Here is a 129,590-nt window from a genome sequence, read left to right on the forward strand (position 1 = left end):
TAGTTTTTTATTTGTAATACATTTGCAAAAATGTGTAAATACCAGTTTTCGCTTTGTCATTATGGGTTATTGTGTGTAGATTGATGAGGGTGAAAAAACCAACTTAGTCAATTTTAGAATAAAGCTGTAACGTAACAAAATGTGTAAAAAAGTCAAGGGGTCTGAATACTTTCCAAATGCACTGGGGTAAGGTGGCATCAGGATATATATGATAAACATATTCAAATTAGTGTATATGATGATTGTATGCGAGTGTGTGTGCCTGTGTGTAGAGTCAGTATAAATGTGTGTGTGCATGTTATCTGTGTGTGAGCAAATTAAGTGAGTGTGTGTGTGAGTGTGTGTGTGTGTCTGTGTGTTGAAGTGTCAGTGTGCGTGAGTGTGTGTGTGTAAAGTCCTGTGAGTGTGCATAGAAACAGTGTATTTCAGGAAGTCCCAGTGATGTACTGGACTGTAGCACCATGCAATCAAAGGCAATGCTGTTGCCATACCAAGCCTTTATGCAGACAGTCAAGATGCTCTCAATGGTGCAGCTGTAGAACTTTTTGAGGATTTGAAGGCCCATGACAGATCTTTTTTAATATAACCGTGTGTTAGTGTGAGTTTTCAGTGAATTTATCACAACGCTCATCTGCATTTATAAATAAATACCAAACTTGTTTTTGCATGGATTCCACAACGAGGTTTGCTTTTAACAGCTAGGACCGCTATTTCTTGTCCTGGAATCCCGCTTAACTTAACTCGTAGTCTTGTTTGACAGATCCGCTAACCTAGCTAAGCTGCTAGCCATCAAGCTAAAGAAGATAGACCAAGACTAGTTTTCCAATTAATCCCTCTTTGTCTGGAGAAGTCAATGAACGGCTCCAGCGCTGTAGGAGCTGTGTATACTACGCTTTGTTTCGGGACAAACTGGATCACTCAGAGGTCCAATGCGACAATTATTTGCTTGCAGAGGATTATAGGCTTGAGGTGGCTTCCTAGATCACGCAGGTCACCAGCCTACGTAAGAAACTGGGAAAAACACAGAGTGGAATGCTTACCTTTTCTACGCCGGTGGCTGGACTGCATTTGCGCTTGTTGGATGCATCTCCGCCTTGTCGTCATCCGACTGGCCGGAGTTGGTTCGCCAGGGGAGCCATCTCCTGCCTCTCCTCCCACATCTGATAGCTGAGTCGAAGGATCACAGCAAGAGGAGTATGGCAATCAACGATGGTCTCATGTCTCGAGCCGTGGTAGCCAAAGACAGCAGCCTACTGCAAAGCAGTCCACGTTCCCATCGAGAGGCACGGAGCGGATACAAACAAGGAATAGTTTTGCCGCCCTGGAGCCTGATCTTCTTGAACCTTGGTTGCTGGGGCCACCTGTGTCTGCGGCCGCTGTGCCTACTCCTATTTCTTCCCCTACGATGTCGAAGTCGACGTCACCAACCTTCATCCCCTGCTTTGGATCGAGTGGGGCTTCTCCATCTGTCGGAGGCCATCCTCCATCTGTCGGAGGCCTGCATCGGGTGCCAGGAGCTACGGGCTCAAGTTATCCTGCCTCTCACCTGTCCTTAAAGGGTTCTCAGAATCCTGTGAAGTGTGGGAGTGGGCGGAGTTCCTAGTCCTTTCTCACCAGCTGTGATTTTGGGCAGCTCCATGGTCAGTAATGTGACTATTCCTGGTGCAAAAACAATGTCCTATCCCGGAGCTCGAATAAATTACATTACTAAGCTGCTCCTGAATGTACTACTTCAGGACATGGAAATCGATTCTATCGCAGTCCATGTGGGTTTTAATGTCATCACGAAGGGGAGCTCTGAACAGTTGAAACTGGATTTCAAAGAGCCGATTGGCTCTCTGCTAGACACTAATAAAAGACCCATCATATCTGGCCCTGTGCCCTCTCTGAATCGTAGCATTGAACACTTTAGCAGGATTATTTCTCTTCACAACATGGCTATGCGCTTATTAAAGCTCAATGGGTGTAACTTTTGTTGACAATTTCAAACCCTTTTGGAAACAAAACACGTTTTATAAGGAGGATGGGATCCACCCAAATTCATCTGGGTTTCCTGGATCCTTTCACAGCATAATAAGGCTGCATTGAGACAATGACTTAACAATGACCCAAATCAAGCTAATTGAATCCCTACCATTGTGTCGCTGAGTCGTCGTAATGCTTTAGCAAATGTACATTATCCCAGGGGCGTTGTAAGACACAATGTAAGTAACCTAATTTATGTCCTCTAACTGCCCTGAATGCCTGACCCTACAGTTATTGTATGCACCTATCATGTGCCTATGAACCAGATTTATGCTGTTAGTACCGAGGTTGTATGCCCCTGCATTAACATAAATAACATGAGAATATCTACTTCCGCTAAGATTCCCAGTAAAGCAATGAAAACAAGCAAGCATCCGAGAAAAGGGCTAAAAATAGCCCACATTAACGCATGCAGCTTATTAAGAAACAAGGTTCATGAAATTAACAACTTCCTACTAACAGATGACATTCGTATTCCGACTATCTCTGAAACTCACTTGGATAATACAAGGTTAGAACATCTACAGAAAAGACAGAAATGCCAACGAGGGAGGTGTTGCTGTTTATATTCAGAACAACATTCCTGTAAAGATTAGAGAGGATCGCATGTTAAATACTTTTGAAGTAATGTTGGCTACAGGTTCATCTGCCTCTCCTAAAGCCCATTTTTGTGGGAAGCTGCTATAGACCACCAAGTGCTAACAGCCAATATCTGGATACCATGTGTGAAATGCTTGATAATCTATGTGATATCATATCAACCTTGTCTGGGTTTAAATATTTAAATATTGACTGACTTTCATCAAGCTGCCCACTCAAGAAAAATATTTGAACTTTAACTGGTGCCCTGCAATCTGGTTCAGGTTGTCAGTCAACCTACCAGGGTAGTTACAAACAGCACAGGAATGAAATCAACAGGTATTGATCACATCTTTACTAATGCATCAGAAATGTGCTTGAATGAAGTATCCAGATCCATCGGATGTAGTGATCACAATATAGTATCCATATCTAGGAAAACCAAAGCTCCAAAGGCTGGGCCTAATATAGTGTAAAATATGTCATACAATAATTTTTGTAGTGATTCCTATGTTGTTGATGTAAATAATATTTTTTTGTGTGTTGAATGTGTGTAGTGAGGAGCAAACAGAATCTACACTTGACACATTTCTGAAATTGCCTATCCAAGTTACTCATAAGCATGCACCCATTAAATCCGAGTTACTCATAAGCATGCACCCATTAAATCCGAGTTACTCATAAGCATGCACCCATTAAATCTGAGTTACTCATAAGCATGCACCCATTAAATCTGAGTTACTCATAAGCATGCACCCATTAAATCCGAGTTACTCATAAGCATGCACCCATTAAATCCTAGTTACTCATAAGCATGCACCCATTAAATCTGAGTTACTAATAAGCATGCACCCATTCAATCCGAGTTACTCATAAGCATGCACCCATTAAATCTGAGTTACTAATAAGCATGCACCCATTAAATCTGAGTTACTAATAAGCATGCACCCATTAAATCCGAGTTACTCATAAGCATGCACCCATTAAATCCGAGTTACTCATAAGCATGCACCCATTAAATCTGAGTTACTAATAAGCATGCACCCATTAAATCCGAGTTACTCATAAGCATGCACCCATTAAATCTGAGTTACTCATAAGCATGCACCCATTAAATCTGAGTTACTAATAAGCATGCACCCATTAAATCCGAGTTACTCATAAGCATGCACCCATTAAGAAAATGACTGTAAAAACTGTGAAATAAATTGGATCGATGAGGAATTTAACATTTGTTTGGTTGAGATGGACGAGGGCAAGAGCAATGGCAAATAAGTGGCTGCACAACCGATTGGCAAACATATTGCAAATTGAGAAATCATGTGACTAAACTGAATAAAAAGAAACGACACAAAGATAAATGACAAAGAATGATAGTAAAGAGTTTTGGAGCACCTTCAATGAAATTTTTTGGGAAAAAAGGCAAACTCAGCTCCATCATTCATTGAATCAGATGGCTCATTCATCACAAAACCGACTGACATTGCCAACTACTTTAATTATTTTTTCATTGGCAAGGTTAGCAAACTTAGGCATGACAGGCCAGCAACAAATGCTGACACTACACATCCAAGTATATCTGGCCAAGCATTGTCATTTTTTATTTCGTAAAGTGAGTGTGGAAGAGATGAAACAAATATTGTTGTCTATCAACAACGACAAGCCACCGGGATCTGACAACTTGGATGGAAAATGACAGAGGATAATAGCGAACGATATTGCCAATCCTATTTGCCAAATGTTCAATTTAAACCTACTAGAAAGTGTGTGTCCTCAGGCCTGGAGGGAAGAAAAAGTCATTCCATTACCTAAGAATAGTAAAGCCCTCTTTACTGGCTCAAATAAGGACCAATCAGTCTGTTACCTACTCTTAGTAAAGTTTTGGAAAAATTGTGTTTGACCAGATACAATGCTATTTTACAGTAAACAAATTGACAACATACTTTCAGCACCCATATAGGGAAGGACACTCAACAAGCACAGCACTTGCACAAAAGACTGATGATTGGCTAAGAGGAATTGATGATAAAATGATTGTGGGGGCTGTTTTGTTAGAATTCAGTGCTGCTTTTGACATTATCGATCATAGTCTGCTGCTGGAAAAACGTATGTGTTATGGCTTTATTCCCTGCTATAATGAGGATAAAGAGTAAAGCCAGTGTGTCTATGTATGTGGGTGACTCAATACTATACATGTCAGCTACTAAAGCGACTGAAATGACTGCAACACTTAAAGAGCTGCATTTAGTTTCAGAATGGTTGGCAAGGAATAAGTTAGTCCCTGTTCCCAAGAAAGCTAAGGTAACTGAGCTAAATGACTAGCGCCCCGTAGCACTCACTTCCGTCATCATGAAGTGCTTTGAGAGACTAGTCAAGGACCATATCACCTCCACCCGACCTGAATTTGCTTACCGCCCCAATAAGGCCACAGACGACGCAATCGCCATCACACTGCACACTGCCCTAACCCATCTGGACAAGAGGAATACCCATGTAAGAATGCTGTTCATCGATTACAGCTCTGCATTTAACACCATAGTACCCTCCAAACTCGTCATTAAGCTCGAGAACCTGGGTCTCGACCCCGCCCTGTGCTACTGGGTACTGGACTTCCTGAGGGGCCGCCACCAGGTGGTGAGGGTAGGCAACAACATCTCCACGCCGCTGATCCTCAACACTGGGGCCCCACAAAGGTACGCTCTCAGCCCTCTCCTGTACTCCCTGTTCACCCACGACTGCGTGGCCATGCGCGCCTCCAACTCAATCATCAAGTTTGCAGATGACACTATAGTGGTAGGCAACAACAACGAGACGGCCTACAGGGAGGAGGTGAGGGCCCTCGGAGTGTGGTGTCAGGAAAATAACCTCACACTCAATGTCAACAAAACAAAGGAGATGATCGTGGACTTCAGGAAACAGCAGAGGGAGCAGCCCCCTATCTACATTGACGGGACAGTAGTGGAGATGTCACGTTCTGACCTTAGTTCCTTTTTTATGTCTTTGTGTTAGTCTGGTCAGGGCGTGAGTTGGGGTGTGTAGTCTATGTTCTTTTTTCTATGTTGTATTTCTGTGCTTGGCCTGGTATGGTTCTCAATCAGAGGCAGCTGTTGATCGTTGTCTCTGATTGAGAATCATACTTAGGCAGCCTGTTTTCACCATTTTGGTTGTGGGTGATTGTTTTCTGTTTTGTGAGTATTCCTTACAGAACTGTTTCGTTTTCGCTCTTTATTATTTTTGTCATTTCAGTGTTTATTTTGTTTATTGAAATGAACACTTACCACGCTGCACCTTGGTCCTCTTCTCCTTCACCAGACAAAAACTGTTACAGGAGAGGGTGGAGAGTTTTAAGTTCCTCGGCGTACACATTACGGACAAACTGAAATGGTCCACCCACACAGAAAGCGTGGTGAAGAAGGCGCTGCAGCGCCTCTTCAACTACAGAAGGCTGAAGAAATTCGGCTTGTCATCAAAAACACTCAAACTTCTACAGATGCACAATCGAGAGCATCCTGTCGGGCTGTATCACTGCCTGGTATGGCAGCTGCTCCGCCCATAACCGGAAGGCTCTCCAGAGGGTAGTGAGGTCTGCAAACTACCTGCCCTCCAGGACACCTACACCACCCGGTCACAGGAAGACCATAAAGATCATCAAGGACAACAACCACCCGAGCCACTGCCTGTTCACCCCGCTATCATCCAGAAGGCGAGGTCAGTACAGGTGCATCAAAGCGGAGACCGAGAGACTGAAAAACAGCTTCTATCTCAAGGCCATCAGACTGTTAAACAGCCATCACTAACATTGAGTGGCTGCTGCCAACATACTGACTCAACTCCAGCCACTTTAATAATGGAAAAATTGATGTAATCAATTTATCACTAGCCACTTTATATAATGTTTATATACCCTGCATTACTCATCTCATATGTGTATATACTGTACTCTATACCACCTACTGCATCTTGCCTATGCCGTTCGGCCATCACTCATTTATATATTTTATGTACATATTCGTATTCATTCCTTTACACTTGTGTGTGTGTGTATAAGGTAATTGTTAGGATATATTACTTGTTAGCTATTACTGCATGGTCGGAACTAGAAGCACAAGCATTTCCCTTCACTTGCATTAACATCTGCTACCATGTGTATGTGACAAATACATTTGATTTGATTTACCAAGAGAGTTTTCATCTATATTCTTCGTAGCTGTCTATTTACCACCACAAACCAATGCTGGCACTAAGCTGTATATGGCCATAAGCAAAGAGGAAAACATTCATCCAGAGGTGGCGCCCCTAGTGGCCGGGGACGTTAATGCAGGGAAACTTAAATCAGTTCTACCTCATTTCTATCAGCATGTTATTAAATGTGCAACCAGAGGGAAAAAAACTCTAGACCACCTTTACTCCACACACAGAGATGCGTACAAAGCTCTCCCTTGCTCTCCATTTGGCAAATCTAACCATAATTCTATCCTCCTAATTCCTGTTTACAAGCAAAAACTAAAGCATCAAGCACCAGTGACTCGGACAATGAAAAAGGTGGTCAGATGAAGCAGATGCTAAACTACAGGACTGTTTTGCTAAAACAGACTGAAATAGGTTCTGGGATTCTTTCCGATGGCATTGAGGAGTAAAACCACATCAGTCACTGGCTTCATCAATAAGTGCATCGATGACGTCGTCCCCACAGTGACCGTACATACATACCCCAACCAGAAGCAATGGATATCAGGCAAAATTCATACTGAGCTAAAGGGTAGAGCTGCCGCTTTCAAGGAGCGGGACTATAAACCGGAAGCTTATAAGACATCCCGCTATGCCCTCCGACTAACTATCAAACAGGTAAAGCATCAATACAGGACTAAGATCGAATCGTACTACACCGGCTCCGACGCTCGTTGGATGTGGCAGGGCTTGCAAACTATTACAGACTACAAAGAGAAGCTCTTGAGCTGTCCAGTGACACAAGCCTACCAGATGAGCTAAATTACTTCTATGCTCGAGGCAAGCAACACTGAGGCATGCATGAGAGCATCAGCTGTTCCGGACGACTGTGTGATCATGCTCTCCATAGCCGATGTGCGTAGGACCATCAAACAGGTCAACATTCACAAGGCCGCAGGGCCATATAGATTAAAAGGATGTGTACACCGAGCATGCGCTGAGCAACTGGCAAGTGTCTTCACTGACATTTTCAACCTGTCCCTGACTGAGTCTATAATACCAACATGTTTCAAGCAGACAACCATAGTCCCTGTGCCCAAGAACACTAAGGTAACCTGCCTAAATGACTACTGACCAATAGCACTCACATCTATTGCCATGAAGTACTTTGAAACGCTGGTAATGACTCACATCAACACCATTATCCCAGAAACCCTAGACCCACTCCACTTTGCATACTGCCCCAACAGATCCACAGATGATGCAATCTCTATTGCACTCCACACTGCCCTTTCTCACCTGGACAAAGGGAACACCTATGTGAGAATGCTATTCATTGACTACAGCTCAGCATTCAACACCATAGTGCCCTCAAAGCTCATCACTAAGCTAAGGACCCTGGGACTAAACACCTCCCTCTGCAACTGGATCCTGGACTTCCTGAAGGGCCGCCCCCAGGTAGGTAACAACACATCCACCACGCTGATCCTCAACATGGGGGCCCCTCAGGGATGCGTGCTCAGTCCCCTCTTGTACTCCCTGTTCACTCATGTCTTCATGGCCAAGCACAACTCCAACACCATCATTAAATTTGCCGATGACACAACAGTGGTAGGGCAGATCACCGACAACGATGAGACAGCCTATAGGGAGGAGGTCAGAGACCTGGCCGTGTGGTGCCAGGACAACAACCTCTCCCTCAACATGATCATTACAAAGGAGATGATTGTTCACTACTGGAAAAGGAGAACCGAGCACGCCCCCGTTCTCATCGATGTGGCTGTAGTGGAGCAGTTTGAGAGCTTCAAGTTCCTTGGTGTCCACATCACCAAAAAACTATCATGGTCCAAACACACCGAGACAGTTGTGAAGAGGGCATGACAAAGCCTTTTCCCCCTCAGGAGACAGAAAAACAAGAATTATACAGCTGCACCATTGAGAGCATCCTGACGGGTTGCATAACTGCCTGGTATGGCAACTGCTCGGCCTCTGACCGCAAGACACTACAGAGGCCCTAAAAATTGTCAAAGACTCCAGCCACCCTAGTCACAGACTGTTCTCTCTGGTACCGCACGTCAAGCGGTACCGGGGCACCAAGTCTAGGCCCAAAAGGCTTCTAAACAGATTCTACCCCCAAGCCATAATAATCCTGAACATCTAATCAAATTGCTACCCAGACTATTAGCATTGCCCCCCCCCCCCCCCCCTCCCCTTGTATGCTGCTGCTACTCTGTTTGTATTCATTTTAACTCTACCTACATGCACATATTACCTTAATTACCTTGATTAACCGGCACATTGACTCTGTACCGGTACCCCCTGTATATAGCCTCCACATTGACTGTACTGGTACCCCCTGTATATAGCTTCCACATTGACTCTGTACCGTAACACCCTGTATATAGTCTCGCTATTTTTATTTTACTGCTGCTCTTTAATTATTTGTTACTTTTATTTCACATATATGGTAAAAAAAAGAATAATAATAACCAATTGCTTAATCAGTGTTAGTGTTCTGTGAGTTGGATGGACAACAGAAGGACAAGAAATTGACCTAATGTGTGAACATTGCTTATGGTGAGCTGAATGTATAAAAACTTGTTGATTCAAACTATAAATTCATGCTTGCTTTTGGAAGGCAACACTGTATATTGGTTCAGCTTTATGCCCAAATGTTTAGCAAACTCACAATCCTATTGCAGCTGGATACCTTACAATTGCAGATTGAATCAACTTTTTTAATTTAAAAAACATTTTTTTTACAGTGTACTTACGACTAAGTCTTGTGTGTCATATACCAGTACGTCACAATTCCCTGGTGATGAAACCAGTAGCACTAATCCTTTATGATAACTATGCTTCTAATATAACCACACAAACAAGCCAGCCAAACATCTAAACCAGGAAGTGATGTCATAAAGTGCTTGGTGCCAAACAAGTGACGTAATCACTGGATGAGCACTCTGATCGCTATTTGAGTAAAATTGTATTTTTCCTTTGCATAATGAATGCTGTGTCTCCCTGCCTCTTAGTAATCTCTCATTTTCCATCTTTTAATGTTTGACTGATAAAGAGAGAAATCCAAAAATAGAAGGGCAGGAGAGAGGGATGAGTGAGTCATCCAGATCAGTTGCACTGTGTGTGTGTGTCTGTGTGTCTGTGTGTCAGGGGGCAGAACACAGAGTACCCAGGCAGTTTTCCTGGCCAGTGTTCAGCTACAGGAGACTGCTTGCAGCTATGTGCCTCGGGGTCACCGACACTCACATCCTCAGTCCTCTCCCCCTTCTTCTCTCCCGCCTCCCCATCATTACCCCCTCCAACCCCCTGCTCCCCTTCTTCTCTCCCTCCTCCCCGTCATAACCCCTCCAACCCTTCCTCTCTCCCTCCTCCCCATCATTACCCCCTCCAACCCTTCCTCTCGCCCTCCTCCCCATCATTACCCCCTCCAACCCTCCCCCTTCGTCTCTCCTCTTTCATTCCATCTCTCCCGCTCTCTTTCACTCTTACTTTCCCCCCTCCTTATCTCTCCTTCGCTCCCTCCTTTATCTCTCTCCCTCCCCTCCCTCGCTCTCTTTCTCTCTACCTCTCTCTTCCCTCACTCTCTCCTGCTCCCTCCCTCTCACTCCCTCCCTATCTCAATCTTTCCTTCCTCTCCCTCTCTCTCCCCCTCTCTCTGCTGTGTCCTATAATATCTTGAGTGGTGTAGTGGGCTAGGTCATGTGAGGAGAATGTCATCTGCTGTGCCAAGCTTGCAGGCTGGCGCCGATAGCACAGAAACAATGCCCCAAACATTTCCACCAGAAAGAACACACACACACACACACACACACACACACACACACACACACACACACACACACACACACACACACACACACACACACACACACACTTCCACCAGCTACTGTTGTAGTCTAATCAGACTCTAACATAGGAGCATGAGGTGTGTTGGTGACAATCTGTGGGTCTACTGTTATGGCCTTATGATATGAAGCTAAGTGGAGATCAGTTAAATATAGAGGCCAGTTAAATATAGAGGCTAGTGAAATATAGAGGCCAGTTATATAGAGGCCAGTTAAATATAGAAGCTAGTTAAATATAGAGGCCAGTTAAATATGAAGGCCAGTTAAATATGGAGGCCAGTTAAATATGGAGGCCAGTTAAATATAGAGGCCAGTTAAATATGGAGGCCAGTTAAATATGGAGGCCAGTTAAATATGGAGGCCAGTTAAATATAGAGACAGTTAAATATGGAGGCGGGTTATATAGAGGTCAGTTAAATATGGGGCCCGGTTATATAGAGGCCAGTTAAATATGGAGGCCAGTTAAATATGGAGGCCAGTTATATAGAGGACAGCTATATGTAGACCAGTATTAACACTTAAGGCCCAATTCCATGAAAGCAGAAGGGTGGTCAATTGTTTGGATAAAGCATCATTTTATTGTACGAAATTACCTGAAAATCCCAGATTGCCCCTTTAAATGACCTGACAATCCCTAAAGTAAACTAGGTTAAATTAACTAACAATCCCTAAAGTAAACTAGGTTAAATTAACTAACAATCCCTAAAGTAAACTAGGTTAAATTAACTAACAATCCCTAAAGTAAACTTAGTTAAATTAACTAACAATCCCTAAAGTAAACTTAGTTAAATTAACTAACAATCCCTAAAGTAAACTTAGTTAAATTAACTAACAATCCCTAAAGTAAACTTAGTTAAATTAACTAACAATCCCTAAAGTAAACTAGGTTAAATTAACTAACTAATCCCTATATTCGGGGCTGTCGCTGGGCATTACGGACTTTCAGCTTCCTCCAAAGATTTTCTATTGGGTTCAGGTCTGGAGACTGGCTATATATCTATTAAATGTATTTATAATCCCAGCCCCGGCAGGAGGCCTTTTGCCTTTTGGTAGGCCGTCATTGTAAATAAGAATTTGTTCTTAACTGACTTGCCAAGTTAAATAAAAAAATATATAAATTACCTGACAATCCCCAAAGTACGCTTGGTTAAATGACCTGACAATCCCCAAAGTACGCTTGGTTAAATGACCTGACAATCCCCAAAGTACGCTTGGTTAAATGACCTGACAATCCCCAAAGTACGCTTGGTTAAATGACCTGACAATCCCCAAAGTACGCTTGGTTAAATGACCTGACAATCCCCAAAGTACGCTTGGTTAAATTACCTGACAATCCCCAAAGTACGCTTGGTTAAATGACCTGACAATCCCCAAAGTACGCTTGGTTAAATGACCTGACAATCTCCAAAGTACGCTTGGTTAAATTACCTGACAATCCCCAAAGTAAGCTTGGTTAAATTACCTGACAATCCCCAAAGTACGCTTGGTTAAATTACCTGACAATCCCCAAAGTACGCTTGGTTAAATGACCTGACAATCCCCAAAGTACGCTTGGTTAAATGACCTGACAATCCCCAAAGTACGCTTGGTTAAATTACCTGACAATCCCCAAAGTACGCTTGGTTAAATGACCTGACAATCCCCAAAGTACGCTTGGTTAAATTACCTGACAATCCCCAAAGTAAGCTTGGTTAAATGACCTGACAATGATGGAACCTCTGAGCCATCCTTCAACTTCTGACCATTTTCAGTCCAATTCCTTCAATCCCTTTCCACAGTCATGTTTTTGATTCATCTAAAGCCTCCCGCTCTCTGTTCTTCAAAGCCTGCAATACCCTCCCCGGTGTGTGTGACTGTCCTCAATATGTGTGTGTGCGCATGCTTGTGTGCATGTGTGTAGGTCCCTGCTCATTGTGATCACTCAGAAAGAAGCTGTTCAGAATTCACCTGTTCAGAATTCACCTGTTCAGAAATTGCCTGTTCAGAAATTGCCTGTTCAGAAATTGCCTGTTCAGAAATTGCCTGTTCAGAAATCGTATGTCATTCTACTTCAAAGCTTCTGATCAAACTGCTTCTCATTGATCTGAGCCCACTCCCTGGTATCTAGATGAGAGATTAACAGGGAGGAAAAAGGACAGAGATGAGAGAGAGCGAGAGGGAGGGAGAGGGTAGTTGGAGAGAGAGATGGGTAGAGAGTGAGTGATAGAGAAAGAGCGAGAGAGATAGACAGAGAGAGAGGAGGAGAGGAAGAATGATGGGATGAACATGGGAAATCAGAATTTACGAGCTTTAATAGGAGCAAATAATTAGGGAGAGAGAGAGAGTTCGCCTGCAAACAATAGAGCAGAGAGAGAGAGAGTTAGCCTACAAACAATGGACCAGAGAGAGAGAAAGTTAGCCTACAAACAATGGACCAGAGAGTGAGTTAGAGAGTGTTAGTCTGCAAACAATAAAGCAGAGAGTGTTAGCCTACAAACGATGGACCAGAGAGAGAGTTAGCCTACAAACAATGGAGCAGAGAGAGAGTTAGAGTTAGCCTGCAAACAATGGATCAGAGAGAGAGTTAGAGAGAGTTAGCCTGCAATCAATGGAGCAGAGAGAGAGTTAGCCTACAAACAATGGACCAGAGAGAGAGTTAGAGAGAGTTAGCCTACAAACAACGGAGGAGCAAGATTTAGAGTTAGCCTGCAAACAATGGAGAAGAGAGAACGAGTTAGAGAAATGTAGCCTGCAATCAATGGAGCACCAGGAGAGAGAGAGTTAGAGAGAGTTGGGAGTTAGCTGAGATGTGAGCATATAGGAATTATTAATGAAGTTCTCAGACAGACGATACACCAATAAGGGATTTACAGTCTAATCTCTACACCAGTGCTCTCCAACCCTGTTCCAGGAGAGCTACCCAACTGTTCTGTAGGTCTTAAATCCAACCCTGTTCCAGGAGAGCTACCCAACTGTTCTGTAGGTCTTATATCCAACCCTGTTCCAGGAGAGCTACCCAACTGTTCTGTAGGTCTTAAATCCAACCCTGTTCCAGGAGAGCTACCCAACTGTTCTGTAGGTCTTAAATCCAACCCTGTTCCAGGAGAGCTACCCAACTGTTCTGTAGGTCTTAAATCCAACCCTGTTCCAGGAATGCAACCAACCTGTTATTTTTAAATTCAACGCTGTTCCAGGAAAGCTACCCACCTGTAGGTTTAAAATCCACCCCTGTTCCAGGAAAGCTACCCACCTGTAGGTTTAAAATCCAACCCTGTTCCAGGAGAGCTACCCAACTGTTCTGTAGGTCTTAAATCCAACCCTGTTCCAGGAGAGCTACCCAACTGTTCTGTAGGTCTTAAATCCAACCCTGTTCCAGGAGAGCTACCCAACTGTTCGGTAGGTCTTAAATCCAACCCTGTTCCAGGAGAGCTACCCACCTGTACTGTAGGTCTTAAATCCAACCCTGTTCCAGCAGAGCTACCCACCTGTACTGTAGGTCTTAAATCCAACCCTGTTCCAGGAATGCAACCAACCTGTAGGTTTAAATTCCAACCCTGTTCCAGATAAGCTACTGTCGTGTCTTTGGCATCACTAAACTGAAGATTAATCTTTATCAAATGACTCTCTGTAATTATTATTACACGATTAAACTGATTAATCATGTAACTGTAATTAACTAGGAAGTCAGGGCACCAAGGAAAATATTCAGATTACAAAATTATAATTTCCCTAATATAACTTTTCAGATATTTTCATATCTGATCAATAGTCTTCTGATTAATAAATTCTTCTTTACCTCACGTTAGTCTCATTCCAAACATCGTAAATTGTTGGTTATCTGCACGAACCCAGTCTTCACTATGAGTCATCCATACATCAATTGTCTTAAAATCATTTATTTACTAACTAAGTAATTCACAGAAATGCATAAACAAACAGCAGATAGTTACAAGGAAATGATAACGGAGTTTCCCTAGTGGAATAAACCGGCATCGCGGCTTGGTGTACAAAAGGGAAGTGGGGGTCGACTGAGATAAGACAACACACAGTTGATAATTATAACAATTGAAATGCTAATCCATTGCAATTAATACATATATATTTACGCTCAGTGTGTCGTCGGGGTCTCTGTTGAAAAGTTTGTTTCTGTTGGAGAGTTTGTCCACTCTCTCCGTCGTGGTTAGAATGGATAGTTCAGAGTGACATTCATTCATGTTGTTATGGGTAGATGTTTCGGCGGTTGTCGGTCTTCGCGGTCAATGATATCGAATTCCTAGCTGCAGACTAGTAATTAATACCAGACTTCTGCCGGTATCGATATTCTAAGAGTTTAACCACGTGGGATGGTTAAAAGATTCAACAGTCTGGTCTCAAACCTTGGCCCTCTTGTTATCGAGGTAAGCTGGTCTGCAACCTTTGTCCTCTCGTAATTGAGAGCAACATGGTCTGTTGGTGGGGGTTTTATTCGGAATTGCAGAAAAGGGCCTGTCCCAGGATGCCCGACCATAACTGTGCTCATGGGCGGTCCTCTGATTTAGTCAAACTCCAAAGGGAATTGGAGTTTCCTTCATTAAACAGTCCAAAATCACATTACACAATTTCACAAACAGTATCATCCTCACTCATTCATCTTATACAACAATTAGATGTAAGCCTCATATCTGAGGCTATTATATAAACAGCGTTATGGTAATGTGGCCGTATTGTCTCCCATGAGTTTCACATAATTGTACCAAACGGACAAGTTCGTAGCTGGATTCTTCACCGATCTTTTATATCTTCTCCAGAACATAAATGTTGTTCGGTTCTCCAGTTCTGTGAGGTGTAAGAAATTCCTTTGTTCTCTATGAAAATGCACTCTGTCTCTATACTGTGGCCATGAGGAGATAATCTCCTCCAGGAATTTACGACCTCTCTCTGACCACAGCAGCCTGGGTGTAGGAGACAGGGAGAGGGGGATGGGGCTTGCTATAAAGAGGTCAACATCATGACACTACCCACCTTTAGGTTTAAAATCCAATCCTACAGGACGGTAGCTCTCCAGGAACAGGGCTGGAGAGCCCTGAGGGGTATCCTACGAAGCAAGCTAGATCTACTCAGGGTTTTCTAACGCTACCCAGCTTCAGTTAGCTTCATATTACAGTTCAGGCTTTATCTGTACTACAAAGGGGGATATTTCTTGTCCGCCTGCCACTAACTTTAGCAGGCTTGTAACTGTGCGTGCATGTTGCACAAGGCTAGTCGAAACGCAGACTTCGTCATTGTGCAAAATGCTGAAATATCAATCCTCGGGTGAGTCAGTACCACATTTTGATGCGTGTCAAAATCAAAATGAAAGAAAAGTTATCTTGCAGATTCAACAGGCGGTGGTGTGAAATAGTCTTTTAGAAGCATCATCTTTATTTTATTACTCATCTTTAATGCTGTCTGGGGTGTGCTTGGTGTGCTTGGTGTTCTTGGTGTGCTTGGTGTGCTTGCTGTTCTTTATCAATGCACAAGTACCACAAGTGTTACATTGTGTGAAGGTGAAATGCATTGTCATTACTAAATGTGTAATGTGATATATTTTAACACACAAAAAAAAAAGATTGACAAAATATCGAATCAGTCGTCTCCCTCAAATGAAGGGGATGATGACGCAATCTTTGCAAGAGGGAGGGAATCTGATTTCAATCGTCCTCAACTCATGGATCAGTCATTTCATTCAGGGTAAGTGGAGTTAGGTGTGAGTTAGCCCCAGAGCAGGTTCCTTCTGAAGGATTCGTTGCCATAGAAATGTACCTGGCTAAAAGGTGAGACACTTCTGCATGATCGGTTATTCAGAGTTGAACTCAAGAGATTACGAAAGTTAAGTCGATAACACCTCAAACCTGCTTCGTAGGATAGCCCTCTGCTCGTCAGTCTAAGAGCTGAGCCTGAACCCCACTTCGATAATATATAATCCAATAATTGTATTTGGATAAAAAGGTCAAATTCCTTGGCCTCAGTTATATTTTTCTATCTTAATGACTGATTAGGAATATTGATTTTCAGTTCTCCGGCTATTTGTCATGCAATTACAACTGCCCAAATTTTGCTAAAGTCTATACAAGTTTTAGTTATTTAGATAAATAGTTAATAAGACTCCATTTGTATTCATTTGCAATATAGGCAGCTTCACCATCTGGCAGTCCGACGGACGAATCTGGGTCATTGGGACACCTGCTCATTGAACATCTCATTCCATAATCATGGACAGTGATATGGAGTTGGTCCCCACTTTGCTGCTACAGAATAACAGCTTCCACTCTTCTGGGAAGGCTTTCCACTAGATGTTGGAACATTGCTGCTATAACAGCCTCCACTCTTCTGGGAAGGCTTTCCACTAGATGTTGGAACATTGTTGTGGGGACTTGCTTCCATTCAGCCACAAGAGCATTAGTGAGGTCAGGCACTGATGTTGGTTGATTAGGCCTGGTGTAGCCGGTGCTATACTGCACCGCTGTAACTCTGCGTTGTGTGTGGTTGATTGAGACTATAAACGTGGACTTTGGAGATCAGGTAGTTTTAATCAAGCAGAGCTGACTCTCTGCATCCTGCATCTGATTCCAAAAGGAAATAAAACATTTGTAGAGCACATATGTTCTGAGAATCGTCGCCTCTTTCTCTCTCAGTGCATCAAAATGATTTGAGCACGAGCACGCCGGGCAAAACGTAAGTACCCACTCCCCTTCTCCCAGGATGCAGGCATGCATAACAAATCAACACAACATATTGATATATGAACCTGGTGAAATTCACATAGTAGTTTAACAACTGTTACACTGGCTCGCAGTCGGAGTTCCAATTCATCCGAAAGGTGTTCAATGGGTTTGAGGTCAGGGCTCTGTGCAGGCCATTCAAGTTCTTCCACACCGATCTCGAGAAACCCTTTCTGTATGGACCTCGCCTTGTGCACGGGGTCACTGTCATGCTGAAACAGGAAAGGGTCTTCCCCAAACTGTTGCCACAAAGTTGGAAGCACAGGATCATTTAGAATTTTACAGAGTAACATTAAGATTTTCTTTCACTGGATCTAAGGGGCCCGAACCATGAAAAACAGCCTCAGACCATTATTCCTCCTCCACCAAACTTTACAGTTGCCACTATGCACTCGGGCAGGTAGCATTCTCCTGGCATCCTCCAAACCCAAATCTGTCCATAGGACTGACAGATGGTGAAGCGTGATTCATCACTCCAGAGAATGCGTTTCAACTGATTCAAGCCGGCTTCACCATTCTTGGGAAGCGGAATGACTATGGCTTCCCTCCAGGCCTAAGGACAAACACCTTCCAATAGACTTAGATTAAAGATGCATTGTGACAGATAGGAGTGGCCACAGTCAGCTACCATCCTCAGTAGCTTTCCATCTATGTTGTCAATGCCAGGAGGATTGTCTTTATTGATCATAGCAATTATTTTTCCACCTCTCCCACACTAACTTTACCAAATTTAAACTTGCACTGCTTTTCTTTCATTATTTTATTTTATTTTATGCATGAACATGATGGCTCACTGTTCGTTGTTGGCATTTGCTGCCTAACTTGGCCTACTTTACCAATGAAGTTGTCATTAAAATAATTTGTAACATCAAATGATTTTGCGATAAATAAGCCGTCTGATTCGATAAAAAATGTTGAATTTGTCTTTCTGCCCATACTTTCATTTAAAGTACTCCAAAGTTTTTTTTCCATCATACTTTATATCATTGATCTTGGCTTTTTGTTGGTTGAGTTTTGTCACATAGTTTCTCAATTTGCAGTAAGTCAGCCAGTCAGATGTGCAGCCAGACTTATTAGCCACTCATTTTGCCCCATCTCTTTCAACCATTTTTCAATTCCTCATCAATCCATGGAGCCTTAACAGTTCTAACAGGTGCACGTTTATCAATAATTGGAAGATGCAATTTCATAAATGCATCAAGTGCAGCATCTGGATGCTCCTCACATCAGAACAACAAATATATATTATTACTTCATCCACATAAGAGTCACAGCAAAATCAAAAAATAGTAATGTAGATTGAGTTTAGAGTTAAAACGTAGCTTTCTTACCTTAACTAACTGGCTGTCTCTAGTCAGAGTGAGCCGGGAGCAAACCAGAGCAGAGACTCGTTGCTAGGAAACTCAGACGCAGTTTGTAGTGAGCAGTCAGAGAGAGGGGAGCAGCACGAAGCAGCCAACAAAGACAGCAAAGCTAGCAACCAAAAAAAGTTTCACATCATTTCTCTCCTGTTTAACTGGTTTGTGTACAGTATCAACTTGATTTTGTTGTCCAGAAGCCAAAGTCATAACCCATCATAGGTGTTGCATATTTACGTTTTCCCTCTAAGTTTCTAATGGAGATGTTGATCTCTGTCAGTGTCACATCACACGGCTCGCATCAGGTGCGTCTTGGAACAAATTGCAATATGGCAGATGTTTGAAAAATACGTATTTCATTCTCCGCTTCATTACAGTAGTTGTTCAGTAATATGAGAGAATAGGCTTGCTATTTTTTTTTTTTGCCTTTATTTAATTAGGCAAGTCAGTTAAGAACAAATTCTTATTTTCAATGACAGCCTAGGAACGGTGCGTTAACTGCCATGTTCAGGGGGATATCAACAGATTTTTACCTTGTCAGCTCAGGGATTCGATCTTGAAACCTTTCAGTTACAAGTCCAAAGCGCTAACCACAATATGTGCCATATTTAGCTGTGAGATTGTGCAATAAAGCTACATCTTAGGTTATTTAAGATTTTTTGCTTTTCATTTCCTGCATGTGGACAGTATGTGTTACTTTATTACACAACCTCATGTTTTGACCACATCTAATTGAGTGTAATTACACAGATTAGTGATATTAGTATAAACATTTATACTAATCACAATGACACAACATCGATTGCTTAAAAACAGATCAATATCTTTGGGTTTGTCATATGCGCAAGCGGTTTTAGGACATAGAATTCTACTATAATTTTCAAGCTCAAATGGCAGGAAAAATTTGGGGCGTTCTCTGTATAAAAGTTGCTGGCCTCATAACCTAGACATGGATTTGAGAGTCAAACTATCACTCAAATAACAGCCAACCCTCGTCACTGTTGATTTAGTATGACGGATTGTGATTGGTTAACGTTGAATAACAAAGCAACTGATTTGTTCCCTTCCGCGTTTCGCCAGCCTCCCAAAACTTACAGCCGACATTCTAGAATTTTGATGATTGACTTTAGCAAATTGTCTTCTAACCAGTGATATATACATGTTATTCTTAGATGTTTTTTTTAGTAAGGTTAGTTCTAACAGGACGAGCAACCCGACTCCTCCCTCTCGTTCTATTGATTTCAACATGATATCAATATGAGTGATTAACAGAAAGTTTTGCGTTTCTCTTTCCGTTTTGGCCACCCCAAAAATCATAATGCAAGGTTTTCTTCTAATGAGTGATACAAACAATATTAAGTTTCCATGTGGTTTTTGAGTTGTGTTAGTTTCAACAGCGCATACAACCTAATTTCCCCCCTTATCAATAGGATTGATTAATTGCCAATTGGTTTTTTGGTGCATATGCAGTTTACAAGGTGCTCGTATAAAAAATACAAGTAGTATGGTTACTATTGTGGGACATGTATGTGTGGGTAGTACATGTTGATTTGAACACATCAGAATAGGGTTTTGACATTGATAAGGTATATCCTATAAGGTCCAATAGGATTGTTTTTGATTCTCAATAGGAAAAAATGTGTTCAATAGAATTCCAATAAGATTCTGATACAGGTGTCACAACATTCTATAGGATTGTGAGAATTCTATAGAATTCTATTGGAAAGATCCTATAGGATATTTTGACTAGGGATATAGCACCAAAAAGGCTTCTGCTATAGCGACAAGCCAAATGATCCTTATTTGGCTCTATATAGAACCATTTGTTTTTTAATGTGGAAGACAAAAAAATACAGCATCGTCTTTAGTTAGTCTTACGTAAGGTGTACCGGAAATTCACATTCAAAAAAGCACAAAAGCCAACAGGAACCAAGGACATACAGTTGACACCTGTGTCTCTCTGCTTTACACATATCAATGAACCTCAGGAGTTGTGTCAGAGAGTTGAGAGATGTATAACAAGCAGGACTGTTTAAACAACCTCAATTTGAAACATTCTGTCTGGTTCAGTATTCCATGGAGGTGTTACCACGAACACAGAACGTAGGTACTGAATAGAATTCGATCTAATACATACCAGAACATTGGTAGATGATTGTTGTGCTAAGCTAGCATTGTGTTCATTTTCTGTCCTCTCAAATGTTTGACTGACAGTGACCGATAAACAGCAATGTTCTTGTCTGGAGAGACAAACAACACTTGCCTGTGGAATGGAAAGTAATTCAAAGCAATAGAAGTATAAATGGAGGAAAATGTAATTATTTCTGTTGTCAACAGGTTCTGCTGGACAGAGACTGAGCAGATAGACAGGACAGATAAATGTCTCTCTCTCTCTCTCTCTCTCTCTCTCTCTCTCTCTCTCTCTCTCTCCCATCTCTCTCCCATCTCGCTCTCTCTCTCCCCCATCTCTCTCTCTCTCCCCCATGTCTCTCTCTCCCCCATCTCTCTCTCTCCCCCATCTCTCTCTCTCTCTCCCCCATTTCTCTCTCTCTCTCTCTCTCTCTCTCTCTCTCTCTCTCTCTCTCTCATCTCTCTCTCTCTCTCTCTCCCCCATCTCTCTCTCTCTCTCCCTCCCATCTCTCTCTCTCTCCCCATCTCTCTCTCTCCCATCTGTCTCTCTCTCTCCCCCATCTCTCTCTCTCTCTCTCCCTCTCTCTCCCCCATCTCTCTCTCTCTCTCCCCCCATCTCTCTCTCTCTCTCCCCATCTCTCTCTCTCTCTCCCCCATCTCTCTCTCTCTCTCTCTCTCTCTCCCCCATCTCTCTCTCTCTCTCCCTCTCCCCCATCTCTCTCTCTCCCCCATCTCTCTCTCTCTCTCTCTCTCTCTCTCTCTCTCTCTCCCCCATCTCTCTCTCTCCATCTGTGATAGAAGGATTACATAAGAGAGGAGTAGAGATGGATTCAGGTGGAGGGGAGTGGAGGGGTGTGACTGATTAGACCAGACACTCAAAATGAAAGGCTCTGGCTACAGGACAGAGGGAGAAGGGGGAGAAAGAAAGCAAGATAGAGGCGGGGTGAAATGAAGAGGGAGAGAGATAAAATGTACACACATTTTGGATATTATCCAGTGGCGATTTTAGCATGTAAATCTTGGTGGGATAAACCCCCTCCCCCCATTTAATTTTCATGCACGCCAGCAAAGCCACTACAGAACACAACAGTAGCTGTTAGGGAACATTCAGGGCCAACATAAAGCTGTCCCAACAGCAGAGTCCCAACAGCAGTCCCAACACCTTACCACTGCTACACCTGGCTACCAGTGGAGTCTTGTCTGGCAGCGAAACAGTTCATTCAGCTTCATTTACTGCCTTTAAAAAAAATATAGCTGATATGGCTGACTTTCTTAAACAAATGTGGTTGACAGTTGAGATGTACAAACTATGACAAAGGAACGACAAGCGGATAAGAGGCAATCCGTAATTTCGAATTAAGACATTAATGAGCAAGCTAGGACGAACGTAGTCAACTATTTGTTCAGCACTGAAATGTACAGCGACATAATTCAGAACATGTGCCGTTCTTATAGTATTCTCCCTGTACACCAAGTCAGAACTCTAGGATAAATAAAAGTGGCATATAAGCAGACAATGAAAGCTCTTACAATATTTAATGACATTTCTCTGAAAACAGGCTATAGGCTACATGTGCACCACCAGGTCAGAACGGTAGGCCAAATGATGAGGGGAAAAGGGACCAAATTATTAGGGTGAGACACACGGGCTACTAACAGCTTACTACATAACATACACTTAGTATTGCTTTCTTAACTACATTATACATATCTCCCTGGCATATTAAATCATTTATACAGCAGCATACAATACATTGTGGACCCACTTTGTTGTGTTGTGCTCACTTCAACAGGACGTTGGCGTGGCAGTCCTTTGTTGGCTAATTTTGTCATCAATCTGGCATTCCCTGGATTTATGGTGCTTTCAAGACAACTGGGAACTTGGAAAAAAACAAGGTTGAATAATGATGACGTCAGGCATCTTCAGTTCGTAGCTCTATAAAGAGGCCAGAGTTCCCGAATTGAATGTCTATCCTTTTAAGCTTGAAAAAGAGACCCTTAAACCCAGACTTGGACCACACACCCACTCCACTGAATAGCAGACTAGTGATTGCCAGTAGATTGTTGACTTGATTCATGACGGTGACTGCTTGTCTAGCTTGCTAGCTAAGATTTTGAAAGTATGATATACTGTAGATATAACGTGTTTTGACATAATTTTATCTGTGGCCAATGAACTCGAGCCTTCTTGAATGGGCACTTCTAATATACCTCTATGGCAGCACCCAAGTTGCTTGAATTTTTTAGCACGAGCCGTAGATTTTCCAGTGACGTACTGTACTGTAGTGTCCCCATGAGTGACAGAACACTGAGCCAATCACAGCGAAACTAGAGAACCCCCTGGCTGCCCCACCAACACAGAAAACACCGAGCTATACTGAAACACCTGCATTTAGGAGCTGCCTTACTCAAGAAAGCCATCAAAAAGTTTGTATGTGGCTTTATTAACTCAATCATTTTCATTGTTTGCAAACTGATATGTGACACGTATTAATGCCAAAATAACATGCAAGACAGGCAACAACAACAACAACAACAACAACAAAATATACAGCACCAGTCAACAGTTTTAGAACACCTACTCATTCCAGGGTTTTTCTTTATTTTTCTACATTGTAGAATAATAGTGAAGACATCAAAACTATGAAATAAAACATATGGAATCATGTAGTAACCAAAAAAATTGTAATTCTTCAAAGTAGCCAGGTGTAGGTGTACTGTAATATAAAAATAAATAATTATACTTGCCACTGAGACGCCTGTAAGTTACTGTCGAATTCCCGGCAACCTCAAGAAGTTATGTTACAACTGGTACCAGTGTTCATTTTACAATGTTTATTCTCATTAATATCATTGGTTGTTATTGCCGTTAATGCTGTTACTCATACCGTTGTTATTGCTTTATTACTAATAGTCTAGTATATTCCTGTTGGACTATCGTTGTTATGTGTTTACTTTGACAATGGAAGTGTTTACTTTCCATGTCGATATAGTTTACTGAGCTGAATGGAATCGAGCATGGCTGGTTGTACGAACGGTTCAGTCCATTACACTCCACTGGGCTGGTCTATTCTAGATCGTGTCAGATTATTCACTAAATATACACAACAACAAACAATAAGTATCGTATGAGTATTAACCGGTGAGTTCTCTACAAACCAATCTCTTTAGAAGTCTCTCTGACGAACACTAGAGGTGTGGAACCAACTGTCTCTATAGTCACACACAGTGTGTAGGGTTGCAAAGGAAGGCTATTTAACTGGCAACTTTCGAAGTTTACCGGTAAACTACCAGAATTGTGGTAACTTTCAAGGGATGTATGGAATTTTATCAGATGACATTAATGGCCTTTTTGGGTACTTCAGATAATCACAGGTGTCTAATTACCTCTGGCCCTCTGCTTGGCCTTATCACATGTAAAATACACATATTCAATTTTTTAAAAATATGATTTTAAAATAAAAAATAGACTGACAAAGCTGAAAAACATGATCCTAAATATAACCCATCGACTTAGTAAATACCATTGGTGTTTAATATGAGGGTTTCAGCATTAAATGTCCTTCATATATATTTATTTTTAACACCCCTTTTTGTTTTTTCTGTGTCAACATGTCTTTGTTGTTAATGTTTTGGAGCCAAACTGGTGGCAGCTGTGAAAAAAGACAATAGATGGAAGAGTTGCAGATTTCATTGAAAATAACGCCATTGTTAATTAGATGTTTTTTTTAATGAATGAGGCTATTTTCTCTTGAACCATATGGTCTATCCACAAGAAACTAATGGACAATATGGACACACATATGAAAACATTAATATTATATCTGAATACATTTAAAAAAAAAGTTATTCAAGTATAAATTATCCAAGTCACCATAGAGTGCAATAACGGATGTTTCATAATATGGCCATACCAGATGAGTTAACTACAGGTTATTTTCAACAGAACTTGTCAGGCCCTGAACCACCCTACCAGATCTGTTCTGCAGACACGACTGAAAACGCAGAGGGACGCAAATAGAAATATACAGGTCATTGAGGACATGGCTCTCAATTCTTAATGACAGGCAAACATGTACATTCGGTTTCATTTTTATCTCTGATGTGCCTCTTTAAAATATAATCCAATATAACTTTATTCCTCCCTTAAGGGTAATGTTCTGTTCTTTTATCCTGTTCCTACCGGCACACACAGAGTATGCAGGCTTTTGATCCAGCCCAGCACCAACAGAGCTGATGTAGCCTCCACACCTTAGCACTAGGCTGGAACAAAAGCCTACAGTGCACACCCTGTCCCTGTGCACACCCTGTCCCTGTGCACACCCTGTCCCTGTGCACACCCTGTCCCAGTCTTGGTCACCTCCCTGACCAAGGCCCTTCTCCCCCGATTGCCCAGCTGTAACAGCCACATACAGCGCATTCTGAAAAGTATTCAGACCCCTTGACCACATTTTGTTAAATTATAGCCTTATTCTATAATGGTCTCATCGCTGCAACTCCCCAACAGGCTCAGGAGAGGCAAAGGTCGAGTCATGCGTCCTCCGAAACATGACCCTGCAAGCCGCGCTTCTTAACACCCGTCCTGTTAACCCAGAACCCAGATGAGCCCATGTGTCGGAGGAAACACTGTTCAACTGATGACCGAGTTCAGCCTGCAGGCGCTAGAGGGCAATGAGCCAAGTAAAGCCACCCGCTAAACCCCCCCCCCCCCCCCCCCCCCACAGTGAGAACACGTCTAACGTAGAGTACCAAAAACATCAAGATACCAATCAGATGTAGGACAGAATACTATAAAACCTCGTAAAACACGGTTCCTCAAGTGCAAGTTCCTCGTGCCGTGGTTAAATTGGAAATAAATCGTTTTGCAGATCCAAACTATGCATTGTTGTTTTTGAAAGCGTTGTTTTAACTGACATGATTTGGAATGAGAGAAGGATAGAGAGAAGGATAGAGAGAAGGATAGAGAGAAGGATAGAGAGAAGGATAGAGAGAAGGATTGAGAGAAGGATAGAGAGAAGGATAGAGAGAAGGATAGAGAGAAGGATAGAGAGAAGGATAGAGAGAAGGACAGAGAGAAGGATAGAGAGAAGGATAGAGAGAAGGATAGAGAGAAGGATAGAGAGAAGGATAGAGAGAAGGATAGAGAGAAGGTTTGAGAGAAGGATAGAGAGAAGGATAGAGAGAAGGATAGAGAGGAGGATAGAGAGAAGGATTGAGAGAAGGATAGAGAGAAGGATAGAGAGAAGGATAGAGAGAAGGATAGAGAGAAGGATTGAGAGAAGGATAGAGAGAAGGATAGAGAGAAGGATAGAGAGAAGGATAGAGAGAAGGATTGAGAGAAGGATAGAGAGAAGGATAGAGAGAAGGATTGAGAGAAGGATAGAGAGAAGGATAGAGAGAAGGATAGAGAGAAGGATTGAGAGAAGGATAGAGAGAAGGATAGAGAGAAGGATTGAGAGAAGGATAGAGAGAAGGATAGAGAGAAGGATAGAGAGAAGGATAGAGAGAAGGATAGAGAGAAGGATTGAGAGAAGGATAGAGAGAAGGATTGAGAGAAGGATAGAGAGAAGGATTGAGAGAAGGATAGAGAGAAGGATAGAGAGAAGGATAGAGAGAAGGATAGAGAGAAGGATAGAGAGAAGGATTGAGAGAAGGATAGAGAGAAGGATAGAGAGAAGGATAGAGAGAAGGATAGAGAGAAGGATAGAGAGAAGGATAGAGAGAAGGATAGAGAGAAGGATTGAGAGAAGGATAGAGAGAAGGATTGAGAGAAGGATAGAGAGAAGGATAGAGAGAAGGATAGAGAGAAGGATAGAGAGAAGGATAGAGAGAAGGATTGAGAGAAGGATAGAGAGAAGGATTGAGAGAAGGATAGAGAGAAGGATAGAGAGAAGGATAGAGAGAAGGATAGAGAGAAGGATAGAGAGAAGGATAGTAATTGATGATGGTTTATAATTGTTCTACCTGGCTCGCTGGCTACATTGAACTAATTTACCCTTCAATAGGTTGCTGCCTACATGTTAAAATGAAAAACATAAAATTCCCATAAATGATATAGAGTTCATTAGCTGGAGACATCCATCTAAGTTTGACTTGTTAGGAGATGTGGACAAATGGTTTCTATACACTGGTATGTAACCTTAGAGAGGGTCCATATGATATACTGAGGTAAATATAAAGCGTATATATTTCAAACAGAAGCTGGCAGATCAGTAATATGTTATTATTTACAACTCGTACCTTTTATTCCATTGAGGAACATGAAATGACCTGCCAAGACATTCCTCAATGTATTGGCAATCCTTTTTGGATCTGCTGATGGAACACCTGCATTGCTTGCTGTTTGGGGTTTTAGGCTGGGTTTCTGTACAGCACTTTGAGATATCAGCTGATGTACGAAGGGCTATATAAATACATTTGATTTGATTTGATTTGCTCCAGGGGGGACGTTTACATCAAGCAAGTGGTATTTATATTGCCATCTGTAGTGTTTTCAGGGCTGGGTCGTTCCACTAAAAAAATCCCTTTTGTGTCCCGTTGATATTTTAAGTAGAAATTGTGCATCAATATTGCATTTTAAAAGCCTGTTATGTTGAATGAAGCACCCTTTAATCTTAATATAGACTACATGGAGAATTCCATAAATACGATTTTCAATAGGAATTAAGACCTGCTAAAGTGGCAAAATTCAACATTTTGACATGTCCCTCTGTGACCTCTAGGAAAAATGTGTGCCGAATTTTCATCATCATTGTAAAGCAACGTTTATTTTGTTGCTTTGACATTTCTGAAGATTATTTATTCATTTAATGTGATTCATTATACAATTGTCCCTCGATTTAAGATCAAACCTGTTAGGTGAACTGAACGCTAGTTTTAACAGGGTGAAACTATTCCACTTGAAATATGTTTTTCCAACAGAAACACGGAACAACTAATAAACACTAATGAATAAATACTAATAAACAAAGTGTAAAAGAGACGGTTCTACGCTGGTGTTTTGTGTGTAAACCATATCATGTCAACCATGTTAGATTTTTTTTTTTTCATTTTTGTGTGAAGCTTGCATTCAATTGCCCGTCCTTGTTGCACACGGCAAGCTTCCATCCCCCTTGTCACAAGGGGATTTACGACTGATTTAAGATTGCATTGTCAACCCTGTTGTGGTCAACCCTCCCAGTTAGCCCACAATGTTCTGAGAACCACATGTTCCTGAGAGCTTGGCTGAAAGCGTGGTTGTCCTATGGTTATTTTTTTTTGCATACAACCTTTCTAGCACATCATTTTTCTGATAACCATATGTTTCTTAGGTGGAAATGTCAGTACTTCAGCACAACGTCTTCTGCAGGTTTCCTCGTGGTTCTATTTAAAGTAACGTTCTCAGAACACTAAGAACTTTCCATAAAAACCACAAAGAATGTTCTAAGAATGTTACTTAAAAACATGTACATTCTGTTCTCAGCATCAACAAAACTCTCTCTATCCTCTATCTTGTTAAGTGTGTTCAGGTGTGTTGACCGCGCCCACTAATTGGCTACACCTGATCTTAATGAGTGCTTGTTTCCTTTGAAATGGGGTCTGTTTCAATAGACAAAAATTAACAGCTCTGACAGAATTAACATTCTGTCAGGTATCCCACGTAGGAGAGGTTTCTTACCTTACACACCCTCCTTTACTCCTCTGTGATTGATATAAATGAAGACACTCCTGTCATACAGGTGAGGAGGGTTGGATATTCTACCAACACACAGTTAAATAATTATTTTTAAAATCAGAAAGTCAAAGCTTGGCCTCAGTGGTGTACTGGGCCGTTTGCACTACCCTCTGCAGCACCATACGGTCAGATGCCGAGCACTTGATGGTGCAGCTGTAGAATCTTTTGAGGATCTGAGGACCCATGCCAAATCTTTTCAGTCTCCTGAGGGGGAATAGGTTTTGTTGTGCCCTCTTCATGACTGTCTTGGTGTGCTTGGATCATGTTAGTTTGTTGGTGATGTGGAATACCAAGGAACTTGAAGCTCTCAACCTGCTCCATTACAGACCCGTCGATGAGAATGGGAGCGTGCTCGGTCCTCCTTTTCCTGTAGTCCACAATCATCTAGTATTAACTCTGGGGTGTGAAGACATATGCATTGTCTTCTGGAAGTCGGCCATGATAACGGCCATCTTTAAATCAGATGACCCTGCTGACGTGAGTAACTACAGGCCTATTAGTATACTACCTGTGGTATGGAAGGTTGTTAAAGTGTGTAGCAGAGCAACTGATTGCCCACCTCAACAACAGCCCCTTCACATTACACTTCATAACAGTTTGGCTTCAGAGCGAAACACTCCACAGAAACGGCCAACTGCTTTCTTCTGGAAAATGTGAAATCCAATATGGACAAAGGGTGCGTTGTTGTTGGGCTGTATTACTAGACCTAAGGAAGGCTTTTGATACTGTTAACCATGAGATTCTCATCACAAAACCAGAGTTCAACTTTTCCCCCGATGCCTTGAGAAGGATGAAATCTTACCTTGAAGGTAGAACCCAGTGTGTCAGAGTGAGCAATGAGCTGTTGCCCACTCTCAGCTATGATGTGGGAGTGCCCCAAGGGTCAATACTGGGGCCCCTCCTGTTCAGCCTGTACATTAACGATCTGCCTTCTCTCTGTACTGGGTCTGGAGTTCAAATGTATGCAGATGATACAGTGATATATGTGCATGTAAAGAGAAAAAAAACAAGCTGCACAAGAACTCACCACTGTAATGGTCCAGGTTACAAAGTGGCTCGGTGACTCACTACTGTAATGGTCCAGGTTACAAAGTGGCTCGGTGACTCACTACTGTAATGGTCCAGGTTACAAAGTGGCTCGGTGACTCACTACTGTAATGGTCCAGGTTACAAAGTGGCTCGGTGACTCATGTCACCACCGCTAGCCATTTCACATCGGTTACACCCATAATTTCATCATTTGCATCTCAATGTGGAAAAAATATGTCTGCATGTTCTTCACAAAGAGGGCAAATTATATTATCGAGCCAGATGTCTATGTGTCAGGGGAAAAGCTCCAGCTGGTATCTGATGTTACTGAGCCAGATGTCTATGTGTCAGGGGAAAAGCTCCAGCTGGTATCTGATGTTACTGAGCCAGATGTCTATGTGTCAGGGGAGAAGCTCCTGCTGGTATCTGATGTTACTGAGACAGATGTCTATGTGTCAGGGGAGAAGCTCCAGGTGGTATCTGATGTTACTGAGCCAGATGTCTATGTGTCAGGGGAGAAGCTCCAGGTGGTATCTGATGCTACTGAGCCAGATGTCTATGTGTCAGGGGAGAAGCTCCAGGTGGTATCTGATGCTACTGAGCCAGATGTCTATGTGTCAGGGGAGAAGCTCCAGCTGGTATCTGATGCTACTGAGCCAGATGTCTATGTGTCAGGGGAGAAGCTCCAGCTGGTATCTGATGCTACTGAGCCAGATGTCTATGTGTCAGGGGAGAAGCTACAGGTGGTATCTGATGCTACTGAGCCAGATGTCTATGTGTCAGGGGAGAAGCTCCAGGTGCTATCAGATGTTACTGAGCCAGATGTCTATGTGTCAGGGGAGAAGCTGCAGCTGGTATCTGATTTGAAGTGCCTTGGCATCATACTTGATTCCAACCTCTCTTTTAAAAAGCAGGTTGAAAAGGGTAACTTAAATAACCAAATTCAATCTAGATAATTTCCGATGTATACAAATTGTTTGACTACAGAGGTAGCAAAACTGTATTTCAAATCTATGATACTCCACCCACTTAACATACTGCTTGACTAGTTGGGCCCAAGCTCGCTGTACAACATTAAAACCCATTCACTGTCTACAAACAGGCTTTCAAAGCTCTTGAAACTGCGCTTGAAACTGTCACTGTTACATCCTCAGAATGCATGAGTTTGCATGAATCCTGAGTTTGAAAATCTTGTGCAATACACAGACACATGTCTTGAATGGCCTGGCTCCCTCTCCACTCAGTACTTTTGTTAAACAGAAAACCCAAACCCATGGCAACAGATCCACAAGGTCTGCCATGAGAGGTGACTGTATAGTTCCCTTCAGGAAAAGCACCTTCAGTCAATCTGCTTTCCCTGTGAGAGCTTCCCATGTCTGGAACGCACTGCCATCAGACACACACGACTGCACCACCTATCACACCTTCACAAGAAACATGAAGACATAGCTCAAGGCCAATCAGACTTGTGCATGTAATCCCTAGCTGTGTGTTGCAGCTCTCCATGTTGTCTGTAGCTTGTCAGGTGTGGAAGCACTTTGTTGAATTTACGTATTTTATTTGTTGCTTGTTGTGCTGGTGTTCTGTCTACGTGTTGCTTGTCCTATGTTTCTCTGTCTGCATGCTACGTGTTGCTTGTTGTGATGGTGTTCTGTCTACGTGTTGCTTGTCCTATGTTTCTCTGTCTGCATGCTACGTGTTGCTTGTTGTGATGGTGTTCTGTCTACGTGTTGCTTGTCCTATGTTTCTCTGTCTGCATGCTACGTGTTGCTTGTCCTATGTTTCCTCTATCTGCATGCTACGTGTTGCTTGTTGTGATGGTGTTCTGTCTACGTGTTGCTTGTTGTGCTGGTGTTCTGTCTACGTGTTGCTTGTTGTGATGGTGTTCTGTCTACGTGTTGCTTGTTGTGATGGTGTTCTGTCTACGTGTTGCTTGTTGTGATGGTGTTCTGTCTACGTGTTGCTTGTTGTGATGGTGTTCTGTCTACGTGTTGCTTGTTGTGATGGTGTTCTGTCTATGTGTTGCTTGTTGTGATGGTGTTCTGTCTACATGTTGCTTGTTGTGATGGTGTTCTGTCTACGTGTTGCTTGTCCTATGTTTCTCTGTCTGCATGCTACGTGTTGCTTGTTCTATGTTTCCTCTATCTGCATGTTACGTGTTGCTTGTTCTGTTTCTCTGTCTGCATGCTACGTGTTGCTTGTTGTGATGGTGTTCTGTCTACGTGTTGCTTGTCCTATGTTTCTCTGTCTGCATGTTACGTGTTGCTTGTCCTATGTTTCTCTGTCTGCATGCTACATGTTGCTTGTTCTGTTTCTCTGTCTGCATGTTACGTGTTGCTTGTTCTATGTTTCTCTGTCTGCATGCTACGTGTTGCTTGTCCTATGTTTCTCTGTCTGCATGTTACGTGTTGCTTGTCCTATGTTTCCTCTGTCTGCATGCTACGTGTTGCTTGTCCTATGTTTCTCTGTCTGCATGCTACGTGTTGCTTGTCCTATGTTTCTCTGTCTGCATGCTACGTGTTGCTTGTCCTATGTTCTCTGTCTGCATGTTACGTGTTGCTTGTCCTATGTTCTCTGTCTGCATGCTATGTGTTGCTTGTCCTATGTTTCTCTGTCTACATGTTACGTGTTGCTTGTCCTATGTTTCTCTGTCTACATGTTACGTGTTGCTTGTCCTATGTTTCTCTGTCTACATGTTACGTGTTGCTTGTCCTATGTTTCTCTGTCTACATGTTACGTGTTGCTTGTCCTATGTTCTCTGTCTGCATGCTATGTGTTGCTTGTCCTATGTTTCTCTGTCTACATGTTACGTGTTGCTTGTCCTATGTTTCTCTGTCTACATGTTACGTGTTGCTTGTCCTATGTTTCTCTGTCTACATGCTAAGTGTTGCTTGTTCTATGTTTCTCTGTTTGCATGCTACATGTTGCTTGTTCTATATTTCTGTCTGCCTGCTAAGTGTTGCTTGTTCTATGTTCCTCTGTCTGCATGCTACGTGTTGCTTGTCCTATGTTCCTCTGTCTGTATGCCAAATGTTGCTTGTTCTATGTTTCTCTGTCTGTATGCCAAGTGTTGCTTGTTCTATGTTTCTCTGTCTGCATGCTACGTGTTTCTTGTTCTATGTCTGCATGCTACGTGTTTCTTGTTCTGTCTGCATGCTACGTGTTGCTTGTTATATGTTGCTCTGTCTGTATGCTACGTGTTGCTTATGAAATGTTTCTGTCTGCATGCTACATGTTGCTTGTCCTAGGTTTCTCTGTCTGCATGTTACGTGTTGCTTGTACTATGTTTCTCTGTCTGCATGCTAAGTGTTGCTTGTTCTATGTTCCTCTGTCTGCATGCTACGTGTTGCTTGTTCTATGTTTCCTCTGTCTGCATGCTACGTGTTGCTTGTTCTATTTCTCTGTCTGCATGTTACGTGTTGCTTGTACTATGTTTCTCTGTCTGCATGCTACGTGTTGCTTGTTCTATGTTTCTCTGTCTGCATGCTACATGTTGCTTGTTTTGTTTCTCTGTCTGCATGTTACGTGTTGCTTGTTCTGTTTCTCTGTCTGCATGCTACATGTTGCTTGTTCTGTTTCTCTGCCTGCATGCTACATGTTGCTTGTTCTGTTTCTCTGTCTGCATGCTACATGTTGCTTGTTATGTTTCTCTGTCTGCATGTTACATGTTGCTTGTCCTATGTTTCTCTGTCTGCATGCTATGTGTTGCTTGTCCTATGTTTCTCTGTCTGCATGTTACGCGTTGCTTGTCCTATGTTTCTCTGTCTGCATGCTACATGTTGCTTGTCCTATGTTTCTCTGTCTGCATGTTACATGTTGCTTGTTCTATGTACCTCTGTCTGCATGTTACGTGTTGCTTGTACTATGTTTCTGTCTGCATGTTACATGTTGCTTGTACTATGTTTCTCTGTCTGCATGCTATGTGTTGCTTATCCTATGTTTCTCTGTCTGCATGCTAAGTGTTGCTTGTTCTATGTTTCCTCTGTCTGCATGCTACGTGTTGCTTGTTCTGTTTCTCTGTCTGCATGCTAAGTGTTGCTTGTTCTGTTTCTCTGTCTGCATGTTACATGTTGCTTGTACTAACCTGATATTATACATCGGGTTAAGGCCGGGTAGAGCCTGTTTTTTCATAACTAGGTTACGGGTAGGGCTCAGGTATCGCTGAATTGATCATTAACATTTTGAAGCTGAGCCATTTGCTCGTGTTCTGTTGTGCAGTAAGATCAGACTAAGATCATAACAAGGTGTCAGAAGTCCTTCAACCACGTCAAATATGAAACAGTGAGATTATTTCACAGAAAATAGCTGTTCCTTGAGTTGGAGTTTACAATGACGAAAAGTAACTATACAACTAACTGCTCTCTTATGTCTTTTCACTGAGCAGAGCAGCCCAAGCGGAGCCATTGCTATGGATACTCACGAGCTGCCATGAGCAGAGTGCATGCAGAGCGATCAGCGTGCAGGAGCCAGTGACAGAGAGAGGAGCAGCTAATGGATTTACTAACGGAGGAAGTTATTTCTGATTTCAGGCAGGTCCGGCCTTTAAATTTGTCAGAAACAATTGGGCCTGAGTAGGGCCTGAATGTCACAAGCATGGGTAAGGCTCAGGCTTAAAATGTTTGCCAGTGCAGGGCTCTACTCTGAGCTCATCCATCGTCAGCTGAACCAATCACCTGTCAGCGTTTGGTGTTGGGTGGCTGAGAGGAAGGGGGTGGGGGGGTGTTCGTTAGCTTATGGCCTGACGTTAGAACAACACACAGTTAATGCAGGAAAACACTGCTGAGAAAAGCCGGCCACAAGTCGTCCCCAGAACACCACAGAGCTCTGTGGTTCTGTGGTGTGGAGCAAGAGGCATCATGCTTTGAGCAATCTGGGGATAAACTCCCCTCCCATTAGAGATCGGGGCTGTCCTACCCTTAGGCCTAAAATCTAGGATCAGTTTACTCTCCTCAAATCAATTTTTGGGGAAACATAAAACTGACCTTGGATCTGTGAGCAACTTCATCCTGAGAGACCACATCAAATCAACCATACATCACAGCAGTCAGGAGTAAGCTTCATTATAAGAGGCAAAATATCAGCGGAGCTCTCGATGTTTGTGGGACAGATTCACTATCATTGTGCGAATCGACATGATGAAATGCTTGACATTTCAAATGAATGTTTAGATTTATTGGTTTATTTTCACTGAAGGAAAGGTCCAATGTCAGTCAGTGTCAGGGTGGCTTTAGTGTGTTTACTGCATTCAGGACAGTACTGCTGCGAAGTCGTTACAAGGTAAATGTGATCCTGTGTGGATCAGTTGGTAAGCCCGTGGCGCTAGCAACACCAAGAGGGAACATAGTTAGACAACACCGGCTCCCATCTGTACTGACGCCTGAGCCTATGAGGTGCAGTCTGTGCTGCGAGGTACGACGGAGCGTGGTTAAATGGCCTCCTCTAGTGCTCGACTGCAGTAACTTCCGCATTCATGTAATTACCTCACTGGTGGTCACCAACCCTGGTTCGGGAGAGCTTCTAGGTGAGCAAGCTTGACACTTTGAAAACTAATGAATTACGACAGTCACTTTGAGTGACAACAGCTTCTTACTTTGTAACAAGGACTCCATTGTCCTAGTCAGTGAGGCATTTCATGTGTAGAAGGTTCATAGCTCAGTTATTATTTCGTATTTTATTTGGATCTCCATTAGCTGTTGCTAAAGCAGCATCACCTCTCTTCCTGGGGTCCACACAAAACATGACATAATAACAGACAAGAACATGTCAAGGAGAGAACTACATCAGTTTAAAATAGGACTAATATAACTGGAAAAATTCCTGTTCTGAAGTAGCAACTGTGAGTGACAACAGCCTCCTACTTTGCTTGTAACAAGGAGTACGTTGTCCTAGTCAGCGAGGCATTGTATCTGGTCAAACACGTTTTTTTCCCCCCAAAAAAAGTTTGCTAAGAGCTGGCAGCAAGCTGATTGGTCGGCTGTTAGAACCAGACTAACAGCCGACCAATCAGCTTCCTGACAGTTCTTAGCACACTTTTTGAAAAAAAAAGTTTACCATTCTCGGTTAGAGGAATGACTAGCTTCCTTCAGGTCTGAGGATTAATACTTTTCTCCAGGGTCAGATTAAAGATATGATAAATTCGAGTGGAGATATAGTCCACTGCCATCCTCAGTAGCTTTCCATCGAAGTTGTCAATGTCAGGAGGTTTCTTTTTACTGACCGTTTTTTCCACCACTCCCACACGGACTTTATACAATGCTAAATGACCATGCTTTTCTTCCATTATTAGGTATTATACGCACGAATATGACGGCTCACCATTTGTTGTTGGCGTTTCATGCCTGAGTTTGCCTACTTTTCTAATGAAATAGTAATTGGCAACATTAAAAAATGTTGTTGTTGAATGAGCCGTCAATGAAAGATTGAGTTGAATTAGTCGTCATGCCCATGTAACAGTTTAGCTTCCGTCCCTCTTCTCGCCCCTACCTGGGCTCGAACCAGGGACCCTCTGCACACATCGACAACAGCCACCCTCGAAGCATCGTTACCCATCGCGCCACAACCCTTGCAGAACAAGGGGAACAACTACTTCAAGGCCTCTGAGTGAGCGACGTCACCGATTGAAACGCTATTAGCGCACACCACCGCTAGCCATTTCACATCGGTTACACCCATAATTTCATTTAATGCTCCAATGCTTTTTTCCATCATACTTTATATAATTTATCTTAGTTTCATAATAGTTTCTTCTTGTCTCAATTTACAGTGAGTTTGCCAATCAGCTGTGCAGCAAGACTTACTAGTCATTCCTTTTGCTTCATCCATACAGCTTTTCAATTCCTCATCAATCCACAGAGCCTTAAGTGCGTTTCTTAATCGGAGACAGTTTCATAAATGCATCAAGTGCAGCATGTGGATGCTCCTCATTACATACAGACGACCAACACATTTTTTTACATTTTCAACATAAGAATAATTATAAAACCTCTTATACACTATTTTAAGGCCAGTTTTTGGAATCTTGTCTTTTTTTGTTGTTGATATAAACCACTAAATTGTGATCATCACATCAGATGGATGTGGATACAGCTTTAGAACAGAGTTATGCAGCTGTAGTAAACATTTAATACATGTGGATAATGTTGTTCCTGTACTATTCGTAAACACTCCGGCAGGTCGATTAATACCGTGAAACAGATTACAGATTACAGGCACTGGTTACAGTGAGCAGCTTCCTTTTGAGTGGACAGCTTGACGAAAACCAGTCAATGTTCAAGTCCTCAAGAAAGTAGACCTCTGTTTACATCACATAACCTATTAAGCATTTCACACAACCTATCTAGATACGGGATATTAACACTTGGTGGCCTTTAGCAACAACCAAAAAGAATAGGCTTAAACACTTCAACAGCATTAGATCCTCTCTAAGCATTACAGGAATACCGCTCTGAATATATACAGCAACACCTCCCCCATAGGCATTCCTGTCTCTTCTGTAGATGTTGTATCGTCAAATGAATTATCTAAGTGAGTCTCGGAGATGGCCAATATATGAATGTTATCTGATGTTAGCAAATGATTCATGACCCTTTTTCTAAGGCTACACATATTGCTATGGGCTATTTTTTAGCCCCTTGCTGCCTAACGTATCAGAGACATAATATATATATTTTTTAGCAGTCAATCAGGTACATTGTAAGTGTCAGTTGGTGTGTGTTTGTGGGTGATGAAGGGGTGGAAGCTATGAACCTGCAGGCTGTAATATTCCAGTGTTAATTCATCTAGGCCACATGTTTCATGTATGTATCAAACCATATATCCTGTTAATTCCTATGTTTTCAGCTAAATGTTCCACATTGGTTTTCCCCTACATTGCTAACAATGTTGCTGTTGTAGCGTAGGTTATACCAGAGTAGTTAACATGTTTTATGAAAACCATCACAGAAACATCAACAAGGAAGTCTTAATTTCTTTAATAAAGGCATTGTCATCTTTCATATTTTGGTGGTACATAATTCAAGTTTTTGCATACACGCTCCACAAAGGAATCACATATTGAACTGAGCCAACTTCCCCATCAGACATCTCTTAGTAATAAAATGTATAGCTTAAATAACAAACACAGTACGGTACAAAAATAGCTGGATTCATCCTGAAACTCACTCTTTATAAAATGTAAAAAAAAATAAAATAATGTCTTTACATTAAAAAGTGTTTCATTCTGGTTTTGCAGTAGACCACAGCGTATAAAAGGATACATTCACTGGCACTCTGTTTTCTGCCAGAAGGCACAATAGGTTTATAGAGGAGAGGCTATTGTGTCAGTCCAGCATCTTTAGCCATTCCATAGAAGATTCCTCTCTTGGATAAAAGTTTTGAAGGAGTGTCAAATTCAGCTACTTGTCCCTTGTCCAACACAAGCACTCTGCAAATTAGAGAAGAAGTAGAATCGTTCATAACTTTGTTAGGTCATTATTCTCTACAGAAACCTCAACAAGATACAAAAACAGCATCTTTGATCAAAATATGTATGTATGTATGTATGTATGTATGTATGTATGTATGTATGTATGTATGTATGTATGTATGTATGTATGTATGTATGTATGTATGTATGTATGTACACTGAGCAAAAAATATAAAACGCAACATTTAAAGTGTTGGTCCCATGTTTCATGAGCTGAAATGAAGAAAAAAAATCCCAGAAATGTTCCATATGCACAAAAAGCTTATTTCTCTCAAATTTTGTGTACAAATTTGTTGATATCCCTGTTAGTGAGAATTTCTTATTTGCCAAGATAATCCATTCACCTGAAAAATGTGGCATATCAAGAAGCTGATTAAACAGCATGATCATTACACAGATGCACCTTGTGCTGGGGATAATAAAAGGCCACTTTAAAATGTGCAGTTTTGTTGCACAACACAATGCCACTGACTGCAGGAATGTCCACCAGAGCTGTTGCCAGATAATTGAATGTTCCTTTCTCTACCATAAGCTGCCTCCAATGTCGTTTTAGAGAATTTGGCAGTATGTCCAACTGACCTCACAACCGAGAGTATTTCTGTCTGTAATAAAGCCTGTTTGTGGGGAAAAAAACTCATTCCGATTGGCTGGGCTTGGCTCACAGTTCATATAAGGTAATCAGTCAATTGAAATAAATTAATTAGGCCCTGATCTATGGATTTAACATGACTGAACAGGGATGCAGCCATGGGTGGGCCTGGCAGGTCATAGGCCTACCCACTTGGCAGCCAGGCCCACCCATGGCTGCATCCCTGTTCAGTCATGTTAAATCCATAGATCAAGGCCTAATTAATTTATTTCAATTGACTGATTACCTTATATGAACTGTAACACAGTCAAATCTTTGAAATTGTTGCATGTTGCGTTTAGATTTTTTAGTATATGTACGTTTATACAGTGCATCCGGAAAGTATTCAGACCCCTTTACTTTTTCCACATTTTGTTACGTTACAGCCTTATTGTAAAATTGTTCAGACCCTTTAATCAGTACTTTGTTGAAGCAACTTAGGCACAAATTACAGCCTCGAGTCTTCTGAGGCATGATGCTACAAGCTTGGCACACCTGTATTTGGGGAGTTTCTCCCATTCTTCTCCGCAGATCCTGTCAAATCAGATCTCTGTCAGATTGGATGGGGAGCATTGCTGCACAGCTATTTTCAGGTCTCCTACCAGAGCTGGGCAACTCAAGAACATTGAGACTTGTCCCAAAGCCACTCCTGCGTTGTCTTGGCTGTGTGCTTAGGGTTGTTGTCCTGTTGGAAGGTGAACCTTCGCCCCAGTCTGAGTTCATCTGCTCTCTGTAGCAGGTTATCAAGGATCTCTCTGTACTTTGCTCCGTTCATCTTTCCCTCGATCCTGACTAGTCTCCCAGTCCCTGCCACTGAAAAGCATCCCACAGCATGATGCTGCCACCACCATGCATCACCGTAGGGATTGGGCCAGGTTTCCTCCAGACGTGACACTTGGCATTCAGGCCAAAGAGTTCAATCTTGGTTTCGTCAGACCAGAGAATCTTGTTTCTCATGGTCAGAGTCTTTAGGTGCCTTTTGCCAAACTCCAAGCGGGCTGTTATGTGCCTTTTACTGAAGAGGGGCTTCTGTCTGGCCACTCTACCAAAAATGCTTGATTGGTGGAGTGCTACAGAGATGGAAGAACCTTCCAGAAGGACAACCATCTCCACAGAGGAACTCTGGAGCTTTGATCATCAGGATTTTGCTCACCTCCCTGACCAAGGCCCTTCTCCACCGATTGCTCAGTTTAGCCAGGCGGCCAGATCTAGGAAGAGTCTTGGTGGTTCCAAACTTCTTCCTTTAAGAATGATGGAGGCCACTGTGTTATTGGGGACCTTAAATGCTGCAGATATTTTTTGGTACCCTTCCCCAGATCTGTGCATTGACACAATCCTGTTACGGAGCTCTACAGACAAATCCTTTGACCTCATGTCTGCCTTTCCAAATCATGTCCAATCAATTCAATTTACCACAGACAGACACCAATCAAGTTGAGGATGATCAATGGAAACAGGAGGCAAACATTTCTAAACCTGTTTGGGTTATTGTGAGGATTTTTGTTGTTGTTGATTTAATCAATTTTAGAATAAGGCTGTAACATAACAAAATGTGGATAAAGTCAAGGGGTCTGAATACTTTCTGAATACTTTCTGTATGTATGTGTGTGTGTGTGTGTGTGTGTGTGTGTGTATATGTGTGTGTGTGTGTGTGTGTGTATATGTGTGTGTGTGTGTGTGCAATGTATTGCACATTACCTAGTGTAGTCCATGATGGTGTTGAGTCTGTGAGCGATGGTGAAGACGGTGCAGTCCTCAAACTGTGTCCTGATGGTTGACTGGATGAGGTCGTCGGTCTCTAGGTCGATGGCCGCTGTAGCTTCATCCAGGATCAGGATCCTCGTCTTCCTCAGTAGAGCCCTGGCTAAACACACCAGCTGCCTCTGGCCCACACTGAACACACACACAAATATATTACATTATTTTCCAGACGAGTAAAATGTGAAAAGGTACAAAAAGCTAAAAAGAAAGATTCAGAGACATCCTTAAGAGAATATCCTAATAAAGACATGTAATGTTGTTAAGTTTAGTTTTAATTCCCACCTGAATATACAGGTAAAGGCCTTCTACAGGTGTGTCTGAAAACATGCCGTTGTTTAAGATGTTTGGGATGTTACCTGAGGTTCTCTCCTCCCTCTGAACACTCCAGCTCCAATTTAGCCGGCTGGTTGCTGACAAACTTGTTGAGGTGGGACAGTTCCAGAGCTTTCCACACCTCCCCGTCATTGTACTTCTCAAAGGGGTCCAGGTTCATCCTCAGACTGCCTGAGAACAGCACTGGTTCCTGGGGACGTAGAGAGGGTAGTGGAGGTGGAGGTGAGGAAGGTGTAGGGTGTGTGTGTGTGTGTGTGAATGTGTATGTGTATGTGTGTGTGTGTGTGTACCTGTGGTATGATGGTGAGTTTCGACCTCAGGTCATGCAGCCCTATCTCCGATATCTTGACCCCGTCGATGGTGATCTCTCCCCCTGCCGCCTCCAACAGCCGAAACAGGCACAGTGTCATAGAGGACTTACCAGCCCCAGTACGACCCACGATACCTATCTGCAAAACACACAGGCCAACATAATGAAACCCTCCGGAAACCTGCAACGCTCAGCGAGCATTGTAGTTTTACCCGTCTCTATTCAAACACTTGTTCCAGATATCTGCGTGCTCGACACACACATCAGCACCTGCTCTCATAAACTAAACAGCATTTTATCTGTGTATAACATGTGATGGCAGGAGTACAGCGTCCTTTCATTGGGGGTACATTCTGTTAACCATTGTTTCCGAGTGGCAAACGAAAGCAATGTTTTTCACCCCAAAATGAACATTTTCCAGGTGTTTCCACGGTGGCAAGTTTCTCCATTAATCTGCGACTGTATTTGAGGACTTGTCGCGGGCATCTGTACGCACCGTGTCTAAAACGCATGTTTTCCTCACTAATCTACACCATTTCAGGCCTGTGGCTCTCACCTTCTCTCCTCCAACGACGCTGAGGGTGAGGTTCTTGAGAACCAGGTCTAGTCCCTCTCTGTACCTCACACTGTAGTCAAGGAACTCTACCTTCCCCTGGGATGGCCAATCAGGGGAAGGCTTCTTGTCTTCCACCTCCCACGGGGCCTTGCAACATACACAAACACAATGATGCGCAACAATACACTTTATACACACTTGCAAATGCTGCCCACATTTCGCAGAGGTTGATGAGAGCCGTATTTCAGAAAACACAGTATTCTAGAAACTCAACCACGTGATCAGTAAAGAGGGGGTTATATTTAGTTAATGATCAAAGTAGTCTGAAATGTACAGTGTGCTATATAGCCCAGCCCTCCACATCAAAGGGAATCGCTGTACGGTACATAATATCCAAGTTATAGATCTAGTTCCACTTGTATTAGTCTTTTATGGTTGTGAGTCTGACTTGGCAGCCAAACAGCCCAAAATAAAAACACACTTATGAAAAAAAATAAAATATATAATTTATATATATATATAAATACTATTTACAGAACTCAGGTGGTCTTTATTAACAAACAGTGGGCAACAACACAACATTTCCACTGTCACTTTGCCTTGTACGTCTGAGCGATTAGACCTGGTTCATTGGTTGATTTCCATATGTAAATGTCCTACCCTAGTAAGCAGTGTGTGTGTGTGCTCTGTACCTCAATTTTGGTCTCAGAGTACTCCTTGACTCTCTCCACGGCTACGATGTTGCTCTCCAGATCTGACGTCATCCTCACCATCCAGTTCAGTGACATGGTCACCTGTTACCAGGACAACACAGTACTGTAGCATGAGTGATGCTTATTGGGAGAAAACACAAGCAGCGTCATTAAGCTGTCGTACATCATCATACCAGATCGCTTTTAAAACACTGGGTTCTATCTCCAACCTAGTGTAGCAGATGGGGATCTGTGAAACTCCTCAGCCTGAAGAGGCCCCACTTGCACTGCCCTCATAGCTATCTTTTCAGGGGCGCGGCTGGGTAAGACGCTTCGGGAAGGCAGCCAGAGTGTTTTTGCGAGGCAGTGGTCCTTGGTTCGAGCCTCAATATAAGCCAAATCAGGAGGAAGCTATACTCGCTAAGCAAGCAGCGTGACGTCATTCACACCAGCACAACAGAATCGCAGTGGCAGGTCGATGGGCACCATTTAATGGAAATGTGTATCAGACCGTTAGACGGACAGTAGATCTATGAATATGTTGTACTGTACCAGTAGAGCGTAGGACACAGAGAGTCCCACCAGTCCAGGGTTGAGCTTGTCTTTCCCGATCACAGCAAACAGAGCAGCAAACAGTACGATGCAGTTCCCAATGAACTCTATACGCACCCCTAACCACCTACACACACACACACACACACACACAGTTAGAGCAGCACTGACACACAGTATGTCTCTGCACCATACCTGCTTATGTAATTACATCACCATGCAAATATAGGCTATATTCAGTATTTTGGGCCACGTATTGTGAAGTGGGACACCAATGTCTTACTGTATGTCATTTGTGACAGAACATGTTAGTCTGTGAAGCTTTCAACATTTAGCACCAGTCTCTGTTACAATTCTCAAAAATCCAAAATGGACAAATACTGTCCACTAAATGAATCCGTCATTTTGTAAAGAGAATCCTAGGGCCCTTGGGATCCTTAGCCAGCCGCTTTCAGATCAGCAGGAGCCAAAAAATGGGAACGAGGATAGGAAGTAGATGAAGACAATTGGAACGCAGCCACTGTCCTCCAGAGTCCATAGTGAACGTACAGTAGGAGAGAGATACCACCTACCTGTTGGCCACTATACCAGGGTAGTAACTCTTTTGGTTGTCATCCACCTTCATGTCACTCATTAGAACAAAGGCATCGTGTCTGCCGTAGGCTCTGATGACACTAGAGCCGGTGACGGTCTCAGAGAAATGGGAGTATATGGGAGATCTGGTGACCGACTCCAGACGCTTTAACTGCCGAGACGTGGCCACATAAAATCTCTAAAGCCGTGGGGAAGAGAGACAAACAGCATTATACAGTATCTAAACACGCTATAACACATATCTAAACAGTGGGGAAGAGAGACAGACAGCATTACACAGTATCTAAACACGCTATAACACATATCTAAACCCTGGAGTACACGCTATAAGAGATATCTAAACACGCTATAACACATATCTAAACCTTTGGGTACACGCTATAACACATATCTAAACCTTGGGGTACACGCTATAACACATATCTAAACCTTGGGGTACACGCTATAACAGTAAGCAACTAGCAAGCACACACTGCAGTATCACACTATGGTAAGGTCAGGGGTCACAACACCTGCAGAGTTCATTTGATAGACTTATAGAGTAATAGATTAATTTGATAGTGATCGATATATTTTATGAATATTTAGCTACTGTTTACATGAATTATCATAATGCCAGATGCTCTTTCCACCAGGCCACCAAAATTATTCTAAAAAAATAAGTATTATTTAATTTCATTATCAAATCAAATTCTAAAGCATTCAGGACTAAAACACATTTGATTACAAACTAAAAAGCAACACTTCAACTTCCATTAGCGCTTAAATGCCATCATGTTGTAGTGTACGGTTTGGTTAAAAAAAAAAAAAACACAACATGGAAGCATGATGACCAAGCATAATGTTAAAACAAAATGATGACCAAGCATAATGTTAAAACAAAATGATGACCAAGCATAATGTTAAAACAAAATGATGACCAAGCATAATGTTAAAACAAAATGATGACCAAGCATAATGTTAAAACAAAATGATGACCAAGCATAATGTTAAAACAAAATGATGACCAAGCATAATGTTAAAACAAAATGATGACCAAGCATTATGTTAAAACAAAATGATGACCAAGCATAATGTTAAAACAAAATGATGACCAAGCATAATGTTAAAACAAAATGATGACCAAGCATTATGTTAAAACAAAATGATGACCAAGCATAATGTTAAAACAAAATGATGACCAAGCATAATGTTAAAACAAAATGATGACCAAGCATAATGTTAAAACAAATGATGACCAAGCATAATGTTAAAACAAATGATGACCAAGCATAATGTTAAAACAAAATGATGACCAAGCATTATGTTAAAACAAAATGATGACCAAGCATAATGTTAAAACAAATGATGACCAAGCATAATGTTAAAACAAAATGATGACCAAGCATAATGTTAAAACAAAATGATGACCAAGCATAATGGTAAAACAAAATGATGACCAAGCATAATGGTAAAACAAAATGATGACCAAGCATAATGTTAAAACAAAATGATGACCGAGCATAATGTTAAAACAAAATGATGACCGAGCATAATGTTAAAACAAAATGATGACCAAGCATAATGTTAAAACAAAAGATGACCAAGCATAATGTTAAAACAAATGATGACCAAGCATAATGGTAAAACAAAATGATGACCAAGCATAATGTTAAAACAAAATGATGACCAAGCATAATGGTAAAACAAAATGATGACCAAGCATAATGTTAAAACAAAATGATGACCAAGCATAATGTTAAAACAAAATGATGACCAAGCATAATGTTAAAACAAAATGATGACCAAGCATAAGGCCCAGCAGCCCTCAGCGAAACATCCAAACCGAGACACAAAGTAAACCGTTTTCACGTCAGGATTAACGCAAATCTCTTTACATCTTTTCTATGGAACTGATCAAACGGGTTGAAAAGAGGAGGTGGTTTCTTGAAATGAAAGCATCTCTCTCTCTTCTCTCAGCACTCATTCATCTTAACTCAAGTTGGGATTCGCCTAATACCAGGTCTTCACAGACCACTGGTATGTAGTATTTTGGCACAAGAGGACCCTCATATTAATTTCCTGGGTCAAAGGGTAAAGACACTGGATGGAAACCTTGAAGCTAATCAATACCCTGTATAGTTAGACAGGAAACAAAATAACCTCTAACTCCCTACCGTGTGGACAGATACCTGTAGCGTCAGACTGACTACAAGTTGTCTTTCCATTCGCTTACCACCAGAGGGCAGCAGCACACTAGATACAGGCCAAATCTTTTATCCACTTGTTGGTCTTTTGACAAATCCTATCAGATCTTTTCACATCAGATCTTTTTCAGAACTGATCTGATCGGTCAAAAGTGAAAAACATCAGAATTGTACTGCCTCGGGGCTACTTCATTCTACGCCACTCTATAGTATAAATCCCCATTCTCCAGCGTGTCCCTGAGAAGGACGTGAGGTCGTAAAGAACACACAGCAGTGTTCTCCTGGGTCTCAGTCAACAAACACAACTCAGGAGAACAGAAGCCTCCTTCACTATTCACTACTGTACCGGCTGTTGGTGACTCGAGATGGCACGCTCTGTATGTATGTGTGTGTTGGCGTGTGTAGGTAAAGAGAGAGAAAGAGAGAGGAAGTGAATGCATGGTTAGGGAAGAGGAGACAGGGAGGAGTAGAGCAAACTGATAACAGGAAAACAAAAAGCTGAAGAGAAACAAAAAGTTCAAAGGATACATAAACTGCTCCACCAATCATAACGCTGCATGCCGCATTCAGGAACGTAAGCACAAATGTAAAGGAAAAGTAGAACTCGACACCATAAACTCCTGTCCTAGAGAGCAGAGCAAGCAACGGTTAGCTCCTCAGAACAGAACCAATACCTGGACGAAGACGTAGATGAAAGTCAGGGGAGCTATGACCACGGCGAAGATGGGTGTGCTGGCCACTATGACTATCATGGTGGAGAGAGAGGAGAAGAAGGTCCCGAGGAACATGAGAACGGTGGAGGGCAGTGCCTCGTCGATGACGTAGATGTCCTTCGAGAAGCGGTTGATGACCCTGCCTATGGGGGTGGTGTCAAAGAAAGACTGAGGGGTGTGAAACTTGTTGTCCAGGAGGGCATAGTGGAGCTTCCTGGCTGCTCCGATGTTCCCCATGGCCAGGGTGAAGGAGGAGACCATGACCAGGATGCCTGGGAGGGAGGGAGGGAGGGAGGGAGGGAGGGAGGGAGGGAGGTGAGGGTTGAGGAGACAGTGGGTTTTGTATGTGTCCTCTCTCCTGAATGCGGAGTCCCTTTTCAATGAAATTAAAATCAAGCTTCCAGTGTTACTGAGGGGTAGAGGCCAAAGTCCTCACACAAAACCAACCACTCATAGTTAGCGTCATACAGTCAAAAAGTTAAACATACACAACAATACCTACAATAACTAAATATCTCTTAGGGACAAACGACCCAAACACCATGAACAAATGGTAACCACGCTGTAATCGCAATAAATATTGAACTGTAGAGATACTTTCTTCACCAGTGACGTCACATTGAGCTGGACAGGTATTCTTATCCTGGACAGGTATTCTTATCCTAAGGTAATGAACAGCAGGTCTCCTCACCTTGTGTTATGCCCAGAGCAGCATACACCCCTACCCTCATGCTGACATTCTCCTGAGTCATGTTCTGAGCCGCGTCATTGGTCCACTGACTCAGCCAGATGTTGGCTCCGATGGCAGCGGCGCTCTGACAGCCGTACAGGAAACAGATGAAGAGGGTCAGCAGAGGCCCTACTGCCTTGGCGTACTCCCAGAACACCTTGCTCTTCACCTGAGCAGAGAGGTTAATAAAAGGTCAGGGTTAAGAGGGTAGAGGTCAGAGGTTGTACTGTCTAGGAATACACCTGGAGGTAGGAGAGTTTAGAAGTCCACACCCTCAACCAGGTTTACTAAACGATGCATCTCCATATCTCTACTCACTCTGCCTGTCTCAGTGGTCTCTGCCTGGATAAGTTTCTCCACCTTGGGTAGTTTCTTCTCTGCGTCAGGCTCAGCGTGCTTCCTCTCGCTGCACAGACGTCTCCGGACAGACTTGCTCCTTGGGTTCTCCAGGTCCCCTGAGATGACGCTGATCTGCCTGCAGGGAGGGAGGAAGTGATTGATCTGTCAATCAATCAATCGTTGTGTGTATCGTACTTTTAAAAAAAAAATCTCTCACAAAATGCTTGATAGTAACTTAAGTCTTAAACCACATAGAATACAGCAGTTGTCTATCACAGAGGTGGTTAAACATACCGAAGCCCCTTCAGGATTTTGCGGTCTGCAATATGTTGGCAAAATCAACAATTCCCTGCATATTATGCGAGGTTTTGACAAATCTCTGCACTATTACCAGATAAAAGTAAAATCATTGCAATATTATCGCATATAACCGTCCGATCACCACACTAACAAAAACATGGCTCGCATTCTTTTTTTACCAAAAACAGAATTTTTAGCGCATAACATTATTCAATCAAGCAACACGTCAAACAAACATTTCCCCCTTCAGTGCATTTATGACAAATATGACAATATCGGAATTGCTGCAGCAAAATCAAGCATTTTGGACTGCAACTATCACACAAAAACACCAAGGAATCCTGGAGGGACTGAAACTATCACACAAAAACACCCAAGGAATCCTGGAGGGACTGCAACTATCACACAAAAACACCAAGGAATCCTGGAGGGACTGCAACTATCACACAAAAACACCCAAGGAATCCTGGAGGGACTGCCTTATGACCTGTTAGAGGCTTATGAGTGCCTTATGACCTGTTAGAGGCTTATGAGTGCCTTATGACCTGTTAGAGACTTATGAGTGCCTTATGACCTGTTAGAGGCTTATGAGTGCCTTATGAACTGCTACAGAGGCTTACGAGTGCCTTATGAACTGCTACAGAGGCTTATGAGTGCCTTATGAACTGCTACAGAGGCTTATGAGTGCCTTATGACCTGTTAGAGGCTTATGAGTGCCTTATGACCTGTTAGAGGCTTATGAGTGCCTTATGAACTGCTACAGAGGCTTATGAGTGCCTTATGACCTGTTAGAGGCTTATGAGTGCCTTATGACCTGTTAGAGGCTTATGAGTGCCTTATGAACTGCTACAGAGGCTTACGAGTGCCTTATGAACTGCTACAGAGGCTTACGAGTGCCTTATGAACTGCTACAGAGGCTTACGAGTGCCTTATGAACTGCTGCAGAGGCTTATGAGTGCCTTATGAACTGCTACAGAGGCTTATGAGTGCCTTATGACCTGTTAGAGGCTTATGAGTGCCTTATGAACTGCTACAGAGGCTTATGATTGCCTTATGACCTGTTAGAGGCTTATGAGTGCCTTATGACCTGTTAGAGGCTTATGAGTGCCTTGTGAACTGCTACAGAGGCTTACGAGTGCCTTATGAACTGCTACAGAGGCTTACGAGTGCCTTATGACCTGTTAGAGGCTTATGAGTGCCTTATGAACTGCTACAGAGGCTTATGAGTGCCTTATGAACTGCTACAGAGGTTTATGAGTGCCTTATGAACTGCTACAGAGGCTTATGAGTGCCTTGTGAACAGTTACAGGGGCTTATGAGTGCCTTATGAATTGTTATAGAGGCTTATACTGTACCTTATGAACTTCCTCTTTGCCTCGACCACTGGTTCACTGTCCACCATGTCTGTATGGTTGCTAAGGACGTCATCAGGGAAGTCCTCTTCTTCATCAATCAAATCCACTGTGGGGTGTTGAGTCACATGGTTACCGTGGTAATTATGGAGCAGGTGTACACAACCCTACAGGTGTAGGGTATGGGCTGGCAACTCTCCTCCTAGAGAGCTACTGGGTATGCAGGGTTTTGTTCCAACCCTACTCTAACAAACCTGAATAATCTAATCAGCTGCTGACTAGGACCTTGATTAGATCTATTAGAGCAGGACTGGAGCAAAACCCAGTAGCTTGCACACCTTCCAGGACAAATATTGATAGGCACTGGTATAGGCTGAACAGTAGAACCCCAATGGCAGAAACAGCAATAGTATCTGTTTTAGATATCTCTCCAAGGGCAGAAACAGCAATAGTATCTGTTTTAGATATCTCTCCAAGGGCAGAAACAGCGATAGTATCTGTTTTAGATATCTCTCCAAGGGCAGAAACAGCAATAGTATCTGTTTTAGATATCTCTCCGAGGGCAGAAACAGCAATAGTATCTGTTTTAGATATCTCTCCAAGGGCAGAAACAGCGATAGTATCTGTTTTAGATATCTCTCCAAGGGCAGAAACAGCAATAGTATCTGTTTTAGATATCTCTCCGAGGGCAGAAACAGGAATAGTATCTGTTTTAGATATCTCTCCAAGGGCAGAAACAGCAATAGTATCTGTTTTAGATATCTCTCCAAGGGCAGAAACAGCAATAGTATCTGTTTTAGATATCTCTCCAAGGGCAGAAACAGCAATAGTATCTGTTTTAGATATCTCTCCAAGGGCAGAAACAGCAATAGTATCTACTTTAGATATCTCTCCAAGGGCAGAAAGAGCAATAGTATCTGTTTTAGATATCTCTCCAAGGGCAGAAAGAGCAATAGTATCTACTTTAGATATCTCTCTAAGGGCAGAAACAGCAATAGTATCTACTTTAGATATCTCTCCAAGGGCAGAAACAGCAATAGTATCTACTTTAGATATCTCTCCAAGGGCAGAAATAGCGATAGTATCTACTTTAGATATCTCTCTAAGGGCAGAAACAGCAATAGTATGATTTTCTACTTTAGATACAGTGCCTTGCGAAAGTATTCGCCCCCCTTGAACTTTGCGACCTTTTGACACATTTCAGGCTTCAAACATAAAGATATAAAACTATTTTTTTTGTGAAGAATCAACAACAAGTGGGACACAATCATGAAGTGGAACGACATTTATTGGATATTTCAAACTTTTTTAACAAATCAAAAATTGAAAAATTGGGCGTGCAAAATTATTCAGCCTCTTTACTTTCAGTGCAGCAAACTCTCTCCAGAAGTTCAGTGAGGATCTCTGAATGATCCAATGTTGACCTAAATGACTAATGATGATAAATACAATCCACCTGTGTGTAATCAAGTCTCCGTATAAATGCACCTGCACTGTGATAGTCTCAGAGGTCCATTAAAAGTGCAGAGAGCATCATGAAGAACAAGGAACACACCAGGCAGGTCCGAGATATTGTTGTGAAGAAGTTTAAAGCCGGATTTGGATACAAAAATATTTCCCAAGCTTTAAACATCCCAAGGAGCACTGTGCAAGCGATAATATTGAAATGGAAGGAGTATCAGACCACCGCAAATCTACCAAGACCTGGCCGTCCCTCTAAACTTTCAGCTCGTACAAGGAGAAGACTGATCAGAGATGCAGCCAAGAGGCCCATGATCACTCTGGATGAACTGCAGAGATCTACAGCTGAGGTGGGAGACTGTCCATAGGACAAAAATCAGTCGTATATTGCACAAATCTGGCCTTTATGGAAGTGTGGCAAAAAGAAAGCCATTTCTTAAAGATATCCATAAAATGTGTCGTTTAAAGTTTGCCACAAGCCACCTGGGAGACACACCAAACATGTGGAAGAAGGTGCTCTGGTCAGATGAAACCAAAATTGAACTTTTTGGCAACAATGAAAAACGTTATGTTTGGCATAAAGCAACACAGCTGAACACACCATCCCCACTGTCAAACATGGTGGTGGCAGCATCATGGTTTGGGCCTGGTTTTCTTCAGCAGGGACAGGGAAGATGGTTAAAATTGATGGGAAGATGGATGGAGCCAAATACAGGACCATTCTGGAAGAAAACCTGATGGAGTCTGCAAAAGACCTGAGACTGGGACGGAGATTTGTCTTCCAACAAGACAATGATCCAAAACATAAAGCAAAATCTACAATGGAATGGTTCAAAAATAAACATATCCAGGTGTTAGAATGGCCAAGTCAAAGTCCAGACCTGAATCCAATCGAGAATCTGTGGAAAGAACTGAAAACTGCTGTTCACAAATGCTCTCCATCCAACCTCACTGAGCTCGAGCTGTTTTGCAAGGAGGAATGGGAAAAAATTTCAGTCTCTCGATGTGCAAAACTGATAGAGACATACCCCAAGCGACTTACAGCTGTAATCGCAGCAAAAGGTGGCGCTACAAAGTATTAACTTAAGGGGGCTGAATAATTTTGCACGCCCAATTTTTCAGTTTTTGATTTGTTAAAAAAGTTTGAAATATCAAATAAATGTCGTTCCACTTCATGATTGTGTCCCACTTGTTGTTGATTCTTCACAAAAAATACAGTTTTATATCTTTATGTTTGAAGCCTGAAATGTGGCAAAAGGTCGCAAAGTTCAAGGGGGCCGAATACTTTCGCAAGGCACTGTATCTCTCTAAGGGCACAAACAGCAATAGTATGATTTTATGCTTTAGTCCTCAAATTTAGATCTGCTTTCATTAAATTCATCCCCTATAATCAGGCACTGATTTACACCGGGGAAACCAGGCGGGTGCATATAATGACCAGGTGGAAGAGAAAATCAGCAGATCTACGGACCTCAGAGTTCTGAATCCCTCTGCTATAGTAACAGATAGTTGTACCTGTTGCCTCGTCCTCTATGATGTCCTCCAGGGAATAGTTTCTGAGGAACTCAGCGAAAGCTCCGTTCTGTTGGAGCAGCTCCTGGTATGAACCCATCTCCGACACTCTGCCCTCCACCATCACCATTATGTTGTCCACCTGCGGCAGGAAGCTGATGCCGTGTGTCACCAAGATACGTGTCTGGGGTAAACGAAAAGAGGCTCTGTCATTAAGGCTGGGAATTGCCATGGACCTCGCGATACGATATTATCAGTAATCTTAAGTGCCGATACAGTATGCATTGCAATTCGATACTGCGATTTTATTGCAAATAGATGTTCCAAACATATTGCTCAATGACATATCTGCTACAGAGAGACGAGAGCATGAGAAAATGTGTTTTCATCAGTCAGGGAAATTAAAAGTGCTGATAATATGTTGGCATGTTTGACTTAAGAGACAAATATCGATAAAATATTGCAATATACATACTGACTTTACACACCCAAGTGCTGCACATTCCAACCAGCTTCTGTACTGAAGTTTCTTATCAGCGCAACAAAGTCATAGATATGCTACCAAACCAACCAGCAGACAGGATGGAAAATAACAAACCACAAAAAAGAGTGACTACTTCCTCTATTGTAGTTGAGGACTCTACAAATGGGTTTTACTATCTGAACTACACAGAATATAACTTATGAACTTGTCAGTTGTAGGAGATAGCCATGTTAGAATGGAAAAAACTGGCAATGTAGTGACTGACCACCAAAGATTGTTAATAAAGGACAAGACATCCGACTGGTCTCTTTCTCATACAACCAAAGATTGTTGATAAAGGACAATATATTTAACCAGTCCGTTTTGCTCTGCTACCCCTCAGAATGTCTCTCTTCTTCTGTAATGTACGGAGAACATAGCAGATTGACTACTCTCCTCACCTTGCCCTGCAGCACCCCCTCTGGGCCAATGACATGGTCGAAGATGTGTTTGGCCACGTGGGAGTCCACGGCAGACAGAGGGTCATCCAGCAGGTAGACATCTGCCTCGTTGTACAGAGCTCTGGCCAGACTCACCCTCTGTCTCTGGCCACCAGACAGGTTGATACCCTGAGGGAAGGAGGGACAGATAGACAGAGAGAGAGAAATCACTAGCAAGCTAGCAATCACAAGCAAATCACTGATCTCAAAAGTCATTCCTTTGAGACTCTAAGATGCAATTTAGCTCCCAGAGCTAATGCCTAAGCTTTTGTTCAGTGGGCTAACATGGCCTTTAGCTCCAAAAACAACCCATGTTAGATTCTATCCCATCTCCCTACCTTCTCTCCAATCTCGGTCAGGTCTCCTCCAGGTAGTACTTCCAGGTCAGGGGTCAGGGCGCAAGCCTCCAGACAAGAGCGGTACTTCTGCTCGTTGTAGGCCATGCCAAATAGGATGTTGTCTCTCAGAGTGGCGTTCTGGATCCAGGCCTGCTGGGGGACGTAGGCCACCGAACCCTGGAGGAGAGGAGTGAAGGAACTCAGTACAGATGAAAACTACAACTAGACCCTAAAAATCAATCTAGACCCTAACACCTAACAATCAATCAGTCGATCAATCGTTCAATCAATCAAGCAATTGAGCCACCAATCAATCTTCGGTGAGTATAAATGAATTGAGTGCAGATGTACCCGTATGGAGATGTGTCCCTCCAGTTTCTCCATCTCTCCCAGTAGAGCTGACACCAGGGAAGACTTCCCACAGCCCACATGTCCAACCACCGCTAGCAGAGAGCCCTGCGGCACCATCAGGTTTATACTGCGGACAAACACACACACAGGGCACATCAGTAAAGTACATTCCTTCCCTTTAAAATTGTTATTTGTCCTTGTCATGATACAACTCACTAACTTACTTGTGCAGAGCAGGAGGATCTTGTTTTGCCCAGGTGAACTTCCCATTGACAACAGTCACTGAGCTATCTGAAGGGGAGAACACAGTGTAAGACTGAAAGGCAGTTAGGAAACCACCAATCGTGACACAGCATTACCAAACTGGAAGCATATATTCAAACTGTCTCAGAGCCAAGAAGGAAAAGCCATGACTATTGTCGTGGAAAATTGCATGATTATGTTATAATGCTTGTATTGCATTTAATGGTTGTTTTATTAGACAGAATAGAGTATTCTGTTAACTATTATATGTGTGTGTGTTCTACTGAGGGGGGCCTCTATGAGATAACACTGACAGAGGAGATTTACGATGTCTTTGGGTAATAAAGCCTAAAGAGCATTCCAGATAACACAAGGTAATGTTTTTGTGCTGTACCGTACCAGGGTGAGACGGGTCCCAGTTTGGAGTAGGAGGAACCAGACACTGGTCTTTACAATGAAAACTGTTGACACAGCAGTAACTCTCTGCTATGTTTTATAGATATCTTTCATACAAATCTTAACCTTGTGACCATTCTATGCATCTGTGGTTCGTCATGTAGGTTGAGAGGGGTGCATCTTGGCTATAAAAGATCTTTGTACTTTTCTGATGTCACTTTCAAATGGTTCATTAGAAATGGCGCATCGTTGAAAGTCAAAAAGGCTATTGCTATAGCTCTTATTATTAAAGACGTAGCTTAAGCTCTGACTGGCGTGTGAAGTTTGTAACTCTCCTCGTTTGGTAAAGCAGAAATAAGCCACCACACTATACACTGTGGAACCACATGTGTCTAATTCCCTTAAGTCACCTCAAGGTAGAGTCCAAAATGTTTATATCACAAAAGCCAAGAGTAATGACTACAGTATGCAGAAACAAAATGTATTACAAACCCCGCACCCCCCATTGTTACTTATTGAAAATGCAACCGTCGACAATAATGGCAGATGGGGGAACCATGGCAACGGCCAACATCAGCATGCCTTATCAGAAACATAGACCATTAGACTGACTAAACAGACCATTAGACTGACTCAACAGACCATTAGACTGACTAAACAGACCATTAGAATGACTAAACAGACCATTAGAATGACTAAACAGACCATTAGAATGACTAAACAGACCATTAGAATGACTAAACAGACCATTAGAATGACTAAACAGACCATTAGAATGACTCAACAGAAACAGACCATTAGATTGACTCAGAGGCCCTGTCCCATTAGCTTTCCCTTTATCCTATCCCTTCATGTCAGTGAAAAACCTATGGCCTATCAGAACAGCCCAGGGAGTGAAATGGAACCAGCCCAGCCAAGTTTGATCTGGTTTCTTGGTCAGCTTGGGCTGGTTCTTTGGTCAGCTGCATCCATGTTTACCTGTGGCTGTGTTATTCCTGTCCACAGACTCTGGGTCCAGCTCTTCATGACTCAGGAAGTCCTGGATACGCTTCAGAGACACGCTGGCCTGATGAGAAGCTACAGAGTCAACACAATACTCACGTACAGGAGGAGGAGCAGAGTGAGGAGGAGAAGGAGCAGAGTGAGGTGAGGAGGAGGAGCAGAGTGAGGAGGAGGAGGAGGAGCAGAGTGAGGAGGAGGAGGAGGAGCAGAGTGAGGAGGAGGAGGAGGAGCAGAGTGAGGAGGAGGAGGAGGAGCAGAGTGAGGAGGAGGAGGAGGAGCAGAGTGAGGAGGAGGAGGAGGAGCAGAGTGAGGAGGAGGAGGAGGAGCAGAGTGAGGAGGAGGGGAGCCTACCTGTACAACGCTACTGATGACTTGGGGCAGCATATTGAGAGGGAACCGTAAGATGTTAAACAGAGACAAAGACACAAAGGCTTTCTCCGCATCTAAAATGTTATTTTTATCCACTGTCACGTACACTGCAAACGTCATCAAGGCAACCTGAGGAGACATTAAGAGAAAACAATCATGGAAGTAGATCCTCTGGGCAGCTCATGGGTCTGCAATACAGCTGTCAGAGTGTACTCACTTCCTTCTAAAAGAGCTAACGTTAGTCATCTTAGAAATATTACAGAGTTGTACTTCCTTATGCAAACATGGTATATAGTGTACAACAAGGACAATATAGATGCTGTGTGTGTGTCCCGTACTAGGAATGGTGCGCTGGTCCAGGCCATGGTAGACAGAGCACCGAGGTAGGCCGTCTTGCGGAGCACATTGAGCTCTTTCTGTCTGATCTCCAGAACCTTCTCTTTAAAGGAGTTCTCCCAGGCGTACAGCTTCAACACTTTGATCCCGTTCAGAATCTCGTTCATCAGTTTGATGCGAGCGTCCTTGTAATGCATCTGCTCCACCTGAGAGATAGGGAGGGGTGGTGGGGTAGAGGGGGAGAGGGAGAGAGGGGGTAGAGGGGGAGAGAGAGAGAGGGGGTAGAGGGGGAGGTAGAGGAGATGTCAAAACAACACTACTTTAGAGAGCATATTCACTGTTGATGTTTTTTCAGATTTCAAGGGAAAATACAGTATTTCACACTCCTTAATAGAGGCTTTGATAGTTTTTGTATTTATTAAGGATCCCCATTAGTTCCTGCCAAGGCAGCAGCTAATCTTCATGGGGTTTATTAAGGATCCCCATTAGTTCCTGCCAAGGCAGCAGCTACTCTTCCTGGGGTTTATTATGGATCCCGATTAGTTCCTGCCAAGGCAGCAGCTACTCTTCCTGGGGTTTATTATGGATCCTGATTAGTTCCTGCCAAGGCAGCAGCTACTCTTCCTGGGGTTTATTATGGATCCTGATTAGTTCCTGCCAAGGCAGCAGCTAATCTTCCTGGGGTTTATTATGGATCCTGATTAGTTCCTGCCAAGGCAGCAGCTACTCTTCCTGGGGTTTATTATGGATCCTGATTAGTTCCTGCCAAGGCAGCAGCTACTCTTCCTGGGGTTTATTAAGGATCCCCATTAGTTCCTGCCAAGGCAGCAGCTAATCTTCCTGGGGTTTATTATGGATCCCGATTAGTTCCTGCCAAGGCAGCAGCTAATCTTCCTGGGGTTTATTATGGATCCTGATTAGTTCCTGCCAAGGCAGCAGCTACTCTTCCTGGGGTTTATTATGGATCCTGATTAGTTCCTGCCAAGGCAGCAGCTAATCTTCCTGGGGTTTATTATGGATCCTGATTAGTTCCTGCCAAGGCAGCAGCTACTCTTCCTGGGGTTTATTATGGATCCCCATTAGTTCCTGCCAAGGCAGCAGCTAATCTTCCTGGGGTTTATTATGGATCCTGATTAGTTCCTGCCAAGGCAGCAGCTAATCTTCCTGGGATTTATTATGGATCCCCATTAGTTCCTGCCAAGGCAGCAGCTAATCTTCCTGGGGTTTATTATGGATCCCGATTAGTTCCTGCCAAGGCAGTGTTATATGTGTGACATGACATAACACATTTCTCAACACATTAAGTTTGCTCCCTCAGGCCACTACTCTACTACTACATATCTACAATACATAATCCATGTGTAAGTGTGTAGAGTGCATGTCTTATCATGTGTGTGTGTGTGTCTTATCTGTTTTGCATAATTTACTTGATGTGGAATAGAGTTCCATGTAGTCATGGCTCTATGTAATACTGTGCGCCTCCCATAGTCTGTTCTTGACTTGGGGATTGTGAAGAGACCTCTGGTGGCATGTCTTGTGGTGTATGCATGGGTGTCCAAGTAGTTTTAACAGACACCACGGTGCATTCAGCATGACAACACTTCTTACAAAAACAAGTAGTGATGAAGTAAATCTCTCCTCGACTTTGAGCCATGAGAGATTTACATACATATTATTAATGTCAGCTCGCCCTGTACATTTCAGGGCCAGTCTTGCTGCCCTGTTCTGTAATTTTCCACTTTGTGGCACCTGACTGAACAGCAGTCCAGGTGTGATAAAACCAGGGCCTGTAGGACCTGCCTTGTTGATAGTGCTGTTAAGGCGGCAGAGCAGCGCTTTATTATGGACAGACTTTTCCTCATCCTAGCTACTGTTGTATCAATATGTTTTGACCACGACAGTTTACAATCCAGGATTACCCCAAGCAGTTTAGTCTCCTCAACTTGCTCAATTTCCACATGATTAAAACAAGCTTTAGTTGAGGTTTAGTGAATGATTTTTCCCAAATACAATGCTTTTAGTTTTCGAAATGTATTCCTTGCCACCCATTCTGAAACTAACTGGAGCTCTCTGTTAAGGGTGGCAGTGATTTCACTCGCTGTAGTAGCTGACGTATATAGTGTTGAGTCATCCGCATACATAAACACATTGGCTCAAAGCCAGTGGCATATCATTAGTAAAGATTGAAAAAGTAAGGGGCCTGGGCAGCTGCCCTGGGGAATGCCTGATTCTACCTGGATTATGATGGAAAGGCTTCCATTAAAGAACACCCTCTGTGTTGTTAGACAGGTAACTCTTTATCCACAATATAGCAGGGGGTGTAAAGCCATAACACATAAGTTTTCCAGCAGCAGACTACAATAGTTTACAGCAAAATAGCATTGTATCTGGTCAAACACATTTTCTTCCCCAAAAAAGTTTACTTAGCGTTGGTAACAGGCTGATTGGTCGGCTCTTTGAGCCAGTAAAGTGGACTTTACTATTCCTGGGAAGCTGAATTTTTTTTTGCTTCTCTCCAGGCCTGAGGGCACATATTATTCTAGTAGGCTTAGATTGAAGATATGGTTGCTCAACATACAAAAAAGGCATAGTTTGAAGCACAGTAGTATAAACTCACATCAGATCTATACAGGGCTTTGTTGTTGGACCCTTAGCATTTATGTGGTAAAAAGTTGGGCACATGTTTCTACATTGATCCTTAGATTAAACAACCAACTTATTTTCTATGAGACTTTATCATCTTAATAACAATCATCATCACCACTACTTCAACTCCTTGTCCCCAATGATAAGCCCTCATAGAGTAGCAGAGGGAGCTATGTATACCTGGTAGGCTCGTGTCCTCACAGCGATGGCAGCATTTAAAGGAATCAGGAGGATCATCACAGCAACACCAGCCAGCACTGATGGACCCAGGTTCTACAACAGAGACAAGGCATGACCAACCAACACAGAGACAAGGCATGACCAACCAACACAGAGACAAGGCATGACCAATCAACACAGAGACAAGGCATGACCAATCAACACAGAGACAAGGCATGACCAATCAACAGAGACAAGGCATGACCAATCAACACAGAGACAAGGCATGACCAATCAACACAGAGACAAGGCATGACCAATCAACACAGAGACAAGGCATGACCAACCAACACAGAGACAAGGCATGACCAAACAACAGAGACAAGGCATGACCAATCAACACAGACACAAAATCATGACCAATCAACAGACACAAAATCATGACCAATCAACACAGACACAAAATCATGACCAATCAACACAACAGAGATGGACCCTGGTTCAACAACACAGACAGACCAGACATGACTAATCAACACAGATGTCATTAGATCTACTTCTCCTACAGTGTACTAGTTATTCTATGGCAGACTAATAAACCCACCTCCATGGTAAGAACCCACCCACCTGCCACAGGAAGTATAGCGCCAGTATGATCTGAAGTGGGGCGGACCACAGCATGTTGAGAAAGGTGGTGAGATCCATGAAGCGCTGAGCGTCCACTGACATCAGGTTGACTATCTCTCCCACTGTAGATGTACGCTTGGCCGCGTTCGTGATGATCAGAGACTAGGGGGAGAGAACAGAGAAAGAGAGAGATAGAGGCAGAACAGAAGATAGAGAGAGATTCAGTACTTTCGCCACTGTAGTGAATGTGTGTGTGTGCTCCTGTGTGTGTGTGTGTGTGTGTGTATGCTCCTGTGTGTGTGTGTGTGTGTGTGTGTGTGTATGCTCCTGTGTGTGTGTATGCGTGTGTGTGTGTGTGAGATTCTGCCTGTGTGTACCTTCCTGTAGATAGCTCCTATGATGGCGGTGCGGAGCCTCATCCCGGTGACGAAGCAGTACTGGAAGTGTTGGTGCAGGATGAGGGTCTGGAGGAAGGCTGTGAAGAACATGAGGAATGCCAGGGCATAGCCCCACCAGGTGGGAGCTTCCTTCTGCTTCGTGAACGAGATCAATAAGCTAGTGAGAGAGAGCGAGATCAAATGAAAATACATTATTAATGTATTATTACCGTTAAGAAAATGTCTTGCAGCATAACATACTGAATATATACAAATAATATGTGATCTGTAAGTACAATGAGCAAAGGGCAAGCCCTAGAACGAAGGACATAAAACAAGCAACGGAAGGTGCAGTTTTTCCATTACGAGCCATGACACCACCATGACCACCCATGTGGTTTATGGAAAGATATGATCTACCTAACAATCTATCACTGTCTCTTCTCTCCAGGAAATAAATCATTAATAAACCCCTCTTTACGACACAGAGGGGGTTTATGCTTTCACAGAAAAGAGGCCATCATTCAAATACACACCCAGTCATGATCGCCTACACCGGGAAGACATTTACACGTTGGCTTTGCATAACATACAAATAAGACCATAAGAATGAAAAACGAACACCATGCAAAAACTTGAATATTTTTGAGAAAACGAGAGACCATGATAGATTGTTAGGTAGATAATTTCCTTCCATAAACCACATAGGTAAATACCGTCCAGGTACTTGGAAACACTGTGGTAGTGAGAGGAACAATGCTGTCCTGTCACCCTGTAAAGCTACAAGGAAACAGATGCTCCTATGATGGGTCTGAAAGAGGAACTACAGCAGTTATATTGAAATATCTCACAGATCTTTATCTTTACTCAGAACTTCAAATTGCATTCAGGCCCACGTTCAGCGTGTTCATCTTGACATATAGGCTTCAAACAGCTTCATAAGGGGTTATAATGCTTCATGGTGCTCTACTTACCTGAGGAGCTGTGGGTTGACGAAGGTGATGAGGTCCTGTAGGAGTTTAAAGGCAGATCCGATGAGGAAGTAGGGTCCAAAAGCCTTGATGAGGGAGCGGAGGAAGGAGGGCTTCTTGGGGGTTTTCTTTTTGGACAGCAACACCTCCACCTCCTCAGGACTGTTCTCCCCCCCTACGTGGTTGGACTCTCCCGCTGGCGGAGGCTTGGAGTACAGAGCCTGGGTGGACCGGTCCTTAGCACTGTGGAGAAAATGGCAGGAAATGAGTTTCCAGTAGAAGAAGCATTCATCAAATTCAACTTTTTCCTTGAAGTTAGCAGATATATTGCATATGTTTGTGTGATTTTCTCCCAGAGATCTGAATGTGGAGGGTTAGATTTCAATAGAGGATGAATCAATGAAACACAACCCTCCTTCACACCCCCAATTACAAGCTTAGGCCTCTCCTTCATATAACTTTACTGGTCCTTCTGTAAACTGAAGGTAAACCAGACAGAACTTGGCAGGGAAACTGAAAATAAATAAATAAAGGGAAAGAAGGGAGGAAGGAAAGAGAAAGAAGGAAGGAAGGGAAAGGAAAAAAAAGGAAGGAAGGAAGGGAAAGGAAAAAAAAGGAAGGAAGGAAGGAAGGAAGGAAGGGAAGGGAAAAAAGGAAGGAAGGGAAAAAAGGAAGGGAGGAAGGAAGGAAGGGAAGGGAAAGAAGGAAGGAAGGAAGGAAGGGAAAGAAGGAAGGTAGGGAAAGAAGGAAGGAAGGAAGGGAAAGAAGGAAGGAAGGAAGGAAGGAAGGAAGGAAGGAAGGAAGGAAGGGAAAGAAGGAAGGAAGGGAAAGAAGGAAGAAAGGAAGGAAGGGAAGAAAGGAAGGAAGGGAAAAAAGGAAGGAAGGAAGGAAGGAAGGGAAAGAAGGAAGGAAGGAAGGAAGGAAGGAAGGAAGGAAGGAAGGAAGGAAGGAAGGAAGGAAGGAGAAAGAAGGGAGGAAGGAAGGAAAGGAAGAAGGAAAGAAAGAAAGAAAGAAAGAGAAGGAAGGGAAAGAAGGAAGGAAGGTTTACTGCAGCATACTGTAAATTATGATGCATTGTGGGAAAATGTGGGTGGGGAAATAATTGCAGTATTTTCAATGGTACTGTAATTTCACTCCTCAATCTTTGGAGCGCTTAAAACCTTTTGACCACAAAATGGGGGCATGGTTTGTAGTTTGAGAGAATGTGTGGAACAACAGAGGTTGGAGTTCAGCAGACAAGCTGGTGTTAAGTGATTTTGGACCAGAGATTTACATTGGAGTCATTTTGCAGATCCTCTTATCCAGAGCGACTTACAGTTAGTTATCTATGACAACCATCTCGTCATAACTAAAACATTTGTCAATACAGCCAGCTACAAAGTCAGTGCTAGTAAGACACAATGTAAGTATGGAACAGTGGGAACAGCTGTGTGCCCTTCACAAGCTGAAGCAATGGAACTGTGGGGCCCATGGCTGTGTGGCCTTCACAAGCTGAAGCAATGGAACTGTGGGGCCCATGGCTGTGTGGCCTTCACAAGCTGAAGCAATGGAACTGTGGGGCCCATGGCTGTGTGGCCTTCACAAGCTGAAGCAATGGAACAGTAGGGCCCATGGCTGTGGCATTGACAACCTGAAGTAATGGAACTGTGGGGCCCATGGCTGTGGCATTGACAACCTGAAGTAATGGAACAGTGGGGCCCATGGCTATGGCATTGACTACCTGAAGTAATGGAACAGTGGGGCCCATGGCTGTGGCATTGACAACCTGAAGTAATGGAACAGTGGGGCCCATGGCTGTGGCATTGACTACCTGAAGCAATGGAACTGTGGGGCCCATGGCTGTGGCATTGACAACCTGAAGTAATGGAACTGTGGGGCCCATGGCTGTGGCATTGACTACCTGAAGCAATGGAACAGTGGGGCCCATGGCTGTGGCATTGACAACCTGAAGTAATGGAACAGTGGGGCCCATGGCTATGGCATTGACAACCTGAAGTAATGGAACAGTAGGGCCCATGGCTGTGGCATTGACAACCTGAAGTAATGGAACAGTGGGGCCCATGGCTGTGGCATTGACAACCTGAAGTAATGGAACAGTGGGGCCCATGGCTGTGGCATTGACAACCTGAAGTAATGGAACAGTGGGGCCCATGGCTGTGTGGCATTGACTACCTGAAGTAATGGAACAGTGGGGCCCATGGCTGTGGCATTGACAACCTGAAGTAATGGAACAGTGGGGCCCATGGCTGTGGCATTGACAACCTGAAGTAATGGAACAGTGGGGCCCATGGCTGTGGCATTGACAACCTGAAGTAATGGAACAGTGGGGCCCATGGCTGTGGCATTGACAACCTGAAGTAATGGAACTGTGGGGCCCATGGCTGTGGCATTGACAACCTGAAGTAATGGAACAGTGGAGCCCATGGCTGTGGCATTGACTACCTGAAGTAATGGAACAGTGGGGCCCATGGCTGTGGCATTGACAACCTGAAGTAATGGAACAGTGGGGCCCATGGCTGTGTGGCATTGACAACCTGAAGTAATGGAACAGTGGGGCCCATGGCTGGGGCATTGACTACCTGAAGTAATGGAACTGTAGGGCCCATGGCTGTGTGGCATTGACAACCTGAAGTAATGGAACAGTGGGGCCCATGGCTGTGTGGCCTTCACAACCTGAAGTAATGGAACAGTAGGGCCCATGGCTGTGGCATTGACAACCTGAAGTAATGGAACAGTGGAGCCCATGGCTGTGGCATTGACAACCTGAAGTAATGGAACAGTGGGGCCCATGGCTGTGTGGCCTTCACAACCTGAAGTAATGGAACAGTAGGGCCCATGGCTGTGTGGCCTTCACAACCTGAAGTAATGGAACAGTGGGGCCCATGGCTGTGGCATTGACAACCTGAAGTAATGGAACAGTGGGGCCCATGGCTGTGGCATTGACAACCTGAAGCAATGGAACAGTGGAGCCCATGGCTGTGGCATTGATAACCTGAAGCAATGGAACAGTAGGGCCCATGGCTGTGGCATTGACTACCTGAAGTAATGGAACAGTAGGGCCCATGGCTGTGGCATTGACAACCTGAAGTAATGGAACAGTAGGGCCCATGGCTGTGGCATTGACTACCTGAAGTAATGGAACAGTGGGGCCCATGGCTGTGGCATTGACAACCTGAAGTAATGGAACAGTAGGGCCCATGGCTGTGGCATTGACAACCTGAAGCAGAAAGTTGTTTGGGGGTAAATGTTTATGCTCTAGCAAGTTCGTTTTTACAAGCTTTCTGGTTAAAGGTTTATGTGGTAGCCAACTGCTTGCTTTTGATAAGTTAAAAATGTATATTTTCACTTTGAGAAAAACATAAATCCAAACAATTATTAAGACGGTAGGATTGAAATGTTTTATAAAAAATGGCAGAGAGAAAGCAGGTAGTTTCTGTTTAGAGCAGAAAGACGGTTTAATCTGGTTACCAGCCGGAGTTTGAAAGCCAGACTTTCACTCCACTGCTTTCCAGGCAAGTTCCAGTCTTTTTCCACTCACTGCAGCAGCTTGTTGGAAAGCATGATGTGAACACTGCACCAATGTTCTATATTTCTTACTGATTTGTACTGTGAATGAATTCAGTCTTTGATACTAGCATTCCCACTTAGCATTTGACGTCCTTCAGGCATTTTGTTTTGGAGGGGGGGGGGGGGGGGGGGGGTCCTCAGTCTTTTTTTTTTGGTGAGGTCTGGACCGAAGTAGATTGGAGTGGATTTAGCAAGTGACATCAATAAGGGATCATCGCTTTCACCTGGATTCACCTGGTCAGTCTGTCATGGAAAGAGCAGGTGTGCCTAATGTTTAGTATACTCAGATTGGTGGCACCTTAATTGGGGATAGCGGGCTCGTGGAAATTGCTGGAGTGGAATAGTATCAAAAACAAACACATGGGATGATGCCATTCCATTAACTTCTTTGGGATAGGGGGCAGCATTTTCACTTTTGGATGAATAGCGTGCCCAGAGTAAACTGCCTCCTACTCAGTCCCAGATGCTAATATATGCATAGTATTATTAGTATTGTATTGGATAGAAAACACTCTGAAGTTTCTAAACTGTTTGAATGATGTCTGTGAGTATAACAGAACTTATATGGCAGGCAAAAATGTGAGAAAAAAATCCAAACAGGAAGTGGGAAATCTGAGGTTTGTAGTTTTTGAACTCAGCCCCTATCGAATACACAGTGGGATATGGGTCATTTTGCACTTCCTACGGCTTCCAGAACATTGTCTTTAGAACATTGTTTCAGGCTTCTACTGTGAAGGGGGGCCGAAAGAGAGCTGATTGAGTCAGCGGTCTGGCAGCAGCCTCAATCTCAGTCACGCGCATTCACATGAATGCGCATTCTCGTTCCATTTCTTTTCTACAGACAATGGAATTATCCGGTTGGAACATTATTGAACATTCATGATAAAATCATCCTAAAGATTGATTCTATACTTAGTTTGACAAGTTTGTACGACCTGTAATATAACTTTTTGAACTTTTCGTCCGACGTTCGGCTGGACCCGAACGCGCGTTTGGATTTGTTTACCAAACGCCCTAACAAAAGAAGCTATTTGGACATAAATTAACTTTATTGAACAAATCAAACATTTATTGTGCAACTGGGATTCCCGGGAGTGCATTCTGATGAAGATCATCAAAGGTAAGTGAATATTTATAATGCTATTTCTGACTAAGGTTGACTCCACAACATGGCGGGTATCTGTATGGCTTGTTTGTGTGTCTGAGCACCGTACTCAGATTATTGCATGGTATGCTTTTTCCGTAAAGTTTTTTTGAAATCTGACACAGTGGTTGCATTAAGGAGAAGTGTATCTAAAGTTCCATGCATAACACTTGAATTTACATCAACATTTATAATGAGTATTTCTGTGAATTCATGTGGCTCTCTGCAAAATCACAGCATGTTTTTGAACTACTGGACAAATTAGATTTTTGGATATAAATATGCACTTTATCGAACAAAACATACATGTATTGTGTAACATGAAGTCCTATGAGTGTCATCCGATGAAGATCATCAAAGTTTAGTGATTAATTTTATCTCTATTTGTGCCTTTTGTGACTCCTCTCTTTGGCTGAAAAAATGGCTGGGTTTTTCTGTGACTTGGTGGTGACCTAAATCGTTTGTGGAGCTTTCGCGGTAAAGCATTTTTGAAATCAGACACTGTGGCTGGATTAACGAGAATATTATCTTTAAAATGGGGCCTAATACTTGTATGTTTGAGAAATTTGATTTATGGGATTTCTGTTGATTTATATTTGGCACCCTGCAATTTCATTGGCTGTTGGCAAGGGGTTCCGCTAGTCCTAGACAGGTTAATGTCATTCCAGCCATTATTATGAGCCGTCCTCCCCTCAGCAGCCTCCACTGAAATCAATCCTAGTGTGACTTGGATTTAAAGGATAAGTGCCTGGTGCAATAATAAAATGGCGTGAGGCAACTCTTGCCCCTGTTAACACCCATCCAATGTGTTTTTAACTTCAGTAGAATAATCAAGTATGTTTACCGTTATACGTGACAAAGACAGAGGAAAATACAACAACTGAAGTCATTTGACATGTTTATGTAATATTAGGAGACGGACTGTTTTCAAATAGAGTATAAAAAAAAAACAGCTGCAACAACATAAGCACAACACTTCACAAATCTATAATTTCAGTCAGAAAGCGTTGTGTGTGTGTGGTGTGTGTGTGTGGTGTGTGTGCGTGTGGTGTGTGTGTGTGTGTGTGTGTGTTTATGGTTTATCTTCAAGAAGACTCTGCGTTCTAGAGAAGTGGTCATTCGGTTTCTCAAGCCTAATGACAGGCGGAATATTCTATCTAACGCTTGGGATGCAAAGGGCAGAAGCCAGATCCAGTACCACAGGACACAGCTTTGAATAAACAGCCTGCCAGCACTGGAGAAGGGACTCTCGAAACGCCTCCCTTTACCTCGTCCAGGTATTTCTGCAGCTCACAGAGCTAAATGCCCTGCCAGGTTGACCCTCCGGCTGGACAATGACCTCCGACACAATCTTCGATGTGAGGAAGCTATATTTCTAATGCACTTTGGTCAAGATGCTTGCTGGATTAATCTTCCTGGGATCCTGCTGCTCCACGTCTGTACTCTCTGATTTGCTGAAGTACAAAATATTCTGCTTCCCTCATCAGTGGCTCTGTTGAGCAAAGTGTCAGAGACGCACTTGGATCCATCAGGCAAGCTGCTGCAGGGGTTGGATCAAAGTTGGCTGCCAGAGGATTCAGTATGCATGCGAAGTGCTCACACAGTGACTTCAGGAGGACATGTGTCAACTGTTTTGCAACAGTAGTTGACTGCAAGTGTGCCTCAAGTTTGAGAAAGCACGGTACCACATCAGACAGTGATTGGCTGTCAGTTTGAAGTTGGTCAGTATGGATTGCGAACTGCTCAAGCAACTTCACAAGCTGTTCTAGCTTGGCCCAGTCATGTGCCGTGCTCTCCCTTGAATTTCTTCCCTGTTAGCTACAGAGCAAATTCTCCAGTGTTAAAAAATAATCATAAAATGGATTGGTCTGTGGACCCATATAGACACTAGAACAGTGTTCAATTAACATACTGCTTAGTGTAAAGCCTTATTAAAACATTTCCCAGAGTGCCTTGCCTTTCTAGCAAATTGTAAAGTTACCATCCATGGCTGTATTTGTTAGTGACAGATAGGGTTGTTGAATTCATCCATTTTCTCATCCGTATGTTTTTTAAACGTGAAATTATTTTCAATCCAAAAGCCCAGATACAGTGCATTTGGAAAGTATTCAGACCCCTCAACTTTTTCAAAAAAAATTCACGTTACAGCTTTAATTGTAAAATGTATTCAATTATTTGTACTCATTAATTTACACACAATACTCCATATTGACAAAGCAAAAACAGGTTTAAAAATGTTTTTAAATGTATAAATAAAAAAATAAAAAACGTATTTACATAAGTATTCAGACACTTTGCAACGAGTCCCGAGATTTAGCTCAGGTGGATCCTGTTCACATTGATCTTCCTTGAGATGTTTCCTCAACTGTGATTGGAGTCCACCTGTGGTAAATTCAATTGATTGGACATGATTTGGAAAGGCACACACCTGTCTATATAAGAACAAACAGTTGACAGTGAATGTCAGAGCTAAAAACCAAGCCATGAGGTAGAAGGAATTGTCCGTAGAGGCCCGAGACATGATTGTGTCGAGGCACATGTCTGGGGAAGGGTACCAAAACATTTCTGCAGTCCCCCAAGAACACAGTGGCCTCCATCATTCTTAAATGGAAGAAGCTTGGAACCATGGGGCGAAGGTAAACCTTCCAACAGGACAATGATTACGTATACAGCAAAGACAACAGAGAAGTGGCTTTGGGACAAGTCTCTGAATGTCCTTGAGTGGCCCAGCCAGAGCCCGGACTTGAAAATAGCTGTGCAGCAACACCCCCAATCCAACCTGACAGACCTTGAGAGGATCTGGGAAGAATGGGAGAAACTCCCCAAATACAGGTGTTCAAAGCTTGCAATGTCATACCCAAGAAGACTCGGGGCTGTATTCACTGCCAAAGGATCTTCAACAATGTACTGAGTAAAGGGTCTCAATACTTATGTAAATGTGATATTTCAGTTCTTTTTATACATTTGCAAAAATGTATAACTTTTTTTTTTGCTTCGTCATTATGTGGTATTGTGTGCAGATTGAGGAAAAAATGTATTTAATCAATTTTAGAATAAAGCTGTAATGTAACAAAATGTTACACATTGTGCTGACTTGCTTAGTCACATTGTGCTGCCTTGCTTAGTCACGTGTAACTTATATTGGAATACAGACAGAATTAAGATATACAACATTTATTCACCTGTAACTTGCATTCAGAATGCCATTCATAATGACTGCCAGAGTTTGGAACACCGTGAGGAGACTAACCTCTAAACTCAAACAAACATTTCAGTATGGAGGTCCAAAAACAATCTAACTGATTGGATTCATTTAGAAAAATGTGTGTTATTTATCTTCGTGTAGCTTAAGACAAATCAAATGTACATGCACACATAGATATTGAAACAAACAATTAAAAAAAATCTACCTACAATAAAGCTTGCGGGGAAATATGATAATGATGGGCGTGGTTTTGGTTCAAAGTGATGTGAATGAGTTTCTGTATTAGGCCCCTGTATTAGGGTACATCTCAACCCCATAGAAAATCTTTGGAGGGAGTTGAAAGTCTGTTGCCCAGCAACAGCCCCAAAACATCACTGCTCTAGAGGAGATCTGCATGGAGGAATGGGCCAAAATACCAGCAACAGTGTGTGAAAACCTTGTGAAGACTTACAGAAAACGTTTGACCTCTGTCATTGCCAACAAAGGGTATATAACAAAGTAAAGAGATAAACTTTTGTTATTGACCAAATACTTATTTTCCACCATAATTTGCAAATAAATTCTTAAAAATCCCACAATGTGATTTTCTGGATTTTTTTCTCTCATTTTGTCTGTCATAGTTGAAGTGTACCTATGATGAAAATTACAGGCCTCTCTCATCTTTTTAAGTGGGAGAACTTACACAATTGGTGGCTGACTAAATACTTTTTTGCCCCACCGTATAGTCATGGGTGGTAAGTCTACAATTTACATGAAAGACAAGGCACTCTGGGAAATATTTCAATAAGGCTTTACACTAAGCCATGTGTCACTATTCCGGAGTCTATATGGTTCCATAGATGCAACACGATCAGTGTTCATTTAACACTGTCAGTGATCATTGTTTTGGTTTTCAACACTGGAGAATTCCATGCAGGTTTTAAAGCTTTTGAAAAAAAAAAACAGGACAGATGAGATCAATAATAAATATTCTGTTGCAATTTCCAGTTGGCTCCTCTTTCCTATTAAGTGGTATAATGCTTACTTCATTGAGAATGTGCAGCTGGAAAAAATGTGGTCATAGTTGGAGAAAATTGGTTTCTATCCTAACAAAAGGTGCTGGACACTGCAGTGGTTTCTATCCTAACAAAAGGTACTGCACACTGCAGTGGTTTCTATCCTAACAAAAGGTACTGCACACTGCAGTGGTTTCTATCCTAACAAAAGGTGCTGGACACTGCAGTGGTTTCTATCCTAACAAAAGGTGCTGCACACTGCAGTGGTTTCTATCCTAACAAAAAGGTGCTGGACACTGCAGTGGTTTCTATCCTAACAAAAGGTGCTGGACACTGCAGTGGTTTCTATCCTAACAAAAGGTGCTGCACACTGCAGTGGTTTCTATCCTAACAAAAAGGTGCTGGACACTGCAGTGGTTTCTATCCTAACAAAAGGTGCTGGACACTGCAGTGGTTTCTATCCTAACAAAAGGTGCTGGACACTGCAGTGGTTTCTATCCTAACAAAAAGGTGCTGGACACTGCAGTGGTTTCTATCCTAACAAAAAGGTGCTGAACACTGCAGTGGTTTCTATCCTAACAAAAGGTACTGCACACTGCAGTGGTTTCTATCCTAACAAAAGGTGCTGGACACTGCAGTGGTTTCTATCCTAACAAAAAGATGCAGCACACTGCAGTGGTTTCTATCCTAACAAAAAGGTGCTGGACACTGCAGTGGTTTCTATCCTAACAAAAGGTGCTGCACACTGCAGTGGTTTCTATCCTAACAAAAAGGTGCTGGACACTGCAGTGGTTTCTATCCTAACAAAAGGTGCTGGACACTGCAGTGGTTTCTATCCTAACAAAAGGTGCTGCACACTGCAGTGGTTTCTATCCTAACAAAAAGGTGCTGGACACTGCAGTGGTTTCTATCCTAACAAAAAGGTGCTGCTCACTGCATTGGTTTCTATCCTAACAAAAGGTGCTGGACACTGCAGTGGTTTCTATCCTAACAAAAAGGTGCTGCACACTGCAGTGGTTTCTATCCTAACAAAAAGGTGCTGGACACTGCAGTGGTTTCTATCCTAACAAAAGGTGCTGGACACTGCAGTGGTTTCTATCCTAACAAAAGGTGCTGGACACTGCAGTGGTTTCTATCCTAACAAAAAGATGCAGCACACTGCAGTGGTTTCTATCCTAACAAAAAGGTGCTGAACACTGCAGTGGTTTCTATCCTAACAAAAGGTACTGCACACTGCAGTGGTTTCTATCCTAACAAAAGGTGCTGGACACTGCAGTGGTTTCTATCCTAACAAAAAGATGCAGCACACTGCAGTGGTTTCTATCCTAACAAAAAGGTGCTGGACACTGCAGTGGTTTCTATCCTAACAAAAAGGTGCTGAACACTGCAGTGGTTTCTATCATGCTCGCACACGTACACTCCAGTACTCAGAGCTCATAAAAACAAATTATCACATCTCTCAACTGTTCTGGGAAAGAGTTGAAAAGGAAAACTACTGTTGACTTAGGCTGTGTAACCTTAAACATGACAAACCATTCTCTACACATTCCTACTACTGGGTCAATATTGTTGTAAAAAGGAAAATAAGGAAAGAAGGGAAGTGATTTTTAAACAGTAAAAAAATTACTAATTAAAAAATGTTATTGAAATTTGCAGGTTTCTCTTTTCTTTGTACCTAGAAGTAGTGAAATAATTGGACGCCTTTGAGATAAGCATCACCAAATAGAATGTGTTCCAGGAAAGACTAAGGAAATTGAGCAATGGTATACCCAATGTTCATGTTGACGTTAATCTCTCCCTCCCTGTGAGCCTTGGCCTGCTCCACATTCCTGTCTCCCTCCCTCTGTTCCACCCTACATCCCTTGCCTCCCTCTCTCCCCCCCACTCTCCCTCCAAGCCTTGGCCTGTCTAGGGTGTCAGGTAGGGTGGAGGTGATATGGTCCTTGACTGGTCTCTCAAAGTACTTCATGATGACGGAAGTGAGCGCTACGGGGCGGTAGTCGTTTAGCTCAGTTACCTTAGCTTTCTTGGGAACAGGGACAATGGTGACCCTCTTGAAGCATGTGGGAACAGCAGACTGGGATAAGGATTGATTGAATATGTCCGTAAACACACCAGCCAGCTGGTCTGCGCATGCTCTGAGGACGTGGCTGGGGATGCCGTCTGGGCCTGCAGCCTTGCGAGGGTTAACACGTTTAAAAGTTTTACTCACGTCGGCTGCAGTGAAGCAGAGTCCGCATGTTTTGGTTGCGTGCCGTGTCAGTGGCACTGTATTGTCCTCAAAGCGGGCAAAAAAGTTATTTAGTCTGCCTGGGAGCAAGACATCCTGGTCCGTGACGGGGCTGGTTTTCTTTTTGTAATCCGTGATTGACTGTAGACCCTGCCACATACCTCTCGTGTCTGAGCAGTTGAATTGCGACTCTACTTTGTCTCTATACTGACGCTTAGCGGAGGGAATAGCTACACTGTTTGTATTCGGTCACCGTGCCCTGGTTAAAAGCAGTGGTTCGCGCTTTCAGTTTCACGCGAATGCTGCCATCAATACACGGTTTCTGGTTTGGGAATGTTTTAATCATTGCTATGGGAACGACATCTTCAAACAGCCATCACTAGCACAGAGAGGCGGCTGCCTACATACAGACTTGATATCATTGGCCACTTTAATAAATGGAACACTAGTCACTTTAATAATGCTACTTTAATGAATGTTTACATTTCTCACATTACTCATCTCATATGTATATACTGTATACTGTATCCTCCACTATCTATTCTATACTATTACATCTTAGCAGCTCTGTCACTGCTCATCCATATATTTTATACTTATATATTATCATCACATTCCTATAGTAGACTGTGTATTAGTTTGTGTTGTGGAATGTGTTAGATATTAGGTTTTGTTGTGGAATGTGTTAGGATATTAGGTTTTGTTGTGGAATGTTAGATATTAGGTTTTGTTGTGGAATGTGTTAGATATTAGGTTGTGTTGTGGAATGTGTTAGATATTAGGTTGTGTTGTGGAATGTGTTAGATATTAGGTTGTGTTGTGGAATGTGTTAGATATTAGGTTTTGTTGTGGAATGTGTTAGGATATTAGGTTTTGTTGTGGAATGTGTTAGGATATTAGGTTTTGTTGTGGAATTGTTAGATATTACCTGTTAGATACTGCTGCACTGTTGGATCTAGAAGCATAAGAATTTTGCTACACTCACAATAACATCTACTAACCATGTGTATGTGACCAATAAGATTTGTCTGTCTCCCTCCCTCTCTCTCCCTCCCTCCCTACCTGTGAGCCTTGATCTGCTCCAGGTCCCTCCCTCCCTCTCTCTACTCCCTCCCTACCTGTGAGCCTTGATCTGCTCCAGGTCCCTCCCTCCCTCTCTCTCCCTCCCTCCCTACCTGTGAGCCTTGATCTGCTCCAGGTCCCTCCCTCCCTCTATCCCTCCCTCCCTACCTGTGAGCCTTGATCTGCTCCAGGTCCCTCCCTTCCTACCTGTGAGCCTTGATCTGCTCCAGGTCCCTCCCTCTCTCCCTCCCTCCTACCTGTGAGCCTTGATCTGCTCCAGGTCCCTCCCCCCTCCCTCCCTACCTGTGAGCCTTGATCTGCTCCAGGTCCCTCCCTCTCTCCCTCCCTCCCTACCTGTGAGCCTTGATCTGCTCCAGGTCCCTCCCTCCCTACCTGTGAGCTTTGATCTACTCCAGGCCCCTCCCTCTCTCCCTCCCTCCCTACCTGTGAGCCTTGATCTGCTCCAGGTCCCTCCCTCCCTCCCTACCTGTGAGCCTTGATCTGCTCCAGGTCCCTCCCTCCCTCCCTCCCTCCCTACCTACCTACCTGTGAGCCTTGATCTGCTCCAGGTCCCTCCCTCTCTCCCTACCTGTGAGCCTTGATCTGCTCCAGGTCCCTCCCTCCCTACCTGTGAGCTTTGATCTACTCCAGGTCCCTCCCTCTCTCCCTCCCTCCCTACCTGTGAGCCTTGATCTGCTCCAGGTCCCTCCCTCCCTCCCTACCTGTGAGCCTTGATCTGCTCCAGGTCCCACTCTCTCAGCAGCTTGGGGACAACCTCCTCTGAGCTGTCCCTCTTGTTCAGTGACCACAGGTCTTTGGCTTCCAGAGGGTTCTTATAGCCTTTGATCGCCATGCTGGGACAGGGAGAGACACAACGTGAAACTTTGTAAAGAGAGGGATACTTTATCAGTATCCATGGAAACCATTGCACAGAGAGAAGACTGCTGTTTGCAGTTCTATTAATTATTGATCAAATGTACCGATTAATTGAATAACATATGTGAATATGAAGTAGCTACAAGCCATACAAATATATAGGACAGACACAATGATGATGAACGGGACATACTTGTTATGTGTGTGTGTATGGGGGAAATGGTTTTACCTAGTGAACCACCAGAAGGTCATTGTGGAGAGGAAGCCAGCGGTCGATTGAGGACAAGGATTCTGAGGAGAAAATAACAGAGTAAGAAGATAGGCCACAGTGTGTGTGTGTGTGTGTGTGTGTGTGTTTTTACTATCGTTGTGGGGACCAGAAGTCCTCACAAGAATAGTAAAACAAGAAAATATTTAGACAAGTGAGGACATTTCACCAGTGCCCGCAAAGAAAAAGGCTATTTTAGGCTCGCGGGTTAGGATTACAATTAGGGTTACGGGTTAAGGTTAGGGATTTGGGGTTAAGGTTAGGAAAAATTTGATTTTGAATGGGAATCAATTGTTTGGTGCCCACGAGGAAAGTAAAACAAACGTGTGTGTGTGTGTGTGTGTGTGTGTGTGAGACTCACGGGGTCTGTGTCGACATTGGAGAAAAGGGGGGGTTTCTCACTGAAGCAACAGAGGATCAGCTGTGATACAACCAGACTGAAGTAGATATAGAAGGTGATGAAACGCAGCTTGTCTGGAATCTCACTCTGAAACACAAGACAGGAGAAATACTTGATGGACCCGTTGGAGGACATGGTGTCATGAGAGCCATTTCTTAAAAGGAGTTTGACGGACACTAAAGCTGGCCCCTGATTTGTCTGTTCCAGACAAGTTTTGGAGATCTGAGACACAAAACAAAGTTTATTTGTGACGTGCGCCGAATACAACAGGTGTAGTAGACCTTACAGTGAAATACTTACTTACAGGCTCTAACCAATAGTGCAAAAAAGGAATGTGTGTGTGTGTGTGTGTAGGTAAGTAAATAAATAAAACAGTAAAAATACATTTGAAAATAACAGTAGCGAGGCTATATACAGACAGACACCTAATCAGGCTTATTGAGGTAGTATGTACATGTAGTGCCTTGCGAAAGTATTTGGCCCCCTTGAACTTTGCGACCTTTTGCCACATTTCAGGCTTCAAACATAAAGATATAAAACTGTATTTTTTTTTGTGAAGAATCAACAACAAGTGGGACACAATCATGAAGTGGAACGACATTTATTGGATATTTCAAACTTTTTAACAAATCAAAAACTGAAAAATTGGGCGTGCAAAATTATTCAGCCCCCTTAAGTTAATACTTTGTAGCGCCACCTTTTGCTGCGATTACAGCTGTAAGTCGCTTGGGGTATGTCTCTATCAGTTTTGCACATCGAGAGACTGACATTTTTTCCCATTCCTCCTTGCAAAACAGCTCGAGCTCAGTGAGGTTGGATGGAGAGCATTTGTGAACAGCAGTTTTCAGTTCTTTCCACAGATTCTCGATTGGATTCAGGTCTGGACTTTGACTTGGCCATTCTAACACCTGGATATGTTTATTTTTGAACCATTCCATTGTAGATTTTGCTTTATGTTTTAGATCATTGTCTTGTTGGAAGACAAATCTCCGTCCCAGTCTCAGGTCTTTTGCAGACTCCATCAGCTTTTCTTCCAGAATGGTCCTGTATTTGGCTCCATCCATCTTCCCATCAATTTTAACCATCTTCCCTGTCCCTGCTGAAGAAAAGCAGGCCCAAACCATGATGCTGCCACCACCATGTTTGACAGTGGGGATGGTGTGTTCAGGGTGATGAGCTGTGTTGCTTTTACGCCAAACATAACGTTTTGCATTGTTGCCAAAAAGTTCAATTTTGGTTTCATCTGACCAGAGCACCTTCTTCCACATGTTTGGTGTGTCTCCCAGGTGGCTTGTGGCAAACTTTAAACAACACTTTTTATGGATATCTTTAAGAAATGGCTTTCTTCTTGCCACTCTTCCATAAAGGACAGATTTGTGCAATATACGACTGATTGATTGTTGTCCTATGGACAGAGTCTCCCACCTCAGCTGTAGATCTCTGCAGTTCATCCAGAGTGATCATGGGCCTCTTGGCTGCATCGCTGATCAGTCTTCTCCTTGTATGAGCTGAAAGTTTAGAGGGACGGCCAGGTCTTGGTAGATTTGCAGTGGTCTGATACTCCTTCCATTTCAATATTATCGCTTGCACAGTGCTCCTTGGGATGTTTAAAGCTTGGGAAATCTTTTTGTATCCAAATCCGGCTTTAAACTTCTTCACAACAGTATCTCGGACCTGCCTGGTGTGTTCCTTGTTCTTCATGATGCTCTCTGCGCTTTTAACGGACCTCTGAGACTATCACAATGCAGGTGCATTTATACTGAGACTTGATTACACACAGGTGGATTGTATTTATCAACATTAGTCATTTAGGTCAACATTGGATCATTCAGAGATCCTCACTGAACTTCTGGAGAGAGTTTGCTGCACTGAAAGTAAAGGGGCTGAATAATTTTGCACGCCCAATTTTTCAGTTTTTGATTTGTTAAAAAAGTTTGAAATATCCAATAAATGTCGTTCCACTTCATGATTGTGTCCCACTTGTTGTTGATTCTTCACAAAAAAATACAGTTTTATATCTTTATGTTTGAAGCCTGAAATGTGGCAAAAGGTCGCAAAGTTCAAGGGGGCCGAATACTTTCGCAAGGCACTGTAGGTATGGATAAAGTGACTATGCATATATGATGAGCAGAGAGTAGCAGTAGCGTAAAAGAGGGGTTGGCGGGTGGGTGGTGGGACACAATGCAGATAGCCCTGTTAGCCAATGTGCGGTAGCACTGGTTTGGTCGGGCCAATTGAGGTAGTATGTACATGAATGACTAAGTGACTATGCAAATATGATAAACAGAGAGTAGTAGCAGTGTAAAAGAGGGGTGGGGGGGGCACACAATGCAAATAATCCTGGTAACCATTTGGTTACTTGTTCAGGAGTTTTATGGCTTGGGGGTAAAAACTGTTGAGAAGCCTTTTTGTCCTAGACTTGGCGCTCCGGTACCACTTGCCATGCGGTAGTAGAGAGAACAGTCTGCGACTGGGGTGGCTGGACGCTATGCGGGGTCGTCACCGACGCTCGTCGTTTAACGTGAGCGGGTCAGAGACGCAACCGATCCAGTCTTTGAGCAGTCCCAGACATCCCAGACATCCCGATATTTTCAAACCCGTTTCATTTTACCGGCAAATCCCTTGTGGTGTGAGATGTGCAACGACAAGTTTTGACAACGGTGATGAGTAATAGCCAATGAGAGATCTGAAGTTCACAAGCTATGTTATTCAATTCAGAACACTGGACAACAGACCGACTATTTCTCTCCCTCGCACTTCCTCCTCCTCCCCCTTGCTCTCGCCACACAGCCTCATCCCTGCCTAACCCCCAAAACAACATCCCTGCCTAACCCCTTAAAACAACGTCCTTGCCTAACCCCCAAAACAACGTCCCTGCCTAACCCCCAAAACAACGTCCCTGCCTAACCCCCAAAACAACGTCCCTGCCTAACCCCCAAAACAACGTCCCTGCCTAACCCCCAAAACAACGTCCCTGCCTAACCCCCAAAACAACGTCCCTGCCTAACCCCCAAAACAACGTCCCAGCCTAACCCCCAAAACAACGTCCCTGCCTAACCCCCAAAACAACATCCCTGCCTAACCCCCAAAACAACGTCCCTGCCTAACCCCCAAAACAACGTCCCTGCCTAACCCCCAAAACAACGTCCCAGCCTAACCCCGAAAAAAACAGCCCTGCTTAAACCCCCAAAACAACGTCCCTGCTTAAACCCCCAAAACAACGTCCCTGCTTAAACCCCCAAAACAAAGTCTCTGCCTAACCCCCAAAACAAAGTCTCTGCGTAAACCCCCAAAACAACGTCCCTGCGTAAACCCCCAAAACAACGTCCCTGCGTAAACCCCCAAAACAACGTCCCTACGTAAACCCCCAAAACAACGTCCCTGCGTAACCCCCCAAAACAACGTCCCTGCGTAACCCCCCAAAACAACATCCTTGCCTAACCCCCCAAAACAACGTCCATGCCTAAACAACCGTAAGTTCTTTAGCTAGGAAAGGAGGGAGGACAGGGAGAGAATGATGGATGGGGGGAGGGGGGACACACCTTTTGAGAGAGGCAAGGGATGAAGGAGAGAGCTGGAGGCAGATAGAGACATCAGAAAGTAAAAAGGGGGAACCTTGATCTCACCTTGGCCTGTAGGATCTTGGAGCGGAAAGGCACGATGGCACACAGCACCGACAGGAACCAGAATATAAAGAGAATCCCTGAAGACTGGACCCCTCTCAACCTCTCAAACTGGATCAGAAACGTAGCTAGCAACTGAGGCAGAGAGGAGATGGGGGGGTTGAGTTAACACGATTTAGATAAACACAAAAGGGCATGTAAGGATCATCTCAGCGCTCTCTCCTTCGCTCACTTAAGCATAGGGTGAGAGAGAGAGAGAGAAACCATTGTGAACCAACACAGCAACTGCTCTACAATGATGCCTGAGAATAACATCAAGTTCAATAGCCTTACTTTCTACAGCGTAGCATTACTGTTAAGGCTACTGGAATACAATGACAAGCTAATCATCTACCAACATAATGACACATATATGATGGATTGACTCTATGACAAGTTACGAAAAACATGCATCCACCTCCCGCATCCACCTCCCGCATCCACCTCCCGCATCCACCTCCCGCCCTCTCAGAATTAACTCAGAAAGAATGTTTACGGCCACAAATAACAATAACTGTAAGTGAGCCTGTGTTTATAAACTCCTGCATTGCTTTTGTAGCAGTCGGTACCATGCAGGGCTACGGGCCAGAAGGTTGAGGGTTCGCCGACCACCACAGACGAGCTCCCTCTCTCTGTCCGCTTCATTACAGTATGATCAGAGCCGTCTGCAGACAATGATCAGCTAGGAGGAAATCGGACGTTCAGCATTTTGATTCTATATTTATAATTATATCAAATATACTATACGCACCAAATGTAACACCAACAAGTTTCTTTGGGGACTACCCTCCCAAATACCACAACACAACCAATAAGCAAAGCTTCCCGACTTTGTGCACTTCGATATCATGGTTTTGAAGCGTTAGGTTTTAGGTGCGCGAGGAATAGCAGCTCGTATTGGAGCTTCTTGAGCCTCGTGTCTCACTGTTCTTTCATCTCAGCTGCCTATCAGCTATTCCTATTTGTGTGGATTCATATTGAAACATGTGCTTGCTAGTTAGCCTATAGCAGATCTGGACAAACTATCCACCTACCACTATGAATGGTGGATAGAGGACAGGATAGAACAGACTGGTAGACTATATTGGCCTGTGGTATAGTAAAAGCTAGATTGGTAGAGGAGTCCATAAGGGAAGTACCAAACCACCTTGATATAGAGGAGGTGCATGCAAGCAGATTACGAAATGTGGCTAGGATGGAAGAAATGATATAGTAAACTACCCTCCCCCTGTGCCCAATAGAAACACACTACCCTCCCCCTGTGCCCAATAGAAACACACTACCCTCCCCCTGTGCCCAATAGAAACACACTATCCCTCCCCCTGTGCCCAATAGAAACACACTATCCTTCCCCTGTGCCCAATAGAAACACACTATCCTTCCCCTGTGCCCAATAGAAACACACTATCCTTCCCCTGTGCCCAATAGAAACACACTACCCTCCCCCTGTGACCAATAGAAACACACTATCCTCCCCCTGTGCCCAATAGAAACACACTACCCTCCCCCTGTGCCCAATAGAAACACACTACCCTCCCCCTGTGCCCAATAGAAACACACTACCCTCCCCCTGTGCCCAATAGAAACACACTACCCTCCCCCTGTGACCAATAGAAACACACTACCCTCCCCCTGTGCCCAATAGAAACACACTACCCTCCCCCTGTGACCAATAGAAACACACTACCCTCCCCCTGTGACCAATAGAAACACACTACCCTCCCCCTGTGACCAATAGAAACACACTACCCTCCCCCTGTGACCAATAGAAACACACTACCCTCCCCCTGTGCCCAATAGAAACACACTACCCTCCCCCTGTGACCAATAGAAACACACTACCCTCCCCCTGTGACCAATAGAAACACACTACCCTCCCCCTGTGACCAATAGAAACACACTACCCTCCCCCTGTGACCAATAGAAACACACTACCCTCCCCCTGTGACCAATAGAAACACACTACCCTCCCCCTGTGCCCAATAGAAACACACTACCCTCCCCCTGTGACCAATAGAAACACACTACCCTCCCCCTGTGACCAATAGAAACACACTACCCTCCCCCTGTGACCAATAGAAACACACTACCCTCCCCCTGTGACCAATAGAAACACACTACCCTCCCCCTGTGACCAATAGAAACACACTACCCTCCCCCTGTGACCAATAGAAACACACTACCCTCCCTCTGTGCCCAATAGAAACACACTACCCTCCCCCTGTGACCAATAGAAACATACTACCCTTCCGTGACCAATAAAAATGTAAAAAACACAAAAAATATACATTTGACAACCCTCCCCTATTTTGGACCACCCCAGTAAATGTTGAACTGTCCCTAAGCAACAAGACCCCAAAAATAAGGTATTTTTTTCCAGGAAGTGAGTTGAATGCTGTACTGTCTGTTTACAACGCCACGTCCTGCTGGTTGTGTACGCGTACCATGGTAATGCCGACCACCAGCGGGGTAAGGAAGTAGATGGGCGGCCGTGTGTCCCCCTGATGCAGCTCATGGAAGGTGCCGAAGAGATCTGCCCAACACACGATCCACAACAGCAACGCAAATACCTAGAGGAGGAGAGGGAGATAGAGAGAAAGACAGAGACCCAAAACTGAGCAGGAGTCATTTATTCAAAACACATCTAAAGTGTCTGAACAAGCTTGTAAGTATGTCTTCTCTTTTTCCCAGTACTGGTCATTAGCCTGTCTGATAAACATTTCCACTATTGCCTTATCGTGGATTAACCAACTAATATAATATGGGCACGACACAGGAAATTAATCTCCAAACAGGATTGCATCGAGAAAGACAGAGAGAGAGAGAAGGAGAGATGGAGACAGAGAGAGAGAGAAGGAGAGATGGAGACAGAGAGAGAGAGGAGAGATGGAGACAGAGAGAGAAGGAGAGATGGAGACAGAGAGAGAAGGAGAGATGGAGACAGAGAGAGAAGGAGACAGAGAGAGAAGGAGAGATGGAGACAGAGAGAGAAGGAGAGATGGAGACAGAGAGAGAAGGAGAGATGGAGACGGAGAGAGCGAGAGCGAGAGAGAGCGAGAGAGCGAGAGAGAGCGAGAGAGCGAGAGAGCGAGAGAGCGAGAGAGCGAGAGAGCGAGAGAGCGAGAGAGCGAGAGAGCGAGAGAGCGAGAGAGCGAGAGAGCGAGATGAGACAGAGAGAGAAGGAGAGATGGAGAGATGGAAACAGAAAGACAGAGAGAGAAGGAGAGATGGAGACAGAAAGACAGAAAGAGAAGGAGAGCTGGAGACAGAGAGACCGAGGCAAACAGAGAGACAACCATGTATGTTTGGTCTGTTTCCCAGTACTGGTCATTAGCCTGTCTGATAAACATTTCCACTATTCCCTTATCGTGCATCAACTAAAGCCTCTTAAGGATTGGAACCTTTTTTTAGCCTAAAATGACTTACCCAAATCTAACTGCCTGTAGCTCAGGACCTAAAATGACATACCCAAATCTAACTGCCTGTAGCTCAGGACCTGAAGCAAGGATATGCATATTCTTGATACCATTTGAAAGGAAACACTTTGAAGTTTGTGGAAATGTGAAATTAATGTAGGAGAATATAACATTAGATCTGGTAAAAGATCATCTATGAAATGCAAGAGAAAAGCCATAATGTATGATTCCAGGTTAGACGCTATTTATATTTTTGCCAGTATATGTGCAAAGTTTGACTGATTCAATGAACCATTGCATTTCTGTTCAAAATGTTAAATCAAGTCTGCCCAAATGTGCCTAATTGGTTTATTAATACATTCATACAAGTTCATAACTGTGCACTCTCCTCAAACAAAAGCATTGTATTATTTCACTGTAATAGATACTGTAAATTGGACAGTGCAGTTAGATTAACAAGAATTTAAGCTTTCTGCACATATCAGATATGTCTATGTCCTGGGGAAAAAAGAGAAAGAGAGATGGAGAGAGCAAGATGGAGACAGCAGCCCAGTGTGTGGTGTGTGAGAGAGACAGAGAGAGAGACAGAGAGATGGAGACAGCAGCCCAGTGTGTGGTGAGAAAGTGACAGAAAGACGGAGACAGCAGCCCAGTGTGTGGTGAGAGAGAGAGACAGAGAGAGAGACAGAGAGATGGAGACAGCAGCCCAGTGTGTGGTGAGAGAGAGAGACAGAGAGAGAGACAGAGAGATGGAGACAGCAGCCCAGTGTGTGGTGTGAGAGAGAGACAGACAGACGGAGACAGCAGCCCAGTGTGTGGTGAGAGAGAGAGACAGACAGATGGAGACAGCAGCCCAGTGTGTGGTGTGAGAGAGAGACAGACAGATGGAGACAGCAGCCCAGTGTGTGGTGAGAGAGAGACAGAAAGACGGAGACAGCAGCCCAGTGTGTGGTGAGAGAGAGAGACAGAGAGAGAGACAGAGAGATGGAGACAGCAGCCCAGTGTGTGGTGTGAGAGAGAGACAGACAGATGGAGACAGCAGCCCAGTGTGTGGTGTGAGAGAGAGACAGACAGACGGAGACAGCAGCCCAGTGTGTGGTGTGAGAGAGAGACAGACAGATGGAGACAGCAGCCCAGTGTGTGGTGTGAGAGAGAGACAGACAGACGGAGACAGCAGCCCAGTGTGTGGTGAGAGAGAGAGACAGACAGATGGAGACAGCAGCCCAGTGTGTGGTGTGAGAGAGAGACAGACAGATGGAGACAGCAGCCCAGTGTGTGGTGTGAGAGAGAGACAGACAGACGGAGACAGCAGCCCAGTGTGTGGTGTGAGAGAGAGACAGACAGATGGAGACAGCAGCCCAGTGTGTGGTGTGAGAGAGAGACAGACAGATGGAGACAGCAGCCCAGTGTGTGGTGAGAGAGAGAGACAGACAGACGGAGACAGCAGCCCAGTGTGTGGTGTGAGAGAGAGAGACAGACAGATGGATGGAGACAGCAGCCCAGTGTGTGGTGTGAGAGAGAGACAGACAGACGGAGACAGCAGCCCAGTGTGTGGTGTGAGAGAGACAGACAGACAGATGGATGGAGACAGCAGCCCAGTGTGTGGTGTGAGAGAGAGACAGACAGATGGATGGAGACAGCAGCCCAGTGTGTGGTGTGAGAGAGAGAGACAGACAGATGGATGGAGACAGCAGCCCAGTGTGTGGTGTGAGAGAGAGACAGACAGATGGATGGAGACAGCAGCCCAGTGTGTGGTGTGAGAGAGAGACAGACAGATGGAGACAGCAGCCCAGTGTGTGGTGTGAGAGAGAGAGACAGACAGATGGATGGAGACAGCAGCCCAGTGTGTGGTGTGAGAGAGAGAGACAGACAGACGGAGACAGCAGCCCAGTGTGTGGTGAGAGAGAGAGACAGACAGATGGATGGAGACAGCAGCCCAGTGTGTGGTGTGAGAGAGAGACAGACAGACGGAGACAGCAGCCCAGTGTGTGGTGTGAGAGAGAGAGACAGACAGATGGATGGAGACAGCAGCCCAGTGTGTGGTGTGAGAGAGAGACAGACAGATGGAGACAGCAGCCCAGTGTGTGGTGAGAGAGAGAGACAGACAGATGGAGACAGCAGCCCAGTGTGTGGTGTGAGAGAGAGACAGACAGACAGATGGAGACAGCAGCCCAGTGTGTGGTGTGGTCCCTCACCGTTTTGACTCTGTTGAGGACGGACATCATGATGTAACCCATGTTGTTCCTCTGGACGTAGAAGATGTAGGGGGGGCAAGCCAGCCACAGGTACACACAAGGCAGCCATGACAGCACTGACAGCTGGAAACACTCCGGAAGGTCTGGGCTGTCTGTGTGGAGCGTCTGATTGGCTACCTGGAATCAAATAAGATGGCGACCAATGGGATGAGACCAATACCTTGTAAATGGCAAATCATCAAACAAATATCCAGTGGGGCCAATCTGAATGACCCTATAGTCAGAACCTATGAGGACAATATGGCCGGAAGTAGAGCACTGTACGAGCCTATGGAATAGGGTGTCATGAAGAACTTAACCAGGTCTTGTTTGACCTCCCAGATCACCAGTATTGTATATTAATCAGTAGTCAATCCACTTTTCTCCTGTCTTGACCCCTGACCCCAGGTCATGTTTAACTGTGTGGAATGTTGCATGACATCAGCTGGCTAAAGAGCCGAGAGGAGGGACACACGCACGCAGACGTAAAAATCCTCTCTCTCATTGCAACTTCCATAGTTGCTACTTTACTCATTACGTAGATAGAGATAGTCCTGTAGACTTCCAAGGTTTCTACTTTACTCATTACGTAGATATAGTCCTGTAGACTTCCATGGAGGGGAAAGCACAGCTTTGGGTGTTGGGTTGCATCATGGACACTAAGAACCAAGTAGAGCAACTCAAGGAAACATTGGGAAGCTTCTGAGATACTTAAACAAAACAGCATTACTCTCAAACTCAGCATATTTAATCCCATACTGCTTAAATAATATGTTCAAATCGTTCTTGAAATGGATCCAAGCTGAAATTAAAATACAGAAAGCTGGGTTTTTCACACGCAACAGTTTCCTGTGTTTATCAAGAATGGTCAACCATCCAAAGGACATCCAGCCAACTTGACACAAAATGTGGGAAGCATCGGGAGTCAACATAGGCCAGCATCCCTGTGGAACGCTTTCGACACCTTGTAGAGTCCATGACAAATTGAGGCTGTTCTGAATTTGGGGATATATTTTCCCACAATTGTCCCAGAGTCTATTTGGAATAGGCTGTTTATTTCTCTACAAGCTGACCAATAGGTAAACCTTTCTTCTATGGGGGACAGTAGATTGACAGGCTAGTGATTTTGATGTTCGTTACTTGTCTTGTTATCTGAGGAAAAGTTCATGTGGACAGTCCTTCAAACATCTTCAAAGTGCTCATCAGAATTAGGTAAGAATTAGCGCACATCGTTGCATCCTAGACTTGCATGTTCTGTTATTATGAATTACCATCATCTAAAAGGGGATTTCTGTCATTCTGAGGGGTGGACGCCCTAATCAGGTCCGGTAAATGTAAAATGTCTGGCGCCACAACAGAAAGCATGATCCACCATCACGTCATCATCTACTCATCTTGTGGTTTGTAGTATCAGACAGTGTTAACAAATGCCGCTTTTAAAATGAAATCTAAGCAAAAGAGTGAAGCGTATACAAATCACTATTTCACAGTCCACTTTAAAAGACCTCTATGAAAAAGGCAGGATCTCTGCACTTCAAGCTATGTAACAAATGTGAATATTTCTGTATTCATAAGCTATGGTCATAGTTAGCCATCTTAATATAGAACGGAGTTAAGTGAATTAAAACAGAGTCAGTGAGACTGGACAACAAGGCTGGGACTCATAACGGACACAAATAAAATCAAATTATATTTCTGTCAGGGTTTATGTCCTTTTAATCAAATTTGGGCAAAATAAATTAAATATATTATAGGTTGGTGTACTTACAGTATGCAAATAAGGTTACTTGCCAGTCAATGTCAAACTGACATTAGCAGTTATAACTCCTAATGAGGACTGCTATGTCAGTGCTATGAAGGCATTTTTATTAATCGTTTTATTAAACTAGGCAGGTCAGTTAAGAACAAATTCTTATCTACAATGACGGCGTACCGGGGAACAGTGGGTTAACTGCCTTGTCCAGGGGGCAGAACGACAGACTTTTACCTTGTCAGCTCGGGGATTCGATCCAGCAACCTTTCGGGTTACTAGTCCAACACTCTAACCACTAGGCTACCTGCCGCATTATAGCACACCTAAACAGAACTAAAGTGCTCGCGGTTTAGTGAGGCCTGAAAAACAATCCCAAAAACCTGTGTGAGTATGGAAGCTTTGTGTTACCATCAATAGATAACAGGAAGCCGATATAAACAGTAGAGTAAAGCATAGTGTATCAAACTCCATATCTGCAGTGTTTCAGGACCAGCCAGTGGTGAATGTGTTTGAGATCCACACATAAAACGGTCGACCGAATCGTTTCTAGTCAACTCTCCTCCTTCCGGGCTTTTTCATCTTTGAACTCTTTGAACACTCTATAGTATTAACAGGACAACCTGCAAAACATTTTGTCTTCCAAATCACCCACGTGGGTATAACCAATGAGGAGATGGCACGTGGGTACCTGCTTCTATAAACCAATGAGGAGATGGCACGTGGGTACCTGCTTCTATAAACCAATGAGGAGATGGCACGTGGGTACCTGCTTCTATAAACCAATGAGGAGATGGCACGTGGGTATAACCAATGAGGAGAAGGCACGTGGGTGCCTGCTTCTATAAACCAATGAGGAGATGGGAGAGGCAGGACATGCAGCGCGATTTTAGCCCTTGGCAACGCAGACAGTGTGGGTGCAATAATTGAATAAGATGGATTTCTAAATGTATTTTGCAACGCTCGCGCACGCGACCGGTCTGGTCAGCATGTTACTGAACATGTGACTTAGTGCGAGCAAAGTGGCGCTGTAATGGACAGAACACGTCAAGCCGTTCAGGGATAATCCTGCCTTCTTCCTCCTCAGTACTGTTACAAATATTAGTACTATGGTTGGGGATGATATTCCTTTCCAGTTTCTATCAGATCCAGAGGCCCGAACCGCCTGTGAAAAAGGAGCACAAATTACGCAAAAATAACAAAAAATAAAGAAGGTTAGCATGGATGGAAACCTAAAAACACAGATTTTAAACATCCAAGTCAATTCAGATATCCTACTGTTTTGTTATTGTTCACAGTAACTGTATGCGCCGGTTTAGTGCATGTTGTCATAACCAATCATTCATTCACTCCATTTACCCAAGTGTGGTCTTATTGAATAAGTCAATGGAGGTGTTATAGCACAGGTAGGGATGACAATGTTCACTGTCTCCCATTTGGCAAGAAAAAGAGGAACACTGATCTAGACTAACCAATTGTACAAATACATTGCTCTTTAGTCCATGAAGGGAAGGTGCCAAGTGCAGGCCATTGGAAGAATGGTCTGCAGACTAGATCATCTTGTCCCTTACAATCTTTGGTACTGTCCCATGTGGGACATTTACAGTATTTACTGGCATGCAAACAAAAGCTGGACAAGCAACGAACAAGAGAATAGAATTAGATTTCATTTTACTGTGGACAATACCATGCTGTAGAGTAGCCCTTATATTGAGGGCGTTTAATTAAGCTGGACCAGGGTGCACCGGGCTGTGGCCCGTCACGTGAACAGGCAAAAGCGGTGAGGGAGGAGCGCCCTGCTGAAAATCAAACCGAAATCTGCATCGCCAGGTCGTATTGTCAACAAGACAGCATGGTTCATCGTTCAGAAACACACATGTATTGGACTTGTAGTTACTGACTCTGAATAACACCAAAAGAAAGATGCCCAGGGTTCCTGCTCATCTGCGTGAACATGCCTTAGGCATGCTGCAAGGAGGCCGTGTAACAACACCTGCACAGGATCGGTACATCCGAACATCACACCTGCGGGACAGGCACAGGATGGCAACAACAACTGCCTGAATTACACCAGGAACGCTCAATCCCTCCATCAGTGCTCAGCCTGCTGGACTGAGAGCTTGTAGGCCTGTTGTAAGGCAGGTCCTCACCAGACATCACCGGCAACAAATGTCGCCTATGGGCACAAACCCACTATCGCTGGACCAGACAGGACTGGCAAAAAGTGCTCTTCACTGACGAGTCGCGGTTTTGTCTCACCAGGGATTTGCGTTTATCGTCGAAGGAATGAGCGTTACACCGAGGCCTGTACTCTGGAGCGGGATCGATTTGGAGGTGGAGGGTGCCACTCGTTCTGTACGGGACTTTCTGCAAGACAGGAATGTCAGTATTCTGCCATGGCCAGCGAAGAGCCAAGATCTCAAGCCCACTTAGCTGGGACCTGTTGGATCAGAGGTCGAGGGCTAGGGCCATTCCCCCCAGAAATGTCCGGGAACTTGCAGGTGCCTTGGTGGAAGAGTGGGGTAACATCTCACAGCAAGAACTGGAAAATCTGGTGCAGTCCATGAGGAGGAGATGCACTGCAGTACTTATGCAGCTGGTGGCCACACCAGATAGTGACTGTTACTTTTGATTTTGACCCCCCCTTTGTTCAGGGACACGTTATTCCATTTCTGTTAATCACATGTTTGTGGAACTTGTTCAGTTTATGTCTCAGTTGTTAATTCTTGTTATGTTCATACAAATATTTACACATGTTAAGTTTGCTGAAAGGGCGTGAAAGGGTGTTTCTTTTTTTGCTAAGTTTATAATAGTCAATTAGCCATATTAGCTAACTAGTAGTAGTCCCCTCCGCTGAGCTTTATAGTCCTCTCCCGCAAACTCCTCGCGCACACTGGCTGTTCTTCATCTTCCTGTGGAGTTTCATACTGGTTGTTGTTGCCAGGACAGCCCCAAAACACACCACATCGATACCGTATGCCTCATTGAGCGATACAGCTACGACCGAAGGTGACTGTTGCCAGCAAGCACAGCCAACCTCTTCTGCCTTACATTACCATAACAGCACGTTACCAATTGATAATTAATTTAGTTTTTGTCATAACTCAGGCTAATCACAACAAGGAAATTGAATGGCAAACATGAGAAATGTCATTTAAGTTAAATGTGTCATTATTATACTGGATAATATCATGGAAATGAAATATTAAACCCACTTTTCTATTTATTTTTCAAAATGGGCAGACATTATCCATATTCAATCATGAAAATGATAATGCAATATATTTTTTGGGCATTTCAATTTGAATTTTGTCACAAAAAAAAAATGCATATCTAATTTCAAACGTGATATTGATTTGTCATTTGACCATTTGCATTTCGGGCAGCTAAATGCTTCCATAATTTACAGCAGGAAGTGAAAAACCAAAAGACAAGGCACACCCCATCCATGTACCATGCATTGCATCTCACAGACTAATCCACCACTTCTACTCATAGACAGACAGTGGAGTCTATTTGGCCATTTCTGTCATGTTTGAGTATACACATGCCAGGTGTTCTTGTAATGGTCTTCAGTATAGCATGGAAAATATGCAAGACCACAGCTGGACAGTAAAATGTATAAATATTTGGAAATACTCTAAGCAAGTCATCATTTATTTGTAGATATTCAAGGTTACTTTGTTAAGATGCCATTTTAAATCCAAATAAATTTAAATCACAGGCACCATCCCATTCCTTCCTTATTTAACCAGTATAAACCAGTTGACATCAATGGATGCGACACTATAGCCATCCTTTATAGTTACACATAGAATGAATGACATTTACCTTCGGCCCATCTGCTTAATAGCCAGGGTTTAGGGGCAGGCCAGGGTTTAGGAGCAGGCCAGGGTTTAGGAGCAGGCCAGGGTTTAGGAGCAGGCCAGGGTTTAAGAGCAGGCCAGGCCAGGGTTTAAGAGCAGGCCAGGCCAGGGTTTAAGAGCAGGCCAGGTCAGGGTTTAAGAGCAGGCCAGGCCAGGCCAGGGTTTAAGAGCAGGCCAGGCCAGGGTTTAAGAGCAGGCCAGGCCAGGGTTTAAGAGCAGGCCAGGCCAGGCCAGGGTTTAAGAGCAGGCCAGGCCAGGGTTTAAGAGCAGGCCAGGCCAGGCCAGGGTTTAAGAGCAGGCCAGGCCAGGCCAGGCCAGGGTTTAAGAGCAGGCCAGGGTTTAAGAGCAGGCCAGGCCAGGCCAGGGTTTAAGAGCAGGCCAGGCCAGGTTTTAAGAGCAGGCCAGGCCAGGTTTTAAGAGCAGGCCAGGCCAGGGTTTAAGAGCAGGCCAGGGTTTAAGAGCAGCCTAGGCCAGGGTTTAAGAGCAGGCTAGGACTGAATCATATTAGTGTGACAGGACAAAAGCAATGTACACAGCATGGTTGTGTAAATCGAAGGGACTGAACTGAATGAAGTGACTGAATAAGCCCATTTCTGTATAACCAAGTTGCTAGCTTGCCATTGCACAGTGGTCTGTTGCGTCAGAACAGGCGCCTCCCCAGTGTGGTAATTATTTAGCTGTATCAACAGTTCAAATAACTATCACACTAGTGAACAGCCACACAGTGAGAGGTAGGTTGGATGGTAGGTTGGATGGTAGGTTGGATGGTAGGTTGGATGGTAGGTTGCGGTGTGTGAGTGGTAGGTTGCGGTGTGTGAGTAGTAGGTTGGATGGTAGGTTGCGGTGTGTGAGTGGTAGGTTGCGGTGTGTGAGTGGTAGGTTGGATGGTAGGTTGGATGGTAGGTTGGATGGTAGGTTGGATGGTAGGTTGGATGGTAGGTTGCGGTGTGTGAGTGGTAGGTTGCGGTGTGTGAGTGGTAGGTTGGATGGTAGGTTGCGGTGTGTGAGTGGTAGGTTGCGGTGTGTGAGTGGTAGGTTGGATGGTAGGTTGCGGTGTGTGAGTGGTAGGTTGCGGTGTGTGAGTGGTAGGTTGGATGGTAGGTTGCGGTGTGTGAGTGGTAGGTTGCGGTGTGTGAGTGGTAGGTTGGATGGTAGGTTGCGGTGTGTGAGTGGTAGGTTGCGGTGTGTGAGTGGTAGGTTGGATGGTAGGTTGCGGTGTGTGAGTGGTAGGTTGCGGTGTGTGAGTGGTAGGTTGGATGGTAGGTTGCGGTGTGTGAGTGGTAGGTTGCGGTGTGTGAGTGGTAGGTTGGATGGTACGTTGCGGTGTGTGAGTGGTAGGTTGCGGTGTGTGAGTGGTAGGTTGCGGTGTGTGAGTGGTAGGTTGCGGTGTGTGAGTGGTATCTTGGATGGTAGGTTGCGGTGTGTGAGTGGTAGGTTGCGGTGTGTGAGTGGTAGGTTGCGGTGTGTGAGTGGTAGGTTGCGGTGTGTGAGTGGTAGGTTGGATGGTACGTTGCGGTGTGTGAGTGGTAGGTTGCGGTGTGTGAGTGGTAGGTTGCGGTGTGTGAGTGGTAGGTTGCGGTGTGTGAGTGGTAGGTTGCGGTGTGTGAGTGGTAGGTTGCGGTGTGTGAGTGGTAGGTTGCGGTGTGTGAGTGGTAGGTTGCTGTCGTTCTGCCCCTGAGAAAGGTTGTTAACCCACTGTACCCCGGGCGCCGATGACGTGGATGTCGATTAAGGCAGTCCCCCGAACCTCTCTGATTCAGTTGGGTTAAATGCGGAAGACACATTTCAGTTCATTGCATTTAGTTGTACAACTGACTAGGTATCCCCCTCCCCCTTCTCTTTGTGTGAGGTACCGAACACTTATGGGCACAAAACAGTCCCCAGGTCCAGAACAGAGGCTGGGAAACACACAGTATTAAACAGAGCCATGACTACATGGAACTCTCTGGTAACCCAGGTAACTCAAGCAAGCAAAAACACAGATAAAAGAACACCTTACGACACAACGTGGACTGTGAAGAGACAGGCATGTTTATATATTTGGTATTGTAATTTTGTATTGTATTATTTAGTGTTATGTATATTATCTTATTTGTAGTGTTTTGTCAAGGCAGTCGCTAATTGGGATCCCTAATAAAATACTAAATACTTTGCTGATAGTAAAGTACATCTTAGCTATGATTGTGATAAGAGCGTCTGCTAAATATAAGTCAGCATCTACCATATATCTTTTCATCTTAAAAATGGGCCTTCTACACAAAACAGGCCTGTTGTGCTGTGTTAACCTGGTGCTAGCAGCCATCTCTCTGGTAACGTCTTTAGTCTTCCCTGTAATATCCAGAAGAACAAATATCATATCACTAGTGGAGTTAGCAGCTCTGTTGGTCCAAAGGGGATACCGAGTCAGTTGTACAACTGAATGCCTTCAACCAACATTTCATTTCTTTATTTCACCTTTATTTAACCAGGTAGGCTAGTTGAGAACACCTTTATTTAACCAGGTAGGCTAGTTGAGAACACCTTTATTTAACCAGGTAGGCTAGTTGAGAACACCTTTATTTAACCAGGTAGGCAAGTTGAGAACACCTTTATTTAACCAGGTAGGCCAGTTGAGAACACCTTTATTTAACCAGGTAGGCCAGTTGAGAACACCTTTATTTAACCAGGTAGGCTAGTTCAGAACACCTTTATTTAACCAGGTAGGCGAATAATTACATCGGCGCCCGGGTAACAGTGGGTTAACTGCCTTTCTTATGGGCAGAACAGATTTTTTTTTTTTACCTTGTCCGCTCTGGGATTCGATCTAGCAACCTTTCGTTTCCTGGCCCAACGCTCTAACCACTAGGCTACCCTTCGTTTGATGCCAGTGACAAGACTGATTAGAGAATGAACGTAAATGTTTCACCGGTCGTTATTATTATTATTTATCACTGTGACCAAATCTGGACTCAAACTCTGTTGACTTTGTGGTTTAGTAATTAACGTTAATAGTTATTTTGACATCAACACATCAATGTCAACAGTCGTAGCTTTGCAGCTTCTCCCATCCCCCCCTATAGTGAAAGTATGTTACACACCCTCTGGTTATGGTGGAAAAAGGAAGTGTGAGCATGTTTGATAAGTTTGCATTGTAAAGGTACTGTACGCAAATAAATCCTTGGCTGACACAAGTAAGCCCCAGTACTGCAAGTCTACTGCTATTTAGCAAAATATTTTATGTGACAACTTGAAAAAGAGAGATAATGAATTTAAAGTTTGTTGCAAGACTATTCCAAAGAATGGCGGCTGGGTACAGAAAAAGGTTTATTTTCCCAGAACTCTCTTAATTTTGGGTCTGGGTGCCAAGAGTGCTCAATAGCTGCAGTCAGTGTTTACGGTGAGTGTGAAAATTTCCCCATGGCGAATAAAATAATGAGTCATCAACAGTTGAAGTGGGAAGTTTACATGCACCTTAGCCAAATACATTTAAACTCAGTTTTTCCACAATTCTTGACATTTAATCCTTGTAAAAATTCCATGTCTTAGGTCAATTAGGATCACCAATTTATTTTAAGAATGTGAAATGTCGGAATAATAGTAGATAGAATGATTTATTTCAGCTTTTCTTTCTTTCATCACATTCCCAGTGGGTCATAAGTTTACATACACAGAATTAGTATTTAGTAGCATTGCATTTAAAGTGTTTAACTTGGGTCAAACATTTCAGGTAGCCTTCCACAAGCTTCCCACAATAAGTTGGGTGAATTTTGGCCCATTCCTCCAGACAGAGCTGGTGTAACTGAGTCAGGTCTGTAGGCCTTTTTGCTCACACACACATTTTTAGTTCTGCCAACAAATGTTATATAGGATTGAGGTCAGGGCTTTGTAATGATCACTCCAATACATTGACTTTGTTGTCCTTAACCTCTTAAGCCATTTTGCCACAACTTTGGAAGTATGTTTGGGGTCATTGTCCATTTGGAAGACCCATTTGCCACCAACCTTTAACTTCCTGACTGATGTCTTGAGATGTTGCTTCCATATATCCACATCATTTTCTCCCTCATGATGCCATCTATTTTGTGAAGTGCACCAGTCCCTCCTGCAGCAAAGCACCCCCACAACATGATGCTGCCACCCCCTGCTTCACGGTTGGGATGGTGTTCTTTGGCTTGCAAGCCTCCCCCTTTTTCCTCCAAACATAACGATGGTCATTATGGCCAAACAATTCTATTTTTTGTGTCATCAGACCAGAGGACGTTTCTCCAAAAAGTACGATCTTTGTCCCCATGTGCAGTTGCAAACCGCAGCCTGGCTTTTTTATGGCGGTTTTGGAGCAGTGGCTTCTTCCTTGCCGAGTGGCCTTTCAGGTTACGTCAATATAGGACTCGTTTTACTGTGGAAATAGATACTTTTGTTCCTGTTTCCTCCAGCGTCTTCATAAGGTCCTTTGCTGTTGTTCTGGGATTGATTTGCACTTTTCGCACCAAAGTACGTTCATCTCTAGGAGACAGAACGTGTCTCCTTCCTGAGTGGTATGATGGCTATGTGGTCCCATGGTGTTTATACTTACGTACTATTGTTTGTACAGATGAAAGTGGTACATTCAGGCGTTTGGAAATTGCTCCCAAGCATGAACCAGACTTGTTGAGGTCTACAAAAAAATTTCTGAGGTCTTGGCTGATTTCTTTTGATTTTCCCATGATGTCAAGCAAAGAGGCACTGAGTTTGAAGGTAGGCCTTGAAATACATCCACAGGTACACCTCCAATTGACTCAAATTATGTAACTTCTAAAGCCATGACATCATTTTCTGGAATTTTCCAAGTGGTTTGAAAGGGCACAGTCAACTTAGTGTATGAAACTTCTGACCCACTGGAATTGTGATTTAAATAATCTGTCTATAAACAATTGTTGGAAAAATTAATTGTGTAATGCACAAAGTAGATGCCCTAACCTACTTGCCAAAACTATAGTTTGTTAACAAGACATTTGTGGAGTGGTTTAAAAACAAGTGTATGTAAACTTCTGACTTCAATTGTATATTCTATAACTTCACAGTGCTGAAAATGTTATTCATGGTGGCATTAGAAGCAAGCATTCATAGATTATTTGTAAGCCCTACCAGATAGTTAGCAATACACTGTAAAACACTGATCATGTGGCATTCACATATTGTTTTCCAGTGTTAAGAACCAAAGATCATTAAATCATGTCTTCAAAGCTAATTTTTCCATTTTAAGTAGATAACTCGAGTGAATGTTGTACTCTGGTTTCTTACATGTTCTATTTACCTGAAGTCTTTTATCTGAAAAAGCAATACTCAACAATACTTCTTATAAAAATGGATTTGGGAGGGAGTTATTCACGACAATCGTTTGGTAATGCCTGTCAACAGTGACATTTGAATTATCAATACTCATCCGCTGTCCCACAGCACAGCCAGGCAATTCCTAACCTTCATCTCCCTTGAAAAAAGAAAAGAGAATAAGAGTCTAGACGTTATTTCCCCATGCTTCTAGCTGATCGTGGGGGGGGGGGGGGGGGGGGGGGGTGTGTGTCTTAACCTTGCTTCCTGTCTCTATGAGCTGTGCAACAATGGAGTTTTTGTGATCTCCAATGTGCCATAGAATATTCATGTGTCCAGACTGACAACTTCTCTGAGCCAGATTCATTCATCAGTCTAATTATTGTGGATATATCCAAAGAAAAGAAGTGTACACACACACACACACACACCACACACACCACACACACCACACACACCACACACACACACACATTTTGAATTCAGGCTGTAACACAACTAAATGTGGAATAAGTCAATGGCCTCATGATATATTGCTTAATTAAGGAATCAAAGAAACGTGAATCATCTCTGAAAGCTCACAAAGTCATCTGAGGTAACGATAAGTCAATACGGTATCAAAGTGAGGGGAGCCAGAGTCATGATGACTGGAATACATTTTGTCAAGTCAGCATGTCAGCAATTCCCTACTTAACGTTAAAACAACACTACTGGAGTCAAACGGATACTGAGAGATTCTGGCAATTAAGACCTTTTTCCTATTTACCCCGAGTCAGATGAACTCGTGGAATGTTTATGTCTCTGTGTGCAGTTTGAAGGAAGTTGCAGCTATTGCTAAATAGCGTTAGCGCAATGGCTAGAAGTCTACCGGAACAGCCAACATAACAGTTCCTATAGAATTCTAGTCTTTTCTTTAACCCTAGTTTCCAAAATCTCGCACTATCCCTTTAAAGTGACCGTGGGGGATATCCACGAGTCAAACAGCACTGGGCCGCTTACAGACACTGAAAAACCTCTATATAACTAGATGTTGGACACAATAGTTTTCCCCTAAAATACACAACAATTGGAAGTGAATGAAACTGAAACTGTAATTGAATGTCCTTAACACACATGGATGTAACACCATTCAGTCTGGTGTCACCATTTCTTTCTTTCGACTAAAATAACTCGGTCACTTCTCAGTTAAGACGTGCTAAACCACATTTCCTGAAGACTAATGAACGTCACACAAAGTCCAGCCCAGCTCCATTCAACTGCAGAATACAAAGAAAGTTGAATCATGTCTTCAGCTCGCTTTTCTACTTTAAAAAAACTCACCCCACTGGATGTTGTACAAAAATGGTTCACTCGTATCACAAAATAGTCAGCTTTACCGCAAATATCAACAGTACACCTGTTGCAGCAGAGGCAATTCCCGGTGAAGAACTGAAGGTGTTGAGTTACATGCTGTCCACCTGTGTCGAAGACATTACTATTCAAAAGACACAGAACTAAGAACAGATATAGCCCTGGGTTCACCCCAGACTTGACTGCTCTTGACCAGCACAAAAACATCCTGTGGCATTCTTTATTAGCATCAAATAGTCCCCGTGATATGCAACTTTTCAGGGAAGTCAGGAACCAATATACTCAGTCAGTCAGGAAAGCAAAAGACTCGATTTTTCAAACAGAAATTTGCATCCTGTAGCTTCGAACTCCAAAATGTTTTGGGACACTGTAAAGTCCATGGAGAATAAGAGCACCTCCTCCCAGCTGCCCACTGCACTGAGGAAACACTGTCACCACCGATAAATCTACGATAATTGATCATTTCGATAAGCATTTTTCTACGGCTGGCCATGCTTTCCTCTGGCTAACCCTACACCGGCCATCATCTCTGCACCGCCTGCAGAAACGTGCCCAAGCCCCCCCCCCCCTCGCTTCTCCTTCACCCAAATAGCTGGTGATCAAAGAGCTGCAACATCTGCGCCGCCGTCTTCATCGACCTGGCCAAGGCTTTCGACTCGGTCAATCACCGCATCCTCATCGGCAGACTCAACAGCCGTGGTTTCTCAAATGACTGCCACGCCTGGTTCACCAACTACTTCTCTGATAGAGTTCAGTGTGTCAAATCGGAGGGCTTGTTGTCCGGAAACCTCTGGCAGTCTCTATGGGGGTGTCACAGGGTTCAATTCTCGGGCCGATACTTTTCTCTGTATATATCAATGATGTCGCTCTTGCTGCTGGTGATTCTCTGATCCACCTCTACGCAGACGACACCATTCTGTAAACATCTGACCCTTCTTTGGACACGGTGTTAACTAACCTCCAGACGAGCTTCAATGCCATACAACTCTCCTTCCGTGGCCTCCAACTGCTTTTAAATGCTAGTAAAACTAAGTGTTCTTCAACTGATTGCTGCCCGCAACCTCCCGCCAGACTAGCGTCACTACTCTGGACAGTTCTGACTTAGAATATGTGGACAACTACAAATACCTAGGTGTCTGGTTAGACTGTAAACTCTCCTTCCAGACTCACATTAAGCATCTCCAATCCAAAACTAAATCTAGAATTGGCTTCCTATTTCGCAACAAAGCATCCTTCACTCATGCTGCCAAACATACCCTCTTAAAACTGACTATCCTACCGCTCCTTGACCGATTTCAAGTTTTCATAATCAGTAATTGGCATTTTTTGACGCCGATTACATTGCACTCCACGGGGAGACTGCGTGGCAGGCTGATTACCTGTTATGCGAGTGCAGCAAGGAGCCAAGGTAAGTTGCTGGCTAGCATTAAACTTATAAAAACAATCAATCTTAACATAATCACTAGTTAACTACATTGGCCAGGTCGCAGTTGCAAATGAGAACTTGTTCTCAACTAGCCTACCTGGTTAAATAAAGGTAAAATAAATAAATACAGTCCCTGGTTCGAATCCAGGCTGTATCACATCTGTGATTGGGAGTCCCATAGGGCGGCAGACAATTGGCCCAGGGTCGTCCGGGTTTGGCCTGGGTAGGCCGTCATTGTAAATAAGCATTTGCCTAGTTAAATAAAATGTAAAAAAGTGAAATTATGCATGGTTAAAATTTGGCCATAGACATATTTTAAACTAATTTAACATTTGTTCTGAAATGAGTTGGCAACAGTTTACGCAAGCATCCAGGACCGAATACATTTCCTTGTTGGTTTATTACACTTTAACTGCGCTCGGTGTCTTGTTTAAATACCCAACACCAAGCTTTCAAAAGATGTATAACTAAACCAAGATAAACCACACCTTGTCGTTTCCAACGCAAACAAATGAGTCAGTGGGCAGAACAAGCAATGATGTGGGCCGAGCCAAGCACGTCCTAGCGATATCCTATTGGCGCGTTCTAGTATACAGCCGCATATTTCCGTTACGGAACGCCTACTCTGAAGTGCGCCTGTGCAATAACTCAATTTGCCTTTGCACTCCTAAACAGCGCGATTTTTTATTTTTTACTTTGGAAAAGAGTAAAGTCTACCAAACTTAGTCCACTCTGTTCATAACTAATTGTCGTTTTTGGAACGGAGTACTGTAGTGAGATCAAATGTTTAATTGAAGAGAATGTGCAGAATGTTGGACAAAATCTCTCTCGTTCCATCTTCTCCCACTGCCCGCCAGTGGGCTTCCGCTACCATATTTGGTAGTGAGAGGAAACGCCAACCGTATGCTTCACATTTATACACCCAGTGACATATCTGGCTCATTGTTATATCTTTAGGGTTATGGATTGTACTGTAACTGCACACCTCCAAAACCAAGACCATGAAACATTGCTAAATTAGTCAACTATACACAACAGTTTCTGCGGCTTACACATAGAAAACATTGAAGCCAAGATAACGTCCTTGTTTCAGATCCTTGTGATATTCACGAGGTGATCACAACCGTGAACTCAACTGCCTGCCATCCGACAAGCCTTACTTACCCAGAACGGGAGCTCTGGTCCGCATAAGCGCTCCATGTCCAAGGGGCACAACGGACGAATTACCCTTTCCCGGGGTTAACAGGTCGGCTCCGTCACTTTCAACTTATTTTGTTCTCGCACATACAGAGACACGTTAGCGGAGCACGTTGAGTTAATTTGGAATAGTAGTTGGCTCTGCTTCTGAACAACCCTCCTCTCTCTCCTCATTTCACTCTAGAGTGCTGTTAGAGGTGAACAGTCACACCAATGATGTACCAACATTCATGACAACGATAGTGGAATCAGCAGTTTACCTTCAAAATAAAAGTACTTAATTGAAACTGATGCACACCGATAAAAAATTGTGGAATCATGCCACAAATGTTCTAGATGACGCTAAACAACGTTTGAATGTTGTTATACAATTTCACCAAAGGACAATTATTAGTTAAATTTACCCAAAACAAATCAGTTGAAATCGCATTGTGGATGTATTTAAATTCAGAATTGCATTTGGGGCATTACTTTTATGCTCTGTACAGCCTATGGATGTGTCACCCATGAAATGGGGTATCAGCCTACTCAGTGACATCCACAGAATACAACTTTTTAGAGTTTACACATCTATTAGCGTCTTAGCACTTCTTAAAATGTTCACACTTGAGTAAAAGTAAAGCTATTTTAATAGAAAATGACTCAAGTAAAAGTGAAAGTCACCCAGTAAAATACTAATTGTGTAACAGTCTAAAACGATTTGGATTTAAAATATACTTAAGTATCAAAAGTAATAGTAATTAATGTATTTTGTTGAATTTATATAACATTCCAACCCTGTTGGGCATTATATAGTACAATTGTGGCATGATTCCACTATTTCTATACATTTGCATTAGTTTCAAGGGGGACTTTAATTTTGAATGCGAACTGCCAATTCCACTATTGTTGCTCACGCTAATGGTGTTCACAGCACACTGGTTGACGTTGTCATGATGACATGAGTCCGCCCACACCCTTACTGTATTAAGGCCCCGCCCACACACAGGAAACCATATCAGTATGACTCTGCAAGTTAAACTCTGTTGACTCAGTTCATATACAGGTAGGGTCAGTGTCATCAGTGAAGGGTGTGTGTCAAAGATCATAGAATAGCGAATATAATCGAGTAGAATATAAGAGTCAATCAATCTACAGTTGGGAAATCCGATTAGGTGCCATCACTAGAGCCCTGCGTTTCTTTTAGGAGGCCTGTTGTGTTTGAAAGAGCTTTTTACGGTTGTTTAGTGTTGTTGGTTTAGCAAGGACACATGTTCTCTCTCTCTCTCTCTATCTCTCTCCATTTTGTGGTTTGGCTCGCTGGGTTAGACAAGATCACTCACTGAGCAGTGTTGTTTTCAGCTTTATTCAATGTGTCTTAACGACATGAAAAATATTCTGGAAATATTGTTAAGTATTATTTCTGTCAGAATCTCTCACTCTCTCTGTATCTCTCTCACTCCGTCTCTCTCTCTTCAATGGGCTTTATTGTCATTGTAAACACATGTTAACATTGCCAAAGCAAGTGAAGTAGATAATATACAAAAGTAAAATAAACAATGTAAATGAACAGTTAACTTTACACTCACAGAAGTTCCCCAAAAAATAAAGACATTACAAATGTCATATTATGTCTGTATACAGTGTTGTAACAATGTGCAAATGGTTAAAGTACAAAAGGAAAATAAAATCAACATAAATATGGGTTGTATTTGCAATGGTGTTTGTTCATCACTGGTTAGTCTTTTCTTGTGGCAACAGGTCACAAATCTTCTCTCCATCCTGTATACCTGTCAGTCAGGTGAGCGTGTTTGAAAGAAAAGTTGACAAATCTCCCCCCTTCTTAAACCCAGCTTGTTCAGTGGATTTATTTTGTAGGCAGCTCTGCTTTTTCACCTTGAGGCTGTCAATCGTGATGCTAGACAGACGTACACAACCCGGAGGCAGCCGCTGCATCCTAAACAGGCTTAAAGAGCCCGGAGGCAGCCGCTGCATCCTAAACAGGCTTAAAGAGCCCGGAGGCAGCCGCTGCATCCTAAACAGGCTTAAAGAGCCCGGAGGCAGACGCTGCATCCTAAACAGGCTTAAAGGCTCACAGAGCCCGGAGGCAGACGCTGCATCCTAAACAGGCTCACAGAGCCCGGAGGCAGCCGCTGCATCCTAAACAGGCTTAAAGAGCCCGGAGGCAGCCGATGCATCCTAAACAGGCTTAAAGGCTCACAGAGCCCGGAGGCAGACGCTGCATCCTAAACAGGCTTAAAGAGCCCGGAGGCAGACGCTGCATCCTAAACAGGCTTAAAGAGCCCGGAGGCAGACGCTGCATCCTAAACAGGCTTAAAGGCTCACAGAGCCCGGAGGCAGACGCTGCATCCTAAACAGGCTTAAAGGCTCACAGAGCCCGGAGGCAGACGCTGCATCCTAAACAGGCTTAAAGAGCCCGGAGGCAGACGCTGCATCCTAAACAGGCTTAAAGGCTCACAGAGCCCGGAGGCAGACGCTGCATCCTAAACAGGCTTAAAGAGCCCGGAGGCAGCCGCTGCATCCTAAACAGGCTTAAAGAGCCCGGAGGCAGCCGCTGCATCCTAAACAGGCTTAAAGAGCCCGGAGGCAGACGCTGCATCCTAAACAGGCTTAAAGAGCCCGGAGGCAGCCGCTGCATCCTAAACAGGCTTAAAGAGCCCGGAGGCAGACGCTGCATCCTAAACAGGCTTAAAGAGCCCGGAGGCAGACGCTGCATCCTAAACAGGCTTAAAGAGCCCGGAGGCAGCCGCTGCATCCTAAACAGGCTCACAGAGCCCGGAGGCAGCCGCTGCATCCTAAACAGTCTCAAAGGCTCACAGAGCCCGGAGGCAGCCGCTGCATCCTAAACAGGCTTAAAGAGCCCGGAGGCAGCCGCTGCATCCTAAACAGGCTTAAAGAGCCCGGAGGCAGCCGCTGCATCCTAAACAGGCTTAAAGAGCCCGGAGGCAGCCGCTGCATCCTAAACAGGCTTAAAGAGCCCGGAGGCAGCCGCTGCATCCTAAACAGGCTTAAAGAGCCTGGAGGCAGCCGCTGCATCCTAAACAGGCTCAAAGGCTCACAGAGCCCGGAGGCAGCCGCTGCATCCTAAACAGGCTCAAAGGCTCACAGAGCCCGGAGGCAGCCGCTGCATCCTAAACAGGCTCAAAGGCTCACAGAGCCCGGAGGCGGCCGCTGCATCCTAAACAGGCTCAAAGGCTCACAGAGGCCGGAGGCGGCCGCTGCATCCTAAACAGGCTCAAAGAGCCCGGAGGCGGCCGCTGCATCCTAAACAGGCTCAAAGAGCCCGGAGGCAGCCGCTGCATCCTAAACAGGCTCAAAGAGCCCGGAGGCGGCCGCTGCATCCTAAACAGGCTTAAAGGCTCACAGAGGCCGGAGGCGGCCGCTGCATCCTAAACAGGCTTAAAGGCTCACAGAGGCCGGAGGCGGCCGCTGCATCCTAAACAGGCTTAAAGGCTCACAGAGGCCGGAGGCGGCCGCTGCATCCTAAACAGGCTTAAAGGCTTGATGATGAATGACAACTCACATAGTAAATATTCTCCCCGTCGGACTGACACAAGGAATTTACACACTTTTCCTACACAGTCAAAAGGACACACACACACAGGAGGCCTTTTTTTTTTTAATCAGGTTTTTTGTTTGGCAGACATTTTTGTAGTGACATTACATTGACTAATGTAGAACTGGTAGCTTTTTCTGGAAAACTTGAAGAACGTACATCTTCCTTGACGAGGACTATCCTGAAGCTGTGAGCTGCGGATGATGTTAAAAAGTATTTCTTGGTTTGATGTGATTTATAAAGAGGATCCAGATGCTGCACTTGATGAAGTTATGAAATTGCTTCTTCCAATTACTGATAAACGTGCACCTGTTAGAACTGTTAAGGCTCCATGGATTAATGAGGAATTGAAAAATGGTTGAAAGAGATGGGGCAAAAGGAGTGGCTAATAAGTCTGGCTGCACATCTGACTGGCTGACTTACTGCAAACTGAGAAACTATGTGACTAAACTCAACAACAACAAGAAGAAACTGTATTATGAAGCCAAGATCAATTACATAAAGAATGATGGAAAAAAAACTTTTGTACTTTACATGAAATTATGGACAGAAAGACATTCAACTCTCTTTCATCGAATCAGATTCATCACAAAACTATGATGTTGGCAATTATTTTAATGATCAGTTTATTGTCAAAGTGGGCCAACGTAGGCAGGAAATGCCAACAACGATCAGTGAGCCATCATATTCATGAATAAAAAAAATCTAATAATGAAAGAAAAGCATCGTAGGTTTTAATTCTGTAAGTTATTGTCGGAGACGTGGGGAAATGATTGTCATCGATCAGTAGTGACAAACCTCCTGGTACTGACAACTTAGATGGAAAGTTACTGAGGATGGTAGCTGACTCTATAGCCACTCCTATCTGTCATATATTTAATCTGAGCCTAGAGGAAAGTCTTTGTCCTCAGGCCTGGAGGGAAGCCAAAGTCATTCTGCTACCCACGAGTGGTAACGCAGACTTTACTGGTTCTAACAGCAGACCTATCAGCTTGCTGCCAGCTCTTAGCAAACTGTTGGAAAAAATTGTTTGACCAAACACAATGCTATTTCCCTGTCAACAAATGAACAACAGATTTTCAGCATGCTTATAGAGAAGGCCACAACATGTACTGAACTTACACAAATGACTGACGATTGGTTGAAATATAATTGATAGTAAGAAGATGGCGGGGTATGTTTTGTTAGATTTCAGTGCAGCCTTTGACATTATTGACCATAAACCTGTTGTTGAAAAAAAAACTTGTGATATAGATTCTCGAACCTCTACCATATCGTTGATTCAGAGCTATCTACTGTATCTAAAGGAACACAGAGGGTTTTATTTAATGGACGCTTCTTTAATGTTAAACCTGTAGAGTTAAATAAGTAAGGCAGGGCAACTCTCTACTCTTTTCTATTTTCACCATTGACCTGCCACTGGCATTACACACAGCCTGTGCTGTGAACTGAACTGAACTCCAGGCCTACTTACATTTTTAGCAATTTTTCCAATTTAGTTCTACTGTTTGATTCACCCAGGGGATTGTGACATACTAGTGTATGACACACACAATTTAGACATCTAGTTTAGCACCAGTTATGACGGCATATGAAGTCTGAAACATATTCTGCAAATGCATTTATTGTAAGTTGGCATGCAGTGAAAAGTTCTGCCATGACAACTGCACAGCAAAATGATATTTTCCTCTATGCAAAGTTAATCATTCTGCAGCTACATTGGGGAGAACAAGTATTTGATACACTGCCTGATTTTGCAAGTTTTCCTACTTACAAAGCATGTAGAGGTCTGTAATTATATAATAATAATAATAATAATAATAATAATAATAATAATAATGCAATAAAATAAAAATTAATTACTTAAAAATCATACAATGTGATTTTCTGGATTTTTGTTTTAGATTCCGTCTCTCACAGTTGAAGTGTACCTATGATAAAAATTACAGACCTCTACATGCTTTGTAAGTAGGAAAACCTGCAAAATTTTGCAGTGTATCAAATACTTGTTCTCCCCAATGTATGTCTCAACCCAATATAGCTCAGAACAAATCAGGTCCTGAGGCAGCAAAGCATCCCCTATAAACCATCACACTACCACCACAATGCTTGACCATTTGATATACTGTTCTTACTGTGGACTGCAGTGTTTTGTTTTCGTCAGGCATTATGGGACCCGTGTCATCCAAAAAGTTATACTTTTGAATCATCTGTCCGTAGAACATCCCAAGTGATCATCCAGGTGGTTCTTGGCAAACTTGAGTCACATTTTCGAACGAGATGGGTCCCGTAATGTCCGGCGATAACCAAACACTGCATTCCACAGTAAGAACCTAGTGTGATGGTTTAAGGGATGCTTTGCTGCCTCAGGTCCTGGATGACTTGCCTCAATAGAAGGAACCATGAATTCTGATCTGTATCAGAGAATTCTACAGGAGAATGTCAGGCCATCCGTCTGTGAGGTGAAGCACAGCTGGCTCATGCAGTCTGGGAGCTGGCTCATGCAGTCAGGGAGCTGGCTCATGCAGTCAGGGAGCTGGCTCATGCAGTCTGGGAGCTGGCTCATGCAGTCTGGGAGCTGGGTCATGCAGTCTGGGAGCTGGGTCATGCAGTCTGGGAGCTGGGTCATGCAGTCTGGGAGCTGGGTCATGCAGTCTGGGAGCTGGCTCATGCAGTCTGGGAGCTGGCTCATGCAGTCTGGGAGCTGGGTCATGCAGTCTGGGAGCTGGGTCATGCAGTCTGGGAGCTGGCTCATGCAGTCTGGGAGCTGGGTCATGCAGTCTGGGAGCTGGGTCATGCAGTCTGGGAGCTGGGTCATGCAGTCAGGGAGCTGGGTCATGCAGTCAGGGAGCTAGGTCATGCAGTCAGGGAGCTGGGTCATGCAGTCAGGGAGCTGGGTCATGCAGTCAGGGAGCTGGGTCATGCAGTCAGGGAGCTGGGTCATGCAGTCAGGGAGCTGGGTCATGCAGTCAGGGAGCTGGGTCATGGAGCAAGACAATGATGTAAAACACATAATCAAAAAAACTACCTGAAAAAGGTTAAAAAAGCAACACATTTGAAGTTTTGGAATGAACTTGTAAAAGTCCAGATCTAATCTCAATTGAGATGTTGTGGCAGGACTTGAAACGAGCAGTTCATGCTTGAAACCCACACATTTCTGACATGGTAAGGTAGAACCAAGGAGCAGAGAAGAGAACCAGATGAGTAACCAGTGGTTTAGGGGAAGAAAAATAAATACTTTACTGGAAACCATTCAACAGAAGGTACAAAGTAAAACAACAAACACTAAGACTCAAACTCACTCAGGCGCCATCACAGGCGGCGAACAAATCAAGCTTCTACAAAGGACAACACTGAATAACTTGCAGACTACAGGCTTCTTCTTCGCTGAGCTTTAACGGCGGTTGGCATCCAAGAAATGTTGCATTACCACCACCTACTAGACTGGAGTATAACTCCCTTATACTTCTCTAAAAAACGTTTATTTTAATTTTAATTAATTAATCAATTCAAATACCCTACTGTCTAACACTACACTCACAAATAATAATAAATACCACTACTCCACTAATTAAAACTATTTATTTGTACCTCATGCCATCACCCTGACCGGATGGGACACCACCACTTAACACATCCTGTAACTCTTCTGATGTCAAGTCTCACACACCCAAATACCTCACCAAATGCAGCTGCCACCACAACCTCAATTTTTTGAGATGTATGTTCCATCCCTGCAGTACATTTGATAACCATTGTTATAAATGCCAAAAATCTAATTACTTACTTACTGAAACATATATCCCTCGTTGGTTTATCCCTCTACTGGTACAGATCTACTACTCACACCACTCCTCCCCATCTTCCGTTACTTTCTTCACTGCCTCAGCATATGACAACTTCTGCACTTCTCTAACCTTGGAAACCTCAACCTGCCTCTCTCACACGGGACATGTCTGATCCCCAACCCCATGGGCACCCCTACAATTAACACATTCCACTATTTTCCCCAATACTACACATTCCTTTGTCTCATGCCCTTCTGCACACCTACAGTAGGAACCTCCCTCCTACACACTGCTGCCACATGCCGTCTGTAACACCTAATGTAATCGGCACAATAGCTCGTACAGGATAACTTACATATCCTAACATCACTTTTTTCGGGCAAAGACTCAACATCAAAACTAAAAAAAACAGACAATGACTCTGTTTCTCCACTCACGCCACTCAGTCTGCGTCGCACCAAACGACAAGCATCACAAACACTCAAAATCATCCCCTTCAGTTGGTCAGCTTTCACATTTACCGCTACTCCAGTAATCACTCCTTTCAATGGCGCCCTTTTCTTGAGATCTCTTGTGATTTATGCCACTAGATGGAGGCAGTGTATGTGCAAAGTTTTAGACTGATTTAATGAACCATTGCATTTCTGTTCAAAATGTTGTATCAAGTCTGCCCAAATATGCCAAATTGGATTAGTAATACATTTTCAAGTTCATAACTGTGCACTCTCCTCAAACAATAGCATGGCATTCTTTCACTGTAATAGCTACTGTAAATTGGACAGTGCAGTTAGATCAACAAGAATTTAAGCTTTCTGCACATATCAGATATGTCTATGTCCTGGGAAATGTTCTTGTTACTTACTACCTCATGCTAATCACATTAGCCCACGTTAGCTCAAACGTCCTGCGGGGGGGGGGGGGACCCAGATCCTGTAACCGGCTGTCACAAAGGATAACAGAAAACACACCTCTCAAAGGGAATCATAATTGCTAATAGAAAACATCTGAGTGTCATAATAGTCTCTAGGGTGGTCGCTGCCGCCCCCTGGTGACAGGTGGAAGCATGACAATGTTGCTGAGTTAAAGCAGTTCTGCATACAAGAGTGGGCCAACATTTATCCACAGTGAGGTGAGAGACTGATCAACAACTACAGGAAGCATTTGGTGGCAGTCCTTGTAGCTAAAGGTGGCACAACCAGTTATTGAGTGTAAAGGGGGAAATTACTTTTTCACACCGAGGAATTGGGTGTTGCATAACTTTGTTAATTAAATAAATAAAATAAGTATAATTTTTTTCTTATTTTAGTTCCCTTTATCTACTAGGTTTTGGTTGAAGATCTGATAACATTTAGTATGAAACATATGCAAAAATAGAGAAAATCAGAAAGGGAGCAAATATTTTTTTCACGGCACTGTATGTAACAGAAAATATTTGTTTTGGGAATTTTCTAAATACTTTCAATATTGTTAATTTCCATGTTGGCTCTATGCCTGGAAATGCCCTCGTCTGGAGCAAAGGATATTAACAGGAAAATGATCTTATGTCGTTTCTTGCAATAAAGAATATTTCTCTCCAAACTGTGATTCCTAAAAGATGTGTCAGGAGATTTGGCCAACTCCTACAGATTTGTGTAAAATCCTAAATGAATCAGGAATGAACATGGTCAGCTACACCATAAGGACCTCTTCTTTATGTCCTCATGACATGTAGTCGAAGAATGTCTTATATTGACAAGATATTCAAGTGACCGCTCTAACAATGGAAATGCATATCATCAAAGATGGAACGCAGGTTGGTGGAAGCGAGCCCAGATGGAACCATTCTTGCCAATGAGAGGGCAGATACGCATGTGAACAACAGCCCATAGAGATAGAGGACTGATCTTTATATCTGTGCCATTATAGCGTCTGTGACAGTAGAGTTGAGAGCCTCAAAATCTCAATTTTAAAGTAGTCCCGTTACTTCTTCTTCATTGGCTGATTGATTCTAACTCATAGGAATCCCCACCCAGTTGACTACTATAAAATGGTGAAATCCCTCAATGGCAATGTCCATGCTAAAACAGGTTATGTCCATGATGAGTCTTCTACGGAGCTCCATGACAACAGGTGCAACTCTGATATAAAGTTTTTTTTTTTTTTTAATTCCATGTGTCCACTTATATCAGTGCTTTTGTAACAACTTAGCCCTTACAAAACTTATATTAGATCAAATAAGCCTCATGTAGCAAATTAGCAATTCAATGTTTTGTTGACCAAATTTGACACGCTCTCATTGACCTCCATACAACCATTCCTTACTTAGTCTGCTTATTTTTGTGGACAGATTTTTGGGTGGAGTAAAACCTCTCACTTCGCTTCTTCCTCTCTGATGTAGTGCATCAAGACCCCTCATGGTCTTTAAAGTTCTCTACTTTTGATAGATTTAGACAAACAATATTGGAATCACCATGGTCACAACCATAACCTATCAACTCAATCTAGCTGATAGAATATGAATTTTGGTTCCACTGGGGAAAACAAAATTGCTACAGTGTATACTTCATACTGAATGAAGAAGAAAAATATATTTTTTGTTAACTCTGTAAAAACATCAACTACAGATTTTGGTCTAAAGTCAATTACATCAGAGTGCTTAAACTTCAAATTAAATGTTATTTTTTTCATTGTTTGTATTGAACTTGTATTTTTATAGGCAAAATATGTCTGTTTTAAGTGTCTGTTGACAAGCCACTGACAGAGTTAACTCCGTCACTGATGGCTAACCCCCTAAAGATCGATTATTTTTCCCGTTAATTCTATAAAAACACATTTTACTCACTGTTCTGCAACAGATGTTTAAAGGAGTGGAGTATTTTCTGTGCTAGACCTAAGGGATCATGTTTGTTTTCTACATTTTGATTTCTGTTTTAATTCTAGAAAAACATGCCAAAATGCTATTAAAATTAGCAATGGAGTCATGGTGCTATAAAACAAGGCAACAATACGTTTGGAGATTTGTATTACATATATGAATAATCTAATGTTAGAATTAAACAATAAAGGTCAATAAATACCTGTTGGACAATAATTGTAAAAATGAAATCTCTTATGGTGTCTGACAGAATTGACAGAAATCCAGTTAACACAATATGAGGCTGTTCCTTTACATGGTGTGATAGGATGCTCCTTTACATGGTGTGATAGGAGGATGTTCCTTTACATGGTGTGATAGGAGGCTGTTCCTTTACATGGTGTGATAGGAGGATGTTCCTTTACATGGTGTGATAGGAGGATGTTCCTTTACATGGTGTGATAGGAGGATGTTCCTTTACATGGTGTGATAGGAGGCTGTTCCTTTACATGGTGTGATAGGAGGATGTTCCTTTACATGGTGTGATAGGAGGATGTTCCTTTACATGGTGTGATAGGAGGATGTTCCTTTACATGGTGTGATAGGAGGATGTTCCTTTACATGGTGTGATAGGAGGATGTTCCTTTACATGGTGTGATAGGAGGATGTTCCTTTACATGGTGTGATAGGAGGATGTTCCTTTACGTGGTGTGATAGGAGGATGTTCCTTTACATGGTGTGATAGGAGGAGGTTCCTTTACATGGTGTGATAGGATGTTCCTTTACATGGTGTGATAGGAGGATGTTCCTTTACATGGTGTGATAGGAGGATGTTCCTTTACATGGTGTGATAGGAGAATGTTCCTTTACATGGTGTGATAGGATGTTCCTTTACATGGTGTGATAGGAGGATGTTCCTTTACATGGTGTGATAGGAGGATGTTCCTTTACATGGTGTGATAGGAGAATGTTCCTTTACATGGTGTGATAGGATGTTCCTTTACATGGTGTGATAGGAGGATGTTCCTTTACATGGTGTGATAGGAGGATGTTCCTTTACATGGTGTGATAGGAGAATGTTCCTTTACATGGTGTGATAGGAGGATGTTCCTTTACATGGTGTGATAGGAGGATGTTCCTTTACATGGTGTGATAGGAGGATGTTCATTTACATGGTGTGATAGGAGGATGTTCCTTTACATGGTGTGATAGGAGGATGTTCCTTTACATGGTGTGATAGGAGGATGTTCCTTTACATGGTGTGATAGGAGGCTGTTCCTTTACATGGTGTGATAGGAGGATGTTCCTTTACATGGTGTGATAGGAGGATGTTCCTTTACATGGTGTGATAGGAGGATGTTCCTTTACATGGTGTGATAGGAGGATGTTCCTTTACATGGTGTGATAGGATGTTCCTTTACATGGTGTGTTAGGAGGATGTTCCTTTACATGGTGTGATAGGAGGATGTTCCTTTACATGGTGTGATAGGAGGATGTTCCTTTACATGGTGTGATAGGAGGATGTTCCTTTACATGGTGTGATAGGAGGATGTTCCTTTACATGGTGTGATAGGATGTTCCTTTACATGGTGTGATAGGAGGATGTTCCTTTACATGGTGTGATAGGAGGATGTTCCTTTACATGGTGTGATAGGAGAATGTTCCTTTACATGGTGTGATAGGAGGATGTTCCTTTACATGGTGTGATAGGAGGATGTTCCTTTACATGGTGTGATAGGAGAATGTTCCTTTACATGGTGTGATAGGAGGATGTTCCTTTACATGGTGTGATAGGATGTTCCTTTACATGGTGTGATAGCTGAGACTTTGCTCTGTCAACAACATATATTTCAAATGTTGTTAATATTAAGAAAAATATTTGTCAAAAGAAGTTGAAATTGTCCCATCTTTCAAGAACTCACTTTTCCCTGTCTCTGCCCTGTAATTAGATTGCATGGAACTGTCACACTGAGTCACTGAGCAGTCTAATGGAACTATCACACTGAGTCACTGAGCAGTCTGTAATCACATATTGGAAAAATATGATGTCTACTTGTGTGTTTAACTATGAGGCTCTCTCCCTGTCTCTCTCTCTCTCCCTCTCTCTCTCTCTGTACCCCGCCCTCTCTCCCCCCTCCAGCTCCCTCCCTCTCTCTGTCTCCCACCCTGTCTCTGTCTGTCTGTCTCTCTGTCCCCTTCATGTCTCTCTCTGTCCTCCTCCCTGTCTCCCTCTGTCCCCCTGTCTGTCTCTGTCCCACTCCCTCCCTCTCTCTGCCCTCCTCCCTGTCTCTCTCCGTCTCCCTTCCTGTCTCTCTCCGTCTCCCTTCCTGTCTCTCTCTTCCCTCCCAGGTACAACAAGGACGCAGGAAATAGTTATCCTGTTAGAGTAGAGCGACCTGACCCTGGTGCTGACGGTCCCTAACTGGGACTGGGTTCCCTGGCTAGAGGATCACAGAGCCCATATCCTTAACGTGGAACAGAGGAGAGCTTCAAGTTCCTTGTTGTCCACCAACAAACTATCAAACACACCAAGACAGTCATGAAGAGGGCACAACAACGCCTATTCCCCCTCAGGAGACTGAAAAGATTTGTCACGGGTCCCCAGATTCTCAAAAAGTTCAACAGCTGCACCATCGAGAGCATCCTGACCGGTTGCATCACCGCCTGGTATGGCAACTGCTCGGTATCTGACCGTAAGGCGCTACAGAGGCTAGTGCGTACGGCAAAGGTCATCACTGGGGCCAAGCTTCCTGCCATCCAGGACCTCTACTAGGCGATGTCACAGAGGAAGGCCACAAAACATGTCAAAGACACCAGACACCCAAGTCCTAGACTGTTCTCTCTGCAATCACTGGCAAGCTGTACCCAAACTATTACATTGACGCTGCTGCTACTAGCTGTTTATTATCTACACATGGTCACTTTACCCACGACATGTAAAAGTGACCTCGACTAACCTGTACCCCAGTACATTGACTTGATAACTATACACCCTGGGGCGGCAGTGGTTAGAGCATTGGACTAGTAACCGGAAGGTTGCAAGTTCAACACTCTGAGCTGACAAGGTACAAATCTGTCGTTCTGCTCCTGAACAGGCAGTTCACTGTTCCTAGACCCTCATTGAAAATAAGAATTTGTTCATAACTGACTTGCCTAGTTAAATAAATAAAAATACATAGCCTTGTTATTTTAATGTGTAACTTTTAAGTTTATTTAGTAAATATTTTCTAAAAACTGCATTGTTAAGTAAGCACTTCATGGTATGGTCTACTGACACCTGTTGTATTCGGAGCATAATAACATAACATTTGATTTGATCACCTGTCAGCCACCCACTACAACGATACCCACTACAACGATACCCACTACAACGATACCCACTACAACGATACCCACTACAACGATACCCACTACAATGATACCCACTACAACGATATCCACTACAACAGGATACACAATACCACTACAGCACGATACCCACTACAACGATACCCACTACAACGATACCCACTACAACAGGATACCCAATACCACTACAACACGATACCCACTACAACGATACCCACTACAACGATACCCGCTACAACGATACCCACTACAACAGGATACCCAATACCACTACAACATGATACCCACTACAACGATACCCACTACAACGATACCCACTACAACGATACCCACTACAACGATACCCACTACAACAGGATACCCAATACCACTACAACACGATACCCACTACAACGATACCCACTACAACGATACCCAATACAACGAAACCCACTACAACAGGATACCCAATACCACTACAACACGATACCCACTACAACGATACCCACTACAACGATACCCACTACAACAGGATACCCAATACCACTACAACACGATACCCACTACAACGATACCCACTACAACAGGATACCCAATACCACTACAACACGATACCCACTACAACGATACCCACTACAACAATACCCACTACAACGATACCCACTACAACAGGATACCCAATACCACTACAACACGATACCCACTATGATACCCACTACAACGATACCCACTACAACAATACCCACTACAACAGGATACCCAATACCACTACAACACGATACCCACTACAACGATACCCACTACAACGATACCCACTACAACAGGATACCCAATACCACTACAACACGATACCCACTACAACGATACCCACTACAACAGGATACCCAATACCACTACAACACGATACCCACTACAACGATACCCACTACAACACGATACCCACTACAACGATACCCACTACAACGATACCCACTACAACAGGATACCCAATACCACTACAACACGATACCCACTACAACGATACCCACTACAACGATACCCACTACAACGATACCCACTACAACAGGATACCCAATACCACTACAACACGATACCCACTACAACGATACCCACTACAACGATACCCACTACAACGATACCCACTACAACAGGATACCCAATACCACTACAACACAATACCCACTACAACGATACCCACTACAACGATACCCACTACAACAGGATACCCAATACCACTACAACACGATACCCACTACAACGATACCCACTACAACAGGATACCCAATACCACTACAACACGATACCCACTACAACGATACCCACTACAACAGGATACCCAATACCACTACAACATGATACCCACTACAACGATACCCACTACAACAGGATACCCACTACAACAGGATACCCACTACAACAGGATACCCACTACAACAGGATACCCAATACCACTACAACACGATACCCACTACAACGATACCCACTACAACAGGATACCCAATACCACTACAACACGATACCCACTACAACGATACCCACTACAACAGGATACCCACTACAACAGGATACCCACTACAACGATACCCACTACAACAGGATACCCAATACCACTACAACATGATACCCACTACAATGATACCCACTACAACAGGATACCCAATAAGACTACAACACGATACCCACTACAATGATACCCACTACAACACGATACTCACTACAACAGGATACCCAATACCACTACAACACGATACCCACTACAACGATACCCACTACAACAGGATACCCACTACAACAGGATACCCACTACAACGATACCCACTACAACAGGATACCCAATACCACTACAACACGATACCCACTACAATGATACCCACTACAACATGATACCCACTACAACAGGATACCCACTACCACTACAACATGATACCCACTACCACTACAACATGATACCCACTACAACATGATACCCACTACAACAGGATACCCACTACCACTACAACACGATACCCACTACAATGATACCCACTACAACAGGATACCCAATACCACTACAACACGATACCCACTACAATGATACCCACTACAACACGATACCCACTACAACAGGATACCCAATACCACTACAACACGATACCCACTACAATGATACCCACTACAACATGATACCCACTACAACAGGATACCCACTACCACTACAACAGGATACCCAATACCACTGCAACACGATACCCACTACAATGATACCCACTACAACATGATACCCACTACAACAGGATACCCACTACCACTACAACATGATACCCACTACCACTACAACACGATACCCACTACAACACGATACCCACTACAACACGATACCAACTACAACATGATACCCACTACCCCTACAACATGATACCCACTACAACGATACCCACGACAACATGATACCCACTATCACTACAACGATACCCACGACAACATGATACCCACTACAACGATACCCACTACAACGATACCCACTACCAGATGCAAAAATGTAATTACCAACGTTTCGACAGCCAACCTGTCTTCATCAGGGTATAATCACAAACACTGCGGGATGACTCGTTTATATAGTGTCAAAAGACACAGGTGTCTGTAATCATGGCCAAGAGTGGCCTAATATCATTGGTTAATTATCAAATATTAAAATGTCATACAAAGAACAGCATACAAACAACAAATGGATAGTATACCATCATAAATGAATTTTCGACTACACAAGCTTTACAAACAATTACAATGGGAAAGTCACAATAATCACAAGAACGGCTTCAGATCAAAGTCTACGTTGAGACCGAAGGGAGCAAGGGTCTTTAAGTTAAAGATCCAGGCAGCCTCTCGTTTTAACAATAGATTATCAAGGTCACCCCCTCTCCTAGGGAGGGTGACATGTTCGATGCCAATATAACGCAGAGACGAAATCGAGTGGCCTGCCTCCAAGAAGTGGGCCGCAACTGGATAAGTAAAGTTTTTGCACCTAATGGTGCTACGATGCTCTGAGATACGTACTTTTAATTCACACTTTGTTTTACCCACATAAGGACAAGTTATAAGATAAATAACTGCCTTAATGGAGCACGTAATAACACCTTTTATTGGGATCGATTTCCCTGTTTGTGGGTGTTTGAAGGATCTACATTTACAAGTGCCATTGCATTGAGCACAGCCATTACATCTGTAATTTCCATCCAGTAGGGGCGCAAATAGACATGGTTCAGGAATATCTTGGGGTGGTGAATCAGAGTGTACCAATTGGTCTCTGAGATTTCTGCCCCGCGAGAATACGACCAAGGGAAGGTCCGAAAACACATTACCGAGACTTTCATTGGATTTTAGGATGTGCCAGTGTTTGTGAACAATTCCCTTAATTTGTTCAGAACACTTTGAACAGCGGGTAGTTAGAACACAAGAATGAGAAAGGTCATGTCTCGTTTTGTTTAGAATTCTCTCAACGAAAATATTAATCTGATCATTCTTGTAGCCCCTCTCCTTGAACTTTCTTTGCGTCTCAGCCATATTTCTGTTGAAATCTGATTGTTTTTTGCAAATTCTTTTGATTAGACAGAATTGGCTGTAGGGCAAACTATTTTTCAAGGGAAGTGGGTGACAACCATCAGCCCTCAACAAACTGTTACGATCAGTAGGTTTCCTGTAAAGATCAGTGTATAGAACATTATCTTCACACAAACTGATTTGACGTGTGTCAGATTGCATAGTACATCTCAAATGATCAGAACAGGAGTTAAGAAAAGTACAGAACGCCTGGAGCTGTTTTGCATCACTCCTCCATAGAACAAAAATATCATCAACATACCGATTCCAAATAATGATGTTAGGCAAGAAAACATCTCTTGATCCTCTCCCTGAGAATACCTTGTTAGTTACTTTTGATGTTGAGTCGTTATACACAAATATTTCACACGAGGGCGGTATTGAAGCTATGGAATATTTTCTTCTGCAACGTGACCCTGATGAACTACCATCCAGTGCTGCATTATAACATTGGCTGAAATAGTACTCACACACAACTACTTCATGTTTCAAAATGATTTCTTTTTTCAGACGAAGGGCACTGCTATGGGATCCCCCATGGCTCCTAACTATGCTAATTTGTATGTGGGTTACATGGAGAAACAGTCTATCTTCAATCCTCTCAAAAATGTTTTCTTGCCTAACATCATTATTTGGAAACGGTATATTGATGATATTTTTGTTCTATGGAGGAGTGATGCAAAACAGCTCCAGGCGTTCTGTACTTTTCTTAACCTCTGTTCTGATCATTTGAGATGTACTATAAGGGAATGACTTGTGAATAACAGAAGAAGCATCAATTACACAAAGAAAGAAGACTGAAAAGTACAGCATCAATTACTCAAAGGAAGAAGACTGAACAGTACAGCATCAATTACTCAAAGGAAGAAGACTGACCAACCAGTACAGCATCAATTACTCAAAGGAAGAAGACTGACCAGTACAGCATCAATTGTTCCAGGGTGATAAAGATGCTAAACTTGAACATTACTAATTTTGCTACATTGCTCCTGTTCTTTCATATGGGATATTTGAACCCATAGATTCTAGTCTTTTTTTTAAATACTAAACAATGAGGGTTCTTCAAGGGTTCTTTGGGAAGGGTGAAGGGTTCTATGTGGAACCATACTGACGCAAAGAACCTTTTGAGCCCTTCAATGGTTCTTTGCAGTGGGTATCATGTGGTAGTGGGTATCATGTTGTAGTGGTAGTCGGTATCATGTTGTAGTGGTAGTGGGTATCATGTTGTAGTGGGTATCATGTGGTAGTGGGTATCATGTTGTAGTGGTAGTCGGTATCATGTTGTAGTGGTAGTGGGTATCATGTTGTAGTGGGTATCATGTTGTAGTGGTAGTGGGCATCATGTTGTAGTGGGCATCATGTGGTAGTGGGTATCATGTTGTAGTGGTAGTGGGTATCATGTTGTAGTGGGTATCATGTTGTAGTGGGTATCATGTTGTAGTGGTAGTGGGCATCATGTTGTAGTGGATATCATGTTGAAGTGGTAGTGGGTATCATGTGGTAGTGGGTATCATGTTGTAGTGGTAGTGGGTATCATGTTGTAGTGGGTATCATGTTGTAGTGGGTATCATGTTGTAGTGGGTATCATGTTGTAGTGGGTATCATGTTGTCGTGGTAGTGGTTATCATGTTGTAGTGGGTATCATGTTGTCGTGGTAGTGGTTATCATGTTGTAGTGGGTATAATGTTGTAGTGGTAGTGGGTTCTGCCCCTGAACAGGCAGTTAACCCACTAGGTTGTCATTGAAAATAATAATTTGTTCTTAACCTGACTTGCCAAGTTAAATAAAGGTAAAATATTTGTTTTAAACTCTATTTTCTGTCACTTATGATCCATTTCCGCAGTGCAGTTGACAACCACGGCTATGAATGCTAAGAAACCCACCTTACTGAAACACATATTATTCCCATCCCTCTCTATTGGTCTCTTCCTACTCACAGGAATCCTCTCAGGATCCCTCACCCAGCTGGACCCATCTTCCTCTACTACTCTCTTCACTGCTACAGCCTACTGATGTACTAATCTGATCCTGGAAACCTCACCCTGCCTTTCTCTCACTGGAGCCGCCGATCTCCAGCCCCATGGGAACCCCCACAGTTAACACACACAACTTCCTCCACCAATAGTACACATTCATTTGTCCCATGTCCTCCTGCACACATCTCACATCTAGAAATCTCCCTCCTACACACAGCTGCAACATAAGCATAAGCTTGGCACCTAAAACACTGTAGCATTTTCCAAAACAAAAAGCCCTCACGGGGTAACTAGCACATCCTGACTTGACCTTGTCGGACAAAGATTCAGCAGGACAGACAAGGTCGTCTCTGTTTCACCGTACAATCCACCTGGGTCTGAGTGGGAATCAAACAGCGTCCACAGACACCAGGAATCTTCCATTTCAGCTGATCCTCCTCAACACTCACTCCTGTCAACGACGCCCTGCTCTGGAGTGACAGTTCTTGTCCCTAGTAGCGTGGTCCGTAGGCGCCTGCTCCCTCTGGACCGGAAGAAACACAATAAATCATCACGTGGCACTTTCACAGACTCAACAAACTATTGTTTTATTAAATGTTTTTATGTTTTGAATTTTACCTCTTTTTCTCCCCAATTTCATGGTGTCCAATTGTTTAGTAGCTACTATCTCATCGCTACAACTCCCGTACGGGCTCGGGAGAGACGAAGGTTGAAAGTCATGCGTCCTCAGATACACAACCCAACCAAGCCGCACTGCTTCTTAACACAGTGCGCGTCCAACCCGGAAGCCAGCCGCCCCAATGTGTCGGTAAGCAAAACTAAATGCATGCTCTTCAACCGATCATTGCCCGCACCAGCCCGCCTGTCCAGCATCACTACTCTGGACGGCTCTGACTTAGAATATGTGGACAACTACAAATACCTAGGTGTCTGGTTAGACTGTAAACTCTCCTTCCAGACTCACATCAAACATCTCCAATCCAAAGTTAAATCTAGAATTGTCTTCCTGTTTCGCAACAAAGCATCCTCACTCATGCTGCCAAACGTACCCTTGTACTGATCAACTGATCATCCTACCAATCCTCAACTTTGGCAATGTAATTTACAAATAGCCTCCAATACCCTTCTCATTAAATTGGATGCAGTCTATCACAATGCCATCCGTGTCACCAAAGCCCCATATACTACCCACCACTACGACCTGTACGCTCTCGTTGGCTGGCCCTCGCTTCATACTCGTCGCCAAACACACTGGCTCCAGGTCATCTACAAGACCCTGCTAGGTAAAGTCCCCCCTTATCTCAGCTCGCTGATCACCATAGCAGCACCCACCTGTAGCACGCACTCCAGCAGGTATATCTCTCTGGTCACCCCCAAAACCAATTCTTCCTTTGGCCGCCTCTCCTTCCAGTTCTCTGCTGCCCATGACTGGAACGAACTACAAAAATCTCTGAAACTGGAAACACTTATCTCCCTCACTAGCTTTAAGCACCAGCTGTCAGAGCAGCTCACAGATTACTGCACCTGTACATAGCCCATCTATAATTTAGCCCAAACAACTACCTCTTTCCCTACTGTATTTATTTATTTATTTTGCTCCTTTGCACCCCATTATTTCTATCTCTACTTTGCACATTCTTCCACTGCAAATCCACCATTCCAGTGTTTTACTTGCTATATTGTATTTACTTCGCCACCATGGCCTTTTTGCCTTTACCTCCCTTATCTCACCTAATTTGCTCACATCGTATATAGACTTGTTTCTACTGTATTATTGACTGTATGTTTGTTTTACTCCATGTGTAACTCTGTGTCGTTGTATCTGTCGAACTGCTTTGCTTTATCTTGGCCAGGTCGCAATTGTAAATGAGAACTTGTTCTTAACTTGCCTACCTGGTTAAATAAAGGTGTTCTTAACTTGCCTACCTGGTTAAATAAAGGTGTTCTCAACTTGCCTACCTGGTTAAATAAAGGTGTTCTCAACTAGCCTACCTGGTTAAATAAAGGTGAAAATAAAATGTTTAAAATAATCAACTAATCATGTTCTTCAGTTTAGAATGCAATATGTTTAATCAGGTGTGATAATGAATTCTGTAAACTAAATACACACCTAATATTATTATGTATTTCCACTAAAGGAGACTACAGTAACAAGTCTCAAAGGTGAAGGGTTGACGCATTGAAAACGGCAAAAGACAACTTCCTGGAGACAACGCCAAACAACACAGGGTGCAGTAAGCACCCCTTTGAGCTGGGAAGGACCGGAGCTTTCCCTGTTGTCAGACTTGGTGGTTCCCGGGAAGTGTGAAAACCTGCAGAGTATTCAGAATTGTTGTTGAAAGAGGTGGGCCTACAGCCAAGTTTGTGTGGGCAACAATACACTTGTGTGAGAAACAATACTTGTGCATTTTAGATCTAGCATATAGTCATCATTATTGTGCTTTGGGAATGGTTTTAGAAGGATTTATTAAACTGTTATATTTTCCTGTATATCTATGACAGTTTACACTTGAAATGAGCAGACCTACAGGTGGATATGGATATAGAAAGTCAGATGGCCTACCCTGGTGTAAATACAGTACAAAACAAGTAGTTCCGATTATACAGATCAGGTCAAATAGTTTTATTAGGGAGATAAACAAGAATACAAGGTGTAACCTTCCTCAAAATAACAAAAGCACAGTGAAAGGGACACATTCTGATGAAGTCATTTTCCTGTAGTCCACAATCATCTCCTTTGTCTTGGTTACGTTGAGGGATAGGTCGTTATTCTGGCACCACCCGGACAGGGCTCTGACCTCCTCCCTATAGGCTGTCTCATCGTTGTCAGTGATCTGGCCTACCACTGTTGTGTCGTCTACAAACTTAATGATGGTGTTGGAGTCGTGCCTGGCCATGCAGTCGTGGGTGAACAGGGAGTACAGGGGGGGACTGAGCACGCTCCCCTGAGAGGCTCCAGTGTTGAGGATCAGTGTGGCAGATGTGATGCTACCTACCCTCACCGCCTGGGCGCGGCCCATCAGGAAGTCCAGGATCCAGTTACAGAGGGCGGTGTTTAGTCCCAGGATTCTTCTACAATTGTTCTTACATGCACAAAGAGCATCCTATGCTTGGTATTCTCTCTCTCTCTCTCTCGCGCTCTCTCGCTCTCTCACTCTTTCTCTCTTTCTTTCTCTCTCTCTCTCTCTCTCTCTCTCTCTCTCTCTCTCTTTCTTTCTCTCCCTCTCTCTCTTTCTCTCTCTCTCTTTCTCTCTCTCTCTCTTTCTCTTTCTTTCTTTCTCTCTCTCTTTCTTTCTTTCATTCTTTCTTTCTTTCTATCTCTCTTTCTTCCTTTCTTTCTCTCTCTCTTTATTTCTCTCTCTCTCTCTCGCTCTCTCACTCTTTCTCTCTCTCTCTCGCTCTCTCACTCTTTCTCTCTTTCTTTCTCTCTTTCTTTCTCTCTCTCGCTCTCTCTCTTTCTTTCTCTCCCTCTCTCTTTCTCTCTTTCTTTCTTTCTTTCTCTCTCTCTTTCTTTCTTTCTCTCTCGCTTTCTTTCTTTCTATCTCTCTCTCTCTCTCTCTCTCTCTCTCTCTCTCACTCTCTCTCTCTCTCTCTCTCTCTCTCTCTCTCTCTCTCTCTCGTCCAAGCCGGTGGAGGATATAGTGAATTACCTAGCGTTCATCAGGCAGCACTTGTCCCCTCAATTATATTGTGGTAGAAAGGGTAATAGAGGATCAAATTTATTTCTTCACGGTCACAATAGTTACATAGTCTTTCCTCCCATTTCACCACAATAACGACCTGTTTCAATATGCAGCGGTAATATCCCTGATCGTACCTGTGAACATAGGGAGCTCTTGCTTTTAGGCAGAATGTTTGTAATTTATCTCACACACCAATTCACCCTTTTTCAAACAAAAGGTTCTCCGTTTGGGTGTATGATTAATCTCCTCTGCCCATTTCTTTCCATATTGCATTGTCAGTTGTTTTTGTAATAGTGTCTATGTCTCCCTAAATTTGGCTTTCATACAAATGTTCACAGTCAGACTGTTGGAAAAGGTCATTCTGTCAGTTACCATATCCAACAGTCTATTCCAAAGTCTCACCAGACACGGCTGGATGTCTCGGAGTCACTGAATGTCACAACTTCCGCCGAAGTCGGTCCCACTCCTTGTCCGGGCGGCGTTCGACGTCACCGGCCTTCTAGCCATCGCCGATCCACTTTTCATTTTCCATTTGTTTTGTCTTTGTTTTACACACCTGGTTTCAATTCCCCAATGACATGTTCATGATTTAACCCTCTGTTTTCCCCGTGGTTTTTGTGCGCGTTTGTTATTATTGTAAGTTCGGTCCGTTGTTTGTGGGCCTGGTGTTACTTCATGTATTTTGATATTTTGAGTAAAGTTCCTCGTGTTTACTCATCTCTGCTGTCCTGCGCCTGACTCCTCTGCACCAGCTACACCCAGATCCTTACACTGAATATAGCCTGGTAATAACAACAGCTTGCACGTCTCAGAGTAACTGAACATAGCCTGGTAATAAAAACAGCCTGAATGTCTCTACAACTTTTTTTATTTGTTTTTTTTTTTATTTTTTTATTTCACCTTTATTTAACCAGGTAGGCTAGTTGAGAACAAGTTCTCATTTGCAACTGCGACCTGGCCAAGATAAGGCATAGCAGTGTGAACAGACAACACAGAGTTACACATGGAGTAAACAATTAACAAGTCAATAACACAGTAGAAAAAAAGGGGAGTCTATATATACATTGTGTGCAAAAGGCATGAGGTAGGCAAATAATTACAATTATGCAGATTAACACTGGAGTGATAAATGATCAGATGGTTATGTACAGGTAGAGATATTGGTGTGCAAAAGAGCAGAAAAATAAAAATAAATAAATAAAAACAGTATGGGGGTGAGGTAGGTGAAAATGGGTGGGCTATTTACCAATAGACTATGTACAGCTGCAGCGATCGGTTAGCTGCTCAGATAGCAGATGTTTGAAGTTGGTGAGGGAGATAAAAGTCTCCAACTTCAGCGATTTTTGCAATTCGTTCCAGTCACAGGCAGCAGAGAACTGGAACGAAAGGCGGCCAAATGAGGTGTTGGCTTTAGGGATGATCAGTGAGATACACCTGCTGGAGCGCGTGCTACGGATGGGTGTTGCCATCGTAACCAGTGAACTGAGATAAGGCGGAGCTTTACCTAGCATGGACTTGTAGATGACCTGGAGCCAGTGGGTCTGGCGACGAATATGTAGCGAGGGCCAGCCGACTAGAGCATACAAGTCGCAGTGGTGGGTGGTATAAGGTGCTTTAGTGACAAAACGGATGGCACTGTGATAAACTGCATCCAGTTTGCTGAGTAGAGTGTTGGAAGCAATTTTGTAGATGACGTCGCCGAAGTCGAGGATCGGTAGGATAGTCAGTTTTACTAGGGTAAGTTTGGCGGCGTGAGTGAAGGAGGCTTTGTTGCGGAATAGAAAGCCGACTCTTGATTTGATTTTTGATTGGAGATGTTTGATATGGGTCTGGAAGGAGAGTTTAGAGTCTAGCCAGACACCTAGGTACTTATAGATGTCCACATATTCAAGGTCGGAACCATCCAGGGTGGTGATGCTGGTCAGGCGTGCGGGTGCAGGCAGCGAACGGTTGAAAAGCATGCATTTGGTTTTACTAGCGTTTAAGAGCAGTTGGAGGCCACGGAAGGAGTGCTGTATGGCATTGAAGCTCGTTTGGAGGTTAGATAGCACAGTGTCCAAGGACGGGCCGGAAGTATATAGAATGGTGTCGTCTGCGTAGAGGTGGATCAGGGAATCGCCCGCAGCATGAGAAACATCATTGATATATACAGAGAAAAGAGTCGGCCCGAGAATTGAACCCTGTGGCACCCCCATAGAGACTGCCAGAGGACCGGACAGCATGCCCTCCGATTTGACACACTGAACTCTGTCTGCAAAGTAATTGGTGAACCAGGCAAGGCAGTCATCCGAAAAACCGAGGCTACTGAGTCTGCCGATAAGAATACGGTGATTGACAGAGTCGAAAGCCTTGGCAAGGTCTATGAAGACGGCTGCACAGTACTGTCTTTTATCGATGGCGGTTATGATATCGTTTAGTACCTTGAGCGTGGCTGAGGTACACCCGTGACCGGCTCGGAAACCAGATTGCACAGCGGAGAAGGTACGGTGGGATTCAAGATGGTCAGTGACCTGTTTGTTGACTAGGCTTTCGAAAACCTTAGATAGGCAGGGCAGGATGGATATAGGTCTGTAACAGTTTGGGTCCAGGGTGTCGCCCCCTTTGAAGAGGGGGATGACTGCGGCAGCTTTCCAATCCTTGGGGATCTCAGACGATATGAAAGAGAGGTTGAACAGGCTGGTAATAGGGGTTGCGACAATGGCGGCGGATAGTTTCAGGAATAGAGGGTCCAGATTGTCCAGCCCAGCTGATTTGTACGGGTCCAGGTTTTGCAGCTCTTTCAGGACATCTGCTATCTGGATTTGGGTAAAGGAGAACCTGTTGAGGTATAAATGTCTGTCGATTTTCTATCTATCAAGTATTCTGTTGCAATACTGTGCAATATTCATATATATGTATTGACATACAATATACAGTCATTGGACATAAGCCTAAATCCCAGCAGCTCTTCCGACTCCACCCACTCCATTGGTCTCAATGCAATGCAATACAGGCCTATGATTTACACACAAAACGATTGGAAGTGCCGATGTAAAAGTGGGCCTGGGATGAATCAGTAGGGTCGGTAGAATCCATGTGTGATTATATTTATTGCGGGCTATGTGATCTACGTACTTAGAAGCATGCCAACCCAGTTCATTGGTCCCAATGCAATACACTGTATTAGAAGCGCAGAAGACATCTTGGGCTCTAGATAAATAGTAGAGGACGCGTGTCGTGACGTGTGGGTCTGAAATTGGTAAAGATTAACCCTCAGTATTTCAAACTACTTATTATAAACAGTGCGGGTTAATTAAACCACATTCATTCACTACGATTACCAATTACATTAAATGTTTCGGTTAATTAATGATTTAACACACAGTTAACTCATGTCAATCACTCGTAGAATAGATCCATTATTACATGTGATTGACACCAATACTGAACATCCATGTCGATCGCAGTTGCATTCTTCTATTCAAGATTGTTATCAAATCGGGTTTGTAGAAAATATACATTACAACTGTGTGAATGTTCACTGCACATACACAGATATTGAACTCATTGTAAAAATCAACCTGAAATAGAGCATGCTGGGAAATCCGATAAATATGGGCGTGATTTTGGTTCAAAGTGATGTGTATGAGTTTCAGGCCTCTTTATTAGGGTAAAACTAGGCCATCTGAATAAGGCCTTATGAAATGCATATGGTATTGTGTTAAAGATTACATTTTTTTATGATAACATATTCGCTTAGTGAAGACCAATAGGACTGGAAAAAAGGTTGAATTACAACAACCATGTCTTTGACACTTCCAGTCATGGGTGGTAACTCTACAATTTACTTGAAAGGCACTCTGGGAAATATTTGATTATCATAATGTCATCATGTAGGCCATACCAGCACTGTATCTGCGAGCTGTTAGCCAGAGCAAACGTGCCAGTACCACTGTGGGAACTTGCTACAAACACTAACGCAATTTGGTTTTGCGAGAAAATCATCAGTAGATTTGAAAATGCGATATTTAACTTAAGCGTTTTATTCGGTACTTGGGAATTTAACTGCAACATTTATGTTTTATGTGCACTACATCATCATCACACAGCCTTTTATCTGCAACAAGCCAATTTGATGGAAACACATCGCTGGTGGGAAAATGCGCATATTTTTGCATATATTTGCATGAAAATCGGTCCCAAATTGGCTAGAGTAAAAAGACAATTTTATTGAATTAAAAGAGTATTTCTTTAAACATAGCCCACACAATAGCTTTCAACATACCACTATTGGTGTAAACTTTCTCAAGAACTGCTGGTGTAAATAATACGATGTTACCATTTAAAGTACGCCAAATTATCAAATTATTATTTTAAAGGCTGTTGCAATGCTTTGAAAAATAGCTATACTGCAATCGATATTCCCAAAGTTTAGCGTGTCTTTGCAGGGGGTCTCTTATTTAGAAAAATCAGTGAATGTGGTGCCAGCATAATGTCCTGCTGCTGGGAGAACGGTAATCTGACCACTCTCAGAGAGGTACCTTTAATCGACACCCCATTGCTAACGGACGTGTGGTGAGACTCAGCATAGAGGGAGCCGTCTTCTGTCCCACCCTCCTCCTGAAGAGTTAAAGCGCATGCAGGCTTTTGCTCCAGCCATGCTCTAATACATATTTTAAAACCATTGCAGAACCACACAACAAATCTGCAGCAATACTACTGGCACATGGTTTGCTTTACACTCAGATTGAAATTCTATAACAACCACTTGGCAAAATCTTCACAACTAAAATCTGTTGTGTGCAAATGAAAAACAACACTGTTCAACAAGCTAAGCTCAATTACCAATTGATCACTTTCACTCTTTACATGTGCAAACACTAATCGTGTAAATGTTCACTTTGCAATCAGACTTTTGGTATGGATAAAAATACCACATGGGAGTGCTCCTGTGCTTGGAGAACAATGGAAGCAAACTTGGCAGAGCAAGGTAGAGGTGGAGGAAGAGGAAGAACAAGGAGAGTGATCTCTGATGAAATGTGTGTGACCTTGGTGGACCATGTGGCCAACCATGGTCTGACCTTGAGAGAGCCTGTTTTTGTAGAACTGAAAGACGACCACCGGGTGGCGGTAGAACGCTCCTATTTACAGACCAACAGGAGGCTGCCATTGTGTAAATGGCAGGTAAACATAATGCCATGAGACTGTGGGAAATACAACCATAGATGATTGAAAACCCTGCCATCTTCCAGAACATCAGAGTGAGCTTATCAACCATAGCCCACATCCTTAAGAAACCACATCTCAAGATTAAGCAAATATACAGAGTCCCATTTGAAAGTGATTTCCAAAGAGTGAAGGAAAAACAGTATGAATGTGTGCAGGTACTGCACTATAATGTTCTGGTATTACACTCTAGAAACATTAGAGACTCATTGATGTTGCCACTGAACTTTACTAGACAGCAATTACAGTATTTATTGTCATTTCAGAGATTCATGGAGTTGGATACAAGTCCCATCCCCCAGGAAGTCACATTCATAGATGAGGCTGGATTTAATTTAGTGAAGACGAGGAGGAAAGGAAGGAACATCATTGGTCAACGTGCCATCATTGAGGCACCTGGCCAGTGCAGGGGAAACTTTACCATATGAGCAGCTATGAGCCACAATGGGGTCCTCCACTGCCTTGCCACCCTTGGACCATACAACACTGCCCATCTCCTTCATTTCCTGAACACTTTACATGACAATCTTTTTTCAGTCAGAGCAGAGAGACACCAGGTGATCCTGAGCAGAGAGACACCAGGTGACCCTGAGCAGAGAGACACCAGGTGATCCTGAGCAGAGAGACACCAGGTGACCCTGAGCAGAGAGACACCAGGTGACCCTGAGCAGAGAGACACCAGGTGATCCTGAGCAGAGAGACACCAGGTGACCCTGAGCAGAGAGACACCAGGTGATCCTGAGCAGAGAGACACCAGGTGACCCTGAGCAGAGAGACACCAGGTGACCCTGAGCAGAGAGACACCAGGTGACCCTGAGCAGAGAGACACCAGGTGATCCTGAGCAGAGAGACACCAGGTGATCCTGAGCAGAGAGACACCAGGTGACCCTGGCAGAGAGACACCAGGTGATCCTGAGCAGAGACACCAGGTGACCCTGAGCAGAGAGACACCAGGTGACCCTGAGCAGAGAGACACCTGGTGACCCTGAGCAGAGAGACACCAGGTGACCCTGAGAAGAGAGACACCAGGTGACCCTGAGCAGAGAGACACCAGGTGACCCTGAGCAGAGAGACACCAGGTGATCCTGAGCAGAGAGACACCAGGTGACCCTGAGCAGAGAGACACCAGGTGATCCTGAGCAGAGAGACACCAGGTGACCCTGAGCAGAGAGACACCAGGTGACCCTGAGCAGAGAGACACCAGGTGACCCTGAGTAGAGAGACACCAGGTGACCCTGAGCAGAGAGACACCAGGTGACCCTGAGCAGAGAGACACCAGGTGACCCTGAGCTGAGAGACACCAGGTGACCCTGAGCAGCAAATGTATGTTCTAAGTTGGGACAACGTGTGTTTCCATTGGGCTGCTCAGGTCCGTAACTGGTTCCATGACCATCACTGGTTTACAATTCTCTATCTCCCACCATTTCTCAACCCCACTGAGGAGTTGTTTTCAGCATGGTGGTGGAAGGTGTATGATCACAACCCCACTGAGGAGTTGTTTTCAGCATGGCGGTGGAAGGTGTATGATCACAACCCCACTGAGGAGTTGTTTTCAGCATGGAGGTGGAAGGTGTATGATCCCAACCCCACTGAGGAGTTGTTTTCAGCATGGCGGTGGAAGGTGTATGATCCCAACCCCACTGAGGAGTTGTTTTCAGCATGGAGGTGGAAGGTGTATAATCACAACCCCACTGAGGAGATGTTTTCAGCATGGTGGTGGAAGGTGTATGATCACAACCCCACTGAGGAGTTGTTTTCAGCATGGCGGTGGAAGGTGTATGATCACAACCCCACTGAGGAGTTGTTTTCAGCATGGCGGTGGAAGGTATATGATCCCAACCCCACTGAGGAGTTGTTTTCAGCATGGCGGTGGAAGGTGTATGATCACAACCCCACTGAGGAGTTGTTTTCAGCATGGCGGTGGAAGGTGTATAATCACAACCCCACTGAGGAGATGTTTTCAGCATGGCGGTGGAAGGTGTATGATCACAACCCCACTGAGGAGTTGTTTTCAGCATGGAGGTGGAAGGTGTATGATCCCAACCCCACTGAGGAGTTGTTTTCAGCATGGAGGTGGAAGGTGTATGATCCCAACCCCACTGAGGAGTTGTTTTCAGCATGGTGGTGGAAGGTGTATGATCACAACCCCACTGAGGAGTTGTTTTCAGCATGGCGGTGGAAGGTGTATGATCCCAACCCCACTGAGGAGTTGTTTTCAGCATGGTGGTGGAAGGTGTATGATCACAACCCCACTGAGGAGATGTTTTCAGCATGGCGGTGGAAGGTGTATGATCCCAACCCCACTGAGGAGTTGTTTTCAGCATGGCGGTGGAAGGTGTATAATCACAACCCCACTGAGGAGTTGTTTTCAGCATGGCGGTGGAAGGTGTATGATCCAGGCACTGGAGGAGGCCTGTGGTGACATTCCAGCAGAGTCCTGTCAGGGGTGATTACGCCATGATAGAATACATTTACCCCGCTGTCTGGCCAAGGGGAATATCACCTGTGATGTTGATTCAAATCTGTGGCCGGACCAAAACAACAGACATGACTGATTTTGATTTCACAGTAGAGTTTTTGTGTCTTGACTTATGGTTTTGATGTTACTATATTTTGACAGTTTATCTATTCTGTACAATTGATCTAACACATGGTATTGTAGTAGAAATAGGATTATTTTACTTCATTTGATAGGCAAAATATATTTATGGAGGTTTGCATTTTTACAGTATGTTAGACGTGTTTTGAGTCATGTTGAAATACAGACCTTTAATATTTGCATTTGTATAACAACAAAATCTTAGTCTTTACACTGAAATAGGTTCTGACATTAGTGTTTTGAATACTGTGTGTTACATTAGTGTGAT

The 129,590-nt window shown here is 43.5% G+C and overlaps 1 protein-coding gene across 1 annotated transcript; it reads right to left on the bottom strand.

Annotated features, from left to right (window-relative positions):
- Window positions 1-37,538: 37,538 nt before the first annotated feature.
- On the bottom strand, window positions 37,539-99,014 carry LOC100313950 (ATP-binding cassette, sub-family C (CFTR/MRP), member 3). Its single transcript, XM_036946073.2, has 31 exons — window positions 98,747-99,014; window positions 83,866-84,042; window positions 80,699-80,824; window positions 78,219-78,350; window positions 74,554-74,679; window positions 74,154-74,215; window positions 73,771-73,902; window positions 60,849-61,088; window positions 59,875-60,052; window positions 59,498-59,659; window positions 58,892-58,984; window positions 56,068-56,271; window positions 55,712-55,858; window positions 55,337-55,424; window positions 53,944-54,010; window positions 53,720-53,846; window positions 53,369-53,545; window positions 52,992-53,159; window positions 52,071-52,251; window positions 49,098-49,203; window positions 47,422-47,578; window positions 47,065-47,272; window positions 46,335-46,645; window positions 43,453-43,652; window positions 42,881-43,007; window positions 42,329-42,430; window positions 41,637-41,783; window positions 41,061-41,219; window positions 40,794-40,960; window positions 40,375-40,569; window positions 37,539-38,006 (listed from the first exon to the last, which is right to left on the bottom strand). Exons 1-31 carry the CDS (start codon window positions 98,780-98,782, stop codon window positions 37,895-37,897), a joined length of 4,614 nt encoding a protein of 1,537 aa, XP_036801968.2. The 5' UTR covers window positions 98,783-99,014; the 3' UTR covers window positions 37,539-37,894.
- Window positions 99,015-129,590: the final 30,576 nt, after the last annotated feature.

This window comes from Oncorhynchus mykiss, chromosome 16, assembly GCF_057628025.1.
Source record: "Oncorhynchus mykiss isolate SJ-2025 chromosome 16, ASM5762802v1, whole genome shotgun sequence".
Taxonomy (NCBI): Eukaryota; Metazoa; Chordata; class Actinopteri; order Salmoniformes; family Salmonidae; genus Oncorhynchus; species Oncorhynchus mykiss.

Coding starts and splice junctions, on each gene's coding strand:
- LOC100313950 (XM_036946073.2), bottom strand. CDS start 98,782: ATGGAGCGCTTATGCGGACCAGAGCTCCCGTTCTGG. Junction 53,546..53,719: donor AGGGACACATCTCCATACGG/GTACATCTGCAC, acceptor CCTCTCCTCCAG/GGTTCGGTGGCCTACGTCCC. Junction 47,273..47,421: donor AGACCACTGAGACAGGCAGA/GTGAGTAGAGAT, acceptor CTCTCTGCTCAG/GTGAAGAGCAAGGTGTTCTG.